Source organism: Mustela lutreola, chromosome 3, assembly GCF_030435805.1.
Source record: "Mustela lutreola isolate mMusLut2 chromosome 3, mMusLut2.pri, whole genome shotgun sequence".
Taxonomy (NCBI): domain Eukaryota; kingdom Metazoa; phylum Chordata; class Mammalia; order Carnivora; family Mustelidae; genus Mustela; species Mustela lutreola.
In genome coordinates, this window is record NC_081292.1 from 29,845,703 (window position 1) to 29,989,881 (window position 144,179).

General features: G+C 35.2%; 1 protein-coding gene and 1 long non-coding RNA gene across 3 annotated transcripts; one reads left to right on the top strand and one right to left on the bottom strand.

Annotated features, from left to right (window-relative positions):
• Positions 1-14,114: 14,114 nt before the first annotated feature.
• EMC2 (ER membrane protein complex subunit 2) lies at positions 14,115-60,835 on the bottom strand. Of its 2 annotated transcripts, none has more exons than XM_059165775.1 (12): positions 60,781-60,835; positions 54,018-54,131; positions 53,453-53,517; positions 50,751-50,836; positions 44,790-44,847; positions 36,620-36,705; positions 36,411-36,470; positions 30,642-30,723; positions 29,733-29,843; positions 27,471-27,575; positions 18,499-18,586; positions 14,115-15,483 (listed from the first exon to the last, which is right to left on the bottom strand). In XM_059165775.1, the coding sequence occupies exons 1-11, from the start codon at positions 60,818-60,820 to the stop codon at positions 18,500-18,502; spliced, it is 894 nt and encodes a 297-aa protein (XP_059021758.1). In that variant the 5' UTR covers positions 60,821-60,835; the 3' UTR covers positions 14,115-15,483; position 18,499. The 2 variants fall into 2 exon arrangements, with proteins under 2 accessions (XP_059021758.1, XP_059021757.1); XM_059165774.1 differs by lacking the exon at positions 14,115-15,483 and adding an exon at positions 18,191-18,343.
• Positions 60,836-61,014: 179 nt separating this feature from the next.
• LOC131828018 (uncharacterized) lies at positions 61,015-72,079 on the top strand. Its single transcript, XR_009352188.1, has 3 exons — positions 61,015-61,080; positions 64,873-64,970; positions 70,573-72,079. It is a non-coding gene; the product is annotated as an uncharacterized LOC131828018 (long non-coding RNA).
• Positions 72,080-144,179: the final 72,100 nt, after the last annotated feature.

The following is a 144,179-nucleotide window of genomic DNA, read 5'->3' on the forward strand; positions in this document are numbered from 1 at the left end:
CTACGTTTGTATCTTTAGGGTAAATGCCCAATAGTGCAATTGCTGGGTCATAGGGCAGTTCTATTTTCAACATTTTGAGGAACCTCCATGCTGTTTTCCAGAGTGGTTGCACCAGCTTGCATTCCCACCAACAGAGTAGGAGGGTTCCCCTTTCTCCGCATCCTCGCCAGCATCTGTCATTTCCTGACTTGTTGATTTTAGCCATTCTGACTGGTGTGAGGTGATATCTCATTGTGGTTTTGATTTGTATTTCCCTGATGCCGAGTGATATGGAGCACTTTTCATGTGAAGATATTTGCAAACGACATATCAGATAAAGGACTAGTGTCCAGAATCTATAAAGAACTTAGCAAACTCAACACCCAAAGAACAAATAATCCAATCAAGAAATGGGCAGAGGACATGAACAGACATTTCTGCAAAGAAGACATCCAGATGGCCAACAGACACATGAAAAAGTGCTCCATACTTTTACATCTTTAACTTATTTTTTAAAACTCCCTCTCATTCTTTATAAAGACCGCATTTATGCAAGCACCATGTCCTCATGTAATATTTAAGTTCCTTATGAAAGATTTGAATTAACAAAGGATCTCTTAGTAGTATCTCTCAAGTTACCTAGGTATAAACTCATATTTCTTAAAGTTAGTGTCCATTCTCTCTAATTGGAAATGTTCAGTTTTACTTGGACATCTGCAAGCAGATATTTCTCTATCAGTGATTTATTTGCCAAACTACTGTCTCCAAGTTGTTTTGGTGGCAACAGTTTTTTACGGCAGAGTTAATCTTCCAGGACCTAAAGACCTGAAAATGAATTATATGTTGTATGTTCCTATAATGCCTGTTTTCTTATACTAAACAGTAGACATGCAATTGACCCTCCTGGAATTCATTCATTTGCAGCTGAAATGATTTGCTGTGATGTGGTTCTAATTTAACTTAAAAAAAAGTTTATTTATTCATGAGAGAGAGAGAGGGAGGGAGAGAGAGAACATGAGCAGGGAGAGGGGCAAAAGGAGAGGGAGCAGGGAGCCTGACACAGGGCTTGATTCCAGGACCCTAGGATCATGACCTAAGCCAAAGGCAGATGCTTAACCAACTGAGTCACCCAGGTGCCCCAAAATTTAACATTTTAAGCATCAAAATGCTTCTATTAATCTGATTTTTATATTAAGAAACAATGAATGTACAACAGAGGACTTAATATTATTCTTGTTTTCTACTGTGCCTATTATAATACAAAGCTTACACCCCCATTGTGGTTATTACAATTGTGTGCAAAATGAAATATAAATATACATATATACATAGAAAGATAGAGAGGAATATATATGAACATCTCCCTGTGTGTAGATATACAAAATTTCTCTTTTTAAAGACCACTGACTCACTTCCTCCTCTTTTTTCTTATAAAAAAGTTTTTTAAAAAAGTTATTAAGGGAAACTACTATAAATCAAATGAATTCAGTTTGATTTCTAAGAAAGGTAGTATATATGCATATTTAGTATATTTCTACATATATACTATTTTAAAATTACAAAGGGAAAAACATTCCATTCAATATATGAAATATACATCTATACCTCAGTTCTTTATTTGGCATCAAGGGAAAATAGAGTGGCAAAAAAAAAAAAACAAAATGGGGGAAAAGGTGGGGGAGAAGAGAGGATAACACAAAGAACACTATACACAAATATAATGCAGGAAAGAAAATAATACAGATCTCCACAGAAACGTTTGCTTCTTCCAATCAGTCTTCCAATAACCGAGTCAACTGTAGAAAAATGGTTTTCAAATTTTAGTGGACTTCAGGAATGTCTGATGGGTTTGTTAAAACACAAATTGCTGGACTGCATCCTGAGTCTCTCATTTAGTAGACTGTGGTGAGGTTCAATAATTTGCATTTCTAACAAGTTAAAAAATACTTTGAGAATTGTTAACTAAAATTTTCAATAGTCCATTAATCACTTTTGGTCATTTTCAATATCCTTACTGTTGGGGAATTTCTACAACTTGAGAATGGCTCGTTTATATTGTTAATCATTGTATTTTTCTATTATTTGTTATATACAATCTCTTTGGCAGTCTTATAATATTGTTCATATGATATATACATTAGATTTGTGGGTAACTTTCTGATTATAATTTATTTGACCACAAAACAAAGTGAAGCTAAACTACTTCTGGAAGAAAGATTTGTTAAATAAATTATATCAAGATGTTCATAGTATTTTTTTGTGTTGAAAGAAAAATGTACCAAGTGCAGGTATCATGCTAGAAACTAAAAGAAAAACATGTCCAAATATAGACATAATTTCTGACCTGTAATTAGAGAATCTACTGAGGGACACAATTATTTGAAAATATAATTAAGGTGATACATGCTCCCAATGAAAGTTACATGATAACATAAAAGTATACAATAAACTTTTTCTTAAAGATTTTTATTTTTGACAGACAGAGATCACAAGCAGGGAGAGGGCAGGCAGAGTTGGGGGGGAGGGGTAGTAGGCTCTCCACGGAGCAGAGAGCCCGATATGGGGCTCGATCCCAAGACCCTGGGATCATGACCTGAGCCGAAGACAGAGGCTTCAACCCACTGAGCCCCCCAGGCGCCCCTACAATAAACTTTTTGAGTAGCTAAAAATTTCACATTTCCAAATTGTTCCACATAATCATTAGCACATAAAATTATGGGTATGTTTCCGCCAGTCTAATGAGTGTGAGAGGTATGTCATTATAGCTTCGAGTTGCACTTCCTTATTAAGAGCAAATACCAAACTATGGAAAGAACCAAGATGCCCTTCAACGGACGAATGGATAAGGAAGATGTGGTCCATATACACTGTGGAGTATTATGCCTCCATCAGAAAGGATGAATACCCAACTTTTGTAGCAACATGGAGGAGACTGGAAGACATTATGTTGAGTGAAATAAGTTAAGCAGAGAGAGTCAATTATCAAATGGTTTCACTTATTTGTGGAGCATAACAAATATCATGGAGGACAAGGGGTGTTAGAGAGGAGAAAGGAGTTGGGGTAAATTGGAAGGGGAGGTGAATCATGAGAGACTATAAACTCTGAAAAACAATCTGAGGGGTTTGAAGTGGCAGAGGGGTGGGAGGTTGGGGTACCAGGTGGTCGGTATTATAGAGGGCACGGATTGCATGGAGCACTGGGTGTGGTGAAGAAATAATGAATACTGTTTTTCTGAAAATAAATTGAAAAAAAAAAAAAAGAGCAAATGATTTTGAACATTTTTCATGTGCATATTTGCTATCCCTACAGCCTCTTTAAGTGTCTGTGCAAGTCTTTTGCCCATTTTTTTTTTTTCTTTTGAATTTGGAAGTGCTTTATAGAACAGATGGTTGCAAGTGTTTTCTATGGTTTTTTTTTTTTTATCTCTTTTAACTGGTCATTCTCAGAACAAGTTTATATTTTTGACTAAGTTGAATTTATTCAACTTTTTAAAAAGATTGCACTTTTGCTGTCACTTGAAAAATTCTGGCCTAACCCTAGGTCAAAGAAATTTCTTCCCGTTTTCTTCCTAAAAACTTTGTAGTTTTATGTTACATCTAGATCCATTACCTATTTTGAGTTAACTTTTTCATAAGGTGGGAAGACTAGGTTGAGGGCTTTACTATCAATGGCTGATTTTTCAGCGTCATTTGTTGAATATGGAATTGCCCCAGACCAATTCCACCACTGAATTGCTTCTGCATCTCTCTCAAACATTTGTTTGCCATACTGGTGTGGGTGTGTTCTGGACTCTATTTTGTTCCTCTGTTCTGTGTGTCTATTATTCTGACGAAACCACACAGTCAGTAACAATACCACACTGTTTTGATTACTAGAACTACATATGTCAGTATCTGCTAATCTGATTCTTCCAACTCTATTTTCTCTTGCAGAGTTGATTAGGCTATTCTAGTTCCTTTGTTTTTCACATAAATTTTATAAAGTTCTATCTATAAAGAAGCTGCGATTTTGACATATATATTTTTAAAGATTTTATTTGACAGAGAAAGACACAGTGAGAGAGGGAACACAAGCAGGGGGAGTAGAAGGAAAGGCAGGTTTCCTCCTGAGCAGAGAGCCTGATGCGGGGCTCGATCCTAGGACCCTGGGATCATGACCTGAGCCAAAGGCAAACACTTAACAATTGAACTACCCAGGCACCCCTGTAATTTTGATATTAATTGTACTACACCAATAACCCATTTGGAGATAATTAACATCTTTACTATATTGTCTTACACTCCATGAATATGGTATGTCTCTCCATTTATTTGTCTTCTTTCTTGTCTTAATATTTTATTCTTTGAGCAATTGTAATTGATGCTGTTTATTCCTAACATATACAATTATGGTTTCTGTTGACCTTATATTCTATGATCTTGTAAAACTCACTTACTAGTTCAGGGTGTTTAGGGAGATTTCCTGGGATTTTCTACATAGACCATCAGGTTATCTCTAAATATAGACAGCTTTACTTCTTCCTTTCCAATCTGTATGCCTTTTTTATTCCCTTTTTATCTTACACAAGCAAAGATATCAAGTACTATGCTGACTAGAAGTGATAAGAGTATACATCCTTGCCTCATTCCCAATCTTTGGAAGAAATTATGTATTCTTTCATCAAGATGATGCTAGATGTTTTATTTTCTTAATATTTTATTTATTTGTCAGAGAGAGAGAGCACAAGCAAGGGGAACAGCAGGAAGAGGAAGAAGCAAGTCCCTGCTGAGCAAGGAGCCAATGCAGAACTTAATCCCAGGACCTTGTGACTATGACCTGAGCAGATGGCAGATGCATAACTGAGTCACCCAGGTTTCCTTAGATGTAAGTATTACAGGCTTTTTTTTTTTTTTTAATCAGATAAAGGAAGCTTCCTTCTATTGCTACATTAGTTTCTGTCATAAACAGGTATTAAATTTTGTCAAATACTTTCTGTACATCAGTTGATATGATCGTGTGGTTTTTCTTATTTTCTTCTTAATGCAATGGATTACATTTACTAAATTGCAAATACTAAAGCAGCCTTGCCTATCTGGAATAAATGTCACTTGGTTGTGGAAACAATTCAAGTCTTTCCATGCATGGTGAGCTGATTACTGGACTCAGGTACATCCACACAGTGTAATATTATTTAGCAATAAAAAGGAACAAACTATCGACAGCAACAACACTTATGGATCTAAAGGGCAATATACCAAGTGAAAAGTCAGACTCAGATGGTTATAAGTTGTATGATTCTATTGATTTAACACTCTTAAAGTTACATTATAGTGATAGAGAAAAGATCAGTGGATGCCAGTCATTAGGGTTAGATGAAGGTATAACTATTAAATAGCAAGAATGAGTTTCTTTATGATATTAAGTTCTAGATTCTGTTTATGGTAATAATAACATGAAACCATATATATAACATTTAATAAACAGGAAAAAAAAAGAGCACGTAAATATTGGGATACCCAAATAAGGCCAGTAACTGCTACAATGTAAATTTCCTGGTTTGCCAATATACTATGGTTAAGATAACAGGAAGGGGTCCCTGGGTGGCTCAGTCAGTTAAACATCTACATTTGGCTCAGGTCATAATCCCAGTATTCTGGAATCCCAGCCCCACATCAGGCTCACTGCTCAGGGAGGACTCTGCTTCTCCCTTTCCCCCTCGCCCCACCTGTGCTCTTTCTCTCTCAAATAAAATCTTAAAAAAAAAAAAAAAGGTAATAGGAAGAAGTTGGTACACGGGAAATTCCATACTATTTTTGCAACTTTTTGTGAGTCAAAGTATTATAAAACATTATTTAAAAAATACAATTGGGAGGACAGGACTTGAGGCAAGATGGTGGAGGAGTAGCTGACTGAAATGACATCAGATCCCAGGAGTTCAGCTAGGTAGGTATCAAACCATTTTGAACACCTACAAACTCAACAGGAGATAGAAGAAGAGCAGCAATTCTAGGAAGAGAAAATCGACCACTTTCTGAAAGGCAGGACATTCAGAGAAGTGAATCTGAAGTGATGGGAAGATAGACCCTGGTGGGGAAGGCCGGTTCCTGGAAAGCAGCAGAGCAGTGGGGCAAAATTCAGAACTTTTAGAACATTGCTGAGGGACATTGCTCCAGAGGCTAAGCTGGGGGTAGAGCTCTCATAGGGACAGTGTGGCATCGGGATCTACAGGGTCACAGAAAGATTGGGGTGTCTGTGTGCCAGAGCTGCCAGGTATCAGAACAGAGAAGCTGGCTGCAGACAGAGACGAAGAGTGCACTTTCAGATTGGGGTTACCTTAAACGGTGATTCAGGGCACAGCCAGGCCACTGTTATTCAAGCAGGGAACCCACAAGTGGCATATCCAGGAAGACTCACCTTTCTCCTCCAGGAGAAGCAGCGCTGCAGGAATCTGCTGGGTTTGGAGACTCCAAACGGGGCGGAGTGCCAGAGTTAGCAACACTTGGTCACAGCTCGGGAGAGCTCAGAGTGTGGCTAGAGACCATGTAGACAGGAGGGATGGACTGCTTATCTCTAAGGGCACACTGAAGAGTGGGGCCCTGAGTTCTCAGCTCCTCCAGACCAGAGATTGAGAGGCTGCCATTTTCATTCCTGTCCTCCAAAGCGGTATGGAAAGAGTTCAGGGAACAAAAGTTCTGACAGCGAATCCACTTAGATTACTTAGCCTGTCCCTGGCAAGGGTGGTACAATTCTGCCTCAGGCAAAGACATTTGAGAATCACGACAACAGACCCCGCACAAAACCCCACCCCCCTCCCGCACTGGCCCAAGATCAGCAAAAACATCCAGCCAAGACCAAGCTCACTGATCAAGGAGAACAGTAGAACTCCAGAGGTAGGGGAAAGCAATGCACAGAATTCATGGCTTTCCCCTCATGATCCTTTAATCTTGCAAAGTTAATTTTTTGTTTTATTATTTTTTTCTTTTTTTTCTCTTTCCTCTTTTAATGCTTTTTAACTAGTTTATCTTAAAAATACCTTTCTTAAAAAAAATTCTTAAGCCTTCATTCTTACAGTCATATTTTACCCCTTCATTGTATTTAACCTTATGTTTTGTATATATATAGGAAAATTGTATTTGTATACATATACAAAATTTGGGGACACAATTTCTTCTAATGGATCAAAATATTCACTAAATCTAGTACATGGCTTCAGTCTAGTCTCCAGCCTGAGCACATTTCCTCCTCTATTTTTCTTTTTCCACCTAACATCAACTCGTTTTTTAGAATTTTTAAAAATTTTCAACTTTACAGTCATATTCCATCCCTTCATCATGTTTACTCTTATTTTCATATGTATATATGCTTTTCTTTCTTTCTTCAAAAACTTGGTAGCTTCTTCTAAGAGACCAAAATACACCCAAAATAAAGTGGGTGGCTCTGCTCTATTATACACACACACACACACACACACACACACACACAATGTTTTTTTCTTTTTTCTCCCTTTCTTCTCCCCCTGGGTTTTCAATCTCTTCTGATTTGGTTAGCATGCACTTTTGGGGGGTCTTTACCACCCTTTTAGTATTTTATTTTCTCATTCATATATTCTTATCTGGATAAAATGACAAGGTGGAAAAACTAACCACAAAAAAAAAAAAAAAAAAAGAACAAAAGGCAGTATCGACGGCTAGGGACCTAATCAATATGGATATTGGTAATATGTCAGAACTAGAGTTCAGAAGAACAATCCTCAAGGTGCTAGTTGGGCTCGAAAAAGGCATTTACAATAGTAGAGAAACCCTGTCTGGAGAAATAAAAGCACTTTCTGGAGAAATAAAAGAACTAAAATCTAACCAAATTGAAATTTAAAAAGCTATTAATGAGGGGAAATAAAAATGGAGGCTCTTACTGTTAGGATAAATGAGGCTGAGGAGAGAATTAGGGATACAGAAAACCAAATTATAAAGAACAAAGAAGCTGAGCAAAAGAGAGACAAACAACTACTGGACCACAAGGGGAGAATTCGAGAGATAAGTGATACCATAAGATGAAACAATATTAAAATAATGTTGTTAATATAATATAAAATATATACATGTATATATAATATACAAAATATAGTAATATAAAATAATATAACTTCTGCCCCTCTCTCTGTTTCGTCTGGCAAGACGAAACAGAGAGAGGGGCAGAAGGTATCTTGGAGCAAATTATAGTAGAGAATTTCCCTAATATGGCAAAGGGAACAAGCATCAAAATCCAGGAGGTACAGAGAATCCCCCCTCAAAATCAATAAAAAAGGTCCATACTCCATCATCTAACAGTAAAAAACTTACAAGTCTTAGTGACAAAGAGAAAATCTTGACAGCAGCTCAGGACAAGAAGTCTGTAACATACAATGGTAGAAATATTAGATTGGCAGCAGACATATATCCACAGAGACCTGGAAGCCCAGAAAGGACTGGCTTGATGTAGTCAGAACACTAAATGAGAAAAATATGCAGCCAAGAATACTATATCCAGCTAGGCTGTCATTGAAAATAGAAGAAGAGATAAAAAACTTCCAGGACAAACAAAAATTAAAAGTATTTGCAAACATCAAACCAGCCCTACATGAAATACTGAAAGGGGTCCCTAAGCAAAAAGAGAGCCTAAAACTAACAGACTAGAAAGGAAGAGAGACAATATACAGCAACAGTCACCTTACAGACAATACAATGGCACTAAAGTCCTACCTTTCAATAGTTATCCTGAATGTAAATGGGCTAAATACCCCAATCAAAAAACACACGGTATCAAAATGGGTTAAAAAAACCCATCAATCCCATCTTGTTTCATTTATGGGATTGATGGGTTTTTTTTTTAACCCATTTTGATACCGTGTGTTTTTTTGATTGGAGTATTTAGCCCATTTACATTCAGGATAACTATTGAAAGGTAGGACTTTAGTGCCATTGTATTGTCTGTAAGGTGACTGTTGCTGTATATTGTCTCTCTTCCTTTCTATATGCTGTCTACAAGAAACTCATTTTAAACCCAAAGACACCTCAAGATTTAATGTGAGGGAATGGGAAACAATTTACCATGCTAATGGATATCAAAAGAAAGCTGGGGTGGCAATCCTTATTTCAGATAAATTAGATGTTAAGCCAAAGACTATATAAAAAGAGATAAGGAAGGACACTATATCATACTTAGAGGCTCTGTCCAACGAGATCTAACAATTTTAAATAGCTATGCCCCCAACATGGGAGCAGCCAATTATATAAACCAATTAATAACAAAAATCAAAGAAACACATCGACAATAATACAGTAATAGTAGAGGACTTTCACACTCCCCTCACTGAAAGGGACAGATCATCTAAGCAAAAGAACAACAAAGAAATAAGGCCTTAAATGACACACTGGACCAGATGTACATCATAGATATATTCAGAACATTCTGTCCCAAAGCAACAGAATACACATTCTTCTCTAGGGCACATGGAACATTCTCCAGAACAGATCACATCCTGGGTCACAAATCAAGTCTCAGCCGGTACCAAAAGACTGGGATCATTCCCTGCATATGTCTAGACCACAATGCTCTGAAGCTAGAACTCAATCACAAGACGAAAGTTGGAAAGAACTCAAATACATGGACGCTAAAGAGCATACTAATAAAGAATGAATGGGTCAACCAGGAAATTAAAGAAAAATTGAAAAAATTCATAGAAACAAATGAAAATGAAAACACAACCATTCAAAATTGTGGGACACAGCAAAGGTGGTCCTGAGAAGAAAGTATATAGCGATACAAGCCTTTCTCAAGAAACAAGAAAGGTCTCAAGTACACAACCTAATGCTACACCAAAGGGAGCTGGAGAAAGACCAGCAAAGAAAGCTTAAAACCAGCAGAAGAAGAGAAATAATAAAGATCAGAGCAGAAAGCAATGAAATAGAAACCAAAAGAACAGTAGAACAAATCAACAAAACTAGAAGTGGCTTCTTTGAAATAATTTATAAAATCAGTAAATCCCTGGCCAGAATACCAAAAAGAGAAAAGAGAAAGGACCCAAATTAATAAAATCATGAATTAAAGGGGAGAGATTACAACCAACACCAAAGAAATCCAAACAATTATAAAAACATATTATGAGCAACTATACACCAGCAAATGTGATTATCTGGAAGAAATGGATTCATTCCTAGAGACACATAAACTACCAAAACTGAACCAGGAAGAAATAGAAAACCTGAACAGACCCATAACCAGTAAGTAGATTGAAGCAGCCATCAAAAACTCCCCCCAAAACAAGAGGCCGGGCCAGATGGCTTCCCAGGGGAATTCTACCAAACATTTAAAGAATTTATACCTATTCTCTTGACACTGTTCAAAAAAAAAAAGAAAAAAGAAGAAAGAAAGAAAGAAAGAAATGGAAGGAAAACTTCCAGACTCATTTCATGAGGCCAGAATTACCTTGATCCCAAAACAGACAAAGACCCCATCAAAAAGGAGAATTATAGACCAATATCCTTGATGAACACAGATGGAAAAATTCTCACCAAAATACTAGCCAATAGGATTCAACAGTACCTTAAAAGGATTATTCACCACAACAAGTGGGATTTATTCCTGGGCTGCAAGGTTGGTTCAACATCTGCAACTCAATCAATGTGATACAATACATTAATAAAAGAAAGAACAAGAACCATATGACACTCTCAATAGATGCTGAAAAAGCATTTGACCAAGTACAGCATCCTTTCTTGATCAAAACTCTTCACAGTGGAGGGATAGAGGGTTCATTCCTCAGTATCATGAAAGGCATCTATGGAAAACCCACGGCGAATATCATTCTCTGTGGGGTAAAACTGAGAGCTTTTCCGCTAAGATCAGGAACATGGCAGGGATGTCTACTGTCACCACTGCTATTCAATCGAGTACTAGAAGTTCTAGCCTCAGCAATCAGACAACAAATAGAAATAAAAGGCATCCAAATTGGCAAAGAACAAGTCAAACTCTCACTCTTTGCAGATGATATGAGACTTTATGTGGAAAACCCAAAAGCCTCCACTCCAAAACTGCTACAACTTGTACAGAAATTCAGTAAAGTGTCAGGATATAAAATCAATGAACAGAAATTAGTTGCATTTCAATACACCAACAAGAAGACATAAGAAAGAGAAATTAAGGAGTTGATCCCATTTACAATTGCACCCAAAACAATAAGATACCTAGGAATAAACCTAACCAAAGAGGCAAAGAATCTATACTCAGAAAACTATGAAGTGATCATGAAAGAAATTGAGGAAGACACAAAGAAATAGAAAAACATTCCATGCTCATGGGTTGGAAGAATATTGTGAATATGTCTATCCTACGTAAAGCAATCTGCAATCCCTATAAAAATACCATCAATTTTTTTCAACGAAATGGAAAAAAATAATCCTAAAATTTACGTGGAACCAGATAAGACCCCAAATAGCCAGAAGAATGTTGAAAAGAAAATCAAAATTGGTGGCATCACAATTCCAGACTTCGAGCTCTATTACAAAGCTGTCATCACCAAGACAGTACAGTATTGGCACAAAAACAGACACATAGATCAATGGGACAGAATAGAGAGCCCAGAAATAGACCCTCAACTCTATGGTCAACTAATCTTCAACTAAGCGGGAAAGAATGTCCAATGGAAAAAAGACAGTCTCTTTAACAAATGGTGTTGGGAAAATTGGACAGCCACACGCAGAAAAATGAAACTGGACCATTTCTCTACACTACACACACACACAAGACTCAAAATGGATGAAAGCCCTCAATGGGAGATAGGAATGAATCCATCAAAACCCTTGAGGAGAATTCAGGCAGCAACTTCCTCAACCTCAGCTGCAGCGACTTCTTCCTAGAAACATCGCTAAGGCAAGAGAACCAAGGGCAAAAATGAACTTCTGGGACTTCAGCAAGTCCCAATAAAAGGATTTCAGCAAGTCCTTTTGCACAGCAAAGGAAACAGTCGACAAAACCAAAGGACAACTGACAGAATGGGAGAAGATATTCACAAATGAATATCACAAAAAGGGCTAGTATCCAAAAACTAGAAAGAACTTACCAATCTCAACACCCAAAGAATAAATAATCCAACCAAGAAATGGGCAGAGGACATGAGCAGACATTTTTGCAAAGAAGACATCCAGATCCAGATCCAACAGACGTATAAAAATGCATTCCACAACACTTGGCATCAGGGAAATACAAATCAAAACCACAATGAGATACCATCTCACACCAGTCAAAATGGCTAAAATTAACATGTTAGGAAATGACAGATGCTGGCGAGGATGCGGAGAAAGAGGAAGCCTCCTACACTGTTGGTGGGAATGCAAGCTGGTACAGCCACTCTAGAAAATAGTATGGAGGTCCCTCAAAAAGTTGAAAATAGAGCTATCCTATGGCCCAGCAATTGCACTACTGGGTATTCACCCTAAAGATACAAACGTAGTGATCTGAAGGAGTGCATGCACCCAAATGTTTATAGAAGCTATGTCCCCAATAGCCAAACTATGGAAAGAACCTAGATGCCCATCAACAGATGAATGGATAAAGATGTGGTATATATACACAATGCATCCATCAATTTCATTTCATCAAGAAATGAAATCTTGCCATTTGCAACAATGTGGATGGAACTAGAGGGTATTATGCTGAGTGAAATAAGTCAATCAGAGAAAGACAATTATCAATATGATCTCCCTGATATGAGGAATTTGAGAGGCAACATGGGGGACCTGGGGGTTAGGGAAGGAAAAAATGAAACAAGATGGGATTGGGAGGGAGACAAACCATAAGAGACTTAATCTCATGAAAAAACAGGGTTGACTGGGGGAGCGGGGAGGGAGAGGGTGGTTCGGTTATGGGCATTGGGGAGGGTTTGTGATATGGTGAGTGCTGTGAAGTGTGTAAGCCTGACAATTCACAAACCTGTACCCCTGGGGTAAATACATTATATGTTAATAAAAATATGTAAAATTTTAAAAATACAGGTGAGAACAAAAGGGGGGGCCTCACCTCTGAAAGATAATGAGTCAAAGGTGGCTTTGTTGTATATGGAGGGAATAAGTGCCAAGTTTGTAGAAAAAGAAGGTATTAACAACTCCATGGAAATAAATGTGGCTAAATTCGGAAATAGAGGGGAGAGTAGAGGAAGCTAGTTTACAACAGGGAATCTGAATTGTCCTTTCTGGTTCTGATACTACATAGAACCTTAAAGGCCATTATAGAGCAACAAAGGGAAACAACTGAAGAGTTTTAACGGGAGAGGGTGGTATAAAGATTATTGATAATGTTTAGTCACATTCTAACTACAATGAGAATAGACTAAGAAGTGCAGATGCAGGAGATATAGCTTTCTGGCTATTGTAATTCACGAGTCAGGAGATGATAGCTTGCTTTAGGGTCGTGATGGCAATAAAAATGGAGAATTGGCAGATCCGAAATGTGTAATGCAGCGTAAAATAAACAGAACACCGTTTCTTCAAACAGAAAACATCCATCAGACTGATGACATAGAACTAAACTATTTCAAAGGAATATGGTGGAGGTTGGAGGGGGGTTCCACAGTGGAGGAATTTAAAGAATGGGAGAAGAAAAATAGATACAAGTTTAGAAAACTAAAGGAATTAGGATGTAAAGAAAAACAAAAACCAAAAAACAAAAAGAACGAAGACAACCCGCCTCCAACCCCCCCAAAACAGAAATGGGGCAGTAGTTAGAAGTGGATTCTGAAAATGAAAAGGAGGTATTTTTAAAAAGGTAATGAAATGAGCACTTTTGAGTGTTAATAAGAAGATTTTAGTTGAAATCAAAGAGATAAGAAAAGAAATAATTTAAGGACAAATGTGAAGAAAAGAGATGACATTTTGCAGAAGGAAGGATGTTTTACAGTAGAAATCAGTATGGCAAATTCATGAAACTAAAGTAAGGCTTAAATATAAAAATGAAGGGGACGATGATGGGAAATCGTTCAAAAAAGGGCAGGGCTACTTCTACGGTAAGAGAAAAACTGATGAAATCAGGTACAAAAATGTCTGATACTGGGTATGTTTTTCTCTGTGAAATAGTAAGAGAGCTCTATTAGCTTGCTTTGCCTTAACAAAGTACACAGTGAACTGGGTGTCTTAAAAAACAAATTTATTTCATCACAGTTCTAAAGGCCAGAAGTCCAAGATCAAGGTGTCTGGAGGGTTGGTTTCTTCTGTGGAATCACTCCTTGGCTTGTAGATAGGCATCTTCTCTTTGTCTTCCCATGGTTTTCCTCTGTTGTCTGTGTCCTAATCTTTTCTTAAAAGGATACTAATCATACTGGATTACGGCCCACTCATATGACCTAATCTTACCTTCATTATCACTTTAAAGGCCTCTAACTCCAAATAAAATCACATTCAGAGGTAGTGGCGTTAGGACTTCAATATATGAATACTGGGGGGGACACAATTCAGTCTATAATAAGAAGTTACTTGTCAAGAATGAGAAGGGAGGAGACGCCTGGGTGGCTCAGTTGGTTAAGCAACTGCCTTCGGCTCAGGTCATGATCCCAGCGTCCTGGGATGGAGTCCCACATCAGGCTCCTTGCTCCGCGGGGAGCCTGCTTCTCCCTCTGACTCTGCCTTCCACTTTGTCTGCCTGTGCTCGCTCTCGCTCGCTCTCTCTCTGACAAATAAATAAATAAAATCTTTAAAAAAAAAAAAAAAAGAATGAGAAGGGAGATAGGATACATCAGAGGTTTAAAGTGAAAAAGGTTCAAAGTAGTTCTAAATAGTCTGAAATAGTTCTCACAATAACTACAGGACGTAATAGCTTAAAAGGGAAAGTTAGTTTAAGTTCAGTTTAATTCAAAATGAAATTGTGACTTTAAAAAGAAATGAATTTATTATTCCACTAATTGTTTCACAAATCAGAAAATCTGAATTCTAACCCTTGCTCTGCTAACAAGCAATGACTCTTGTATATATCTGTGTCTTCTTTTTCTCATGTTAAAATAGGAAGAACATATCACAGAACAAACATATGCTTCAGAGTATACTAGAAAGAACACTGACTTGGGAACACCTGACATCCTGGTCCTGCTCTGTCACAGAAGAACTTAATTTCTCAAAACCTTGATTCCTCATCCTAAAATGGAATATAACTAATTCATCTTTGAAGTCTCTTCTAAAGTCCTACAGTTCTATAAAATAAAGTAAAATAAAGTTACTTTGAGAATAAATGGATTATGGCATCAGAAAAAAAGGATTATATGAAATATTAACCAATAAAAATTAAATATTCCCAGCATACTGAAGCACAGGCCTTCCATTTCTATCTTTTCTATATCCTCCTCTGTTCCCAAGTCAATATTATCCTATGGTTAAGGTGGACTTAAGTAGTGTATGCTAAGTTGCAAAAAGATACTACTTTTTTTGTTGTATGTACTCATCTACTTAACTTTAAATCATTATATTCTGAAACAGCATTTCCAGCATGTCCAAAGTACGTTTTGCATACTAAAAAAAAAAAAAAAAAGCTGATGGATATATTAGTCAGAAACATACATGGCAAAAGTAACAGAAAATCCAAACAATGTCTTAATCAAGAGTTTATTTTTCTCATGTAGTAAGTGTAGAAGTTGGCAAGTGCTCATGTTGGTTCAGGTGTTCAAGATGCCATCAGGCGCACAGGCTCTCTCTAATCTTTCTACAAAGCCATCTCTGAAAAGTAGCTTTCGTTCTCCTATTTATTGTGTTCATAGTTGTAAGATGGCTGTTGTATCTCTAGGCATGTTGCTGACACTCATGGGCTGAAGGAGGAGAAAGAGGCAAAAAGCCTCGCTTCACAAAGCTTTGACTTTTTTTTTTTTTAGATTTTATTTATTTATTTGACAGAGAGAAATCACAAGTAGGCAGAGAGGCAGGCAGAGAGAGAGAGAGAGGAGGAAGCAGGCTCCCTGCTGAGCAGAGAGCCCGACGCGGGACTCGATCCCAGGACCCTGAGATCATGACCTGAGCCGAAGGCAGCGGTTCAACCACTGAGCCACCCAGGCGCCCAGAAATCACAAGTAGACGGAGAGGCAGGCAGAGAGAGAGAGGGAAGCAGGCTCCCTGCTGAGCAGAGAGCCCGATGTGGGACTCGATCCCAGGACCCTGAGATCATGACCTGAGCTGAAGGCAGTGGCTTAACCCACTGAGCCACCCAGGCGCCCCAAGCTTTGACTTTTTAATTTGAAAGGAAGACCTTTCCCAATAGTCTTCTGCTCATTTTATTAGCCTTAAATAGGCCACAGCCCACACTTAAGATATTTGGTGGCCATGAGTCACATGCAGCTTTTAAAATTAAATTAAATTAGGGGTGCCTGGGTGGCTCAGTGGGTTAACCCTCTGCCTTCGGCTCAGGTCATGATCCCGGGGTCCTGGGATCGAGCCCCGCATCGGGCTCTCTGCTCAGCAAGGAGCCTGCTTCCCTTCCTCTCTCTCTGCCTGCCTCTCTGCCTACTTGTGATCTCTCTCTGTCAAATAAATAAATTTTTTAAAAAATCTTAAAAAAAGAAAATTAAATTAAATTAGAAATTCAATTTCTCAGTTCTGCTGGCCATATTTCAAGTGCTCAAAAGCTAGTTAGTGGCTACCATATCAGACAGCACAAATACAGAATAGTTCCTTCACTGAAAAAAGTTCTGCCTTGGCATCTCAAAGACCATAAGAAATGAAACCACCTCTGTTTTAGATCAATTGTGATATATAACCTAGGGATGAGGTAAGGTAAGGTCCTTATCTCCATGAACAGCATGCTCCTACCTGAACAATGTAAGGTAACGTTAACAAGGGGAAAGTGGCGGTAAAAGCAGTTAACAAATGTCTGCCACAATAGGATGATCAGTACATTTACACTGAAGTTTATAAATTACACATTAACAATGTACTTCATAAAAAATTCCTGGCAAGCAGGTAAAAATTAGAAAAATAAAGTGAAACTTAGGTAACTATTATACAAGGCACTACCTTACACAAATATAATTCCTAAAGTAAACACTACCCTAGTGACTGATAGAAGATTGAGGTAAGAAAGTAGTGGAATAATATATGAGCACTTTATAACAAACAAATCTGAGACAGCTAATTATGTTGAAAATGCAGTTACTAAATTCACTGGCAAAAAAGAGTGCATCTTGTGATAACAAAGATTTGTTAATAAGAATTACCTTTATATGGGGAAAGTTATTTTACATCTGCTCAATTCTCATGGCAGAAAAATGAAAAAGACTGCAAAATAAAACGATGAGGCCAGATGTGGAGAATAAACTAACAGAGTTAGTCAAAAGATTAAATAATCGATACTGACAACAGTTTTCTTCCTAGAGACTTCCAGGCTGTCAAGTTCTCCATGAATGCTATTTGTCTAAATCCAGCAATGGTAAATATGCAGGAGTTCCTGTCTACTATTGTAAACTAACTAAACATTAATATTTATATAAGTAATTATACATGTATGTGACACATAGAACATGTAATTTACATACTAACTACTACTAACAATACACGCCCTGAATGACTAAATGCCTATTTTAAAAACTAATTTGTGTCTGAATAAAATTCTCAAAGTGTCTCAAAGTTCTTTCTGTTCTACTGAAACATGAAAAATACTCTTGAAGGTAGTATAGTGGTTGTTTATCATGAAAAGAGAAAAAGGAAAAAGAAGTTCTTATTACTACTAAGGAGTAATAAATATGAGAATTGTAAAAATTTTGGTCCTAAGGATAGTTTAGGTTTTCTTATTTTCCCTAAGTAAAAATAACTCAGCCACTGAAACCTCTAAAGTCCCTATTGTCTATTTTCTCTTAATATTCTTTTATGTGAAATACTTAAATGTTCAATAAATAACTTTCATAAAGGTTATAGCATTATAACATAACCTTAAAGCTTTTTATAAGTAAAAATCTCAATTATGTCCTATAGCAACACAAAAATTTTACAGAGTTATTACTGAACATTATTAAGAAAGATTTATCAGAGTAACATTACAGGACATAAAACAACAGCCTACTGGAATGCACAGCAAAAATCTTGACACTATAAAGAGATAATCTGCCAACATTTTCCTTGTCAGCAACGCATGCTATGTATTTCTTATCACAAACAAAAAAGAACTGACTAGAAACTGAATTCTAAAAAATATATCACTATTTGAGTGTAACAAAAAGAATCTAGAATCTTCAGATGCAAGTTTAATAAATCACATGATTTATTTATGGGATTTCTACATCAGGTTGTGGTTTAAAAGAAGTTATATATGTGTGATATGAAGAGAATGATGTACAATCAATATGAATCTTATTAAATCTCTCTTCCGTGGACTTTCTCCATCTTCCTGCTTAGGAATAAAAGGCATTTTTAGGTTTATATAAACATTCTTTACAATTGCCCTCTTAACAAAAAATTAGTATATAAATAGCACTAGGCATTTAGTAAATAAGTCATAGGCCAGTAAGTTCAATTGTGCAGTTGTGAAATGTAAGAGTTTGAAACCTTAAGACTGGGTGATCTGCAGTGTTTCCAACATGTCTTCGACTGCCTTAAGAGAGTATTTGGTTTCCTTCTTACTTCGACCTGCAAACTGTTTTAAAAAAAAAAATGCAATTAGGTTCAATTTCATGGCAAGTTCAAAATCACAATCTTACCTTCACTTTGCTAACGAGAGTTAACTTTATCTATTTTATCACTAGCATGGAATCAAATATCTTTTCTTCAATAAAACAGGACTTGGGTTTTATTCTTTGCTTTTATTTCCCTTATCTCCAGAGACCTATCTAGAAAAATATTGCTACAGCCAATGTCAGAGAAATTTTTGCCTGTGCTCTCTTCTAGGATTTTTATGGTTTCAGGTCTCACGTTCAGGTCTTTAATGCTTTTTGAGTTTACTTTTCTGTATGGTGTAAGAAAATGGGCCCATCCCATTCTTTTGCATGTGGCTGACCAGTTTTCCCAACACCATTTTGTTGAAAGGTTTGTCTTTTCCCATTGCATATTCTTGCCTCTTCTGGTAAAGATTAATTAACCATATAAACATGGATTTGTTTCTGGGCTCTCTATCCTGTTCCACTGATATACGTGTCTATTTTTATACCAGTATCATACTGTTTTGATTACTAAAGCTTTGTAATATAACTTGAAATCTGGAATTGTGATACCTCCAGCTTTTTTTGTTGTTTGTTTTTCAAGATTACTTTGGCTATTCAGGGTCTTTCATGGTTCCATAAAAATTTAGGATTATTTGTTCTAGTTCTGTGAACAATACTGTTGGTATGTTGATAGGGACTGAATAAATCTGCAGTCTGCTTTGGGGCATCATGCACCTTTTAACAATTACTATTCTCCCAACCCATGAGTATGGAATATTCTTCTATTTTGCTTGTATTGTCTTGAATTTCTTTTACCAATGCTCTATATTTGGGGTTTACATTTTCATTAAGTAGTGTGGTAACTTACAAAAACATAAATTTGATTTTAAAACTATCTACTTTTGACTAGAAAATTTTTATGAAATAAAAAGCATAATTTATAAGTGAAATTTATATTTCTGTAGAAATGTGAATCATTTATACTTCTTCTAAACAAATGTTTACAATTTCAACTAAAGTAAAATGTAAATGTAATTTCTATTAAATATTTTAAAGTTGCACATCTCTAAAATTTAAAGTCAGTCACAATCTTTAAAATTTTTCTGTAATTATGAGTTGACAAGATAGGTTTCTACAGTAAAGAACTGTCAAATAAAACTCTACGCTACATATTAAAATGAGGTAAACATGTTTTGAAATATGATTTCTAATTTATGAAGTTGTAATTTATTTTATAAAACCAAGCTGGGATTGGCTTTTATACTGAAAACAAAATACAATGGATTAAAAATGGTATCTTTGCATATTTAAAAGCCAAATTCATGGCATACTAAATATAGTGCACATAATCAGTAAGAAAAACACTGCTGAACATCCTATGATGATTTTAAAATGGGTTTTCTAATTAGACTGACTATTCTCATCATTTATCAGTTTGACTGAATATTATAGATTTACTAAATAACTGTTCCTTATGCAGTTAAGAGAAGGTTTATTATGAAAATATCTATATTCCCAAAGGCCCTGGTTAAAGTATTGATTAACTTTTGCTATTAGCAAAATATAGTATTTTCAAAATAACATCTAAGCACTCAATACATTTTCTAGTGACTGATCTTCCCTGCAAATACCAATGCTGTCTTAAGCACTTAGCAACTGATTTATGATGTGTTCCTTCTCTTTTGTAATTAACTTAATTTGGCAAACTTCTCATGACCTGTTGAGAAAGATTAAGTGATCAAGCACAGGTAAAATCACAGAAGCAACAGACTTCAGGAATTGGTAACCTGCCTCTGACCTTTCTGGCTACAGGTTAACATTATGATTCTCCTACTTCCTACACCATTAGCTTCTATGGTTGACTCTTGATTTGATAGAGTAAATAAAGGAGATTTCTAGAAGAAATGCCAGGGGAAGAGAAAAGCTTTTCATAAGAATCAAGATCACTTTACCCTTCACAAAACATTACTAATTCAAGGAATTCAGATGCTAAATATGTAATTCATAATAATAAAATACAGTCAATAACAACACAACATTTAAAACTCTGCCTTTTCATAATTTTCCAAGATGACCAAAGGATGTGGGGTGTGTTATTACTACTATCCAGCTGGTAAATTCACTTTCACAAGGACTTACCAAGAACAGAAAGCCCTTTCTTTTACTACTGCTTATCCAAAGTAAACAGGAATGGTCCTAATCAGATACTTAAAGGTCTAATTCTAAGAAAAAGCTTTGATGGTTCTGAGCAAAATAGGATACCACATAGTGACATTTACTCCAATATTTTAATTAGCAAAACAGAATAATGAAAATTTTCTGTAGAGCTGAAGTCATAACCAGAATTTTAAAATACAGTACTTTTCTTGATTTGTTCTTAAACATAATAGTAGTAGATATAATCTGTAATTTTTTTAATTAGCAAATTTTTAAAAATCACCTAAGATTGTCAACACTACTGACAACCAGTGCAGTTTAGAATAAACCAAACTTATTTGTGTCAGAACAAATAAAAGGAAAGTTGGAAATATAAATCTATCACTTCAAATTTTGTCTGACATGCAATTATTTTGTCTATTCCAGAATTATACGGCAATTTAACTGATTAAGCCGGAATCCTATTTTTCCCTCAAATCATGATTTAATTTTCCATTTCCCAAAAGGATAGTAACAGAATCACCTCTGCAATCATAAATAACATATGGATTGCTAGCACGGACAAATTTAACAGTGTACTAAAGAAGCATTTATCTGGAAAATTATTGTGAGTAGGTTCACATTAAAGTTTTTCATGAGCATTAATCAAACTTGCCTGCCTATACTGAACATGCTAAACCAATTACCTAATTGAAGAGCAAGTAGTAGCCATATTCTGTTTCATTATTAAGTAGAAAGAAAGAAGAAAAACCAGTTCTTAAAATCTCATTTTCTCTAATTTACAAATGCTTAGAAAAACATTACAATAAGAAGTATTTATAATATACTTTATACTTGTTTATATGCCTAGACATGAGTCATAAAACTATCAATTAGATCCCAGAGATTTACCTAATTACTAAAATGTCAATCTCTGAAAGTTGTACTTTCCACATTAATCACAAATCCTGCATTTTTGTTTTCATACAGTTAGATTTTACTTAAATAAATTCTTCTTTCATAACTCGCTATGGATCCTAAAGAAAACTCACCAGAAAGCACACTCAAATAATAAAAACTTATTTATCACATTCAAAGATCAATAATTTATCCACTGTGATAAGTGGGAGAAATTGGGCTACAATTTACCTTTGCATAATTTGTGGAAAATAATATGGGTGGACGAAGTACTAGGATAAATAAATTGGAACAGGGAATGGATGAATTTCAGAAACATTATACTGAGTGAAAGAAGCCAGGCACAAAAGAGTACATAACCTATGATCTCATTTATATAAAATTCTAGTACAGGCAAAACTAATTTATAGTGATAAAAATCATATCAGTCCTGGTCTGCAATGTCAGGACGGACTGACTACAGAGTGGCAGAAGGGACTTCCTACAGTGACCAAAATGCTGCATATCTTGAATGGGGTGATGGTGAGAAAGAAGTATATATTTGTCAGAACTCAACTGTGCATTTAAAACCTGTGCACGTTATTGTCTATAAATCATCCCTCAATAAAGCAGATAAAGAGAAAAAGGCAAAAATAAATGAAAACAGGAGGTGGAACTATAGAGCTTTACAGTAGTGTAATAAATTGCCAAATGACCACATATTTCTCTTCCCATTAAAAGGTGAAGTATTACATCCCCTGAATCTGGGATGACCATGTGACTTGCTTTTGCTCAATGGAAAATTAGCTCTATGTGACACAGAAACTCAAAAAGGAGCTTGCCTGTTTGCTACTCTTGGAACTCTGAGACCACCACATGAGTTAAGTCCAAGCTAGGCTGCCAAATGAGAAACACAAAAGCCCAGCACTCCAAGCTGACAGTCAAAGTCAGATATTTAAGTAAGGCCATCAACCACCAGCATAACCATTGCAGAAACATAAATAAGCCCAGTTGAGACGAACAGAATTACTCAACTTAGCCCAAGCCAAACAGCATACCTATAGAATCAAACATAAATAAGTTGTTATTTTAACTCACTAAGTTAGCAAAAGGTAACGAATAAAAGTATTTATGGAATCTGATTCACAGAAAGAACCCAGAGCCTCTACAGAAAAAGCACAGAATATACAAGTTTTAAAAGCACAAAGAAACTTTATTTAAAACCTGTTACTGGTGCCTAAGGGCAAGTAAATTTGGCATGATGGGTTTAGCTGAGGAGTATTGGTGTTGCTATAGAGAAACCTAACAAGACCAACTGAGAGATGTGCCGTCTTCCTGCAGTGGTATCTAAAATGACAGAAACTGGCAAAAGTTCTTTCTTCGATCCTTTCCTATAGAGTCAAGAGAAGACAAATCATATCTTCAGTAAAGATGTGCAAAACATCGCTGTGGACTAAGGAGTTTCTGATACAAAACTCAAATACTGAAGAGTACCAGTGACACTCTTAGAGCTCCTTCCAAAGAACACTGAGACTTTATAAAATAAGTGTAAAAGAATGGATCTAGTTAAGGCAAGATTTAAAAAAAAAAAAAAGGAACAGCAGGGAGGTAAATGGCAGGGAGGGTACTAAAGAACAAGGCTTAGACCTATGAACAATGGTTTAAAATACTAAAATGATAGGTTCATGTCCCGTGATAAGGTGCATCTCAAAAGGCAGGGAAGGGTGTACTTGTCTGTCCTTGTATTACTGAAGAGACCGGGAGAAAGGAAAACAAAACTAAACTCTGAATTTAGATACTGAATAGACCTTTAAATCTGAAATGAAAAGAGAAAACAAGTGAGGGTAGATGATCAATCGTTCACATGAGAAAATAACTGAGAAGAGAGTGAAAAACTGCATTTATAGCTGCAGACATTTATATCTGACATTCCTTTAGTGAAAATTATCCCTCAGAAACTTCTAGTGTGTCCATCTTGCAGATGAAAGGCTAGGCCCAGAGATAGTATATAATTTATCCAAAATCACATAAATAATAAATGTCAGAATATGATCTCTCTGATATGAGGAATTTGAGAGGCAGGGCGGGTGGTCATGGGGGGTAGGGAGGGAAAAATGAAACAAAGATGGGACCGCAGAGGGAGACAAACCCTAAGAGCCTCTTAACCTAAGGAAACAAAGTGAGGGTTGCTGGGGGTTGGAGCGCGGAGGGATAGGATGGCTGGGTTATGGACACTGGGGAGGGTATGTGCTATGGTGAGTGCTATGAATTATGTAAGCTTGATGATTCAAAGACAGGTAGCCTGGGGCACATAATACATTATATGTTAATAAAAATAAATAAATTTTTTAAAAAAGAAACTTAATAATAATAGTAGTAGTAGTAGTAGTAGTAATAAGTGTCAGAGTCAAACTCTGAACATAGACAATATGGATCCAGCATTTGTATTTTTCTCTTAACTCCTACACGGTAATACTAACTTCCACACATGGGACCCATGACAGAATACAGAAATGGACAGAAATTCTCTAGATTGCTACTTAGGGGAAAACTGACCCTTATTTCTCTTCCTACATAGAAATCAATTCCAAATGGGCTGTAGATCTAAATACAAAAAGTAGAAGGAAAAAACCTCTAAAGACACACAAAATTATCTGTATGACTATGAGTAGCAACTGACCTCTTAAACAATACAAAACATTATTAAAGAATATAAATGATATTTCATTTATATTCCATTAAAGAATATAAATGATATTTCACTTTAGAACTTTCATACATCAATATCATTTGAGAGAAATAGCAAATAAGAAGGTAAAGAAATTTACTGCACATATAACAAAAAGCTCATAATCAGAAAACTGAAAAAATAAAAAGTCATAAACCCATTAAAAAGAGACTTCATGAAAGATATATCCAAATAGCTAATAAACATATGAAAAAATGTTCAATCTCACTGGTCATCAGGGAGATGCAAAATGAAACTACAAGATACTATACATACTCCAGAATGGCTGTAATTATAAAAACTGATAGGACCAAATATTGATAAAGATGTGGAACTACAAGAACTACCAAACATGGCTGGTGAGACTATAAACAACTAATATGGAAAACAAATTATGACCCAGTATTTCCACTCAAAGGTATACACCCATTAGAAGTACATCTATACCAAAAGACTACACAGCAACATTCAATGTAGTATTGTTCAAAATAGTCCCAAACAAAAGTAACCCAAATGCCTATCAACAACTGACTAAACTGTAGTATGTTCATACAATAGACTATAGTACAATGAAAATGAATGAACTACGGACACAAAGAGGGATAAATAAACATAACAATGAAATAGAGTAACCAAAAATGAATATACTATGATACCATAATCAAAAATAAGCCAAGACTATGGGATTATCAATCAACACTCTTGAGGTTAACAGAAACAGAAATTAAGAGGATGAACTATGAGGGCTCTGGAGTACTGTAATGTTTCTATTTCTTGACCTGGGTATATTTACCTCATATAATTCATTAAAATGTATATTTATGACTTGGATTCTTTTTTCTATGCATGTTGTAATAAAAACTGATTTTAAAAATATATTCATGCCATGTCAAAAAAAGCACTCTCTGACCTGCTAATTGTTTCTCAAAAATAGCTTAAAAAACAAGGATGTAGCCTGTAAACCATTACATTAGTTTTTATTATTTATTATAACATTTATTTATTATCTAAGTCTTATCTTTAAAACACACACACACATAAAGACACACTCTAGACCTATTACGTGTAGAACCCTACTATAATCTATGCTATCTCAAAGTAAATGTATTTGAAGAAGCACAGCCTAGCTGTTTATAAATATTGTGACTCACAATATGCCAACAGAACTAATATCCTCAATTATATATAATAAAAATACATTAAAGTGACTTTAAATAATGTGATCATGTGGAAATTAAATTTTTTTAATCTCCCCAACCTTCTCCAATCAAGAGCACAAAAACAAAAGAAACAGTACCAAAAACAAAATAACAGAAAACAAGCCTAAAGAGAACATCTTCAAAAAAACTACACTAGAGGTAATCCTCCCAAACCCTGTAATGTGGATTTTATCACCAACAGTGACAATATCTACAAAAGATTGACGACTGTATGATAGGAGTATGTATGGTAGGATGTACAACCTAGTCCTCTACAAGCCACAGAAATGAAAATAGTATGAACTGATGACTCTGCAAATGGCCTGCAAAGCCAGGACAGTCTCAAAGCTCTAAATCAAATACGAGGTTAAACAAGTCTACAACCTCAAAATCTCTAATATGTTCAGCAAACACCCTCTTCCAGGAGGGAAAAAACCTCACAGTGAAGAATAATCACCAGAAACTGAAACCAAACCGAACAGGGCAGAAACACTAGGGGTAAAAAAGCAAGATGGTTCAGATAAGAGAAAGGAGTAGATAAGAGGAAGATAGGGGTGTCCACAGGCTGCAAATCCCAGAATAAAATAAATAAAACTAACAACAAAATGCAACATTTCAAGCTGAGAGCAACACCTCAAAATTCAAGATCTACAGAGATCCAAGAGTAGAACAGAAGGCAGAAGACAAAATCTTTCTGAACCAGACTAATTCTGAGAAAGACCATGCATACAGAAAGGTCATATTTAGCTTCTCTAAAACAAAATGGAAGCCATAAAAAGACAAGCTGGGAAAGTTATCCTATCTCTGACGCCCTCACTCCAAACCCCCCCCACAATAAAAACTATCTGATTTAAACAAGGAGAACAGCAACAACAAAAAGAGAATACAGATTAACTCCATAAAAAAATTAATACAGAAGGAAAAAAAAGAAAAGAACAAAAAAGATCTGAAAGAAAATGAATGACAATGTAAAGAGGTGAGAAAGGAAATCCAATAAACTTATAATTAGAGACGTGGGAAAAAAACTTAGGCTAACAAAAAATATTTAACACAAAAGCAACTCTTTGCAGATTAAAAGAGGATTAAATTTACATATTAAATGGGTTTATTGTATATTTGGGAAAATTGACCCAATAACAATCAATAAAACATACTGTAGTAAAACTACTGAATTTTAATGATAAAGAAAAAATTCCTTTGGACATCGAGACAAAAAGTCTAAGTCACTCAGGGAAAGAAAATCAGGGCAGAATAAGACTTCTTAACAACAGTATCTTATCCTAAAACACAATGAAACAGTACGTTTAAGATACTTAAGTAAATATAAGCCAAAGGTTGTATAAAAAGCCAACATTATCCCTCAAATATAAAGACTACAGAGAGACAATTCTATCAACATGCAGTCTCTCAAGAATCTCCCAGCGACAAGCTTCAAAAAACTGAGAAATGAGTGGAGAAGTTTCAGATAAGATCTGACACGTAAGCAGAGTACAAAAACTTTTTTATATAGTCTGGCTAGTTTACTTTTAGGCTTTTCTTCCTCCCTTTTAATTACCTGAGATACTCTAATTAATATATAACACACCTAAAATACACTGCACAATTTGTTTCTAAAATACACCGCACAATTTGTTTACCTTTTCTAGATTTTTAGAATCACTTTTTATTTGTCAAATGCTGACTACTGAAATTTCCAGATAGTAAGGCTATTTAAGGGATCTAATAGTAATGGACTGCTTTTGAAAAAAGAAAAAAATAAGTGATCCTACATGTTAGTTCTACACAGTTAAAATACATTAGATTAAGACCCAAAGGAATACAAGTTCAATGACAGACATTTGGCTTTGTTAATTTGCTGAAACAAAAACAATTAAGAAATATATTAACTAACCTATATAATATAAAACTATCAGTACTGACCTGATAAGCTCTGTTTATTTGACTAGCTGCCCAACTAGCATATTTCATGTTGTCCTTTTTTGTTTTTGCACTTGCTTTTGGATTAGAAGCAATATGACTCGCCGACTGAAAACAAAAAAGAAACATCAAAAACTAAATTCCTTTTTTCTAGCCAAGATAATAAAAAATAAAAAAATAAAAAATAAAAAACATGTAAGGCTCATATCTGCAAGGGATAGCAAAGAATACCAAAACAACTTTAAAAACAAAGTGGAATGAAATTAGTGTTTAAAAATGAAAACATAGTTTAAAATACAAAGTGACAAAAAGAGAAAGAGCATCTTAAATATCTAAATTAATTTTATTAGTTATCCACCACAACTCTTAAAGGTAAAATTAAATACTGTAGGATATCACTTAAATACTATAGGATATTGAAGGTCATTATTATTTTTTATTATGATTTCTAGTTCTTTATTACTGTATTGCTTCAGCTTTCCAATGTCAGAATTATAAAATTACTGAATATTAATGTAAGAAGGAATATCAAAAATAATTTAGTGCATTTTCCGACACTAACAGGTGAAAAAAAATTTAAGTCCATTAGTAGTGATTTGACTTGACCAAATCAAGTTATTTAGAGCTTTAAAAATAGAAAGAGATCCTCACTTCCAATCTAGTTCTTTTTTCACTTTACCAAGAGTTTCCACACTATGTTCCACAGCACCAGTTAGAATCACAGCAATTTGACAGATCCATTCTCTCCTTTTAAAAAATGTACTTAAACAAGGGATTGTTAATCTAGGATCCATGAAAGAATCTGTAAACCACCAAAATTATATACTAATTTTTAAGCATATATTATATTTCTGGGGAGAGGAAGATCTTTAATCTTGTGTTTAAATATATCTTATTCTTAAGAGGATTCATCTGTGTCATTATAAAAAAAAAAAAAAATCAAGTCTTTCTTTTATACCTAGCCTGTGTTACAGATTCTTTCCCACTCCTTCATCCTCTGGCAATGAGGATTTAGGAACTTACTGGCCCAAATCTTATTTTTAAAAGTCTATGCCTTTAATGTCACTTTTTTGGTATGAATTTTAGCAAATGAAGTAATTAAGAGAATGACTCTGCAATCAACCGACTGAGCTGATATCCCAGCTCAATCACTTAGTAAGTCTGTGTTCATCTTTTGACAAATTAACTAGACCACTGTGTCTTGGGTTCACTTTCTATGAAATGGTAGTAGTAACAGTATCTTTTCAAATAACTGATATAAGGAATTAATGATTTAAAATAAAAATAGAGTTCAAAACAATGCCCAGCACATAGTGTTATGTATAAAATATCATCACTAATCTACTGTTATTCATTTTTAAATTAGTCTTTCATTTATTTGATAAATAATATATTTATTATTATATACTATATATATATATATATACACTACTATACCACACCTCCAACCTACTACAATTGGCACTGGTAGATCCAGGAAAATTTTTGAAATTCCCTGAACTATTTTCTAATCACATTTTGTCATTCCTTTCCTAAAAATTATTTCATTTATATTTCTTCCTGCCTCTATTTCTACAATCAATTCTTTTTCACTGAGCCTCAACAAGATATTAATCGCAAAGTCCTTGAAAAGACCAGAATAAATTAAAATTTCAAAGAACGGGCCTATTAGAAAAAAGTTTTCTGGCTCTAGGAAGGGGCTCATTCTATGTATATTAAAGCTCTATTTCCCATAGCTCTTTTTCTAAGTTCATCACTTGGCACACATAAACCACAGAAATATTTACACGCTTCCCACAATTTCCAAGCTCTTTTTTGTACCATAGAAAAATTTTAATTTGAAAGTAGAGATTTTTTTTGCTAATGTCTTTTATTGCATACTTTAAAACTATGTCATACAATTATAATTTAAGGTAAGAAATACATATTGGGCATAAATCTAAGAATATCAAAACAATTAAGATACATAATATAGTTTTGTATCTGTTAGTATTTCATAAAAAACAGACTTAAATTTTGATAGCATAGAAAATATTTTAAATAATAATAAATAAAATAATTAATAATAAAATAATAAAATGTCAAATAGGATGTATTAACATTTAAAGATAAAACTGCCTTAAAACCTCTTGCTCATTTTTAACTAGAGGAAAAAAATATGCTTACCAATAAAAGACAAACAGAGGGAAGTGATTGGATGGGATATTTAATGGACTTTAAACGACAGAATTCATAAAATAACATTAAACATGCACCTCTACTCACCATGTAAAGCCCAAACAAAGCTCTCATATTTCTGTTGTTCAGTTTCAGTGCCTGTGCAAAATACTTTCTTGAAAGTTCGAGGTTTTCAAGTCCACCTTGGGTATATTTAACCTGTTAAAAATTGCAGAGTGCTGTAACCTGTTTATTTTACTACTCTGAAATACAGCACGTTTCATCATACCACGGGCATTAGTAACTGAAACAGATACTCTGTAAACAAATGCAAGATGTTAAAAGAATTCATCTTAAAGTTGATAAAGCTAAATTTTAAAGCATAACCTCCCTGAAAAACCTATTCTATGAACATTAAGATCACAGAGTATTTTTTTAAAACAAAATACTATCAATAAAAAAACCAATATAATTTCTTTTCAACTGCCTTGGTAATGCCTCACAACTTAATATTTTCTATTAGTAGCATTCTAAATCTATACTTACATACACTGAGTTGCCCTTTACTAGTCACCTTGACATTTATTATTAATGAAATGCTTCTAACCTTAGAGCATTCAGTTGTATTATAATTCTTAATAGTAAGATAAATACTTCCTACTTCCAAAAATACTGATCTTAGTATGAATGTCCTAGAATATAGATTTAAAAATCGCAATCACTGTAACGTCTCAAAAGTCATTAAATGGTAACAACTGTGGTTAGTTCTTAACTGGGAAAGAAAATACATAATTAAAAATACAAAGAATTTCACTGTTTTATGTAAGCGCTTTTATTTTTAAAGCCATATTCCCATTATAATATTAAAAATGTAAACTTTTACACCTACAGTTTTCATCAGATGTCTTACATATTTAAATATGTGCCTCATTTAAAGACATATTCTTAGTTCCAAAATAATACCTAACACCAACAAAAATAAAATCATGTACACCTGTTGTTTTTGAAAGCACTTACTTCAGCATACTGCTGACAGTATAAGTGGTTGTGTGGATTAGTCATCATTAGCTCCTCTAAACAAAAGGCTGCTTTAGCATAGCTGAAAAATATGAAGAGGAGAAATCAATTTTAAAAGTCAAATATATCATCTTAGCTAAAACAAAAATGATGAAAAATAATTTAAAACAATGCTTGAAAATAATTTTAAAACAATTTTAGTGTTGTTACACATTTTATTCCCAACATTTAAACAGCTTCATTAGTAAAATACTTGTTATGCTGAATTCTTTTTTTTTTTTTTAAAGATTTTATTTGACAGAGAGATCACAAGTAGGCAGAGAGGCAGGCGGAGAGAGAGAGGGAGAAGCAGGCTCCCCGCCTGACATGGGGCTCGATCCCAGGACCCTGAGATCATGACCTGAGCCGAAAGCAGAGGCTTAACTAACCCACTGAGCCACCCAGGCGCCCCGCTATGCTGAATTCTTAAATACAAATAACAAAGGCTTAAATTCTAAAGCAGCCTGTGAACAATCAGTAAATACTGCATTCTTAAAACTGGGTCTATTATGACTCCAAACATTATTCACAACACAGGCTTCACAAGCTTGGATCAGGTTACATATAAAATAACTTCAAGTCCACTGACTGCTGAATAAAATATTCAAATAACTAAAGCATAAAGAGGAAATAAACATTTTAAGTACCATCTATTCACAAAAATCCTTTATTGACACCTATCTACCAATATATTCTATTAAAAAGACCTTTCATTACTTGTCAATATGAAATTCTAATGAAGTTATAAATTTTTAAACCCATGAAAAATAGATCAAGTTAGTGGTTTTGATATGCACTCTACTAATATTTCATCATGTTAAAGAAACAAACATCCTGCTAAAAATCTGAGGAGAGGACTGCTACAAAGGGCTCTGGAAAAATGGTTTTATACCACATGACTGTAACTTCCCTCAATGTATAAGTTTAAAGTAATGTGAATATCGTCACTGTTTTTAGGATATCCTAAAGAACACAGGTGTTGCAAAATTTATTCCCAGTGAAAGGTGATGACAGTACCCAATAGAAAAAGGCTACCTACAGTTATTTTTGGATTTGTCACCAACATACAAAGCTACCTATCTTTGATATACTTTTCAAAATATACATGCTGCAGTTTCACATACGTATACAAAATAATAGCTAACTTGTATTATGTGCTCATTATGTATCATAAACTTTCTCTAGGTGTATTATATGTATTAATTCAATTCTATCAAAACCCTAAGAAGTAGGAAATTATCACCATTTTAGGTTGGTAAGGCAAAGAGATGCAAACTGAAACCTAGGTTATGCCACTCCAAACAGCCTACTCTTAACCACTATGCATACTGCCTCCATGCACTATACACAATGAAAACTGTGGTGATGATGTAGTGAAGAAGAGGTTAGTGGTAACATAAGACCAGGTACAACAATCAAACCCCAAGGGCCAGGGAAACCAAAAACACCCTCTAGATTACCAAAAGTCATAGCATTTTATATATATATATGTATGTATATATATATATATATATATATATATATATATATATATATACTGTTATCAAGGATCATACAGCTATTTAGCCTTTTTCATTTTTATACCCCAAACCTAGCAGTGGTTCCTGACATGTGATAGGTAATATAATAAATGACTAAACAAATGACTGAATAAATGTCTAGAACAAAAGTATTATAACTACATATTTAATATCTATTTATCATTCTATAAGAAAGCGATCTCTACCTTAAACACTCAATTTTAAAAAGACAGTTCCTTCTAAATAATTTTGTTTTACTAAGATGACACAAAAATTCATGTTAATGCAAAGAATAAATGTTCTCACAGATTTAAAAGGGCTGAGCACGACTGTGACTGGTTTTTATACAACATAAAGTAGGATAAAATAGGCAGGTATGAGTTTCTACTGAAAAATAAATGTCAAAAGTATTTTTCTCAGAAATTATTTAGTATCACATACAGAAGAGGATCCCTTCCCCCAATCTTACAAAGTCTAAAATCAAACTAATTTTGTGGATAAAGTATAGAATCAAATACACTTAGAGCTAAAAGGAGCAGAAGATGATCCAATACAATTTTCTCAAGAGAGGTTCATGCAAGAGCATTTAAATCATATGGAAAGTGACCTGAGTGACCATTTTCTCAATTCTCCCCAAAATGATACATAGCTCATTGCATTCCAAATGCATAAAAAAGTTAATTCATCACATACAGTGACTCAGTGATTAGAGAATTAAAATGATTTGAATCTACTTAAAATAACTACTAGTATTAGTATGTTAGAGTCAATAACTAAAGAAAGTTTCAAAGTTCTGTTCCTCACAAAACATTTGTATAGGTTACATATCTACTCCTACATTGCTTTTATCAACAGTATGATTTTTCCTTATAGAATTTTGATAATTCTATTTAGTATTGAATTTCATAATGAGGCTGCACCTACAAAAAGGAACCAGAGTCACAGTCATTATTAATTTATATTAATAATGCCCTTCCTGATATAACATCTAGTTTTAACTGTAAGTAAAGTAAAAAAAAAAATTAAGTGTTTTTGTTCAAAATACCTATCTTTGTTTATAATACATATCGGTAGTACTAATATATATATTTTTACTAATTTTTTATATTTAGAACAAGTAAAATGTCTTAATATGGTCAACTACTATGATACATATCACTGCAGTCACAAAATAGAAACTAGAATTTATAAATCAGAAGCAAACTTAAATAAAGGAAACAAAGATATTTAAAAGAAAGCACATGGCAGAATTCTATATCTTCTTTAATCTCTGTAAGGACAATGAGCAGGCTTATATGAACATTCTACTTTGGAAATTTATTTGGAGTAGAAATTCTAGACCTATAGTAGCAATGCTGCCTGTGATCTATTATATTTAAAAGAGCTTACTTCTATTGGCTCCTATGCAAAAAGAATGCCAAAATGATAAATATATCTTGCAACTCCGAAATTGCTACAATTTGCCACTGTGCCCACAAAACTAACATCCCACAGTAACTTACCTCCTCCACCAAAAACAAACAGTAAAACGAAAAAAACCCTACCTACTACAATGACTTGCCCAAATAGGTTAAATGAATTAAATGAAGAGATTCTGATTTTCATACAGTTTCAAAAAATCTGGAGATCTTTATTTCCACTCACCCTAAACCTGGATATTTCCTCTGTGTTCGAAAAAATAAATAGTGATTTTATAAATAACTAGCTTCAAAACCAAAAAGAGTTCTTCAATACAAGATAAAAGGGGAGGATGAACACAATTATCATTTTCCCTAGAAGGAAATTACTTTTCAGGTGCTTTTCTGTCTTTGTATTTCTTGGTTTCTTGGGATTTTTCAGTTCATTCCTCTTAAGTATACATTCAACTCTATCTCAGTGAACTGTTTAGCGACTCAAAATAAAGCAAAACAATGCGGCCATTACAAGGTGAAGCAAATAATAAATTTAAGTATAGCCTAAAAATAAAGTACAGCCTATTTTAGAATTAAATACAGAACTATTAGGAACATATGCCAAAAAATAAAACTGAGAAAGAAAAAAGAAAACAGAGGTGATATATTTATGTAGTTCTTACAGGACGTAAAGCAATAAAAACTGATATATCTGACTATATAAAAATATGAAGTTTCTATAAGTTAAAAACTCAATATTAAAAAGATATATAACAAGGATATATTCTTGACAAAGTTTCCTATCACTTATATAAAAAGCTATTAAAAATTTTTACAGAGTTGTAACCAATTTTCACCTCTCAAAACTTACAAAGACTAAAAAAAAAGAACGACAGCATCCAGTGTTAAGGGTATGCTAATAATTGCAGATGTGAGAGGAAACTGATATTACCTTTCCACTGAAGAACTAGAAATGATTTATCAAAATCACTAAAAACGTGCATATCGTTTAATCAAATAATTCTACTTCTAAGAATCTAGTCCAAGGAAATAAAATAATTAATATAGAATTATAGTAAAAATGAAAAAAGAAAAAAAACAAACTTTCTATTCTCCTAGGAAACTGATTAAGAATTACTAGAGTATATTAATAAGATGGAATAATATAAAGCCATTAAAATCACACCATGAAATATTTATTGTGATGGGAATGTGTGTCAAAACATAACTTAGTGAAAACCATAAGCTATAAAAAAAATAATTCTATCTTAGGTTTCTGTTTCAAGAAGTACTGAAGAAAAAATATATAAATTGTAGATAAGATGATGCAACTATACTAATTTGGTCTTTACTCTTTACTGTGTTTTCCAAATTATCATTAGGTATTTCTTTAATTAAAAAAATTCCTTGATTAATCTGAAATGCTTTTAAAGCTTTTAATCACAACATCTTCAAAAGGTTCAAAAACACTTCAAGTAACTGTCATCTGTTTTAGGGACAAAATAAAACTAATGTTAATTGTTTTATGCACTCCCAAAATTCAATTTCATGTTATTTAAATTATATGCTATATACTTTAGAAATGTTGACTTTAAAGCTATGAAAAATAGAATACCTGAAATTAACAAAGAAATGTATGGTAACTACACCAGAATAAAAATGAAAATAAATTTTGCAAAAAAGTTATGAAAAATGGAAACATTACCATTTAAGCCAAATGCACTACCCTCTCACATACATAAGAGAATCCTGAGTACGTTTACATATGTGATCATATAACCATACATACATCTATATGAACATGATTCAGGAAATAATTTCGTAATGGGAAAAAAAAAAGAAAGATTTTGACAGCCAGAGCACAGAAGAGAACTGAAGAATGGTTCCCAGAATACAGTACACATTCATTAAATCGCTGCTATTACTTTAGGTTTTACTAGAAATATGCAGATAACTACCTTAATTCTCCATTTCACATTACACATAAAGCCCTCGGCAAAGGTAAGACATAGTATCTTTATTCTATCTTATTTCCTGTGTCAGCTATTTGTAGTATGAGAAAGACGTTAACTATTCATACACAGTAAGAATATGCACATAAGAATCTGATTCTATTCCCTCAGAAAGAAGAAACGAAACAATGTGATATACTTCAGATTCAGAACTAAGGGAAAAAAGAAAAAAATCCTGCCTGTAGATGGAGGTTAGCATTAATGCTGCACTATTAGAAAACTTGCACTAAGACAAGGCTAATCCTCTCACACTGGGATTTCCTCCTGTCACTGCATCAATAAAAAAGCTAACAAAAACATTAAATATCCAATAAGCAAGTTCCTACAGCATTCAACATTCTTGATTGTTCTTGGTCTTTTGCCCAGGCAACAGAATGCTTCTACTTTGGAAGAGCTGATTCTCTTAATACTAAGGCTAATAAATGCATACAATTGACAGAATTTTTAAAACAGCAGGGAGTATAATACTCTTTGTATATTAGAACAATTTAGACTCTAAAAATTCACAATTTTGAATCACTAAAAATAGCCATATCTATTTTTCTAATGCAGGCCTTTCTACTCCCAAAGAATCCATCTGTATTTGGAAAGAAAAATTTCTCAAAAATAATTTAGCAAAACACAAATGACCTAATTAAAGCAATTCACATATTATAATCAACCAATAAACTGATGATTTATTTTCATTCATTTTGTTCATTTAAAATGACACGATTCATAACCTCTCTCCAATCTTTCAGTAACTATGTCTTCTGAATTTATAAAATAGTGATAAAAACTGCACTCCTAATAAAATTTACGACTTACTCATGCTCATTGATATAAAGTTCTGCAAGTTCATGCCAGGCTTCTTGGTCCCCAACAAATCTGGTGAGAGGAAAGGGAGAAAAAAAAGTGTGTAGATATTCTGTAAATGAACAGCATGGAGGCAAAAAGGAAAATCAAATGCAAATTCCATTTTAATTAAAAAAGATTTATCAGAATAACAAAACACAATCCTCTTGTAAGACACTCACTGTTCCAGATACTCATTCAGTTCCCGAATGGCCTCCACATTTTTCCCCTGGGCTTTTCGAATGGCAATCTTACGCTTTCTTGCAGCCTATAGGTTGACATTAATAAAGGATTAGGCCCTCACGATTCCCTGGGTTTTTGTAAAGAAGGTAATTTGACTGTGCAAATTATTATCTCAATGCCAGTGAAATTCCATTGTAGAACTACTGCTTAGTGGGAGTTTATAAACATACCCCATGACATCCCACTGGGGAATTCAAACATTGCTTTAACAATCACATATGCTTTACTTTTGATGTACACAATGTATGCATCATTTCATTCAAATAAATAACCATCCAGATTCTGATAATTACAAGCCAGCAGGGAATCCTAATCTTTACTCAGCCTAAAGTCCTTTAATCTGTCTCATTCATAAGATTTGTATGTTAAGAGATAGAGGGATAGTGGAGATTAGGGGGGGGAAAAAAAAATCTCACCATGGCCACTTGAATGTCATTATAAAATCTAGCTCCTGATAACTTTTTTCAGTTTTAAGAGAAAAATATACCTGTAAACTTTTCAAGAATAACTCTGGACCTGAAAAAAAAATTTTATAAATAGACAAAACACTTAAACTTATATTTTAAAGTTTTTAAAATGATAAATACAAATATCAGTGTCATTTAGTTATGCATTCATCAAATATGTACTGAATATCTGTTTGACAGGTACTGTGCTAAACAATGAAAATATGAGGATAAAAAAAGAATAGATAATTTCTCGTGAGAGTCTCAAGAGAAGAAGACACATCAAATAAAAAGACAATGATAGAGATATCTAGGGTGTCAAAGCAACACGGAGGAGAGCCTAATACAGGCTGTGGCAGAATGGAGGAGGTATAAGGGCTAGAAGCAAAGAGGGCCCCAGATGTGATACCTGTACTGAAACAGAAAGAACAAGCAGACATTAAAAAAACAAAAGAGAGAATTGTGTGAAGAAAAGGGCATAAAATGGAGGAACACAGAACAAAGGCAAAGAAGACAGCAACAGTGTGTAATCAAGACTATCCACTTTAGGATGCAGTTAACGGACTGGAGGGGCACCATATCAATATTAAATTTCTATCTCTTTCATCTCTGTTTAATTCAGTGCAGATAGCTAAGCAATAAAACAAATAAAAGCCATAGCCAAGTTAAGTTTATTAATTATGAACATGGTTGTTATTGTTTTATATAATACACACTTCACGAAATGCAGACAAGGGAAGTAAAATGAATGGGGCCTCTTTAGACAAATGGAACTACCTGTCTTGGGTGAAAAGGGTGGGGATTTTGCGCTGAAGAAGTGAAAAGTCAAAAAATTAGAATCAAGAGACTCCCAATAAACAAGACCAAGAGTGGTGTTTATAACAAGGATAACAACATTTTGGCAATAAAAAATGAAATGTGTCAAAAATGTATATCCTTGATTATTCAGCTCATGCCAAAGGCCTATCACAATGCCTGCCAAATGGTAGGTACTCAAACATTTTTGGATTAATTTCACTATGTATAACAATGAAAGTGCCATAATAAATGTACTACTAAAAAGCCTCAAGAATTCAGAAAGTAGAAGAAAAGCTCTAAAAGTAACTCAATCCTAAAGACTTTAAAAAGAATATTGGATTTCAAATGAGAGCCTTCTCCCAAGTCTTTCTGAAAATAGGTGGATAAATTAACATATAATTTCAATTAAATATAATAAATATAAATTAAATATATGATATAAATTAAGAAACTAATTTCTTTTGGATATATCATATCTAATTTCACCAATCCAATATCATCTGAAATGTATCTGACTCTTTATTCCTTTCATTTATGATACTACTACTACTACTTCTTCTATAGACAACATGGTAGAACAGAGTCCACATTTTAAAATAAAAAAGACAAGATACAAATCCCTACTCTTGGCACTTACCAGCTTTCTAACCAAAGGCGAAAATACTACCGCATCTGACATAAGAACCAATTTTTATTTATCATGATAATTTTAAATGAGCATTAAGCAGGGATTTCATTTCTGGCCAAGATGGGATCAAATTTACCCCGTTGCCTAAACCAAAGAAAGAATTAGATTAAATATCTGAAATAATATTTAAGGCACAGGACACCAGACAACACAGAACAGTGATTCCTGAGAGGTTGGAAGCAAATGAGATGAGCCCTATTTTTATTGCCCTGGCTCACTGCTTTGAGAGAGCTTCAGGGTCCTGTGCAAGAAGAGAAAATCAGGTTGAGTAAAGTGAGCTCTGTGAGTTGAGGAAAAGGAGCTGAGAGCCAGGAAGATCAAAGGCTAAAGTTTGTAGACACAGCATGAGAGAAGAAAGAATACAGAAAAAAAACCTCTATACTTCCCCTGATTCTCAAGGGCTTCCCTTGATTACTCAGCTTTGTATTGATCAGTGCATGTGTGTGAAAAAACTATCCAAAGCCAAGGAAAGAACCATCAGAAAGGTTTAAGCGGAAGTGTGTGGAGCTCACACAGGGCTCGGAATCTTGCATCTTCCTACCGACCAGACTGGAAAATGCCATGATTCCTGTAGCACTGGCAAGAGTATCCAGAAGGATGTAATGGGGAATAACTAGCTAGCCCTATAAGCATTTTCTGGACCTCTTTAACAGAGACCTAAAAGGATCAAATTGTTTTGCAGGTTTTTTTTTTTTTTTTAAGATTTTACTTATTTGACAGATACCACAAGTAGGCAGAGAGGCAGGCAGAGAGAGAGGAAGGGAAGCAGGCTCCCTGCTGAGCAGAGAGCCAGATGTGGGCTCAATCCCAGGACCCTGGGATCATGACCTGAGCCGAAGACAGAGGCCTTAACCCACTGAGCCACCCAGGTGCCCCTCAAGTAACTTAATTAACACCTCACAAGAAAGCTCAAGAACATCTTTTGGGAATATAAAAATGGAAAAAAGCAAAGTAAATTTTTGAAGATGATAGTTTTGTTCACTATTTTGACTCTGATGATGGTGTCACAGGTGCATCCAAACATAAAACTTAGCAAATTGCACACCCTACTTAAATATATATTCTTTAACAATTATTTATCATAATAGTTTTAAAATAGTATTAATTGGACTAAATGTTAAAGAGAGTCTTGAATATTTATCAATTTCTATTTATTTCTTTCTTATAGTTTTTTTCCTGTAAAATATGCCAATGTTCTGAATTTTTCTAAATGTCTTGTTTGGATCAAACTTTGCAAATGTCAGTTTAAGTCTTAAAAATGAAAACTGTTTCACATTTTATAAGTGATTTTAGTAACAGAGTTAGAATTCCTATTATAAAATATAAAATATTAATGCCACAAATCATCAAACTTGCTACATGCCTTCTGTAACCTTATGTACAACGGGGCTAGCCACCAATTCTTTCTGAAACTCTGGTCATATCTTAAAAAATAAACTACATGATTGGTGGGGGGAAGGGATACTACTTAGGAAAGGATTAAAGGATTAAGGTCTACCAGCAAAATACAGACTATGTCTCTCCCTACTGCAGATGCTGGGACCCAGAAAGAAACAGACCCTTGGCCAACAGAAGGAAAACAGTGTTCTGAGTTCTTTCAGGCATTCTAAAAGCATCTTCTCCCTTGCCACAGAGGCAATTACATCTAATTCTAAAACAAAATTTCAAATATTTGATAAATCACAATAGGCAGCTAACAATTCAAGGTAAAATCTGATCTTTCTGAAATATGAAATTCACCCAAAAAGACAGTAATTACCATACCTGCTTCTGAAAAGTAATCATTCAACAAGTATTCACTGAAGACCTACTATATGCTAGACATTAGTTCATGCAACAGACATATTTTCCCTCAAGGAACTTTCAAAGGAAGAAGAGCCTACTTATATTTTAAAAGCAAGCAAACAAAAACTGACTGGTGCTTAGGCAAGCTAAGGGATGAAAGCTCAGTGAGCCTAATTAAATATTTGATTTTCACAGGTTAATGACTAAAATTTTCACATTTGAGAGTTAACCTTCTAAAACCACTCATGGCTAAATAATTATAATTGTTTGTGTACTTTCACTGCAAAATATTCTTTCATCCATTCCCTATCCCTTCCAATTCCACTTGTCCTAGGTTTAGACTCTCATAATCTCTGGCCTAGGACAGGACAGCCTCCAAATTACAAATTATTTCAACTCTGCACCTCCTTCACTATCTCCCATATTATTAACAAAGTTATTTCTAAAAATATCTGGTGGTATTTCCCCAATCAAAATTTGACTACTGTCCATTTTTTTTTCTTTTTAGAGAGCACAAGCAAATATGTGAGAAAGGGGGTTGGGGCAGAGAGAGAGAGAATCTTAAGCAGGCTCCATGCTCAGAGCCTGATACAGGGCTTGACCACACAACCCTCAGATCATGACATGAGCCAAAATCAAGAGTTGGATGCCCAATGGACTGAGAGCCACCCAGGCACGCCATTCATTGTCCATTTTCCAAGAATAAAAATTAAATTCTGAAGTGTCAACATACCAGGTTGTGCACAAACATAGGTCATCTTGTTGCATCTCCAGTCACTTTGTACAATGAACCAATTCAGAGGTATAAAATATTGTTCCTCAGAACCCCAATTTTTCTCAAAGGTCAATGAGTAGAGAAGGGAGAGGTTAACTATGTAGAATACCAGAACCATGCCCTTTCTTCAATAAGACAGAAATAAAATTTCATTTGAAAAACATATTAAAGGAGGCAGTTCAGAAAGAAATACAAATGGCCTTTTAAGCATATTAAAAGATATTCAACATCACTCATAATGCAAATTGTAACAAGATGATGTTTTTTACCAATTACACTGGCAAAGGTTAAAAACAAAAAAGTTGATAATCTACCTTGCGGGAGGATGCAGGAGAAGCAGCACTCTCGTACATCACAGAAATGAATATGGATGGCTAGAAAGCCTTTGTGGAAGGAAATTTGGTGACATCTACCAAAATTTAAAATGCATGGACCTCCAGAATTAGATTCCAGAGTAGGAATCCAACGTATAAATGACATTCACTGCAACACTGTTCCTGGGAGGAAGATACCAAAATCAACCTAAGATTTCATCAAGGGGGACTTACTTCAAGAAATTGTTTTTCAACAAACTAGTTTTCATACATCACACAACACAACACTATACAGCTATTCAGAGGATGATCTAAGGATGTGCTAACATATACCATGATCTTTACAACGACTGCAAGGTAGAATATGCCACCATTTGCATTTCCAACAATGTTCTCTGTCAAAAGGGACACACATGCATACTTGTGTGCTCACAAGGGAAAAATCTCTGGAATACGTAAGAAATTGCTAACGATGTTTGCCTAAGTGAAGCAGGATCTGAGATCAGGAGTGAGAAGGAAGACTAATTTTTTCACCATACACTCTTTTGTATTGTTTGTAATTTTTAACACGGGTATGTATTATGTTTCCAAAAAATGTTTCACAATCTTTCAAAAACAGATGTTTTCCCCAAATATATTATTTTATATATAAATTTTCATATAAAGTCCATTTCGGCACCCTCCTTAAAGAAAATTCAAAAACTTCCTTTCTAATCACTTCATTCTTTCTTCGCTAGGTAGACTTTTTACTTAACTAGTGCCAAGGGTTCATTCATGAGATACGAAGACTTTCCCCGGTCCATCATCTTTGCTTCCTTTCAACCACATTCATCTTTCAAAGTTTGCAAGGCTCAAAAATTACACAGTAAGTGACTAAGAATTTAACAGTCTATTTTCAAAGTCCATAACCTATTCACTACATCATTCTGCATCCCTAACACAGTCAGCTGGTGTCTGATTTGTTCTACTATTTCTAGCACCAAGCACACTGTAAGCACTCAACAAATGTTTTTTTGGAGGATTAATAAGTGCATGGGAGAGGGAATGAGAGCTTCCTAAAGCCTGAATGAACAACCTCACTTCTATACAGATATCTAGAAACACAGAGGCACAAGACCAACAACAGAGTCATATGATCTCTTTTATACAACAGGAAGAAGAACTACAGTGTAAAAGTTTGAATTATAACTATCAATGAGGGTGAAACTAGACTTTCCCACCTTTGAGGTAATACTTTACAGTTGCTTTGAAAAAAGAAACTGTGATGTCTACCTTTATGCTTAGCAACACCAATATTCCGGTGGCTCATGACAGATACTTGATAAACATTTACAGAAGGACAGAGACACTAAGAGGACATCAGATAAAGATAATATTTAAGTGAAAGAATAATACATTTCGTAAACCTGAATTTAGTCACCTTGTTTTAAAACGTTTACCTAGCAACTAAGGAACTTAGTTACTACCACTTCATTACATGGTTGATAAATGAAACCATTTGGTTTTTCTTTTAGTCAATCTTAGAGCCACAAAATATGGAAAATATTATAAATAGAAAAATAATTACATATTATCTTAGATCCTGAAAAAGTGAACTAACTTATTAAAAATATCTTCAACTTAAATTGAAACTGAAGTAAAATGTTTGACTCCTAATTCCAAGAGAATAAATCAAAAGCTATTGATTCTTAACCTGGTACCTAAAAAAAAAAAAAAGAAAGAAAGAAAAAAGAAACAGAAACCTTTTTCAGAAACTTGATTTCATATTTTCAATATTTGGCTACATGAAAAATGAATACCTTTGAAATTATAATGAAGTCTTAACAAGTAAGTACATGAAAAGATTCAGGAAAAAAAAATGATTAGGACAGTTAAGATTAAAAAATTACTAAAAACTTTACGATTTTAACTCTTTTATCGGAAATATGTAACTAAACTAACAGAAGCTCTATTTTTTATTTTTTATTTTGTTTTTTTTTTTTTGTAATGAGTAGACCTGCAGCTCTGTCAAAACTTTTCCCTTGCTATTCAAGTATCTACCTCTACCTCACCCACCCTACACCCTCACCACCCCCCCTACCAAAGACCTAGGAAGTTCCCAGAGGACATTTCCCTGGGATGGGATAACATTAAAAGCAAAAATCTAAACCATTTCACCATATATGTATGTATGTATGTATATATATATATATATATATATATATATATATATATAACCACATTATGTAATTTACACAATATTACTTATCAATTGTATCTTAATAAAGTTGAAAACAGACTACCATTTAAGCAACAGATGTTAAGTATTCCAGAGTATCAGAAGGGATAAGTAGAGATCAGCATCTTATAATCCACAATTATACATTAAATGACTTTTTACAAATGTGTATTTTTAATGAAATACCTGCCAAGTAAGAAAAAAACTTTCATGTGTTTGTATTATGTTAATATAACAATATCTCTTTCTATAAAAGAACAAACTCAAACTGGTTTTTGTTTAAAAATTTTAAAAATACGATTTTCTTTTAGTAGGCATATGTGTGCATGGACATAAAAAAAAATAAAAACATTAAAATGCCTGATATGTTATCTAAAATCTAACTTTTCGCTGAGTAAAAGGTAAGTCTGAAGAAGGCCATTATGCAAAAATAGTAAACTAAAATGTTCTCAAAACTAAAAAAAATCTTCAGAGTATTTTTAAGACAAATATTGCTACATAAGTATATTTGGAACAAATAATCTGCCCAAATACTGATGTATTTGTTTAAATCAGGATAAAGTAAAGATGTATCTTATGGGAAACACAATATACATATTTCTTCTTTACACATTTATACATATATGTATATACATATACATGTATATTATAGATACATTTACATGTTCCTATCCAAGTAGAAGGTAGAAAAAAGCAAAATCAAATCAAAACACCTTTATTAATTCCATATACTAACTACTATCATGATTTCTTTCATTTTTCATTGAGAACTAAAATATAACTACCCAAAAAAGTTTTTTTATCATAAACCTCAAAATATTACAAAACTACTGAGCTCTGCTGGTGTTTATTACAAACACATAGAATTATTTCTTTCTAAATTCCCACTAGTTTCTAATAAGATATCCTATGAGTCAAATTTCACTGAAGAGTGTTAGATCTCTTTTAAAAATGTAGCTCAACATAAAGAATTTAAAAAGATAAAACTGGTATCATGTGTATTTTTCCATTATCTTAAAAACTGAATTAATTTCACTTTTTAAACCAAAATTTAAATAATCTTCAGGACAATTCAGTTTACTTACAGTGTTAGTTGGATCTTCTTGTAAAATTCTATCATATAGTTGTATAGCATCATCATATCTATTTAAAATGAAAAAAAAATTCAAGAATCATTACTTCAAATTTTAGTGACAAATAGTAAATACAGAAAAAGATCAAACTGGCAGGACTTTAAATGCATTTACAATTACAATCCAAGTCGCTTCTGATGTTCACGTAACAGTAGATATTTGCTACTGTATCATTTTTTACAAAAAAATTCATGTATAAGGAAGGTATTTATAGAAAAACTTACTTCAAAAATATACTGATTCAAGAATAACAACAAAAAAAAGAGATAAACAAAAATGCACTGATTCTATTTCGCCTAAATACAAAGGTTAAAATTAGCAACACAGATACCTTTGTGGTCCTAAGTATGCCTAGAATTACAGTCAATAAAGCATAAGAACAAGTTTAATTTTAACAAACAAATTCACAAGTAGGGGCGCCTGGGTGGCTCAGTGGGTTAAGCCGCTGCCTTCAGCTCAGGTCATGATCTCAGGGTCCTGGGATCGAGTCTCGCATCGGGCTCTCTGCTCAGCGGGGAGCCTGCTTCCTCCTCTCTCTCTCTCTCTCTCTCTCTGCCTGCCTCTATGCCTACTTGTGATCTCTCTCTGTCAAATAAATAAATAAAATCTTCAAAAAAAAAAAAAATTTTCTTAAAAAAAAAAAAAAATTCACAAGTAAATGACCTGTGATTTAATTTTCCTTTATTGAATACTTATGATAGCTTTTCTTAGTTGAGCTGGTTCAGTTCAATTCATTAAGCACCTGTTAAATATACACCTGCAATACACTCTGCTGGGTTATGATCTTATAAAGGAAATAGTTAACAATTTATCAATGAGAAAAAAAAAAAAACAAGTATTTCAGCATATGTCTAACAAGGCAAAATAAACATTATGCGATGGGGAATGAAGGGAAAGGATATATCAGAAATCACATAAAGAACATCATATACTCTTGTATATTTGGGAATCTTGTTTAGGGTATAAGGAAATAACTGATTCTGAAATTCCTTCCTTATAGATCCATAACCCCAACTCTATTCCAATCAATTTCTCCATTTCTAGACACAGATCTTTAAAGAAAACAAAAACAATGTTCAAAAATTTTCACAGCAATGTTTCTAAAGCTAGAAGCAACAGCTATATTCTTGAGATCTACTCATAAGTTTCCTAAGAGAATTTTTAATTTTATATTTTTCTCTTAATGATATTCAATATATGAATATTCTACATCATAATGACCTTTTAACTGAATACTGCCCCAAGCCTCTTTGTGATTATGATCATGCTAGTAGGTAAGAATATTTTAACTATAGCAGACAACTGAGAAAAATAAAAGCAGACTTAATTTGTAAATGTGTTCATACCATATGAAGGCCAAACAGCATCACTACACACTAAGTCAATCAGAGTTGGGTAGTTCAAAAAATTAGTTTGGACCTCAAATACATGGTAATATAGAAAGTATGTTAGCCTCGAAGAAACCTGCAACTAAATGGGGAAACCTAAAATAAAATCATTTAATATTAATAAAACAAAACAATGAAGTATATAAATAAGGTCAAAATAAATGTTATATAGCAAGGGTTCTCACACGACACAGTACGTGAGAATCCCCTGGGAATCTTTTCCAAGTACATAACCTCTGGCAAACACACTGGGAATAACAGAAGATGGTAGGAAACCATTCATTTCTTTAATATAATAATAACCTGAGTTTTAATAGTTTTCTAGGTTTGGGGACATTTTATTAGAAAACCTACATTCTTTTTATAGTCATTCAGAGAATATACATATAGGGGTACCTGGGTGGCTCAGTCACTTAAGCATCTGCCTTCACCTCAGGTCATGATCTCTGGGTCCTGGGATCAAGCCTTGTGTCAGAATCCCTGCTCAGCAGAATTTGCTTCTCCTTCTCCCTCTGCCCTCTCTCCAGCTTATGCGCTCTCTCTCCCTCAAATAAATAGATAAAATCTTTTAAAAAAAACTATACACGTAAAGCATTAATATCTTATCTTATATTTAAATATTTGTTTTACTGTAACTAAAAAATAGTAAGTTCTATAAAAACTGACTATATGGTTAGTTTTCCTGTGTGTGATCAATCAACTTGACTAGCCATATGGTGTCAAGATTAAATATTATTCCTGGGTTTATCTGAGGATGTTTCCAGGTGAGATTAGCATTTGAATCTGTGGACACAGTGAAACAGCCTTCCCCAACGTGGGTGGACATTACCCAACTCCCTGAGAGTTTGAATAAAACAACTGCAGTGCAGAGAGTTATTCACCCCTTTCTACTGCCTCACTACTTGAGCTGGGACATCTCATCTCATCTTCTCCTGCCCTCCGTCTGGAATTTATACCATCGACTCCCTTGGTTCTCAGGCCTTTGGACTTGGATGCAGACTGAACTATAGCACTAATTCTAGGACTGCTCAGCCCCCATAACTGCTTCATAATAAATCTTTCCCTATATATCCTCCTTCCCTCCTCTCACCCCTATATATGTACAGCAATATCCTCTTAGTTCTGTTTCTTCAGAGAATCCTAATACACTGAAGGTCCTCAAGAATTTACCTCTAGTCAGCAATGTTCTCAAACCTACTTGTCTGTTCTCCTGCAGGGTTTCTTTTAAAAGAAGGATCTGGATTATACCCCTAACAAAGTGATCTCAGTGAAGTGGCAAATAGGCAACTAGCAATTTTTTTTACAATGCCACAGATCACTCTAATTCACACAACTATGCATGAAAATCAATCATTAATGGTCCTGTGTCATGAAGACACATAGTAGTCACTCTTTTGGAAAAAAAACCCAGCAAAACCTTACTGAGTAAAATGACTACATCAGTTTCAATGAAAGAGTAAGGCTTAAAGAATTAGAGTTCGGTAAGTGTCTTAGGACACTTGATTTAAGAATAAATTATTGTTACCATATCAATTGTTTGTATGGTTGGAAGGTGGGTAGAGAGACAGTAACTATTAAAATGTGTGCTTTGAGAACCAGTACCTCTCAAACCTTTACAAGTTAATTTTAAAAATCATTCATCATAGCACTGGGTGCTACATGCAACTAATAAATCACTGAACACTACATCAAAAACTAATGATGTACTTTATGTTGGCTAACTGAATTTAAATAAGTAAAAAACAGAAAAAAAGGAAAAAAACCATTCATTCTGGACTCTGGAATGTGTTTGGCTATTCACACATTTTAAGAATGGTCTAGAAATTTTTTTTTTCCTTCTTTCCTTTCCTTTTCCTTTCCTTCTGTTCTTTGATTCAAATTACTTCCAGCTAACCTAAAATAATATTTTATTTCTTTTTCTTTATGCTTTTCGCTTGCTTACAGAGATGATCCATTGAGATTAAACTGTACATATACACAAACACAATAAACCAAAAGATAAAGAATAAAGGGATTAAGAAAAATTATATCAGTACATTCTCCTTACTAAAAGCTACTATTAACTGAGGTACAAATTAACTCTGTCTTACCTAAAACATCAAAGTAAAACACTGATGAAAGAAACTGAGAAAAATCAAAAGATATTCATGCTCATGGATTGGAAGAATACTGGTAACACTTTCATACTACCTAAAGTAATGTAAAGATTCTGTACAATCCCTATCAAAATTCCAATGGCATTTCCCACAGAACTAGAACAATCCCAAAATTTGCATGGAACCACAAAAAAACCCTAAATATCCAAAGCCATCTGAGCAATAAGAACAAGGCTGGAAACATCACACTTCTTGTTTTCAAACTATTTATCACAATGGTATCGTAATCAAAACATTAAGGTCCTGGCGTAACAACATAAATTAATGTAACATATAAATTAATGTAACAACAGGAAATCCAGAAACAAACCCAAACATACATGGCCAATTAATTTATAAAACAGAAGCTAAAAGTATACAATGGGAGAAGGATAGTTTCCTCAGTTAATGGTGTTGGGAAAACTGGACATGCAAAAAAATAAAAACTGGGCCACCATCTTTATACCACACACAAAAATCAACTCAAGGGCGCCTGGGTGGCTCAGTGGGTTAAGCCGCTGCCTTCGGCTCAGGTCATGATCTCAGGGTCCTGGGATCGAGGCCCGCATCGGGCTCTCTGCTCAGCAAGGAGCCTGCTTCCTCCTCTCTCTCTGCCTGCCTCTCTGCCTGCTTGTGATCTCTCTCTGTCAAATAAATAAATAAAATCTTAAAAAAAAAAAAAAAATCAACTCAAAATGGATTAAAGACATCAACATTAAGACCTGAAATAGTAAAACTCCTAGAAGAAAACATAGGTGGTAAGCTCTCTGATGCTAATCTCAGTGATGATTTTTTAGATTTGACACCAAGAGCAAAAGCTAACAAGAGCAAAAATAAAGAACTGTGACTATATCAAACTAAAAAGCTTCTGTACAACAAAGAAAACATTCAACAAAATGAAAAGACAACCTATGGAATTGGAAAAAATATTTGCAAATCATCTGATAACTGCAAATATTTGCTAAAGGGTAAATATCCAATACACATAAAAGATATCATACAATCAATGGCAATAAATAAATAAAAATCTAAGTAAAAAGAGGCAGAGGAACTTAACAGACACTTCCACGGAAGACATACAGATGGCAAACAGGTACATGAAAAGGTGTGAACATCAGTAATCAACAGGGAAACGAAAATAAAAACCACAAAGAGCTATTACCTCACACATAATAGAATGGCTATTATCAAAAAGACAAGACATAATAAGTGCTGGCAAGGATGCAGAGAAAAGAAAACCCTTGTGCATTGCTGATGGGAGTGTAAATTGGCATAGACACTATGGAGGTCCCTTAAAAAATTCAAAATAGAACGACCATTGGATCCAACATTTCCACTTCTGGGTATTTAACCAAAAGAAACAAAATCACTATCCTGAAAAGGTATTTCCAAGCTCATGTTCATTGCAGCATTATTTGCAGTAACCAATACATGGAAACAACCTAAGTGCCCATTGACAGACAAGCAGATAAAGTAGTCTGATATAATGGAATATTATTCAGCCATAAAAGAGAAAAAAATTCTGTCATTTAAGACAACAACCCTTGAGGGCATATGCTAAATATAATAGAGAAAGACAAATACTACAAGATCTCACTCATATGTGGAAAAGAACATAAACTCATAGATACAGAAAACAGATTAGTGGCTGCCAGAGGTGGGCGACGGAGGTGGGCAAAACAGGTAACAGTGCTCAAAAGGTACAAATTTCTAGTTATAAAGTAAGTCATGGGTACAGCATAGTTACCATAGTTAACAATACTGTGTTGTGTACCTCAAAGTTGCTAAAAGAATAAATCTTAAAAGTTCTCATAAGAATAAAAATTTTAACAACGTATGGTGATGGATGTCAACTAAACTTACTGTGGTAATAATCATTTCACAATATACAGAGATATCAAATCATGTCATATACCTGAAACTAATACAATGTCAATTATATCTCATTTAAAAAAGTAACTTCTATACCTTGAATACCTGAAAGGGTAGCACACATATGTCATTACAAATTCCTAAAACAACCCTGATAAGTTGGTGATATTCTCATTTTGCAGAGGAATAAGGCTAAAAGGCTTAAATAAGTTAAATAATGTGCCAGATAAACAACTAATAAATCCTAGAAAGAGGATATAAAACTAACCCTTACTGCAAAACATGATCCCATTTCACTAGGCCAGAGATAGTAAATGAATTGTGCTCCAATGTCAAATCCTATTTATTGGAAGTAATTGGCAAGATTTATGCTGAGAAGCACTCTGGCACTATTCCGAAGCTCAGTAGCAAAAAGTCTTACACAATTAATGATGTTGTCATGGGGGTAGGAAGACCTATATCTAGACCCCATGTTTGCTATTTTAAATGGGATTATACTGTTTCTAAGATTCAGTTACCTTTCCATGGCTTCAAATCTCATGCCAGTTAGTCTCTTGACTCTGTGACTGCCAGGGAACTGTCTTCTCAACTCCTGAAGACAAAACTGTAAAAATAATTGGTAAAAAAGACTTAAGGAGTAGTGATCACATTACATACACTAAGTGGGTTACAAGGAATGGTCTATATAGTCTTCAGTATATCTTCTTAAATCATTTCATTAGCGTTCTCTAACATGAAGTGAAATTAATTGGTAATGAATAATGGGGTAAAAGAAGAACTCTGAAATTACAATGGGAGCAACAATTAGTTCTCAAGACTGATCATGATATTAACTGGGAAAATAAGCTGATCATGGGATACCCTAATAACTCTTCAGATACTGCCATATTACTCCTCCTTCACAATTGCTCCCATAATGTATTAGGCCCAACTTAAACGTTTATAATTTCCTGACTTTTAGTTTCTATTATCTAAGCATTCTCTTGATAAAAATTAAGCTCTTTGACAGTACTCTCAAGTCCCGCAAATACTATAACACTGTATGCCCTGTTGAAGTCATGTATTAATCAGTAATTTTGTCAGTACACACACCATGATTTGGGGTCATAAAACATAGACACCAAATTTATAGAGTGCCAATCTCCTTTGGGAGATATCCATAATTCACCCATCAACTTCAATAAATAAATATTTTGAGCACCAACCATGTTCTTAGTAACATATGAGGATTTTAAGAGTCTTGGAAGCACTAGAAAGGTTAAGGATTATAAAAATGGTCCATTCTAGTGCCCAAAAGCATAAGTGACAAAAAAAAAAAAAAAAAAAAAAAAAAACCTTCACTAATGAAGATACTATTAATTAGTAATAAAGTTATAACACGATCTTGGAAGTACAGCTTCCAAGTATGTTGCTAAAAATCTGCCACAGTAAGAAAAATATTCAAGTTAGTCAAAACTGAAGATGATGTTTGCTTATTTCTTTGACATCACACGAAACTCATACTGTTTGGTCAATCAAGCCGTGTAGAAATTCTGAACATTTAAAAAAAAAAAAATCTGTGTTACCAAAAAAGCTACCATTTTATTTGATCTCCTGCTTGGGTTATCAGTATTATATAATTTGATTCTCCTACTTTATCAAATGGCATTTGTTTACTTAAAAAATAACTCAGTATTTCCATTAAGATGTGAGCTGCCACCTCTGTGAATATGGAAAAGACTATTTTAGGGCAAAGTTGGTTAAGCGTAACTCTTGATTTCAGCTCAGGTCATGATCTCGGGGTCATGGGATCGAGCCCCAGGTTGGGCTCTACACTGAATATAGAGCATGCTTGAGATTTTCTCTCTCCCTCTCCTTTTAACCTTCCCAGCTTATATAAATAAATAAATAGATAAACAAACAAACAATTTCATAGGTTCTGAAAGTAATCTAAAAGGTTTTACAGATTTTTTTTTTTTTTTAATTACTAGCAACTCCACCAAAATTAGATGTATAGCCAACATAACATAATTACCTTGGGAAAAATCAATGCTAATTCGGATATGCATATGTTCTCCTGCTATTTCTATTTTCTGTTTGCATGTACTTTCTTTTTGATTTAAATGAGGAAGTAATATGAAGTAGTACTTAAGAATTCAGGATTATAAAACAATAGAACAAAAAAACCAACACCTCCAGTTCTTGGTTTATGAAATGAGTATGATAGCATCAAGCCTAAATCAAGGAGTAACTGTGAAGATTAAATAAAGTATGATATAAAGCATTTTTATAAATGGTCTTTCACATGTGTTCAAAAATATAGCTATTATCATTCTTTTATTTTAAAAGTAGTATTAGTATTTTAAGTCATGTTCTGCACGTTGGGATTTTCTAATAATTTAAGAGATATATTTACAACATTGCAAAAGAATATTTAACATTATATATAGATCTTCCACTTATGACACGGTTACATCCCAATAAACCCATGGTAAGTTCAAAATACTGAAAGCCAAAAATGCATTTAATACACCTAATCTACCAAACAGCATAGCTTAGCCTAGCTTCCCTTACACATGATCAGAACACTTATTATAGCCTATAGTTGGGCAAAATCATCTAACACAAAGCCCATTTTATAATAAATTTACTAAATATTGTACTGAAAGTGAAAAACAGAATGGCTGTATAGGTATAGAATGGTAGTAAGTTTATCAGTTGTTTACCCTTGTGATTTTCATGGCTGACTGGGAAGTATAGCCCACTGCCACTGTCCAGCATCATGAGAAAGTATCCTACCACCTATATCATTAGCCTAGGAAAAGACCAAAATTCAAAGTATAGTTTCTACTTGAATGTGTATTACTTTCACGCCATCATAAAGTTGAAAAATAAGTCAAATCATCATGTCAGTGACTCTCTTTGTTATGTCAACAACCCAAAAGATAAACTTGTTTTAAACTATCTGGTTCTTATTTTAAACACTACAATAGCATAATTCACCTCTTAACTAAATAACCTTCACCAACTAATTCAAATTCTTCAATTCCCAAGATTATTAAAAAGATTTAAGAACAATCCCTCTCCCAAAGTACCTGGTTAGTCTCCCCTACTCTTAAGGGTAGCAATGAAAATGACCTATAAGAACATTCAAATATAAGCCATGTACTAAGTCTTAGCTACTTGTAATTCATGTAGCAAATTTAAAATAAAATAAAATAAAATTAGTTTAAATACCTACCAATGCCAAGTCATCTCGACCATAATCTAGAGCTGCAATCATCACTTGCTCATATATGATCCAAACTAGACAAAGAGAAAAAAAACTGCATTTAATGTAAAACCTCCCAACAGAAATTAGATATTCTTCTTGTTTCTGATATCTTAGAGAACATTACTTGCAACTGAAAATTGATTTATTGCATATCTAGGATTAAGAAAGCATCTTTATATGTTTTTAGTAATATAAAATATGTTAATACCTTATAAGGTTAAAAAATTACTATTATTTAATACCATTGCTCTTCTAAAAAATTCTTTATGAAATACATTTTGACCACGTCAGAACTATTGCTATGAACTTTAAAAGAAAAATGCTTATTTGATTGCTTCACTACAACCAGCAATTAGAAGTCCTTCTCAAAATAATGTACCATTAGATATCCTGAGAAGTTTTTTTAAAAGAAGAGACAAATCATAGATTGATATAAACAGCAGGAAAAACATAATAAAAAGGTATCTGAAAAAAAGAAAAAGACCTAAAGACCAAAACAGAACATGAACAGAGCAAGAATAAAAGAACTTACTATCATCCCCAAGCTTAGAAGCATATTCATTAATTAATTCCTCTCCAACTTCCACAATTTGCTCACTGTTTCGTGAGTTTTCTTCTCTCCATTTTCTCATTTTATCTCGCATTTCTGAAAAAATAAAGTGTTATTATATATATTTGATAACTCAAAAAACTGATAATGAAGTTGAAATCGACTTATCAGGTAGAGAAAACAAAGTCACACTAATATAGGTCTTTGGTATGTCAAAATTCATAGAGCAGAAAATCAATTTAATGGGAGCAACAGATCCTTTAGAAGATTAAAAAGACATTAAAACTAATGTTACAAACATAAAAGTGATGAATGGCCTCCTACAAAGATTCTCTAACCCTTTCAGCAGCTATGGATCTTAACTTTTTGAAGTTACAGACAACTCTCTGAACTTGATAAAAGCTAGGGATAATTTTCCCAGGGGAAACACATACATACATACACACACACACACACACACACACACACACAATTATACACAGAAATCTCAAAAATCCAAAGTACTCCTGAAATTCCTACTCACTCCAGAATGTAAAATTTCATCAGGGGATCATATTAGGCTATCGGCACTGAAAGGGAAGTCATTCCAAAACTTCCTTAATACCATTACCAAAGTAGATGTAATGTATAAAGATACACAACCATGCAAGAAAATAAACAGCAAAAGATTCAGAACAAAGGAAATCTTTCAATTCTCTATATAATAATAAATGAAAAGAAAAATGTAGAGGTAAAAAGCGCTAGAAAAAAGAAGAGTCACAAGAACAATTCTGTATATTATAAAGCAAGAGGAAACTGAGGAGTTTTAATGCACAGCATATTGACAACAGTAGGAATAATAATGAGGAAAAAGAAAGAGTACCTAATCCAGTAAACAAAAGATCTTTTTCATATAGTTACAATAGAATGAACTGTCCAATTCACCAATCATATATATGCTTTCTTACTCCTATCTCTGAAATTCCAACATATTTACTTGTCTGAAGTACCAACTTCTTCCTTCTACAGACACAGATATAGAACAGATTTAAACAGTTAAATTGTTGTTGTACAGGAGTTAAGTAAACAATATGCTAAGCCTCTGGAGACTAAGTATAAAAGCACCACAAAGGATTTTCGTTACTTTGATAGACATTATCTGAGCCCCTATAACTCAAAGTCTAAAAAACAAACAAAAAAATAAAAACCCACCAAAAATAGATCCTAAATGGTCTTACAAAATCAAATTAACAGTTAATTCCTTCTACTGACAACTAGAAATCAGCTTGACTTTCACTCTGCACGGAAAATAACCTTGAACTGATTCTTACCAGGCTGAAGAGAAAGTGAACAGATAAAAATAAATAAATATGCTGAGTGAAAGAAGTCAAGCAGAGAGAGTCAAATATCATATGGTTTCACTTATTTGTGGAGCATAACAAATAGCATGAAGGACATGGGGAGTTAGAGAGGAGAAGGGAGTTGGGGGAAGTTGGAAGGGGAGGTGAACCATGAGAGACTATGGACTCTGAAAAACAATCTGAGGGTTTTGAAGGGGCAGGGGGTGGGAGGTTGGGGTACCAGGTGGTGGGTATTAGAGAGGGCACGGATTGCATGGAGCACTGGATGTGGTGCAAAAATAATGAATACTGTTATGCTGAAAATAAAATTTAAAAATAAATAAATAAATAAATAAAAGTAGGTCATTCATACCCCACAGGTTAAGGGCTCAGTCGCACAAAACTGCCCCTACTTTAGATAGCAATCAAAAGTCAGGGCCACCAACATTTCTGACCAATTGGCTATAAAATCTGGGCTTCAGGGAGCCTGGGTGGCTGAGTTGGTTAAGCATCTGCCTTTGGCTCAGGACATGATCTCAGGGTCCTGATCAAGCCCTGCATCAGGCTCTCTGCTCGGCTTTAAGTCAGCTTCCCTCTCTCCCTCTATGATCTCCCTCTCCCTCAAATAAATACATAAAATCTTAAAAAAAAAAAAAAAATAGTCTGGGGTTCTCACAACCCCTCCTCCTTAGGTTTCCAAGAATGCCTCAAGGAACTCAGATAAGTGCTTCACTTATTATCATAGGTTTATTATAAAAAATAAAACTCAGGAATAGCCAAATGGAGAAAGTACATGGGGCAAAGTGAAGGGGGCAAGAGGGAAGGAAGCAGAGGAACTTTCATGCTCTTTAAGCAAGTCCTCCATCCCAGTACCTTGATGTGCTTACCAACCTGGAAGCTCTCCAAACGCCATAGCTTAAGGGGCTTTATGTGGGTTTCATTCCACTGGCATGACTGATTTCCAGATGATCTCCCCTCCCAGGAAGTCAAGGGATAAGACTAAAAAGTTTCAGTCTTGCCTTGGTCTTTTGGATGATGCCCCCAACCTGAAGCAAGCAGCTACCAATAGTTTCATTAGCAGACAAAAATATACCCTTGTTCTAGAAACTCCAAAGGTCTTAAAGGTTCTTGTGCTGGAAACCGAGAAAAAAGATTACATGTAAAAAAATCTGTTCCTGGGGCACCTGGGTGGCTCAGTGGGTTAAAGTCTCTGCCTTTGGCTCAGGTCATGATCCCAGGGTCCTGGGATCGAGCCCCGCATCAGGCTCTCTGCTCAGTAGGGAGCCTGCTTCCTCCTCTCTCTGCCTGTTTCTCTGCCTACTTGTGATCTTTCTCTGTCAAATAAATCAATAAAAATCTTTTAAAAAAAGAAGCTGTTCCTATCAACTCTATCATTCAGGAAATTTCAAGTGTTTTGGAGCTCTGTGACAGGAACTGGGGACAAAAAAACAAATATACACCTCTTATCATATCACAACATATGTTATCTTTAGATCCACAGCATGAGTTCTCAAAACTCAAACTCTAGCCCCTATACCATGGTTCATTTACAGTGTTAAATCCACATTCACTTTCAACCTGGCAGATAATTTTCTTTTAAATATTTATTTATTTATTTGACAGAGAGAGAGAGAGAGAGAATCTTAGAAGGGAGAGGAAGAGGGAGTTAGAGACAGAAACCCAAACGGACTCTGCACTGAGCACAGACGGTGACCCAAGGCTTGATCGCAGGGCCCTGAGATCATATCCAGGAGTGAGACGCTTAATCAACAGGTGCCCCAACCTCACAGATTATTTTAAAAGAGGAATTAGTGCCTCTGGAATATAAATTATTTAGTGTTTTACAGATCTTATCCATTACATTGCCTCCTTTGCCCATATGCTGAACCCAAATTAGGCTAGCAAGGTGCCAACTTATCTCTTACCTTAAAAAAATTACCTTCACAAAACATATACACAAAACATATAAAGTATGAATCTTTAGCTTAGAAATGAAATCTCAGGGTATGTTCCATGAGATTTGAGATCCTGCACTGTTTTGTTTAGCACTGTATGCTCAAGAACTGGAACAGGTAAAGCTAAGTGTGAATGAGATCACCCACAGAAGGCATTTAACCCTTGAATTTTAGACTCTTTGAATTTGATGAAACCTTTGAACCTTCTTTTCCCAGAAATATGTGCATGTTTATGTATACTCAATTTTACATACATTTTCAGGGAATTCAAAGACCACACAAAACTTGTCCCTCCATCAGTCAGAATTCTACTGATCTCAGGTTTAATAACCACCAATAACACATTAAGTAGAGTGCTAAGAAAAGAACCTTTAGAGACACTAAAAATCAAGGAGCAAATGGATATAGAGAACTCACAAAGGAAAGGTCTGAAAAAGAAGAGAAGAGTCATAATATTATATGAAACCAAGGAAAGAAGGTTTCATGGCGTGATCTGCAAAAACAAACATACTGTAGGTGTATAAAAAAACAAACAAACAAACAAACAAACCCCACATCCATTATACCTGACATTAGGTCTCCCTAGAAACTACTCGAATGAGAGGGCATGGAAAACAAATTATGTTTGAAGGACTGAATAAAGTAGAGACAGTAAGTATTTTTTGTAATTATTTTTACAACAAATATTCATTTAGTACCTATTACAGGCCAGGCGTTGTGCTAGACATCATATTTATAACCTGGCCAAATATCCTATTTCTGAGAAACTTGGCTATATACCTTTCTTACAACTCGCCTTCCCACCTCCAACTCCTAAGTAGTAACTTCTTTAATAAACATCATTAATTTTCAACTGGTTGAATAAGTAAACCATATATTCTACTTTTTTGATAGAGCCCAAAAGATTAAAAGAGTGTTAGATTTTCCATATGGGTCTTTTATAAATGTGATAAACTTTCCTATCACAAGAATTATAGTACTTATCGAACAAGTCATTTCCACAACCTTAATTCATGAAACTATTCAATGGAATTCTGAAGGACACAGGTCCAGCTGACATGCCCTCCCAAGAAAGTCTAAACAAATAGTTTAGAGATAGTTATCTCTAAGAGTCCTCTACTACCCTCTAAAATCCTAAAAATTTGTTACTATAAGTTTGTTACTATAAGTCTCTGAAAGAAAAATCTAGAACACTTTTTAAAAGTCCCCTAAAATAGATCTCTGATCCTGAAAAGGTCTGAAACCTTCATTTTACAAATAATCAAACTATATCCGATGAATTAAGTGAGCTACCTAAATCTACCTAAGATGCTATAGAAATTTTTCCAATATGAGAAAAATGGCTTATAATCTTTTTGTGAGAATTTGTTAATGTTTATTATTAATGCCATTAACAATTCACTTAGTCAACAAAAAATGAATGAGCAACTCCAAAATGTCTAGTGCAAGAACAAGATACAACTGGTCCCTCCGTTCATTCTAGGAGAAAAAATTTTAAAACTTAACAAACTGGATAAGTACTTCAATAGTATGAGGACACAGAGTTAAAGGGCCAGGGGTACATTTTGTTGCCTTTTTTTTTTTTTTTTTTCTTTTTACAAACTTTTAGCTGAGGGATAGGATAGGGTGTTCAAGGAAGGCTCTCTCAAGTATGGGACCTTGGAAGGAAATTCTGATAAATATATTATGGGAGCAAGAGTAGGGTAAGAAAGGAAAAACACTCCTAGTGGAAGAAATAGCATCTGTCCAGCCCTAAAACAAAGAAGGGTAGAACACATTTAGGGAATTCAACAAAAGCCAGCATAGCCAGTTCAGAGTAAGTTAAGAGTAATGGTTAAGATAATAGTTAAGAGTAATAGTTAAGATAAAACTGGGGCCTGGGCAGGAGCTGGATCATCTTTTTCATAAAGCACTTAATTGTTTAAAAGCCCTTTAACATGCTTTCTCTTTTGTTCAGTCATACCTGTGAAGTAGTTAGTATTTCTTATTCTAAATCCATTTTCCTTAGAATCATCACAGGGTAAGGTCCAAGTTACCTACTTAAATCACCTTGTCTTCTGGTAGATATGATACACACCTACTTGTTCCTATCATCCAAGAAACCTATATTGAACATACCTGCAAACTAACACTTTTAAAAAATAAGAAATATTTGAATCAGTTTTTAAAAAGCGTTACAAGTAATAGCCACATGTCTACCATCTAGCTTAACCATATATCCTGACACAAGCCTTTTAAAAATATGTATTTTTACAGGTCTGTCCTCTCCATTAGACTGTGAACTCTTAAGAGGACTGTGTGTTACTTAATTTAATATACCCAACATCTAGCTCTAAGCAGTTAATACTTTTAATATAATGAATTTGCCAAATACAGGTAGAAATATTGTTCACAGTGAGCTGGAGGCCACAAAACCAATAATAAATTACTGAATTCAGTTCAAGTATAAAGGAATTTTCCCTTTTTCCATATGTTTGCAATTTTGTAATACTGGATAGATACATTCACCATTAAATGGTCAATATAACTTTCAGCCCACATGTTACTATGTCACTGTTTATCTGAAGAAGGCATTCACTAAACAAATAAGCTGTTAAAATCTAATGTTAAATGATGGGAATAGAAATTTCAATTATACAACTTTCATGCCTTAGAGAAACTCAAGCCTCTTCTCTTAACCATGCTTCCTATTGAAGTTTTTAAGAGAAAAGTCTCTTATAGAATTGGATCAAAGTTTGGCTGCTTCCAGATTTAAAGAACACACTCCACCTTAGATTAAAGTAGGATGGAAAAAGAAGTCCATCCCACTTGAGCATACGCCCGAGATAACCAGTTGTTTTCCCTTTCGGAAAAGGAATTACTGTCAGAAAATGAGAAGAAAGTTGCGTTAGGAGTCCATGTGGGTTTTGAAGGGGAGTGGGGCAGCGACTGAAGACGAGCATTCGGAGACCCAGGTCTGCAGAGAGAACGAAATATAAAGTGGCACGTAGAAAACTCAGATTTTTTTTATGGATCTTTCACAGCCCTTTACTGCACAGAGTTGTTGTAACCTTTACGGAACACTTAATAAAAGGCCTTACAGGCCCTGTATTTCCTGGCTGCAGGGAAGCTTCAGAAGGCGACTATCCCGCCTCCTCTTCGCGGCCCGACAGGCACACGAAATGCGCGACAGCCCTCCCGCCTTACAATGGAAGCTGCCCCGGGCCACCGTACGGGCGCAGAGGTACATAAGTCAGTCAGTCTATCGATGAGCACCGGCGGTGGGGAACACCGCAGACTCCAGTCGGAGGCTGGGCCAAGGAAGGGGTCAGCCTCACCCTCCAGCTTGGCCACCACCTCGGCGCGGCCCGTCCAGAGAGAGCTCCAGCGTCTATGACAGACGGGAGAATCCACGTCTCCACGGGCAGCAGATACTGCCGAACCGCTTCCCAGGGCTTTTGGTCTTTCCACGCCCGCCCGGCCCGCAGTTACCTTCCCAAGTGACATCGTAAAGCTCTGAGACCTTCGCCATCTTCTCCGAACCTGGAGGCAGGGAAATGAGAGGGCGGGGAGACACCGTCACGTGACCTACGACCGGGTGGTGGCGAATTACGACGCCACCTCTCATTGGTCGAGAAAGCGGAGGGGGTGGGAATCGCTGCGCACGTGCACAGGGCTCTGCGGTGGGGGCTGTTGGGGAAAGGGGCGGGGCGAGCTGGGTGGACTGCGGCGTTCGGGGACTCTAAGGACGCGGTGGCTTAGCGCTGGGAGGTGGAGCCGGCGTGCTTTGAGGTGACTTTTACAGGTTTTTTTTTTAAGCAAATGTTTCCTTTTTCCTCGGTTTTTCTTCTTTTTCTATACAGGCGTATTCGTTCTCTTCCCACCTCTTTATTAACACTTTGTTTTCTTCGTGCACTGCCGCAACGTAACGTTCTGCTCCAACTCTTTATTTGCCCCCAGCTTTCCTCCTTCCTTAACGGGGTTTGCTCTCCGTTTTCTTTTGATGTTCGTCTAAACTGAAACACTCCAAAAACTTTTATAAAAGCTCTTTGAGGAGCTAAGCGGGATTCTGCCTTTGCACATGATGTTTGTGTGGCCGAGGTCGTCTTAATGTTCCCAGGACTGTCTTCTTGCCACCTGGATCGCTAGATCTAGAGTCTGCCGCTGTGCATTTGAAAACTCCTAAGACCAGCCAATATGTAACTCCTTATAAATAAATGAATGAATGAAATACGGAATAAATGTACAACTGGGACCGTCCCAGCCCCTGCACTTCTCTCCTCCTCCGGAACGTCACGGGGGGAGCCTCCTTTCCCACCAAGCTCATTGCTTTCAGGAACCATTAGACTTAATCTACTAGACCTAGGGAGAAATGTCTGGAGTAGAAGAAAAGAAATTTAACTTCATACTTATATATTTGGTATTTAAAACCAAGGAAACATAAAATTGTAAAGGGAGAATATGTAAAGTGAGGAAAGTTGGCTAAAAATCCTTACATCACACTCTGTATAGTTAAAGGACACTGAAGAAGAGGCCGTCAGAATAGAAGGGAAAAAAGAGAGATGTATCCCACAAACCAAGGGAGTAGAACTAAAAGAAAAAAAAAAAAAAGGAAATATCAATAACATCTGCCAGAAGTTACATAAGGATAGGAAAGACTATTGAACTTAGAAAGTTGAAGTAGATTCTGAATGAGGTCCATTTCTCTCCAAACTTAACAGACCTTGTAGAGCCTCTTCGTTCAAAAAATTAAAAACTCTTCACTCAGAAATTCACATATCCCAATGCTTCAGTAAAACAGTAGAATAAGCAAGAACTCTATCAGATGGATTTGAATCCAGGCACCAGTATTTAGTAGCTGGTTGACTTTTCAGAATGTCTGTCTCTGAGCATCAGAGTTGGTCATACATAAAAAGAAACTAGTTATATTCTTATAAAAAGAAAAATTCCTCCGAGTTGTTATTGAGATTAGGAGAGACAGTGCATGGAGGTACCAGTCCTTTGGCTATAAATACCAATTATATGCCGATGACTCCCAAATTCTCCCCTGAGGCCCAGTTCTGGTTTCTTGACGTATTCACTTAGATAGTTAATATGCATCTCTAAGTTAACATATCCCAAACAGAACTCTGGATTCTCCCCCCAAATTTGACCTTCCCCACTGCAATTGATGAAACTGTCCACCTAGTTGCACAAACTAAAATTCTAGGAAGTATTGTTGATTGCACACCTCCTGTATGTGGTCTGTCAGCATATTCTGTACTGCACTTCCTAAATTTTCCCCCAAATCTATTTGTATCTCCACTGCTACTACTTCAGTCTAAGCCACAACCATCTCTCACCTGACTGTAATAGCCTCTTAACCCTGTTAGTTTCATTCTTGCTGTGTAAAATCTATTTTCTATACAGCAGCCCCACTGTCTTAAAAAAAAAAAAAAATTAGACTACAGAATTCCTTTGCCTGTGGCTTTCACATGACTCCCCTAGGCAATAAATATATATTCAAAACACTTTACCACAGTTAACAGGGCTCTACTCAGCGTGACTCTCTCCGACATCTCTTACCTCATCGACCATTCTTTCCTCACTAGATCCCAGCTATTCTGGCCTACTTCCTATTCCTCAAACATTCCAAACTCCTATCTGCCTTGGGTGGCACTTGCCCCTTACTCCCTTTCCTGAAACGTTCCTTTCCATTATCTTTAAGTGGCTGTCTTCTTTTTGTCTTTTATATCTCAATTTTATTTAAAACTACTATCTACTTATAGGGAGGCCTTTCCAATAACAAGTGGATCCTAGTTAATGCCTTTTACATCATTATTACACTTATCAGTTTGATTTTTTTTTGTTTACTTATTTTCTGTATTTTTCATTGTTATATAAACTCCTTGAGAGTATGGACTTTGTCATTTTAACCTTGGAACAGCCAACCTAGAAAAACACCTGGCATACAGTAGATGTTGAATGTGTGAATTAAAATTAGATATTCAAAAAATTAGTGAATTAGAATTAGATACTCAAAAAACAACAACTTGTGTTAGTGATTATTAGGATAATATTTCATAGTAGTGTACATTTGAACTCTACGCCTTGGTTGTGGGTAGGATATTCTCTTTTTTATAGCTAATGTTTTCCTAAAAATTGTAAACATAGTGACTTTGGGATCATACCAATTCATTTTACCTTTCCCAGCCCCTTAACACAGTATTGGCATATGATCTGTGACATACATGTAGAAATTAATAATTGTACTAAATTGTTTATGCCTAACATTTTGTTGAATTTTTTGAGGGGGTGAAGCCCAACAAGGTGCCTTTTCAATACTTAAAATGGATATTATCAGTTATAACTAATTAAGGGAGTAAATATTCTCTAGTCATTTCAACTAAATATCCTTGGAACTAGCTGCTAGTGTCTTTCAGGCAGTAAACCATATGACAGTATGTTAAAGGAAGTCATTTTCAGAATTTCTGAGATGGAAACTAGAATGATTTCATTTTTGACTTAGAAGGTATTTATGAATCATTAAAACTATATTTTTCAAACTTTTTATTTTGCCTGTAACCCATATGAAGGAATATATTTTACATCACACAGTATGCACACGTATGTAAAAAACTGAAAAAAAAAAAAAAAACCCTAGGCTTACCATGTGTTTATCCTCTATATTCTCTATTCAAATTGATTCAATTTCTTTTTTTTTATAAAAACACTAACTGCAATCCATTAACGGGGTAATGCCCATACTGTGAAAATCTAATGGACTTTGTATATGTTTCCCAGTCTGAGGACCATAAGTAAATGGTTTGTTCGAGTTCTTGCCACTAGTAGGTAACAAAGATGGAAAATACATACACAGGACATAAGCTGTTCAAGTCATAGATAAAAGATGAGATATTTACAGAAAAATATATTTAAGGGAAAGTTTTTTTGCCAATAGTAATCTCTGAAGTGGGGAAAGTGACTGTGTGTTTACATATTGTAACACTACAGTTGTCTAATAAAACTTGCCCTCCTCAGGCCAGGAAAAAACTGGTATGTCACTGACAAAACTTCTTTATTCTTCTTTAACATTTTATAATGTAATTATAAATGTAAATAAAGAAAGAAATGTCTTCTATAGATAAAACAATAACCTGAGAACATAAACATCAATCATACTTTCTATAAATCTTCTTTTATAGAAAATTTTCAAAATTTTATCTCTCACCCTCTTACTACTTTGAAAAAGAAGTTTTCATTAAAGTGTGTTAAAAATATTTAATCCACATTGGGGAGGGTATGGGACGGGGAGTGCTGTGAGATGTGTAAGCCTGATGATTCACAGACCTGTACCCCTGGGGCAAATAATACATTATATGTTAATAAAAAATATTAATCCAGTTTCTCTTATTGAATACTGCCCAGTATTGGTGACAAATATCAAGAAATTATCTAAGTAGCCAAATATTAGATTATGCCATGTTAGATGTCATGGGAAATAACTATCTCATTTAATGAACTCAGTAAAACAATGAAAAAAGCATATGAATGTGGTCTATGACATACTTTTTTTTTAATGTGACACTATCTTGTTATTTTCAGGGTTTTTTTGCTGTGTTTGAATAGTTTGAATGATAATACATCAGAATGAACAGGAATCAGAAAGGAATAACTTTGAATGAGCCTACATTATCTTTAAGGTGGGATGAGCTTTATTTATCAAGCCATATTGGTCTTTGAAGCCCTGTGGAGTGCTTCTCTTTTATGGTCAAAGTTTACTTACTTCAGTTAATATCTTCAGACATTATAAAAGACTAAAGCAACTTTTTAGATGTAATAAACCTTATGACATTTATAAAATAGACATCATTTAACAAGACAACATAATACCATTTGAATTGATTTTGCAATATCCAGCATCGTCATCATTATTTAGAACCTGCTGTTTGCTTTGTTCTGTCTTAATCATACTGAATTAAAATATTCAGTAGCACAGTTTATAACCTTTGTTTACTGTGACAATTATCCATGAGAGTAAATTGGTCTCACTACAAGTCTCATATAAAATTTACTATAGCTTTTAAGTCATGTTATTGTTTCTAATTAATGAATCATAGCCTTTGTATTTAAGGGAAAATATTACTTATTTCATCTTCATTCCATGTCAACAGATTTTCACTGTGACACATTCACATTTGGAAGGAAGTTTTCCTTAGAGTTTTATTTACCAAAAGCCAGATTAACACGGAGTTGTTTTAGGAACCTTCCTGAACACTTTTTATTACATTTCTAAAAGATTATGTAATTTAATATGTCCCACCCTCCAAACACAAGAGCCTGTACCCCCTTTGCTGGCACAACTGTAGCATTTAGGCACTTCTAGTATTTCCAACTTTACCATCATTTTCAATATATGTTGTAAAATGTGCCAGCAGTTCATTTCACATCCAATTATATTATTTTAGAAAGCAAAGGAGAGTCTCTGGGAAACATATCCAGTGAGATCACTTTGGTCCTTTCACAGTAGAATTCACAAACTGATAATTACCCCTCTGTGCCATAGTTTTAACAGTGAAAAGGAAAGTACATCCAGAAGGAGTACACCCAGAATTTCTCCCACATGAGCAATAAATTAGAGCTGTTTCTTTTTAAGATTTATAACCATACTTAAAAGTACACTTTTTCAAATGATATTTAATTTCCCCAAAGTGCATATTCTGTTCTCATACACATATACATCTTTGCATATGTAGCAGTCCTTGTGCAAAAATGTATTTTTGTAAATAATCCTTTTTGTGTACCAAACACCCAGGAGTCTCTGTGAGCTATTATAGTGACCTGATGGTTTCTGGAGCCTATCTAGATAGACTCCATTTTCTGCAATGGAACTATAACTGAATTCTTTACTTGAAAAATGTTCAAAAAAGTATTCACAATAAATAAATTTCATTATGGGTAAGCTCACACAAAAATATACTGAATATTGGGGCACTTGGGTGGCTCAGTCACTTAAGCATCTGCCTTCACCTCAGACTGTGATCTCTGGGGCCTGGGATAGAGCCCTACAACCAGCCCTGAGTAGGACTCCCTGCTCCATAAAATTTCCTGGCAGGGAGTCTGTTTCTCCCTCTCCCTCTGTCCAACCCCAACCCCGTTCATGTTCTCTCTCTCTCACTCATTCAAAAAATGAATAGAATCTTTAAAAATATATATACTGAATATTAACTTACACATTTTTTTCTAAGTACATGCTATTCTGTTACAAATATAATTTTCATTTTTCTACAAACTCTCTTCTATGGTTTGATAGCATCACTCTAGCCATAGGTGGCTTAAGTTGTTCATTCAGACCTGCAGTTCTGATGTATCTTACCCTGCCCATCAGGCCACAAGTTCATTTCCTTTACTCGCCTTCTTTTTCTTTCTACGGTCATGCTGACCACTCTTGGCTAGAACTCACTGACATGCCAATAGCAACACTGGACACAAAGTCTTTTCAGGTCATATCTTTCAGGTTATAAATCATGCTTTTTTGAACATAGGAAGGCTTACTAAGTCAACCCTATGGATTTGTTTGGGAAAAAGACTGGTTTCCCAGCAGAATTCCACTAAGAAAACTGCCTTCCCAGTTTACCAACCTCATCCATCTCTATCTCACACCTGCAGAAAGACCACAATCTCAATTTTTTTTTAGCATATGTAACAATTTTTTAAAATTGTAGTTAAAATTCTTTTACTTTAAGATGTAATTTATTTGAGAGAGAGGGCATAAGCAGGATAAGGGGCAGAGGGAGAAGCAGACTCCCCACTGAGGAGGGATCCCAATGCAGGGCTCAGTCCCTAGACCCTAAGATCATGACCTGAGCCAAAGGCAGACGCTTAACCAGCTGAGTCACGCAGGCAGCTCTAACATTATTTTTTTAAATAAAGTATAATTAATATATTGTTGTATTAGTTTCAGGTGTACAATACAATGATTCACCAATTCTGTACACTATGCAGTGCTCCTCATAAGCAGTGTATTCTTAATCCCCTTTCTCTATTTCACCCATCCCCCTACCCACCTCCTCTTTGGTAGTCACCCATTTGTTTATTCTCCATATTTAAGCGTCTATCTTTTTCTTTGTTTCCTTTTTCCTTTGTTTCTTAGATTCCACGTATAAGTGAGTCACACGGCATCTATGTTGTTGTGAATGGCAAGATCTCGTTTTTTTATGGCTTAGTAATATTCCATTGTACATATACACCACATCTTCTTTATCCATTTGTCTATGGGTGGACACTTGGGTTTCTTCCATACTTTGGCTATTGTAAAATAATGCTGCAGCAAACATAGGGCTGCAACTATATTTTTGAATTAGTGTCTTCTCTGTCTTGGGGATAAATACCCAGTAGTGGAATTACTGCATTATATGGTAATTATATAATATTTTTGAGGAATCTCCATACTGTTTTCTACAGTGCCTACACCAATTACATTCCCACCAGCAATGTACAAGAGTTCCTTTTTCTTCACATCCTTGCCAACTTTTTTTATTTCTTGTCTTTTTGGGTTTAACCATTCTAACAGGTGCAAGGTCTCATCATGGTTCTTTATCTTAAAACTGAGAGTTAAGGAACAATGGAAGTGTGCTACCAAAGCTGCCACTCAGTTCAGATTACTGCCACCTCACTAGAAGTTTTCTGAGCGATATAGTATTTTAACTTCCTTCTGCCATTGCAGATTCTTTTTCATCTTTTAATAATGAGCTTGAGCATTTCTGTGGGTGGGATGGGAACCAAAACAGTCGGCGGGGGGGAAATGATTTCAATTGATGCAGTTTTTCTAGCAATAGCAAAATTATGGAATATTAAAAATAACCTCAATCTAATCTTGAGAAAAGTCAGACAAACCCAGACTGAGAGCCATTCTATGAGAATAACTGACAGGTACTTATCAGAGAGTGACAGTGATGTTGTATATTGCTCTTCTAAGCTTTTAGACAAATGCTTACTCTTAGATGCCCCTGGACAGATTGTAGTGTCATATATGTAGTGGAATTAAGTGTACAGACTTAACAATTATGAAATAGTCCCTAAAGTCACTTGTATTAATTATAAACTGTACATACCATGTATGTAGGTATGAGTTTCATTACATTCCAAGGTAACAGCAATGGAGTATATGCCAACATACATGTACATTGCTCCCTTCTGAGGAACTTGCTGTGTTTTAACCCGAGGTTGCTCAATCTAGCTGTGTAATTAACCAATTTGAGCAAGTTATTTTAACTTCATTAAATCCTTGTTTCCTTATATGTCAAATGAACATATTAATACTTGCTGATTATAACAAGGATTACAAGTAATAAACACAGAATTTCTCTCATAGAGTCTGGTATGTGGTATAATAATACTCAGTATTAAATACAGTTATTGAGTACTTACTGTGTACTTGGCACTTTACAAATTGCACTTTGTAGATTACTTCAAACAACCACCCCACTTTGCAGATGAAGGAACAGTTCAGAAAGGTTGAATAACTTCCCCAAACACACTATGATATACTCCTTTAGGGTAGGATCTTAGTAAAAAAAAAAAAAAATAGCTTTGTCATTTTGGTATCCTGGGAAGGGAAAGCTTGAATGGGGAAAGCTTTCAGACCATGATGCATATTTGATGCTTTGAAAGAAAAGAGAGTATGAAGCTGGATTGGACAGAAAGCACCTCATGCTATGATTTAGATCTGGGAAAGTATTAGCCAATTCAATGAGTAAAGCTCCTGAGCAAAGATTACCTTTTAGAGGAGTCCTACACTGGGTAGAAGTGGCACGCGCTAGGATCCCCACATGTTCAGTCATAGTGCGGGGGCTTCCTGGAAGAGCGTGGCCCCAGCTCAGAAGCTGAGATGAATTTTGAAGCCTTTAAGAGCTGGAAGCTGTCAGCCACCTTTTACTCCTTGCAGTTGAATAGCAAGTTCGTTCTTGAAGGGAGATTCTAAAGATGCACCTCCCTATCTGCCACAGTAGCGTTGTTATTATTATTCCATTCTGGGTGTAATCTTCCATTTTTGTTGAGAAGTAGATCTGAAATACTAGTTAGACTGCGAAGCTATTTAACACAGCTATTAGGCATATGGAAATTTTATTTCAGCTTCCCAGAATGTCTTCTTCTAGTATATGATTAATAGCTCAGCAGTGGTTGCTTTATACTGAAGAAAAGACATGGTAGATTATAGATAACCCACAGAGACTTGAAAATTTGCTTATTTTTTATGAGACACTAATCAGGAATTATTCTTTTCTTGGGAAGGGAATTAATGCTACTACCATTGATAAATTACCTAGGATTTCATATTTTTTTCTTTTTGCAGTCAGATTCCAAGTATATAGAAGTAATTTAGAATTTTTAAACATCTTTCCAAGAATAACAGTTAACTCTGAAAAATGGCAGCATTTCTAAAATTCTGTAACTCAAGATTTCCACGAAGTACTAGAAAATTCCAAAGATACTATGCTCACAATGTCCCATGACAATTCACTGGATAGCTACCATACTATCATTGATGAATGCCTGTTAATAAACTTATTCAAGGCCAAATTTTGTTAACACTTTCCTCAAAAAAAAAAAAAAAAAAAAAACAGAAGAATGATTACAAGTCTGAAGTATGAGTGGTGCATAAATCCAAAGGCCTTCATTGTCAACCTGTACTTCTCCCTACCGAATGCCAAGGCAGTCCTAATTAACATTTGCTGTGGTACATATATGCCCTTCTAGAAAGGATATTACAGGTGCTCCATATCCTGGGCTGCCAGAATGAGTGATGTAATGAAAGCAGTAGCTAATGGGAGATGACAGAGTGCTTCCCAGATTCCTTGAATAGCAAAGTTCTTGAAGGATTGTACCTTTTAAAGAAAGAATTAAAGCAACAGAAGAGTATTGGTGAACAAAACTTTGGTAGTAATTTTCAAGGAACAACTAGTTACATAGGACACAGAAGCTATGAATCTCAATGCATAAATTCAGGGGTGCAAAACCAAAATTTGCATTTTTAGAAAACTCCATTTCTAATTGAGTTATCTTGAAGACATCTTAATCTCAGGTTGGAATTTGCCCTTGCTTTGCTGCCTTCTTCTTTTTCAAGGCTACTCTGACTTGTGTGAAAGTGATATTTAGAACCGTCTAGAGAGCACGCCCTCTATCATCTCTCCCACATTGAATAGGGGTGACCTGTGTTATCAACAAGATATTTCAGAAATGATGAAGTGCAACTTTTGAGGCTGTCATGAGAGACAATGTGCCTTCTGCCTTGCTCTCTCTTAGATCACTCATTCTGAGGAAGAAAGCTCCCATGTCAGGAAGACAATCATGCAGTTTTGCAGAGATCCACGTAGTGAGGAACTGAGGTGTCCTGCAACTTGCAAGCCGTGTGAGTGGCACATCTGAGATTGGTCCTCCATCCCCAGTCAAGACTTGAGGCCCAGCTGACATTGTGACTTCAGACCAATGATATATGTTTAGCCAGAACAGCTCAACTAAGCTGTTGCTAAATTCCTGCCCCACAGAAACCGTGTGAGATAACAAATGTTTATTATTGCTTTAAGCTGCCAGTTTTTGGAATGAAGTGTTATACAATAATAGATAACTAAGACACTAATCAGAAAGGATGCAGACACTGGTTTACTGCTTATGCAGCATCCTGGAGCCTTCTCTGCTATCCCAGGCATTGTTCTTTAGTTGGCGGGGGGTGGGGGGGGTGGGGAGGTGATTCTGGGTAAACGGCTATTTATCAGTGAATGCAAAGTACTTTGATAACTTATCACCCAGTACAGCCATACCAATTTTGTATCACTCATGCTTATGTAGTCTCAAGACGTTGGGAAGCCCACCTGGCCCCCCAGTTAGCACTGCAGCCCTTCTGTCTCTCCACAAACGCCTCCAGGTCCTGTGGCTCTCCTAACTACTTCTGGATCACATGGGAATTTGAGGTTCCCTCCTTCGGCATACCCTCCAATCTTTTATTTGTTCTGAGTGCTCTCATCTCCGTGACACCCTGACTAGACAATAAGGCTTCTCTCCCTGGGAGCCTCTAAACTTGAATTTTATAGCTCCTCTTGAGGCTCATCTTCCTTATCACTCCTGCCTCCATTCCCCAACCCCATGAAAGCAATATTTCAGTCTCAAGAGAAGTACCCATACACTTCAGCGCTTGATTCCCCAAGCATTGTCTTGGGATTTTTCCAGAGGCAGCTACGTATATCCTCTCTGATGAGTTTTGAAAACCAAAACCAAAGGGATGAGGTTCCTGACTTCCCAGTTTTCTCCCCTCACTCTCTCCCTGAGACAGTAATTCAGGGTCTGGAGGAGGCGGAGGCAAGTTTCACTCTCAGAGAGACAGACAGAGAAAGAGAATATCACTTCTTAACCTAAAAATGTATCCCACTGTCCCATCTCTAGAGAAATAAGTGTCTGCCCGCTAAGAGCTGTTATATTGGCTGGGATGTGATTATTTCATCAAAGATCAACAGATTGTAATTAATAGATCTTTGCTCTGATTCTATGATCATAAAGTAACTCTTTGGTTTGCTTTTCCAAGTACCTAGATACCTTGAAAAAGGTATTTTCCTCACAAAGCCAACATCATATACTTCATATTTTTTATTTCTTTGCTAGAGAGATCTTTGCCTGACTTCCCACAATCGGTGTTAGGTGTCCTGCTCATATGTTCCAGTATTCCTTCTCTCTAAAAGCACTTTTCCCACTGTGTTATAATCATTACATATCATCATTTGTGTCTATCACTAGACTCCAAGCTCCATTCAACATCTGTGTGTCATGTTCATGATCTGTCCCCAGAGACTCAATAATTATTTGTGGAAAGGCAGAAGCTCCATTAGATCAATGCTCACTGAATTGGGGCTTTATGACCCAGTAAAACTTCCAGGAAAAAGGTAAAGGAGCCAATTTAAGTTGCCAACTTTTTGTTTTGCTAAGTGAGGACATTAAAAGTAATAACTACAATTTAGCTTCATATAATTTCATCTTAAAATTGCTATGTTAACACCAAAAGAGTTATGGGATTCAATGAGAACAGTCCCTAAAAAGGAGTAAATTTAACTTCTTTACCAGAGACCAGTGACAGCTTCTACCTGAATTGGACCACATGGCAGACACATTTGAGAACTGCTAAAAACTTCTTAAATCCCTTCATTCTCTCAGATAATTTGAAATGGTAATGCACCTATTTTCAAAATGGGAAATCCTAGATTTTTTTTTTTTTTAAGAAATACTCCCAAGTAGCTAACACTTGGTTTCTTATTTTTATTATCTGTGTCTTTAACAGAAAAAAAAAAAAAAAGTCACTGAATATCTTGGCACGTGATTCACAGCTGGGACTTACTATCCTCTTCAAAATTTTTTCCTCTTTCCCAGTAAAGCCCTGAATGAGTGAACATATTAGAATGTAAGAACTACTGTAATTTTGTTTGTCTTTAAAATGTATTTGGGGTAATGTTGTTCCAGTCTGATCTAAGAAGAAAAATAAAATTATAGTTGAAGTATTGCATTTCTGGCAAATGTAATTTCTGGCAAATTTATGTTGCCTATAGCTCTTGTCTCATAAATTCAACAAAATTCATTTCGATTAAGTTTTACACTACAGCAACACAAATGTATTATTAGTGTTTTGTTTTACAAGTCACAAAAATTCTTGACAAAACCATAGATATGTAAAGAGCATTTTCATTAGGACTGGAACAGAAAGTACTTATCTCTGCAGATAGGTGTGGTATCAACAAATGGCAAAGACAATACCGAAAACACAGAAGCCATGTTTCTATTTTAAATGTCACTTATTTTGAGAACCCATGGGATAAATTACAGCAGCCTTTGGGAAAACAGAGACATTAAAATTAGGAGATGGAAAAGATGAAATCAGTGATGATGTAATCTAGACCCTTGATGACACAGGCGACTCCCTTAAAGATTCCGCCTTCATGCTGTGTCTGTTCTCATGCTTCAGGCAAGGAGAGATTTCTGAATCTGACTTAAGCTTTCACAAATCTGCTTTCTTCTTATTTTTATTTTGCTTTGTATCGTAATTTCCTTGCTGACCTGAAGGAAAAAAAGAAAAGAGGACTTAAAATTCTGGTTTTAGTACATTTTTTCTTACAAAAGTACACTGAATAGAATACTGAAAGTAAAAGCATACTGAAAGTAACTTTCAGAATACTGAAAGTAAAAGCATGTTATTATAAAACAATTTCACAAGTAAATTTCATACCTAAAGTCCAGCTTCTCAATAAAATAGATCAACAATATCCATATGCAGGAATAAAAATTAGAAATCTCATGAATTATAGATCTCTGTACCTTGTAAACTCTCAAGATGAATTATGCTTTTTTTACATTGTCTTTTTTGCCTCATCAGAATTCTTTGAAAATAAAAGAGTAATACCTTTAACTCTGATTTGAGGTATACAACATCTACAATCTGACTTGTGGAAAGTAATCAATTTTAAATGTATTGGTCGTCCCAATTATGATACCACCTGATATATTAATTTAAGGAACAACTGGGTAGCCAGAAATGGTATTTATGATTATTATCATTAATCTAGCCTGACTCAGTATGAGTGTAGGGTATAAGAGGTCACACTTCATATATTTTTTAAAATGTAAACTGATCTTGCAGGTTTTTATTTGATTCATGAATAGCTAATAACACGTTTAACCGTTAAACTTGAACAAAAGTTTTCCCATTCTAAAAATGCTAGGAAGAGAAAAACAAAAAGATGTTAATATCATTTTTTGAGAAGTGTTCGTGATAAGAGTTGAATATTTTCATACTCTCAGGAACTAAGTTTGGTTTATTACTTACAAAAACAGTTATAATTGGCAGCATAGTATCACTAAGTAGATGCTTTAGTGTCAACACAAGATTATCAGCCTGAGCTGCATGCTAAGCAAAATTAACTGAAAATCCAAAGTTCAACCAGAGTACACTTGTCTGATTCTGAGAGTTCTCCACAGTTCAGATTACAGTCAGTTTAGAGCAGTTATATGAGTTAACTTAAATAGACATTTTTTTTAGTTAGAAAAGATAAATAATTTTTTAATTTGAGGGAATAAAAGGTATGTATTAGTCAAAGTATAAAAACTCTTTCTATTGAAAGACTCAGATAGCTGAGCTGAAATATGTCTTTGAATTAGCAGTGGACAAACCTTTGAGGAGACCATTGTTTCTGAAGAAATGGTCACTAAGGGATAGACACTCAAATGAAATTGTAGGCACACAAAGAGTGATCTCAATAAATACGTGACACAGATATACAGACATGCCATTTCTCACAGTTACTGCCAAAAGAGAAACTCAATTAATTTTTTTTGATTGCAGTTAATTTATTAAAACACTGATAGTCCTTGGAATCCTAAAATTTTGACTTAATTTCTAACTTTACCAGTTATTCATAACATGACTTGGCATAAATTCTTGACTCTCTCATTTGATAAAAGATAATAATACCTACCTCAGAGGGTTATTAAGAAGATTAAATGTGAAAATGGCTGTGAAAGCATAGCACGATACCTAACACATGAATAAAAATAAACTTAAAGTGGTTAAAAATAATCACTGTAATGAAGTCATCATTTCATGGACTAGTTCTGTTTTCTTTTCCATTCATCATTCAGCTCTAGTACAGGATGATCTAGCGAACTATGTAATATTTCCTTGGTGATAGTTAAATAGAACCCTGATGTAGATTTGAAAATAATATCTTGGAAGAAGCAAAGTTAATTTCTACTTGTTGCATTTTTATCCACATTACGAATCCATCTACTTTAAATTTGTAAAATCGGCAGGCAGTTGTCTTGAATTTTCAGCCAGATATCCAGAAAGCCCAAATTATTAAAGAATAAGCAACTACCTACTCTAAACTAACCTGTCTATGAAGATGTGGAATGTAATGAGATTATAATCACACCTATTTTCACATCTCTTCCCACACATAACCTAAAACCAAACCTCTTTAACCCATAAAAAACACTACTGATAAACCCTGCTAACAAGAAATATTTTCTTTTGTCTCTTCTCAGAAATTTCTCCTTAATGTCCTTAGGAAAAAAGCCAAGCTCTTAGTGTCATTTAACATAATTTTATTTTTCTCAGCTTTAAAAGGAAATGAAAGCAGTTATCAAGAAAGGAACGTATGTGATATTTTAATGGGGGCTAACATAACATCAGTTCACACACCTTGTGTGTTAGACTCTCATGAAGTTCTTCCAGCCCATCACTCATCCCAACCCCATTCCTTAATACTTCTCTACATAGAATATAAAATAGATGGGGATGCAAGAAGTGGCTTCACATGATTGAAAATATAAGTCTAGTTTTTAATGCTGTAATAAAAAGGAAAGCAACAGTAGCATAAACAATAACTTCTGGAAAACTTTACCTGTGACACAGGGTCTACTCTCATACCATTAACAGCCATAGTGAAAATCTTCAAGTAACAACTCACATCACCAGGGAACCATATGGGCCTGAAAATGTTGGTCAGTTGTGGCATTGTCTCTGGGGTGAAAAATAAGACTAAGTTTTCTATAACTCCCCTGATTTAGAATTTTAATGCGTGCATGTGAAAAAAGTTCAAGAACAGAAAGAAAGACATAATTCTCCTTTATACTTTTCACATTTCACCACTTCCTTTGGTATACCTGTCCGTCACTCTAAGTATCTATTTCCTTTGGAAGAATTGGGGTAAGAATGAGAAGAGATCTTGTGGGTCCTTATCAAGTTAGCTGAAAAGGTAAAGCAAGTGTGTGAGTCTATTTGCTTGTTTGTCCGTCTCTTTCTCTCCTCCCACAATCCTTGCCAGTGAGTGTCGGGTCACATGGCAGCTCCCCCAAACACAGCCCACAGCTGATTGGATCAGTTGTGGGTACTTGACTCAAGCTGAGCCAATGAGATTCATCTTCCTAGGGAGAGGACATAGAGCTGACCCTGGAGTGACCATGTTTGGGCCTGCATAAGTGCACCCCAGAAATCTCCATAGAGAAAGAAAATACTGATTCAGGCACATAAAAAGATGAAGAAACGAGAGTCCTGGTGGCCCTGGAGGAAGAGAATAGTGAGAATGAAATCCACTGCCTTGGATCTTGATGGCGTTTTGTTTTCTTGTTCCAATCTCTCAAAAAACCTTTCCCTGATTTTTTAAAATAGTATTTTATCTTTAAATGAATTTCCCATCATTTCTTAGCTAGTTGAGTGAGTCTTTATTTCTGACAACAAATAACTAAGATTGGAAGTAAGCCTAGTGTTACTTGAAAACGAAGTTTTGCGGAGATACACTCTTATATTAAAGAGTTACTATAGTTAACTTAGAATGTGTATGACACTTTGGATCTTTTGTTTTTGTTTTTAGAAGGTTAATACATATAGAAGTATAAAGATGCCAAACAAAGGCATAAATTTTATAAATCAAGGCATAACATGTAAAAATAAGAAAAATATTATTTGATCATACTAATAAAACTTTATAGAGTCTACCTTTACATTTAAAAGTTCTTTTATAATATTTAAAGTTTACATATAAATGAAATATATGTCTTGACTGTTTTCCAGTCTCATTTGCCCTTTGTTATAATCTTAGATTTTCCTGTTTATATTAATTAGATTTTTATTTCCATCAAATACAGTTTTTAAGGCAAATTTTACTAAGAGGATTATAATAATGCCAATCTTCCTCTCCCAAACCAAACACTGAATTCTTCTAAATATACATTTTCCCTGCTATTCCTGTATTTGTAAATAATACAGTTTACTGCTTTCAGTATAGCAGTGTTATTTCTGCCAATTCTTTTCTCCTGCTTTTCCCGTCCTTTTTTTCTTTTTTTCTTTTTTATTTATTTTCAGCATAACAGTATTCATTATTTTTTCACCATACCCAGTGCTCCATGCAATCCGTGCCCTCTATAATACCCACCACCTGGTACCCCAACCTCCCACCCGCCCCCGCCACTTCAAACCCCTCAGATTGTTTTTCAGAGTCTATAGTCTCTCATGGTTCACCTCCCCTTCCAATTTACCCCAACTCCCTTCTCCTCTCTAACACCCTTTGTCCTCCATGCTATTTGTTATGCTCCACAAATAAGTGAAACCATATGATAATTGACTCTCTCTGCTTGACTTATTTCACTCAGCATAATCTCTTCCAGTCCCGTCCATGTTGCTACAAAAGTTGGGTATTCATACTTTCTGATGGAGGCATAATACTCCATAGTGTATATGGACCACATTTTCCTTATCCATTCGTCCATTGAAGGGCGTCTTGGTTCTTTCCACAGTTTGGCAACTGTGGCCATTGTTGCTATGAACATTGGGGTACAGATGGCCCTTCTTTTCACGACATCTGTACCTTTGGGGTAAATACCCAGGAGTGCAATTGCAGGGTCATAGGGAAGTTCTATTTTTAATTTCTTGAGGAATCTCCACACTGTTCTCCAAAGAGGCTGTACCAACTTGCATTCCCACCAACAGTGTAGGAGGGTACCCCTTTCTCCACATCCTCTCCAACACATGTTGTTTCCTGTCTTGTTAATTTTGGCCATTCTAACTGGTGTAAGGTGATATCTCAATGTGGTTTTAATTTGAATCTCCTTGATGGCTAGTGATGATGAACATTTTTTCATGTGTCTGATAGCCATTTGTATGTCTTCATTGGAGAAGCCCATCCTTTTTATATAGGTTTTACTTTATTAAACACCCGAATACATTTTCCATCTTAGGGCAAGTAGGATAGAACAATTCTTCCTTCCTTCTCTACAACTTTTCATTTTTTTCCCTGAAATTAGTAACTACTTAAAGTTTTCTTTTGCCAGTTTTTATTATTCATTTGTCTAAATTTACTGTAATTTTTTCAGTAGTGTTTATGAGGGTTCAATTATAAAATTCTTATTCCTCTGCTTTTATTTCTCTTCTATGCCCTGTTCCAATCTGAACAATGTGTTCTCTACACATTTCAGTTCTGGGGAATTTTCTTGTGTAATTCTTCAGATGATTTCATTTCCTTCATTTTCTTGTTTGAAAATTGGATCTTTTGTTGGATTCTCTAAGTTCATTGCTTTTCATCTCTTGTTTCCCATCTCCTTGATCTTTCTGTTCTACTATTTTGGAAATGTTTTCAATATTATCTTCCAAATCTTCTATTAAGCTGGTGTTTTTGGCTATCTTATTTTTCATTTTCAGTCTTCCTTGTTCTCTGTTCTTTTTAAAATAACATGTCGTTCTTATTTTAGCTCTTAGTAATCATCTGTTATCTCTCTGAGACTATTCCTTAAAGCATGTTCTGCTCCTTTCAGTGTCTCTATTTCCTCTAGGTATTTTGTTTTCTCTTTACCTTTTCTAACAACTAACGTTCATGTAGAAGGCATTACACAAATGTCTTGTGATACTTAGCTGTCTGTTTTATATTTAAGTATAATACACTAGAATACTCTATGGAAGCACTGTGTGTTTGAGATGTAAGGGTGCCTTTTTTTTTTTTAAATTTTTATCTGTCAATGTCAGTTTAATTAGGTCTTTTCTTTAGGGTTATTTAGTTCTCCAGAGAAGTATTCTCTTATTCTCCCACCTGCATGGGCATACGTCTCAACATCCGTATTCCAGGAGCAGGGTAGAGAAGGGGGCCAGAGTCCTACCAATCTGTACAAAAATTTGGACTTCATTCTTTTGACTTCAGACCCATTTCCTATCCCATCCCTCACACTGATTAGTGTCCCTGGTCCAGAGCTTCCTGGTTATAGTAATTTATCAAGAAGCTAAAACATTTGTATCCTCCAGAGTAGAAGTAGTGAGAAAATATGGAAGGAGTTACTTAGCTTAGGAGTGTGGGGGAGTAGATGAAATCTGAGGATCTAGCTATTTTCAACCATTTTCCTTGTTTTTAGCATTGAGCTCATTACTACCTTCCCTGGCACGTTGTGGCACAATGTCCTAAACCTCTCTAGGTTTGTGTAGGGAGAATTAGATGAAAAAGAAAGAAGGAAGAAAAAGACAAAAAGCATGCTTTTACAGGTAACTTCCTATGTAGGCACCCATGTTAATAGCTTCCTTTACTGAATTCCACTCCCCAGCTGCTTTCCATTTCCCAGAGAATTCCGTTGAAATCTCTCATCATCTTTATCTCCCTTCATTTTTTTTTTTTGTTACTCTTTTTTGTTCTTTTTTTTTTTCCTTTACTTTCTTGGGTCTTCAGGAGAATGAGGAAGTAGAGGCATATTTAATCAGAAGTTTTCTCCCCACTTCATATAGCATAAATTTAGATTGACTTCTTAAAGATACTTCTGCTCATTGTTCTTGCCACATTCTGAGTTTATCCCCAAGGTAAAATACTTTAGGGAATTTCAACATGAAACAAAAAAACTAGCATGAAGAATTTTCTGGAATTTACATAGGGAAATTTCAATGATAATGTTCTATAATTTTACTTAAAAAAAAAAGCACAATATTAGTCAAGAGGAAAAAAACACACCATAGTAGTGGTAGCCACAGTTGGCAGAGTTGTGAATTTTTAGGCAGTGAACACACTGGCTCAATGAGTGGAACAGTGATTCAGTTAATATGATCAAGCTGAGTGATGGAGCTCTAGGGACATCCCCAGAGGAAGAATACCATGTGTTTGCCACTGATCCTATCAGTATGCTTTCCTCTTTAAACTGCAACCTTAAAAATAAAGTACGGAATTTTAGTTCACCAAAGTCACTTTTCACCACCAAAAGTCATCTGAACTCTTAAGTATTGTTCAAAACTTCCAATTACTTTATCAGAGTCTGAGGAAAGTCTGGTTATAAACTATATGCTACGTAATATCAGATTAGTTAGGAAAATAGCTTAGTCCAGTTTACCAAATAAGCGTGTCTTTTCTTAATTTTACCCTGCTTCTGCTGCCATATCATAGATGTAACCATATTGTGGACCTGAAAAAGCTTTGTGCACCTGTGGACTTAGGCCCAAGTCGTTCCTCTAGACAACTCTTACAGCTTAAAGTGATCTTTGAGTTTTCCAGATCCTCATGCACATAAAATTTCACCTGCTATTTTCTTTTTTAGGTGTCACATAATATAGTTAAATAACCACTGAATGAAGAATAAGAGAAGTTTTAGACCTAGCTATATTTTCTGAATTTCCCAGGGTTGTATGACTCAATAACAGATATATGAAAATGCCTTGTAAATTATAAAGAAATCTATATAATACATTCTACCACTTTTAGTTTTTCAGGGAACAGTGATATTTCTGTTTAAGGAATGAAATTTTAATCTTTGTAATGAAAAGACTTTTAGTGGATTAATTTGATGGGCCTAACTTTTAATTAAGATGTTATGATTTCAGAAAATAAAAATACCATAAGGCCTTTCCCAAGTTATACGTTTTTCTTGTAACTAACTATAATGTCCATTATAGGCTGAATTGTGCCCCTGCACCCTAAATTTATATTTTGAAGCTCAACTTCCAGTACTTCAGAATGTGACCTTATTTGGAGACAGGACATTTAAAGAAGTAATTAAATTAAAATGGGTTTGTCAGGGTGGACTCTAAGCCCATATTTCTGGTGTCCTTACAAGAATGGGAGGTTAGGACAAAGAAGACCATGTGCAAACAAGGTCACAGCATGCAAGCTAAGGAGAGAGGGCTGAGTAGAAAAAACCCTGCAGACACCTTGCTCTTGGACTTATAGCCTCTAGAATTGTGAGAAAATCAGTTTCTGTTGTTTAAGCCACCTTGGCTGTGGTGTGTTGTTATGTGGGCCCTAGAAAACAAATCCACTGCTTTAGTGTAGAAAAAAAAAAAGTCAGTTAGTGGCACATGTTGTCCCAGGATAACATGCATTCTTTTCTAGAAATTTCACTAATACCCCAAATATTATTTCTTAGAAACAGAAAAAGGTTGGTAATTTTATTATTTTAACATTGTAGTTCACATTATTCTTGATTATGTTTATTTTAATTTAAATTTTATTAACAGATAGGGTGATAATATGTTATACCACTTGAATAAGTCAGTCATGCATTCTGTAGCATTATCAGAGTACATGTGTGATTAGCTTTGTTTTTCTGTTTTACCAAATGAAATTTATCAGGCTAAAAGCTCAAATATAGCTAGTATGTGAGTTATTCTCCTGGCAAATGTATATATGTAGATGTTCATATATAGTTACATAAAAAAAAATATATATATATACACCTATATACACACAATTTACATATGTGTATGTTACATGTGTATATATATATACAAATTTATGTATGTATACATACACATATATAGTCACTAAATTGGAAAGATCTAGGTGGGAGATATAAACTTAGAAGTCACTATCTTTGAAAAATAAAAGTTTCTCATTTATATTTAAGATAACTTGAATTTTTGAACCTTGTAGTTCTGGCATATTGGGTTATTATAATCAATAAAAAATGTTTTAAAAGACTGATTAACTTATTGATATAACTTTACTTGTTCCAATTTATGAATAATGGGCAAGAGGACAACTGCATTTTATTTAATCTAAATATAACAAATGTTAAATATTATCTCCCTGAATATTGAAATAGACTCTTCCTGTATATTTTTTGTCCCAGAGTATTTAATATACAGGGAGATTATATTTGACATAAATCATGTAGAGTAAAAAGAATATTATGTTGGCATATCCCTGTTAATGGCATGCCTTTAAGAGATTTCTGGTTACTTTTTTCTTGGTTGAGAAAAATAGCAAAGAGACTTGGAATGTCTCATATGAATATGAGTTATTTCTGCCATTTGGAGTACTTTTTCAGTATGCTGGAATTGCTTGGTCTTCAGGCAAGTTCTTTGGACTGAAAGGAGATATTCTAGAATCTAGAAAGCCGTTATGTTGTTATGTATAAAAGTAAAATAGGAAAATTAAAAGGTATTAATTTTTTAAATAATGAAGTCATAAGCCAAAGATAAAATATGAGTCTAAGAAAATAATAGTAATGAATGAATGTAAGCTGTTTTCTGTTAACGGTGTATATTCTTTCTCTCTTGTTCTTTGTGTTTGTGCTTTTTTCTAAGACCAACCCCTGTACTTGCTTACTAGATTTCATGCCCTTTTTTCTTTTTTAAGATTTTATTTATTTTTTTGATGGAGAGAGATCACACATAGGTTGAGAGGCAGGCAGAGAGACAGGGGGAGGCAGACCCCCTACTGAGCAGAGAGCCTAATGCAGGGCTTGATCCCAGGACCCTGAGATCATGACCTGAGCCAAAGGCAGAGGCTTAACCCACTGAGCCAGCCAGGCACCAACATGCACTTTTTTCAGTTCAGGCTGTCCTTCCAGTAATTTCTTCCATTTCTTGCCATATCATTATTTCTCTTTCTCATGGATCATAAGCAATAAAACATGTTGTGGCTTTTCATATCAGACTTTTGTAAACTCCTTTCCCCAGCTATCTCTATCAAGAACACAAATGGCATTCACCATTCTAAATACACTGGTTTTCATCTTACTTGCCTTAGAAGAGCAGCATTTTAAACGGTGATTTCCAGGACACTCATTGTCTTGGCTTTCCTCCTAACCTTCTGGCCACTTCTCAAACTCCTTTATTGGATCCTCCATATCTTTTGACCTGGCAACATTAAAATGCCCCAAAGCTAAGTCTCTAAACACCTCTGTAATCCATCCAGATACATAGCTTTAAATGCCATCTATCTGCTGGTGACCTCTAAATTTGTATCTCCCCCCTATATCTCTCCTCTGACTTCAGATTCATATATCTAACTGCCTACCTGATATCCTTAATTAGATGTCTAAAAAGCATTTTTATACTTAATATGGTTAAAATTGAACTCCTAGTATTCCATTCTTCAATCTCCATCCAAACCAGTGTCTCCAGTAGTCTCCCCTTCCTCAATATTGGTGACTCTGGCCTTTCTAGTGTTCAAACCAAAAAATCTTACAGTCTTTCTCTCATACCCCACATATAATCTGTCAGCAAATACTTTTGGCCTTGCCTTTGAAATATATTCAGAATTTAACCTCTTCTCACCACGTCCATCTCACCTGGATTATTGCAACTGCCTTCTTATGTCCCTGTGTAAACTTTATCCTCTTATAATCAATATAAAAGCCAAAGTGGGCCTTTAAAATGTAAGTTAGATCCTACCGTTTCTTTTTTTTTTTTAATTAAGTTTTTATTCTGGCATAGTTAACATACAGTGTTATATTAGTTTCGGGTGTACATTATAGTGATTCGTCAGTTCTGTACAGTACTCAGTGCTTATCGTGAGAAGTGTACTCTTCAATCCCCTTCTCCTCGCCTCCTTCCCCTCTGGTAACCATCAGTTTGTTCTCTATACTTAAGATTTTGTTTCTTGGTTTCTTCTGTTTGTTTCTTTCTCTATTTCTCTGGATTTTTTTCCTTTGTTCGTTTCCTTTGTTCATTTTCTTAAATTCCACATATGAGTGAAATCATATGGTGTTTGTCTTTCCCTGACTTATTTCACATAGCATTATACTCTCTATCTCCGTCCATGTTGTTGCAAATGGCAAGATTTCATTTGTTTCTATGGCTGAATAATATTCCATTGAATGCATACACCATATCTACTTTATCTGTTCATCTATGGAAGGACACTTGGGTTGCTTCCGTAATTTGGCTATTGTAAATAATGCTGCAATAAACATAGAGGGGCATGTATCTATTTGAATTAGTGTTTTCATGTTTATGGGGTAAATATCCAGTAGTGCAATTACTGGAGAATGCAGTAGTTCTATTTTTACCTTTTTGAGGAAACCCCCATACTGTTTTCCAGAGTGGCTATACCAGTTTGCATTCCCACCAACACTACATGAAGATTCCTTTTTTCCACATCCTCGCCAACACTTGTCATTTCTTGTATAGATCCTATCATTTATTTACTCAAAAAACTTCCAACAGCTCCTATCTTATTCTTAATATAAGGCCTTACAGCAGCCATCTACTTTAATAGCTTCCTATTCTTCTAACCTATTAAATTCTCCTTGCCTCTATGCAGTCCCATTGGCTTCTTACTCTAGCCTCTTGCTCATGAAACATGCTCTAAATAGTACACCTCAAATCTTTCCCATTGATTTTCTTTTTGCCCCAAAGACCACTTTCCTTGGGGCGCCTGGGTGGCTCAGTGGGTTAAAGCCTCTGCCTTCAGCTCAGGTCATGATCCCAGGGTTCTGGGATCTAGCCCGGGATCAGGCTCTCTGCTCCACAAGGAGCCTGCTTCCTCCCCTCTCTCTCTGCCTGCCTCTCTGCCTACTTGTGATCTTTCTCCCTGTCAAATAAATAAATAAAATCTTAAAAAAAAAAAAAAAAAAAACCCGAATGGAGATTTCCTTTAAAAAAAAAAGACGACTTTCCTGTATCCCCCACCTTTTTACCAGGTCCCTGTCTACCCCTCCCAAACTCCCCTCCCGCGAAAGTCTCTTTCTCTTTCTGGTCACCTTAATGAAAGCTTCCTCAATGACTCTATTTAGAATACTGTAACTCTTCCTCTACCCAACTCTTGATAATTAGTATACTCCTTTCTGCTCTGATAATCCATACCACTTCTCAGCATCTTGTATGGTGGAGAGTTTGCTTATTTATTTTTGTTTTCTCTGCCACCCTTCACTGAATATGAGCCCCACAAAGAGGGATTGTTGTTTTGTTTACTCTTCTATCTCCACAGCCTAGAACATTTCCTGGCATATAATTTTAATGAACATTTTTAAAATATATTAATATATACTAATATACTCTTCTTTATTTTTAATTTATTCAAGCTCAATTTTAAATAATCAAAGTCTGCTTTTATTTTGATAAATCATAGCCAATTTACTTTGTATTTTTCTATTGCCCATAACCTAGTCATAGATTTTCTTTCTAATCATAGGATTATAGATTTTTAGAGTTAGGATGGACCTTTTAAGGAGAAAAATTACTTGGCCATCATGGGCTATTTATTGAACTTTTTTGGACCTTAGTTTCTTTATCTGTAATTGAATAAGTCAAAGTCAGGTTGTAAATCCAGCTCATCCTTTAAATCCATATCCAGTTTGTATGTCACAGTATTAGGAAGTATTAGTTTTTTGTCTAATATACCAAAAAGTCATTCACTTTCACTAGAACAATTGAAATCATTTTTCATGAAGGAAACTTTCCTTCCAATAATTTAAGAGGTATAAAGAAGGAGAAGGAGGAAATTCAGGCTGGGTGCTTATTTTGTTAGTACAGTGGGTGGTGGGGCTTCATCTGAAAACAAGAGGGATAAAAATAGGAATGGGCACTTGGAAAAAATGGAAAAGATTAGAATGATGACTATGAACAGTAAGGTAGAAAATTTACTGAACCACTTTTGTTAAATATATACAAATCATGCAAATGCTTTTTTAGGGGGAAAAAATCTGATAAAATAGCAAATTAAAGCTATACAATAGGAAATTAATAGCTGTTCTTTTTAAGAGAAATACAAATAAAAACTTTTTGAGATTCAAAGAAATGATACATTTAAGTAGCTTTAATAGTACTAAAAGCTTCACATTTTTTATTAACTATCTTCAAATTTATAACATGTTTTGTGTATTAAAAAATAAAGATAGTGAAACTTTAATCTTATGAAGTCTTTCATATGTTTTGATTCTTACAGTTCTGGGAAGAATTGTACTTTCTGGGCATTGGAAACAACTGTAGTTTCTTGAAATTCTATTTAAAAATTCATCTGCCTATTCCCAGAATATGAAATTATGAACATTTAGCTCTTTACTAGTCTAACTCTTTCATTTGTTCATTCATCCAACAGGAAGTTTTTGAGAATCTTCTGCCTGTTGCATGCTATAGGAAATTGTAGGGAATAAACATGTAAAAATATTGTTTATATCTTGTGCTAAATATTTGAGGATTCTTATCTGGAACTTCACTTCCATGTGTTTTTAACAAGAGCCAGGAATGAGCCCTTCTTTTATCTTACTCTCAATGTCCACTCACTCAGTCTTCAAAGAATACCAAATCTACCTTCTAAATATTTCTGTCAAATATCTTCTCTTTTCCATGTCCATTACCACTATAAAGTTCATACCCTAGCAATTTCCTGTCACAAGAGCCTCCTAACTAGTTTCTCAGTTTTAGTCTTACCTCTCCAGTCACCTCCATGGAACAATTGGAACTGCCTTCTAAAAATACAGATCTGATATTTCCCCAATTAAAATCTCCACAAACTCTTTATATTCCCACAATTCTAAACCCCTTGAATTTTCTCTCAAAGATAATATTATCTCATACATCAATTTTTGCTGTTATTTTTTCTGCAAGTTTACTACATTCACTTATTAGTTCTAGTGATTTTCTTGTAGACTAGGATTTCCTATATTGGACACCATGTCATCTATCAATAAAAAAAGTTTTACTACTTATTTTCTGACCTGGATTAATTGTATTTCTTTTTCTTGTTTCATTTCACTGGCTGGAATCTCCAGGACAGTTTTAGAGTAGTAAAGGGAATATCCTTGCCTTCCTCCTGATCTTAGAGAAAACATTCAATCTTTTACCATTAAATATGATAGGTATCTCTAGATTTTTGTAAATTTCCTTTATCAGGTCAAAGGAGTCCCGTTCTGTTCTTAATTTGTTGAGCTTTTATCATGAGTGGATGTTGGACTTTGTCAAATTCTTTTTCTATAGCTAAGAAAAAATCATACTGATTTTCTGTTTCAGGCTGTTGATACTGTCAATTCTCATATCTTTTATAATGTATATTTTAAATCTCTAAGAGGAACAATGACACGGATTTTGACCACAGAGACCTTTTTTTATCAGACACGTTTTAGAACTAATGATCTATAGAACATACTGGGAAATGCTAATATATAAAATGTATAACATGGATACAATCCTTTTTAAACACCTATAAGTATTAATGAGGAGTAACCAAGATAATGTAAAAAAAGCATTTAGCTTAGTGTCAAGAACATAATAAAGGCTCAAGATATATTCAAACATTAAAAGCAATTCATGTATTAATTTGAAGCATGAATTGTACATTTATTGTATGCTTACTCTTTCAATGTCACTGTTAATGGTATTATAAATATCATAAACATGAAAATTAAAATGCCTTGCTTAAAACATGATTAAATTACTATTGGTTTGTCTTACCCCATAAGCAGAATGTGTGTTTTGTCAAAATTCTAAAGAAGAGTTGTTATCACAGCTTAGATTCACTAGATTTTAATGTCACCCTCTAGAGAGAGGCAAAGGTGTTCCTCAGCACCAACATGATTATTATTTTAAATTATTTTACAAGTTGGTAATAGCTTTTGTGAAATGACTTCCACAAGAAAAGAGGCAGGCAAGCCTGTTTTATGAACTAGCCTTGTTCATGAGGTTTAAAGAGATAGTTGATCCTTTCATGTTCTCATTTGTCTCATCATACATTTGGAAAAGCTTCAGCAGAGATCAATATCTGGGCTTTAACCAGCACTTCTACCAAAAGAAATGAAATCATCTCTAAAAACTCATGGAAAACAAGGCTATAATTGTTGAACACATGCGTGGACACATAGACACACAAAAGTAAATACAGCTTTACCTTCTATTTTATTTTTTGACTTGGAGTGTCCCAAACTTATTATTTGCACTAGTGTTATACAACCACAGATGACTTTGTTGGTCAACCACAGGCTAAGTTTTCATTTGGCTTGTGTAAAGGATTTGTTCTTTTCCATATAAGAATTCTTAGGAAAAGAGAAGAACCAGACAATTTCAAGTGACACGCCAAATATCTCTTTCCTGTTACAAGTTTTGCTTAAGAACTAAGTAACTGTATGGCTCTGGTGATTTGCTGTCCCTGGGACAATGGTTTCCTGACATTTCAGAACAGCAACTTATAAGAACGCTTACATGTGGGTTTGATATTGCATGTTGTTAAAAGAATCAGTGGGTCTAGACTGGAGTTTATTTTTTAAGTGTATGGTAATAATGTGCTGTATTCCAAACAGAAAGGCATGTGTGCCTAACTCAAAACAAGAATAATTAAGTACCAGGAAGAAGCCATACTGCCTATGCTATTGGGAGTGGGGGAGTGAGTAGTGAAGAGGAGAAAAGATGCTCTGGGAATGTGTAGATCAAAGATGTCTGGATTGATAAACAGCTACGGACCTGGTATGACTGTGCATAAAAGTAGTCATAAAGGCCAGGAGACCAGCCTTAAAATCAAAGAAACCAAGATTCAAGCCCCACCAATGCCACTTACCTTAGCTAAATTTACTAATTTCTCTGAGTTTTCTCACCTGTAAAATTCTCATCTCATCTTAACCTTAACTCATAATTTTGTGGTAAAAATAAAAGTAACATGCAAAATATTTTATAAACTACACATAATGGTGAATTACAATCTCTTGCTCAAATGCAAAAATTTAGAAATAATTGCTATGGTCATTTTTAAATAACATCAAAGAAAGAAAAAGGGGGTGGAGTGCCTGGATGGCTCCATTGGTTAAGTGTCTGCTCAGGTCATGATCCCAGGGTCCTGGGGTTGAGCTGGCCCATCCAGCTCAATTGAGCAGGGAGTCTGCTGCTCCCTCTCCTTTTCCCTCTGCCCCTCCTTGCTGCTCATGCCCATCCGCAGGGGTGTGCGCGCTCACTCTCTCTCTCCCGCTCCCTGCCTCCCCGCCAAATAAATAAATAAAAGTTTAAAAAAAGAAGGGAAAGGAAAGAGAAAGAAAGAAAGGAAAAGAAAAGAAAAGAAAAAAAGAGGCCAAATTGGTTTTGTTTTGATTTGGTTTTTAAATCCATGGTCTAAATGACAGCAAATCTATTTCTTTGAAATATATATCAACATTTTCTGAGTTATGTAGTTGATGTAATGAATCTATAGCTTCTAACATTGTTGTTTTTCCTCCCTGTGGTTATAAGCACTTATAACCTAGCCCACTGGCATCTGGCCAGTCTCCCCCCCGGGCTTGAAAATAGTTGTTAGTGGCTTCTGATGACTTCAGCTAATGCCTTAAAGAACGTAAGGGGAAAGAATTGGAAGTTACAAATTAGAAACTTCTCAGTTGAAAAAATTACCTATTTTCTCATATATTTTTGTGCTGTCTTTGGTCTTTTATCCATTTGTAGCTACCTAGGATGAATCAGGTCACAAGTTTTTCGTAGAGATTAAAAGTAAATAATAACACTTTATTCTAATCATTAGATTAGCTGAGAAATTGTTTTAATTTTCTCATACCAAATATATTTAATAAGCATCATTGTCTTTTATTTTTCTTCGTAATTATAGTTTATTTTTTTATTTCTTTTGACTTATTTGAATCTAATTTGAATCCTACAAGAATCCTACAAGATACATTTAGTACTCTAAAAACATTATTCTATTTGGACATCTTTGCAACAAGATTTTTGAGTTGCTTTAAATGTTAGCTTCCAAGTGCCATTATCTTGTACCCCTGATTTCATTTATGAATATAAAATCCATAATTTGGTGTTCATCTGACTTCTAAGTAAATGCTTTTAAAGTATTGCTATATTTTTTACAGTACTGCCATCAGAGCACTTCTGTTGACCTCATGTAGCAATAACCCTTTCACTGAATTAAGAACTCTTTACATAGGGTTCTTCTGAATTTACAAAATATTATCTTAAGAAGGTCCTTCTCCAGTGTCTTAAAACAGAGCACTATTTTTTTAACTACCATATGTTTATATGCTGGAAAAACAAAAAGCCATAGTTCCATTGCAGTCATACAGATTTTAAAATTTATCTAGTGAAATTTAAATGAGAATACATGGCTTCTATGAATAATTTGGATAACTCGTCTAATCAGTAAGATATTCTTAGATGAATGTTTTTATTTTTATTATGCCTTATTAAAATGGTTAATGGTTAAATATAAGATTCATGCCAAAGATTTCATTCACATTAATGAAGTCTCAAGTAATTTCATTTCTTTGGTAAATGTAGCCACTCTTCTTTTACTCTATGCAGGCTTTTAGTTTTTATTTCCTATTTCATAAACATCAGAATCATAGTTGATTTCACTATTCTTACATTTTTTCTTTCTTACCCATTCTTTTATTCTCTATGTAGAAATTACAGCATAGAGAAAGGATACTTTACTCCTTTCTCTAAATGAAGTCATTGGTCACAAACATTAACTAATTTAATAAAAAACACTATGAAATGATATATAAGGGGGGCTGCAGGTATTACACAGGTTTAAATATTTTAAGTAAAATTTAATGCAGCCAATAAATGGCAGAATTTGTACTCAAATCCAGGTCTTAGACCATGGACTCTTAGACCTACACTTGAATTCCCTCCCTGATCTCTCAAAAAAGAACCTTTATTCTTATCACCTATGTAATACACGTTCATTTGTAGACCTTAGAAATTAGAAAGGCAAAAAGAAGAAAATAAACAACAGCAAATTATAACCACTGTTAACATCATGGTGTACCCCCTCTTTGCTCTACGCTGCCAAATATGGTAGTCACCGGCCACATGTGGTATTTAAATTAAAATAAATAAGATAAAAACTCAGGGGGCGCCTGGGTGGCTCAGTTGGTTAAGCATCTGACTTCTTTCTCTCAGGTCATGATCCTGGGGTCCTGGGATTGAGCCCCACATCAACTCCCTGCTAAGCCAGGACCCTGCTTCTCCCTCTCCCTAAGCCCCTCCCCACCCCTGTTGCTCTCTCTTGTGTGCATGCATCCTCTGTCTCTTTCACTCAGGTAAATACATAAAATCTTTTAAAAAAAGAAAAAAGATAAAAATTCAGTTTCTCACTTGACCTAGCCATGCTTCAAATGCTCAACAGCCGGAAGTGGCTAGGGACTACTGGTTAGCAAAGATATGGAAGATTTCCTTCATCTTGGAAAATTCATCCAACAGTGCTATAAATGTAGAAATGCATAAAGAAATGCATACACACACATGCACCAAGGGGTACATAAATATATAAATTCATATTTTAAGTATAAATGGATCATACTATGTATAATATTTGTAATAGTTTCATTGAACACAGATAAATATTTTTCATGTTAACATACATAATCTGCATAATCATTTTAAAGCATGAATTGTTCATTGTAGCTGTATATCATATTTAATCAAGCTTTTCTTTTTTGTACTTTTAGATGATTAACATCATTTTAATGTGATATGCAGTGCTACAGTGAACATCCCTATATATGCAACTTTTTACTTTTACTGATTTCCTCAGGATGAATCACTAGAAGGTGATTTTTTAGATGGAAAAGTTATGCACAACTTTTAGGAATTTACTATAAAGACTAACTCGACCTCCAGGAAAAAAAATGTAACAATATACATCTTTACTAGTAATGTGAGAACTTGCCTATTAACTTCCTACTCTAACAGAGGTGTTAGTTTATTTGCTTTTTAAATTCATGAAGATTCCACTTATTTTTGGTTCGTCAGTCTCCTCTGAAGTTTTTAATATAAAAGAAGGAGGATGCCAGCTAAATAAATTGCATGGCAGAAGAATATGAACTAAGTCTGGAAATAGTTAAAATGACTTTAAATTATATAATACATGTAAAGCCATATGAAATATGTATGTCTTTATATAAATTTTTGTAAATTATGTAAGTGTAAAATATAAACATAAAAGTATGTTATATATTTGTATATGCATAAATCTTCACACATGTCAACATTTGTGATTAGGAATAACTTTCACTTAATACTTTAATAAGCTATCATTATTTTCTGCAAAACATCTTAATTATGACAAATTTGCCGCTACACAGACCATTTTGAAACCACAATAATACATTCCAGGGTGTGTTATGCTGGGAAATTGCCATTCTGGGAAGAATGAAGTCACTTGGCCTTTAGATTGGTGCGTCAGAATATGCTCAAGGAAAGTAATATCTAATGAGAAGGCATGTATGACATGTATTACAATAGCTACTTAATTATAATTCATTAAGTTTTAGTTCCAGTAACACCTATTTATTCCATGAGACTTTTAAAGATTGTGTTCTCTAAATTAAGGATTTTACTGGTCATTAAATTTATTTTACTTAAAGGCACCAGAACTAAAAATATATAGCATAAGCTGTGAAGCAGACCAGAAACAAAGCTTTTTCCTAATTCTCGTAGAATTAGGAAATTTGACTTAACTGGTTCCAGTTCCCTCATCTGGTGACTGATGATCTCTGCTCTCTGAGCTCATACATTATCAGATTTTGTCTTTTATACCCATCCTATCACGTGACTATAGGCAGTACTAACTTCAATACACTACATTAGTTCAAATTAGTTTACCAACTGATCTAATGATCGCTTGAAAGCCCTGAAGGAATGGAATGCAAGACAGGTATAGGTTATAGAAATAAAGGCTAAAGACCATAAAGGACAGAAGTCTATGGTAGGAGTGGGGTTATATGGAGTGGGGAAAGTGAGGACTGGATTTAAAAAGACAAATTAATGTGATTTTTTTTTTTTAAGATTTTATTTATGAGAGAGAGAGAGAGAAAGCACAAACAAGGGGAGGGGTAGAGGGAGAAAGCATGCTTCCTGCTGAGCATGGAGCCTGATGCAGGGCTTGAACCAAGGACCCCAGGATCATGACCTGAGTCAAAGGCAGATGCTTAACCGACACCCCCAGATTAATGTTTTTACATTAAACTGGCCCATTTTGTGATATTTTGGCTTAAAGCACAATAGATTTATTGACATTTAGTTTGCAACGTTTGCAGGAGATGGTAAGATTGGGGGAGCTTTGATGCAGAAAGGAAAATATATAGGGTTGGAAGTAAGCTATGAAGAAGGAGAACATTCCAAGAAGAGAGATTAAAAGATATGCTTTATAGGTGGCACCTGGTTTGTTTCGGCAGCATCTTTATATCTATCGGCAGCACTGACTGGCTCAGTTGGTAGAGCATGTGATTCTTGATCTCAGGTTGTACAGTACACATTACAAGTACGCAAGCACAGATTACTTAAACATAAAATATGTATTTAAAAAAAGTATGCTTTATACATTTGGGTTTGCAACATGGTCATTTGAAAAGGAAATGAATGTTTATGTAAACAATCTGCTTCCAACTGTTACACCAAGGTGATTAAGGGAAAGAAGTTCTTCATGAAGAAAGACAAAAGATCCAAATTATATCAATGAAATTATTTAGATCATTGATATGTTAACTCCTAAGACCAAAGATTGAAATTCAGTGCTTTACCAAAATAGAATTGTGTTTTGGAGACTTACATTACAGCTGAATCACTCTCATTGAGGATTAGAAACTTAAACTCCAGAGTTGGTTTCTGATGTATATCAATAAAAATTTGTTAGATGAATTATAAAGGGTTCCAGAAATTGTAGTTATCATTTCAAAGTGTATTTTTAAAAGCCTCTATACAATAAATGATTAGTAGCTGTCTTATAAGGTAGAAGGTATACATTACCTTTCAGGGCACAGGTTTAAAATCTATCATTCCTTTGACTTCTGGTTTATTTTATTGTTCTTGTTCCACTTGTGCTAATCTATTATCTGAGGATAGCCTATAAAGCAACCTTGGAATGCTAAGTAATTTTTCCATGTGCACCTAATTAGTGTGATTTCTAGAAGTTCCCACAAGTGCATATGATGTACTTTTAAGTAAGCAGTCTCTCAGAGGGAAGTCATAGCAACATGCAATTGAGAATAATTGGAATATGATTTTCTGTTCTGATAATAATGATGCCATAAGTATAAGATGAGGACATTAACATTTGATTCAGAACATAGGAAGTGTATACTGTCCCTCCCAATAATAAATCACTTACAGAAATTTTTAGTTTATAAAAATTTATTGCTTGAGAACAACATATAACTCCCCCCTTTTTTAAAAATTAAGTTACCAGCGTGCCTCTTAAAGTTTCTTTGGGTAGATAAACTTCACTTGTAATCGAAAATTCTACAGTTCCATAATTTTATTTAAATATATTTCTAAAAAACTACCATTAGTTTTGTTCCTTCAAAAGGATTTAGAAGTAATTGAGAAAAATTTAACCCTTCTTTATCTAGTTTACTAGTTTGGGACTGGCAGTAAATTTCTTCATAATACTGAATAATTCAAATAGATACCAAGAACAAAGGTGCAAATACTTTTTGTGTTTTGAAGGTAGAGGGATTAGAAAAGGGATAACCTTAAAGTCTTCAGAGAGGAGATACGAGGCCTAAACAATTTTAAGCAATGAATGAGAGGTTGTTATGCATATAGACATAAAAACTAATAAATACTGATCTCTTCCCTGTGTTATTAGACCTATTCCAAATTCTATATATGTGTTAACTACTTTAATCCTCAGGATTTGAGGAGGTGGGAAATACTATCTTCATTTTACAGATAAGACAACTAAGGCATCTAGCTCAAAGACTCTCAGCTAGGAGACTGAGAAACCAAACGTCAATCTGAGAAAGTCTGACGCTGAGTCTCTCTATTGGAGGCAGGGGGAATGGCCTTCAGTTTCTCCCTCCCTTAAGCCCATCTCGTTGAGAATGGTTAAATTAATTAAAGCGTCTCACCTCTACCTCACTTCACCCCTCTTTTATGCTTTCCACAATTCTTCAATTTTCTGTATTAATTGATGCTTTTCAATCTGTTTTCTTTTAAAAACTGTCATGTATGGATAAGCAAAAATTCTGTCAGAAGTTTAGTTTAGGGAAAAAACATTTCCCTTTTCAAAAACCTTTAAAAAGCTCTTAGGAATCAAAAGCCTTCATGTTTTATAACTGCTGTCACTGAAAGAGGCGGACCGCTGATTCCATCTTTTCCTCTCATTCATGCTATAGCAACCATAATCCTCCCCTAAGACAATAGAGGCCTCTAGCTGAACAGGGAGTAGGGCACAAATAGGAAGGTGGGAAAACAAGCCTATTTATAGAATTCAAAATATTTAAAAATCAAGGTAGTTTAAGATTATCATTAGTACTAAAATGAAAAAAAAAAAAAATCTGGGTGAGGAGGAGGAGAGAGCAAATGGAAAAAAGAAATTTTTGGAAGGTAGCCAGGGAAAGCCTCTGAGAGGGTGGTCCTTGCTCCTTGACCCAAGGCTGAGGATAAGCAAGCCCAGGGGAACAGCTGCAGGAAAAGCAGAGCAGTCCAGGAACAAGTATAAAGGTCTGAAAAGAGCAAACCCTCCAAGGAAGGGAAAAAAGATCACAATAGCTAAGAGCAATGGAAGAAATGATATGAGGGATTACAAAGAAATCATCAGACAGGACATTTTAGACCACGGTAAGGAAATTTGAACTTTATTCTGAAAGAAATGGGAGCCAGTGGAGAAATTTAACCAGAAGAGAGCACAGTCTCACTCACATTTTAAAAGTGCAACTCTGGGGCAGCTGGCTGGCTCAGTTGGTAGAGCATGTGACTCTTGATCTCAAGAGTTGTGAGGTCAAGCCCCACATTGGGCATGGAGCCTACTTAATAAGCAAACAAACATACAGATAAGTAAAACTCTGTAGAGAACAGATTCTAAAATGGACATGTGCCAGCTAAGTGGAGATATAAATGATGGAGTTTAGGTGAGAGGTCTCTGCTGGAAATGTTATGTAGAGCCCTAGGAGTGGGTAAGATTGCCTGAGGATAGATCCTAGACAAAGAAAAGAAGACGATCTAGGACCAATTCCTGAAGCTATCTAAACTCAGGAGCTTGAGTAAAGGAGAGACTCAAGAGATCCAAGGAAAATTTAGACTCTCTCTGGCTAGCCAAGACTCAGTTGTTACAAAGCATGAAATGTTGATAAAACTTTTGAGCTTTCATGCTCATCCAGTCTATTATCATGAAATGAGACTGAGTATATGATTTTAATTTTAGTTTATGTTTTTGTCTTGTAAAAAGCTGAACAAATCTGGATTGGATTGAATTAATGGTATTAGCAATCAAATTTTGGCCAGTACAAATAGTACATATTAAGCAGTGTAATTATTAAAGAGCCAGGGCTATAGCATATATTTAATGCCTTTTTAAATCTCCAAATCTGGGGGCATCTGGGTGGCTCAGTGGGTTAAGCTTATGTGTTTGGCTAGGGTCATGGTCTCAAGGTCCTGGGATCAAGACCCACATCAGGCTCTCTGCTCAGCAGGGAGCCTGCTTCTCCTTCTCTTTCTGCCTGCCTACTTGTGATCTCTCTCTCTGTCAAATAAATAAATAAAATATTTTTTTAAAAATCTCCAAATCCTAAAAATGATGATTCTGACATTAAAGGCATCCATTATCTCATGATGAAGAGTCAGTTATCCTTGGTATTATATAATAATATTTTATATCTTAGGAGAAGATACAAACCATCCACAATTCAACCACATCCTTTCTAGAAGATGCTGTATACTATCTGGTTGTCCAGTTAGTCCAGTCCACATGAACTTTAATTGACATTTTTCCCCTCAAGCTAAATTTTATTATTTTCAAAAAATTTATTGTTTTAAAGTTAGACCTACCTAGCAGTCAATTGTACCATATAAAACACAAGGACATAAACAGCAAGAGTAGTTTCATTTGATACATTAATATCATCATAGAAAAAGCAACATATTTATCCTGTCTCATTTTTTGAACTTCAGAATCAAATTAAGCTGGATAAAAAGTTCCAAATTTTCTTCAGGCAAAATTTTTTTGTTTTCTTAAGCAGCAGTTTTCACTTAATACAATATATCTCTGTGGCAAATGCCCAGATTTTATATTAACACAATGTAATTTTCCAGAAGAAATGTCAAATCCTATTGCTGACCTTTTAATATGGATTGATTAGACGCAGTGTCAGAGTTCTATTAAGAACATCTGAAATAAAGAATGCCTAGAAAAATGGGTGCATCAGTGGTAACATTAGTATTTTGTTTCAAGAGTAGGAACTGATTTTTGCTAAAATTGCACATTTCTCTGGGCCTGAATGGATTGGGTAGAATTTCAGTGAGTGAGTTGCACTTTTAAAATGTGAGTGAGACAAACGCTTGCATTCAAAATCTTTGTTATTTTACACATGTATGCATGGCTCTCAAGGGAGTTTCTGGTTCTTTGTGATATTCACTAGCATTGGGGGTCTCTAAATCATCCAGCTGTAACACAGAGCCATAGATGTGTGCATCCAGTTCCAACACCTCCAGACCATCCTACATCTCTCATGGGTCACATTTGTCAAAGTTCGCTGAGGCTTTTGGACGTGGAGTTGTATCTTCTTCAATGCTGAAGTGACAACCGTATTGTTTTTACTGCTCCTGTTTACATTTTAATTTTAGACTGGGAGATTCTTTCTCTTTTTTGTGTAAAATCTTCCAAGACAGGATCATATATGTAAAATAACCAATGGCATTTACCTTTTTAAATCATAAGCTAAATAAAATGACAACTATTTTCACCATTAGTTGACCTTGAATCTGACTTCTATCCACTAAGGTCACCCTTTAAAGTTTAATATACACTCACCTACAACTTAGAGTTAATTTTTCTTCATCTCTTCTCTTATTCATCAGGATCACAGATGGAAAAATTGGTTTTGTACTTTTAGACACGAAGCATCAGGACATTTTGAAAAACATATCTGCCTATATGCTACACTGCCTCTTTTCTTTCTTTTTTCTCCCCTGCAAAATTCCTTATATTCACTTTATCTTCTATGCAGGTTGCCATGGTATTTTCTATGATGGTATCTTGATACTTTACTATCAAGACTTTATTAAGCAGCTACTATGAGCCAAGCCCTGCTCTAGACCCTGGGGATTGTACCAAGAATCATAAACAAAGTTAGACTGACTTTCTTTTTGCTATGGAGCTTGTGATTTTAGGGGGGAAATAGACAGATGGTTAACTTTATTCTAGGATGTAAGTGCTCCAGTGGTAGAAGCTCTGGTTCTAGGAGAACACATGGAGAGACTTGCCCTTAAACAATCACCTCTCTTTCCTGTGGGATTATATTCCCCCTCTGTAATTCTGCTTTATTTTTCAGGAACTTTCAGTAGCTCCACTACTTGCTAAATACCCATTTCTTTTCTATGGTAACTTTGCTTTTGTACAAGTTTTACTCTTGTTATACCCAAAAGTAGCATGTCAGTTTTTTAAAGACCCTTCACCTGTAAGCGTACGGGGATTTTCTGTGTGCAGATCCATTAATGTGGAATACTTTTCCTCTTCCTGCACCATTTGGCAAGTGATTTGATGCTATATCATTTTTCAAATGTCGTCGTAAGGAGCTGGTGCTTATAACAGTTTTTCCTTGGATTCTGAGCAGCCTTTACTAAAATGTCATGAGATATCAGAGTTCCAGAGGTGAACATATAGGTCATGCTCCCCAAGAAATCACTCTACATTCTAAACCATGATGTTCCTTATTATTTATTATAATCAGTATATTCCCATTTATATCCCAGCAAACAGAGACACAATAGTCATGTTTATCCTTATGACTTCATCATCTCAGGGAAAAATGAATAGGTATTTCAGGTTGTATAACTATCCTTCAAGGTAACATTTGATATAGGTTCCAGTCTATTTTGCTAATGAGATCATTAAGAAAAAAGAAGCTTCCATTGAGCAAATCATTCTTTGTATCAAGGACTCTTACAAACATTGTCATTACAACCATGCCATTTAGGTATTTGTATCCTCATATTTTGGAATAAGAAGTGAGGTTCAGAGAGATTTATAACTTGTGACCCAGCTAGGAAGTGGCAGAGAGAAGCCAGGCTATGAGTCCAGGTCCCTGAGTTCTTTTACTTTATACCATGCTACCTCCCTACATTAAGCAATCTCAGATTTCTTCTGAGTGGTCCTGAGACCACTGGAACCAAGGCTTGCAAGTGTTAGGTGTCCCCTTTCCCTAATAGTTGAGATATTTAATTAGTATTGGACCTACTTGAAGTGAGAATACCCCAAATGCAAACTTGGATGCTTGTATTATGACTGATTTGTAGTAAATTCTTAACATCCATCATGGATTTTAACAAATGACCTAGTTTGCCAGTCCCCCTTCTTCCTTGTGCCTCCCCTTCCTTCCCACTCCCTTGGGACGACTTACCTGACTGTAACAACACTAATAATGATTACAACAACACACACATGAACACCAGCCACCATCCCCCGCATTCCATGTAGGACTGATTGAATATCACTGAATCCTACCCAAGCCCAAGTTGCCATGCTCAGTCTGATTTTTTATTCTTGTCACCCTCCCTGGGATCTGTCCTGTAGCTAACCCTTGCTCTATCTGCATTATCCTAGTCTTGCTCTCTTTTTCTCCCTAGGCTGCTGATTAAAGAACAAAAAAACTGTTGGCAAGCTTATCTAGGTTTTAACTAGAAGTAAAAAAGGAAATGTATATATTATTTCAGACTTTTCTTTTTGCTTAGGTTTTTCTTATTTAGTTGTTTGTACTTAACTTTTTTACTTTTGAATGGAACCTCCACATTTCCACCAAATTTGTGTTTCTGAAGCATAACTTCCATTATATCATGCATATGGCATTTTTAGAGTCTCCCTATGACCTAAATGTTCCTAGCCTGATCAGCAAAGTTTATTACAATTTGATTAGAACTTAATATACCTCAGTCAGATGGGGATATTCCCTACTTTCTCCCACCACAGCCAACCTCAAAGCCTTTTCTCATTTCATTGAATTTACTACTAATGGCCTTTCTTGTTCTCCTCCCTGATGATCTATTTTCACCCATCATTTAAAGTTCCAATTTTATCTATACTCAGAAGTCAGCTTCTTTATCATGAGCACACACTAATCTCCCAATATAGAATTCATTATCTGTGCTACTTCTTAAAACATAGAGCTTCCTGAAACATGAACTGGACCAAATGATTTTCCAAGATAAGACTTTCCATTGACTTGACTTTATTTATTTATTTGGGTGGGTATGAGGAGGGGCAGAAGAAGAGAGAGACAATCTTAAGTATGCCCAGTGCAGAATCTGATGCAGGGCTTGACCTCAAGACTCTGAAATCATAACCTGAGCCAAAATAAAGAGTCAGACACTTAACCAACTGAGCCACCTAGGTGCCCCAGCTTTTTAGTGACTTAAAGTCAAAATCCAGTCCCCCTTCCATTAGCTTCAGGACCAGGTCTGAGCAGGCCCATGTCCACCTCTTCCTTGTCAAGCCCTAACTGACTAGTTCTTTCATCAAGAGGTGAAATGGGGATTCAGAACTCCAAAAGAAAGAAATCAGCCCACAGGTTTTTACCAAAATTCCTTTTGTTATTTTTATCTAACAATACTGAGTAATAAAAGTTTACCCACATAATTCCTCAGACCTTAGCTGGTAAGATTTCTTTATTTCAGAAGTCAGGACAGTTGCAATTTCTGTTTCTAATGTCACTCCTCCACCTCAGATACAATCAAATTCATCCAAAGTTAAAGTCTGCAAACATGCCGGTAATTTCTTCCAAGGGTGGCAAGGAGTACAGTGTTATCCATTCTTTTATAACCCAGATGAATGATAGTGTTAGTATCCAATGACCATGTTTCTTATGTGCAACACTGGAAGGTAGGCTTTCACCATTTCCTAACTTAATAAAAACATAAATCAGCAAGGATATATACTTTTTTTAAAATAGAGATTGGAATTTAAGAAATTTATAAAACAGCACATACTAAATTTTTCTTCCTCTATTGTGACTTTATAAACTTTATAACTTTATAAACTTTATAAAGTTTATAAACTCTTAGAACACAATGGTTGGATTTTGTGCTACTTATACTACTATGTTCTAAGGAGCAAAGTCAGTTTTCCAATCTCATTACTTCCCAAGTTAAGAAAGAAATGTAATATGGAAAATATTCAGAAGTCTCCATCTACAAGCAGGTCTTATGCCTCATCTCATGTCTCTGGCTGCTTACTGTACCCAACCACACTGACTTCCTTTCTGTTGCTCAAGAGGACCCAAGATACTTCCTTCCTCAGATCTTTACATGCCTGCCCAGAACATATTTCCTTTCATGTCTTTTCATATTAAATGTTCTCTCATGTTTGATTTGTCACCTTCTCAAATAAACCTTCACCGACTGCCCAATCTGAAAGAGGTTTTTTTCTTTAATCTCTGTTTTGGCAAGCTGATAATTTCTTTTATAGAACTTTTCACAAGTTTTAATGATTCTATTTATTCACTTACTTTTTAAAAACTTCTTTCCTACTGTAGACTTCATGAAAGCCTATCATGGCTGTTTTATTAACTATTGGATACCCAGTATGTGCTAAAGTGCCTGACCCAGAGTTCACAACTAATAAATTCTTGTTAGATGAATACATCCCATTTTTTTACTTTTATTTACAATAATTACTTTTATGTGCCTAAGCCTTTATTCCTCAATTACAGTGTAATATCTCTAAAGAAACAGATCTTAAACCTCTTGATCAGGGGTTATAAATACTTATTGTATGATATGGCTTATTTATTTATTTGATTATCAGAATTGCAGTCCTTCATACTGTTTCAAACAGTATTTCACTACAATGTTGGCTGATATCTTTTGAGAACTTCTTAAAAATTAAATGGAACTGGTAGGGAAATTTTAGGTCTTTCAGAGCTTAGAGCTCACACAATTTGGGGGAACTTGTTGAAAGAAAAACACTAGATACACCTTGGGCACTGGTCCTTCATAGGGACCTGTATGAATGAATGAACTCTAACACCCAAGCTTCATTACTAGTTCCACAATAAATCTGCCTCTGTTAATAGACTGAAATCTCGATTGCACCATGTTTTTTTTTGCACTTAGGTCCAACATTTGCAAGATGTAGTATTTGAGCCACGTTCATCTCACAGATTATTCTGTCTGACCCTTGATGCAGCCTCACCCTTTCTCCCCACTCCCATTGCTCCTGTTAACTGTGTTCAACTAAATGCCAATCGGCTCTCAGTATAAGAAGCCAATCTCACCACAACAGCTGTTAATACAGTGATACTAAGCTAATAAGGTCAGTAGTTATGTTAGCATTACTCTAGCTTCACATTGCCCTGAAAATCTTATTCTTCCCCAAGTCTCAAGTTTTCTGTTTTTAATTCTTTAACTGTCATTCTGCATCATGATCTGGCATCTGTCTTATTGATAACAGTAACTATTTTTGTTTATTTTTTGAATTTTTAAAGAGCAAGGATAAGACATGCTCAGCAATCACTACACAGTTCATGTGACTTTTATTTCCCAGCTTCTCAGTTTCTGTACTTGAAGGCAGTTTGTTTTACTGATGAGGCAATAAAGTTAAGGTAAAAAATGGGAATATAGTAAATATGTCACTAGAATTAGAGTCCCTCAAATAAAATTTATTTGAAGCAGCAGCAGAGCAGCCCTCTGCTCTGTTGTCCATATTTTAGGCCAGTGGATTATTGGCTTTCATAGTGAGCTAGAGTGTAGTGGGTCTGGACATGATCTGCTAGCTGTGAGGCAATGTTTATGTTAAAAGATCTGTCTCAGAGATTGGGAATGCTGAAACATAGGTTAAAAAAAATGTCTTGAGGGATATTCACTTACAGAAAGCATATTTATCCCATATGAATACCTTCCTAGTCTGGAAAAATCCAGGGTTTTAACCTCTAAGGCAGGAGCTGAAGCAGAGAGTAATGGAAGTAATGCGAACAAAAGGAAGAAGGGATGGCCGTGAGTAGGATACTCAAAGAATTGTGACATTTTGTTTTTTGATTGGAGTCCCCAGAAAGAAACCACATCATTGGCTCCAAAAATATTTTCTTTCAGTCAGTACCTACTATATGCCAAGTACTGTACTCAATAATAGGTGTGTAGCAAAGACTAGAAAAGGAACATAGAGTGTGATAGGAAATAAACACACACAAAACAGTGTGTGCTGTATTAGAGGGTTATATAAGGTAGCAGCCACACAAAAGAATAACAACTGTATTGAGGACCAGGGAGGACATCACAGAAGAGAAGATACTGTGCTGTAACAGGCAGCCACTTAATTGAGTTTGCGCAAAAGCAGAATATAAGACAATGATTTGGGTGTGGTCCCAGGATGCACTGTGAGGAAGTGAGAAACTGAAGGGAGGAAAGTCAATAAATGGTGCAGAAATGTGTGGACTTCCACTGCGGGCAAGTGAGGCTCCATCTTACTGGTGACTCTCTAGGAAACTGTGGAATATGCTTTGAAAATGTTCCATCAACATTCTCCCAGGGGAAGCTGGCATATTTGCCCATCACCTTCTGTCTTCATTAGTTGAAGGTTTCTCCTGATACAGCAAGCTCCCATAGTCAGAGAATACTCTTTTTTTTTTTTTTTTTTTTTTAAGCAGAATGAAATAGGAAGCCATGGGTGTGTGAGGGAACTGCAGGAATCCTTCAGAGGAGGCCTATGGAGAATGGTTGAGGCACCAACAGTGTCTACTAGAACCACCTACTCAGTAGCTCTTCTGACTTTTATTCCTTGTTAAGAGAATTCAAATTTTGTTAAGGTATTTGAAAGTATAAAATAACCAATGGATCCCTCTTCGGCTCCAGAGAGTGAATGTTGATCAGTATAAACTAGTCATAATTATACCATTTCTCTTGTCAGTGATCTTTTTTAAGCATAAAACACTGACCAATTAGATATAATGAGATGTTTGCTAGTAGCCATCTGGGAAATTTTTTCTCAACTTTAGAAGGGTCAGAAGCAGGAATTCATCTTTTCTGCTGCTTGATGTGGATTTATAAGGATATAATGCTTAAAGCTGTAGCAGCCATCCTGCAGCCATGATAAAAAAAAAAAAAAAAAAAGCCAAGATCCAACCAACATATTAAGGATGGCAAAAGGGAAAGAAGGAAAATAATTTCAGTTCCTTGACATGTTCTTTGAGCTGCTGAGTTCATAACTTTGGGCCAACCTGCTTCTGGACTTCTTAAAAACTAAAATAATAAGTTTATAATAATAATACCAATGCTTGGGGCGCCTGGGTGGCTCAGTGGGTTAAGCCGCTGCCTTCGGCTCAGGTCATGATCTCAGGGTCCTGGGATCGAGTCCCACATCGGGCTCTCTGCTTAGCGGAGAGCCTGCTTCCTCCTCTCTCTCTCTCTCTGCCTGCCTCTCTGCCTACTTGTGATCTCTCTCTGTCAAATAAATAAAATCTTTAAAAAATAATAATAATAATACCAATGCTTAATAATAATAATAAGTTGAGTTTACTGACTGAATGAGGGGCATAGAGAGAGGAAGAGGATGAGGCTGACTTGCTGAACTACTTGAATATGGATGATAGATGATGGCACATCAGCTGTTTAGCTCTTCTAGCAGTAAACTTAATACCTTCTCTATGAATAGGCATAATAAAAAACATTTGCCTGACTTTAAGTATTTATTGTTTTCTGGAATCACCAGTTCCCCATTTATTGAGTTATAATAAGACAGATTCCTGGATCACGGTGAGTTTATTGAACAGTGCTTTCAGACCTCACTGTTGAGTTACTTTCTCTAGTTCCAGCCTCCACTACAATCCGAGTGTCTTTTCTTTCCATGCTAACTAGCACAGTAGAGGGCTCAGCATTATCTGTTCCAATCCTTGCCCTGTAGAAACAAGTGTACATTTGGAGCAGGATAAGAAGTCTCCAGGGAGGGAATAATGTTTTTAAAGACTAGACTTTCTGAAGATAAGGTATACAGGTTTCAGGTTGCGAAGGAGTGGGATTCTAAACTCATGATCTTTCTAAGGACAAGTCTTTTCTAGTGGAGAAATAAACTAAAATATTTGAGAAGAGGGCTTACAGAGGGTGGAGGAATTTCTTGGAGGAGGACTGTAGAAGGAGAGGACAAGACATAAAAGAGGAATCTTGGGGTTAGATACCAGGGGCTCATACCCTACAATTATCCATAGCAAAAAAAAAAAAAAAAAAAAAAAAAAAAAAAAAAAAAAAATCCTGAACCTATGGAACAGCAATAGAACTACTGTGAGAGGTATTGTTCTACTGCTAAGAAGCCATGTTAACCCCCAGAAAAGGGTTAAACTAGAACTAGTTAAACTAGGTTAAACTAGAACCTCACCTGAAAAGGCTGCCCATCCAATAGGAACATACTTGCTTATCTTCCTAACATTTGGGAAGAAAAATACATATTTTTAAATATTTATTAAATATGTATCAAATTAAAGTCTAGAAAACTTTGATCTTTACTCTTATCCTTGATAAATTTTCCAACATCTGATAATTTTTTTCCTTAGAATCAAGGCAGTCAGAAAATACAGTGTACATGTGAGGTAATTATGGACAAGAGGAGAAAGAACTGTTTGTTTGGTTTTTTAAGTTTACTCGTTCAACAAACATTGGTTAATACCAGCTATGTGCCCTTTGTTAGTCTAAGTGCTGGGAATACTAGCATGAACAAGACTGCCCTTATCGAGCTTATACTCTAGTGAAGAAGATGACAATGAGCAAGTAAGCAAATAACAATTTCAGAATGTGATATATGTTAGGATGAAGAACAGGGTGATATTTTGAAGAGAAACTGGGGGAGGCAGACAGCACAATATGGAGAAACTATTTAACATAGAGTGGTCAAGGAAGATTATTTTTTGTTGTTGTTTTTTTAAAGATTTTATTTATTTACTTGACAGACAGAGATCACAAGTAGGCAGAGAGGCAGGGAGAGAGAGAGAAAGAAGCAGGCTCCCCGCTGAGCAGAGAGCCTGATGTGGGGCTCCATCCCAGGACCCTGGGATCATGACCTGAGCCAAAGGTAGAGGCTTTAACCCACTGAGCTACCCAGGCACCCCAAGGAAGATTCTTAATAGAAATAAAATCTCCAGCCTTGGTAAGACTTAGGGCAGAGTGGTATGCACTGAGACTGGAGATTATGCATTAGAAGGAGTCTGGACTTTATTGCAAAACAACAGCAAAATGTCACTGGGGAATTTTAGATAGGGAAGTGATGTGATATTATTTACACTATTTAAAAGTTTATTAGGGACAAAAGTAGAAGCAAAAGAATATTTTTTACTGGATGGCTCAGTCAATTAAGCATCTGACTCTTGATTTTGGCTCATCTCATGATCTCAGGGTCATGAGATCAAGTGCTGCGCTCAGTGCAGATTCTCTCCCTCTCCGCCTCTCCCCACACTTGCTCTCTTTCTCTTAAATAAATAAATAAATAAGTAAGTAAAATCTTTAAAAAGATACTGTTAGGATGCTATCACAGTACCTTAGTATCCAATGAGTCTTAATTAATTAGCTAAATGGAAATAATTGAGAGCTGTTAGAAAATACTATAAAAGGTTTTTCCTCCATCTTAATGAGGTAGGCTTTAGCTCAAGTAAAACTTCAAAGTTGCATGTGTGGTAAAAAGGTAATAATAATCCCTAATGCTAGTTCTATTAAACAAAAAAGATCCAAAAGTATAAGGATAGAAAAAGAAAAAATAAAACTCTCATTATACAAAGATGATATGATATGATTGATTGCTTAATAGAAAGTCCAAGAATCCTATAAACAAACTTATGACTGATGAAAAGAAAACAAAACAAAACATCACAGTGGCTGGATTCAAGATTAATTAATAAAAATTGGTTGGGAAAAAAAAAAATTGGTTGGGAATTCTATTGCTTACAAAAAAAAAGAATAGAAATAAGTTATAGTAATATTTTAAAATACATATTTAGTATATATTAAATTTTATAAAGAATCCAGGAATTCATTTTTTTTAATGTGCAAAATTTTATGGAGGAAATTGTAGAACTTGATTGACAATTTTCTATACAAATGGAGACTATACCATGTTCATGAATAAGAAGGCTGCCTTTTTAAACATCTCCATTCTCCCCAAACAGACCTTGAACATCCATTATAATTCTTTATTTTTTAAGATTTTATTTATTTATTTGACAGACAGAGATCACAAGTAGGCAGAGAGGCAGGCAGGGAGAAAGGGGGGACGGGAAGCAGGCTCCCGGCTGAGCAGAGAGCCTGATGCGGGGCTCGATCCTAGGACCCTGGGATCACGGCCTGAGCTGAAGGTAGAGGCTTAACACACTGAGCCACCCAGGCACCCCATCAATTATAATTCTTATTAAAATCCCAACAGGGCTGTTTATTTGCTTGTTTGTTTGTTTCAAAAAGTTGAAAAGGTAATTCATGTAGAAGAGCAAAATTAAAGAATAAGATAATTTATGTGTGGGTGTAGGTGTGTTATGTTAGTCACCATACAGTACATCATTAGTTTTTGATGTAGTGTTCCATGATTCATTGTTTGCATATAACACCCAGTGCTCCATGCAGTCTGTGCCCTCCTTAAAACCCATCACCAAGCTCTTTCATCCCCCTATCCTCTCCCTTCTAAAACCTTCAGTTTGTTTCCCAGAGTCCATAGATAATTTTAAAGGATGAGTGATAGGAAGAAAGAAAGAAGACACTTTCCCTACAAAGAATCAAAATTTATTTTAAAGTTAGAGTAATTAAGACTGTGATACTGACATAGAAACAAATAGGCCAGTAGAACAAAACTGATAGCCCCCAAACTCTGTATATTCATTAATGGGCATTATAAACTTAGGGGAAAAATGGACTATTCAATTGCTGGGAAAAATGGATATTCATATTGAAAAATAAAATAAGATTAGATTCTTATCCACAAAGATAAATTTCAATTTGGCTATAAACCTAACTATGAAAAGTAAAACTTTTAGAAGAAAGTACGTAAGAATATTTTATCACTTAGGTTTAGATAAGGATTTCTAATGCAATGCTCAAAAAGCACAAATCTGGAAAATGTACTGAAAATTTTTATATTAAGATGGAATTTTCCTGTAAATAAAAGGCACTAAAAGTGAAAGATGAGCCAAAGCCTGGGATATTTTCAGTGCATATAATCAACAAGAGATTTGGTATCTGGAATATGTAAAGAATCTCTCCAAATGACTGAGAAAAATAAAAAGCAACAATAAAAAAATTGAGCAAAGATGACCACCAACTAAATCTCAGATAACTTGAAAAACCAATAAATTTATGAAAAGAGGATTGATCTCACTAGTGAGCAAGAAAATGCAAATTAAAACAATAATGACATTTCTCCAAAGAAGACATACAATGGCCAAAAGACACATGAAAAAATGCTCAACATCACTTAACACCAGGAAAATACAAATCAAAACCTCAAGAGATACCATCTCAGACCAATCACAATGGCTAAAATTAACAAGCCAGGAAACAACAAATGTTGACATGGTTGCAGAGAAAGGGGAACCCTTTTACACTGTTGAAGGTGCAAGCTGGTGCAGCCACTCTGGAAAACAGTATGGACTCTTCCTCAAGAAGTTAAAAATAGAGCTACCCTACCACCCAGCAATTGCAATACTAGGTAGTTACACAAAGGATACAAACATCATGATCTGAAAGAGCACGTGCACTCCAATGTTTATACCAGCAGTGTCCACAAGAACCAAACTATGGAAAGAGCCTACATGTCCATCGACAGATGAATGGATTAAGAAGTTGTGGTATTAAAAAAAAAAATTGTGATATTATATATATATATATATATATATATATATATATATATATATATTTCTCAGCCTTCAGAAAGGGTGAATTCTTACCCTTTACAATGACGTGGCTAGAACTAGAGGGTATTATGCTAAGAGAAATAAATAAATCAGAGTAAGGCAATTATCATATGGTTTCATTCATATGTGGAATTGAAGGTACAACACAGGATCATAAGGGGAGGGAGGGAGAATAAAATAAGATGAAATCAGAAAGAGAGAAAAAAAATAAGACTCTTTACTGTAAGAAACAAACTGAGGGTTGCTGGAGGGGAGATGGGCGGGGGGATAGTGGGTCACTGGGTGATGGGAATTAAGGAGGGCACGTGACGTAAAGAGCACTGGGTCTTATATCCAGTGGATGGATACCTGAATACTACATCTGAAACTAATGATATACTATATGTTCACAAATTGAATTTAAATTCTTTTTTTTTTTCAAAGATTTTATTTATTTATCAGAGAGAGAGAGAGAGAGGAGGAGAGAGCGAGCACAGACAGACAGAATGGCAGGCAGAGGCAGAGGGAGAAGCAGGCTCCCTGCTGAGCAAGGAGCCTGATGTGGGACTCGATCCCAGGACGCTGGGATCATGACCTGAGCCGAAGGCAGCTGCTTAACCAACTGAGCCACCCAGGCGTCCCACAAATTGAATTTAAAGAAAATAAGTTAAAAAACGATAATTAGGGGCTCCTGGGTGGCTCAGTGGGTTAAAGCCTCTGCCTTCGGCTCAGGTCATGATCCCAGGGTCCTGGGATCAAGCCCCGCATCGTGCTCTCTGCTCCGTGGAGAGCCTGCTTCCTCCTCTCTCTCTGCCTGCCTCTCAGGCTACTTGTGATCTCTGTCTGTCAAATAAATAAAATGTTAAAAAAAAAAAAAAAACCACGATAATTAAATACATTTACTGCCATTACATTGGCAAAAAATTTAAAAAGTGACAAGTATTTGTGAGGAAGAAGAGTATCTGGAACTTTCATATGCTGTTGATGGGGAGTAAACCATGTCAAATAATGGAGAGAAACTGGGCAATATCTGAGGAAATTGAGGATAATTAAGGCCCAACAATTCCTTGCTTGGTATATCTTAAGGAAACTCTGGTACATTTGCACAAGGCTTCATGCACTAGACTGTTCCAAGCAACATTACTAAGAAGTTGCAAATATCACAGCAGAAAATTGGATAAATTAATCGAAGTATAGTTGCAAAGTAGATCACGAAGTAAATTTAAACAGAGTATGTGTCTGTGTAAATGAATTAAGTAGGCCTACATATTTCAGCCTGCATCAGTCTCAACAATGTAAATTTGAATGGATGAGCAAGGTACAAAAGCAAACTTGTATAGAAACTTAAGAATTTACAAAAGAACACAATTTTAAAAAGAGCCATAAATAGGGAGAAGGGGTTGGGATTATGGACATTGGGGAGGGTATGTGCTTTGGTAAGTGCTGTGAAGTGTGTAAACCTGGTGATTCACAGACCTGTACCCCTGGGGATAAAAATATATGTTTATAAAAAATAAAAAAAATTTTTAAAAAGCCATAAATAGTTATGTCGCTATCTAATAAAAGTACATGCATGAAAATGATAAAGACCAAAGTCAGAATAGTAGTTATCTATATAGTTGGAGAAAGAGGATTGAGATTTTGGAAGGATAAATAGAGAGCTTAAATTTATATAAATTGTTTTATTCCTTAAAAAAATAACAAGCAAAATAGAAAAGTGTTACTTGAGCAAGTAAGAGGTGATTATGTTGTGTTTAATATTATTCCTCACTATTTATTTTTCTGAAATCTGTATTTTAAAGGCATGTTCAAAATGTAGTGGTTGCTAATTCAAGTGCCTAGCGCCCATCAGGTGCTAAATGCAAGAAGTCTTCCAGAGGGGCTCTGGCACTTGAGACCCACATCCCCTCAAAGAAGGCAACTCCTGCCCATCCCTAGATATTTATTTGTTCCAGCAGGATTTCAGACTTTGTGTGGCCACATCTGATTTTTCTGGAGAATTCAATAATCTGGACTTCTATTAAGATGTGAAATGTTCTGACTTTTCAAAGTTGGCAACAGATTTGAATTAACTAAACAAAGGATAATGAAACACTATGAGGATCCAAACCAAAATAAATAAATAAATAAATAAATAATGACTGTGCATTGGATTCAGCGTATTAGTTCCTAGTCTGCACCCCACCTCCGCTGTGAGATCTTCTGTCATAATATCTTTGTGTGGCAAGTGTAGGTAAAATATTGTAAAGAGTTTTATTGTGGAGGATGATGTTATTCAAGTGAAGAAGGCAAAATGTTTCAGGGCTCTGCAGAAAAATTGTACTCACCGGATTCCCTGGAGCCCTGCAGAGAAGAACTTTGGCTGTGCTAAAGATGATTCTTAGCGTCTTGTGTACTTTACAGTCTGCAAATCCTTCACTGTGAGGACCTCAAAAGAGAAGCCCAGACTTTTCCATTGACTCCAGGCTGTGTTAGCAAATACCAGACCCAGCAGGCCCTTTCTATTATATGTTAAGGCTCCAAACAGCTGTAAATCGTTTGTGCCAAGATCTCTACAAGTGTGACAAACACACAGCATTCTACATACCCCAGGAGGCCAATTAAAAAACTAGGAGACCACAGATCACAGTCTCTGAACACAGTCACCACACCTCTCAGGGCTGATGGCCATGATGTTTTTTTTTCTGTTCTCTCCTCATCAGAAATGAAGCTTTGGATTGGAGATTATTTATCCATAGATTTTGGGTTAATTTTTAGCAGAGTGTTTTGAACTGAATCTCCAAAAAAGAAGCCATTGCCTACATGCCTAGTCCGTACATCTTCTTATCAGTATGTTCTCATATGAGGGAATTATATAGCTGCTTCTTACATGTCACCCAGTCCACTGGAGAGTTGGGTCAGTTTATACTTTGGACAGAAATGACAGTTATTAAAACCTCCTCAAAAGTGCTGAAAAGATCCTTACGTACTAGAAATCATTTGTGAAACCTTCTGTAGGAATAAATGATAGATTTTAATTTACAAGATTTGAGAGCAGAAAGTAAATCCCTTTTAAAGGAGCGTGGTTCCATTTCTGTATTCACACATCTTAAATATTTTTCAATTCTTTATCACAGCATTCTTGTGTCTTTAGACCCGACTCATAGAGTAACATACTGTAATACAGTATTAGCCACATGATGTTGGAAGGGGTAAATGAACTAATGATCATGTGGTATTCTCAGGAATATTTGTGTCACTGCCAGCTGCCATGATACCTTAGAAACAATTGTAAGGGGACATTACAACAAATTGGAAGTCTTCTGGTGTGCCCTATACCAAAACCAACAGTAGGGAAAACACAATGAAAGATACTGATGTAGAACTCCTGCCTAATGGAAAACAAAATACAGATAAAATAAATATGAGACCTAAGGATGAATCTAACATGACTTTTAAGACTGTGAATAGATATTTCTCATATTTAGCTATTCTTCACAATGAAAACCCATTGAATTCCTTGAATCTTTTAAAGTAAAGAACTACTCCTCACATCAACTAAAAACACATAAAAAAAATCTGTACTTACGTTGACAGACTGTATGGATAAATCACATGTAAAATGTATGTTAGGAATGAAAGCGTTTACCTAAATAATTCAGGGAAAATGAACAAACCACCACTGAGGAGAAGAGCCAATTGTACACACTAAATTTCCCTATACAGTGGTATAGACCTTTATTTTGTTGTTTAGAAGCAAAAAACAGTAAGATCTGGCCTCCTTTTACACCAGTAATGATTCAGTTCTATGTGGTTAGTCAAGCTTTATCACTGGGGAGCCTTGGAACAAAACACTTAGATACCCTGTTGTTTGTCTTTCCAATGCCTTCCCACTCATCTGCCTTGCAAACGAAACCACAGTTTTGTTTGAGTAGCAACCCCCCCCCCCCCAGCAGCAGGCTTAGGGCATAATTTCTAATTGGTCTCTATCAGTCACAGGAATCTCATTCTTTATTGGCTTACAGGTGAGCACGACACACAGTCCAGGAAAATGAGACAGAGGGAGAATATCCTTGAGAAAAGACAGTCTTTCTTCCTGTCCTCTTCTTTCCTGCTCTGAATACCCTCTTGTAAAGTTGTAGTCATTTTGTGATCATGGATAGGGGTTAGGGTACAGAAACCAAAAGAATTCCAGAAACATTGACTAACACCCTGGCATTGTTAAGCCTCTGAGGGAGCTGCCTATATCCAGATTTCTTGTCAAGTGAGAAAATAAATTTATGTGTTTTGATGACTCTAAAGTGGCCTAAAACTTTCAGCTAAAAGCATTTTAACAAGCATGTTGGACATGAAAAGTTATACTAAAAAGAAAACCAGAAAGAATAAATAATAAATGTGGAAGGAGTCACTATGTGCCAAGCCCTATTTTTACCATTGAGGTTCTCACTTATGCCTTAGTAACAATCCTATGAGGTAAACACTAACATTATCTTTATCAGTAAAGATGGTGAGGTATAGAAAGTTTAGCAGTACAAATGGTAAGTGATAGAGTTAGATGCTTAACTGCTATACCCCAACCTAGGCAAACAAGATGATTCTAGATGAAACTGTCAAAGAAGAATGTTCTCAGGTAATGAAATCTAATGAAAGAAGTATAATGGGTTCTTCTGTCATTGTTCACTGAAATCTGTGTTTGTTCTGCATTATTGCAAATATGATGCTGTGATTATACAGGGTTCCATTGTTTCATAAATTTTTGACATTTTTTTTTTTTTGGTAGAACAGTGCCTTGTATTCAATAGCACTAAATCTTAGTAAAACACAGATACAGGGAATTTTTCACAACTCCAAAATGTAAAGCAGAATGTTGTTAATTAAGCAACATGATAACGATTATCTCAAATACAATTTAATGGGAAGGCTGACAAAACAAGCAAAACACTAAGTAAGATTACCATCACCAGTATTCAGTCAATGGATTTTCATTTTGCTTGTAACAGAAACCAGGAAGCAAGGAAAAATTTGCTTTTTCGGCACCAAGCATATAAATAGCAACCATCGCCAATGGGGGAAAAATGCATACCTGGGAAATAGGAATTTGGTACCCAAACTGGTTTCCTATGTGCTTCTAATAAATCATTGTTAAAAAAAAAAATTTGTAAAGATATGATACAAAGCCACATACTGGGCACTTATGTGTAGACCTTTGAATGCATTAGTCAATATATTTCTATCTTGAACATATATCTTATAAATGGTAGTATCTCCTCTCCTTAATGATTCATTACCTAAGTTCAATTTCTTTGGACTTCCCTAGAGTATTTGCTTTCAAATTGCATTACATTCTTGCTTCATTTGTGTTTAGACCCCATACTTCATTAGTACTTTGATAATAAGATGATATATCTGCAAGCTAGTTTCTATATCACTTTGGCTTAAAGATTTTTCTCTTTATAAAACTGGGCTTATTAAAATATTTCACTTTCTTTCATTAAAGTACATGGAAAACAAGGGAGAACCAAGATGAAAGGAAATGGGTCTGGTAAAAATATTGCTAAGACAATCATGTTGGAGAGTAACCTCTCTTAGAATGCACATTAATTTTTGGCAAAAATTTTTTTAAATCCCAGATTACCAAAAATAAACCACATTCATTAATATCTTTTGAAATGGGAGCTGCAATAATACTAGGTATGTACTCAATTTTTAAGTTGATTTCTCTATCAGAAGGGATAGAAGCAAAATTTGAAGAAGGCCAAATTTGTCTTCTCTCCCCGCACCTAAAAGTTTGGACTTTTTTGTACCGTAGTGGAAGCCTGCACTCACTGTGATCCTTTGGGTAAGTAAAAATAAAAAGACATCCTATGGCCTCACAGTCTTTGTGATAATTGCTTGAGCTAATGCTTGTGAAACGGTTTTGTATAACATTAAACATTCTAATGTTTTTATCCATTACCCTTATGTCATCATAATTTGCTTATTATTTAGAGAACTGATGTGGCTTGCTATCATCAGTCATAGTTATTTGTGTTTTGGGGTATTTTAGCTGAAGGAAAGAAAAGCTGATGTTAATCCTGAGAAGCCCAAATTTGCCAGTCTTCTAGGGTCATTGAACCAATTTGCTCGGCTACATATTCTGTAGACACTAGGAAATTCAGGATCCTCCACGGTTTTCCAGGTGTTTCACAGGATGGGGGGGGGTGCGCATGGAAGAGGGTCAAGAGATCCGGCTGTCTCCCACTCAGTCCCTGTATCCATTCACTGCCTTGCCTCTGGGACTTTTCCTTATCTGTATGCTTCACCCATATTCATTTTTCAAAGCTCTCTCAACAAATGACTGTTGGGTGAGTAGACAGTATTTTATTAAAAAAACAGTTGAGGAGGAGGAATATGCCCAACATAGAAAAGGTAAAGTGAAATTACTCATTAGGAAATTGTTTTAAACTGTGCTATCTCCCCATCTTTGGATATTTCTCTGTCTTTCCTCTTCTAGTACAATCTTCTCATCCCTGGCCAGAACTCCCAAACTTCTAGTTCATACCCCCAAGCCCAAACCAACTGAAAGTTCCTGTCCACATTATGCAGACAGCTTTTCTTTTTTCTTCCCCCTTTCAACTTTCTCCTTCCAGGCTATGCCTGAGGACGCTGTCATCGCTTATATATTATGTCCATTAAGATATTTTTCCAAGTATAAGAACAGTATAGACTGTTTACTTTGCTGTGCAGAAGTTCTTTATACAAATGGCTAACTGACACCTGAAAGAATGTTCATCATCATGAGCCATCAGGGAAATTCAAGTCAAAACCCCATCAAGATACCACCTTACACCAGTTAGAATGGCAAAAAAGGACTAGGCAGGAAACAACAAATGTTGGAGGGGTTGTGGAGAAAGGAGAACCCTCTTATGCTGTTGATGGGATTGCAAGCTGGTACAGCCACTTTGAAAAACAGTGTGGAGTTCCCTTAAAAGTTAAAAATAGAGCTACCCTATGACCCAACAATTGCACTACTGGGCATTTACCCGCAAAGATACAGATGTAGTAAAAAGAAGGGCCACCTGTATCCCGATGTTCATAGAAGCAATATCCACGATAGCCAAACTGTGGAAAGAGCTGAGATGCCCTTCAACAGACAAATGGATAAAGATGTGGTCCATATATACAATGGAATATTACTCAGCCATCAGAAAAGATGAATACCCAGCTTTTGCATCAACATGGACAGAACTGGAGGAGATTATGCTAAGTTAAATAAGTCAAGTAGAAAAAGTCAATTATCGTATGGTTTCACTTATTTGTGGAGCATAAGAAATACATGGAGGACGTCAGGAGAAGAAAGAAGGGGGGGATTTGGAGGGGGAGACAAACCATGAGAGACTGTGGACTCTGGGACACAAACTGAGGGTTTTAGAGGGGAAGGAGGTGTAGGGATGGGTTAGCTCAGTGATGGGTATTAAGGAGGGCATATGTTGCAATGAACACTGGGTGTTATACACAAACAATGAATCACGGAACACTACATCAGAAACTAATGATGTACTGTATGGTGACCAACATAACAAAGAGAGAGAGAGAACAGTACAGAAAGATAAGCAAGAGCATTGAAATTAGAGTTTACCTTTTAAATGGCTTGAAGCACTATGCCAAGTACTTTCATGCATTATTTTAGTTAACTTTCACAACAATTTTATGAGATAAGTACAGTTATTATCCTAATTTTACATATACAATTATTACCATAATTTTAGAGATGGGGAACCTGAGGCCAAATCTATACTAGTTCCTTGTCTCTGTTCTTAATATTTTCTTAAAGGGCAAGGATTTTATATAAACTAGATTTAAATAATATTCTGATCTAAAAGGGTGAGATGACGTCCTATCCAGTCAAAAACAGAAATAATCAGTCTCACTGATAGAAAATAATTGGAATAAAATGATTGTGTATGTGTGTGTATGTGTGTGTTTACTTTTCTCTACCATTATTTGATTTCATAGATATACTATAATTAGCCTTGGACCATATTTATCCACTGATTATATACTATATCTTATCACTTATTATTCTATTTATCCTTATTCATGATAGTTTTTATTCAGCTGTGGATCATCACAGTTTTGGAGAAAATAGACCCTTTCTTTACTTTTGTATCTTACAGAAATTCATAAATCCTTGTCAAATTAGTTTACAATTGTGCCAACATTGTCGCTCCTTTTTTTTCTTTTTGGCATTTTTAAATTGTCTTTTTTGTTTGTTTATTATTTTTAAAATATTTGGGAAAATTCAACCTGAATTTGTGGCTTGATGACAGAATTGGGAGTGCTAAGTTCTGATCTTACTACTCTCCCAAATTCCTAAGAGATCTTTAGCAAATTAAAAAATTAATCTCATTCTCTGAAACTTCATTTGAAATTGGGGAAAGTGTCTAGCTCCATAAGGATACAGAATACATTAAGAAAGGGATTATTTTAAAGGGATTTTATAGACGATTTAATAGGATTTTACAATATGCAAAATTAAAAGACATGTAATAATAGTGTGTGTTCTACTTGTTCTGCACATAAATGCTCTTAATTAAACTCAGTGTAAAAGGACTTTAATTAGCACTCCAAGTAATCTTAGTCACAAGAAAATTCTAGTAATCAAAAATGAAGGATTTTTTTCTTTTTATAATTTATACACATAATGAGCTAAGTTGTTCCACAAAGATCATAGAAACTTTGTTATGAAAAACAGTACTTATAGAGAATATATTTGTTATTTATTCCCATATCTTTAGAAATGCATGGTTATGATGCTACTTTTTGTTTTGTTTTGTTTTTCACTATTCGGCATCATCTACTGCATCCTACTGGGAGTGAAGATGTGGCTCTTTCTTCTCCCCATCCCATCATATAACCCTTCCTTCCCATCCCTTATCCTTCTACCATAGTTAAAGCACAATTTTAGTTACATCATTATTCAGTATTCCTATTAGTATAACTTTGTGTTATTCGAAACTGTACCTTTGAAAAGGCTATGATTACTTGGCTTTTTACTATCCTTCTCTTTATCCTAAAATTAATAATTTCCTCTTTTTCCTTCATTTTCATTTTCAATATATTTATCATAAATTCAAATTCAAACCTCAAGCTGCCAATTGTATGAATCTCCACTTTAGAGTTTAGATACCTTAGATATTCTATTTGTTTTGTCTTCTTGGGAAAAAAATCACTCCTACAGCCTTCTGGGCTATCATCCAGACAGCGTACACCCCTGGCATTGAACCTGGAGCCACCTGGCCTGCTGCCATCTAGGTTCCTACAACCCTGGAACTGATTTCCGTTACTTCTCCTTGTTCCAAGTTTCCTGTCTCCTTCACTTCCATTGCACTTGCCTCCACTAGGTTCCTAACAAAGGTAAATGGGAGAACATTTTTTGAGACTTTGCATGTCTAAAAATGTGTTACTTCCATTCTCACATTGTATTAATAGTTTATATGATGCGTGTCTCCATTCGAAGTCACTGTGCCCCCAGAATTTTGTAGGCATTGCCTCATTCTCTATCTCGCAGTGTTTATATCTAGAATTCGAAAACCTCTCTGATTCCAGCTTTTTTGTGACCTATTCTTTTGTCTCTGGAGCTTGTTGACTGTTTCCTTTATCTCCCGTTTACTGAATTTCACTAAGATTAGCCTTGGTGTGGATCTCTTTTCATTTGTTGTGCTGGGTGTTTTATTTATTTTGTTTTTAAGATTTATTTATTTATTTTAGAGGAGAAAGGAGCATGTGAGAATAGGAGGAAGAGTAGGGGAGAGAGTCCCAGGCAGACTCCTTGCTGACCAGGAAGCCCAACCTGGGTCTCCATCTCAGGACCCTGACATCATGGCCTGAGCCTTTTTTTCTGAGAAAGATAAAAACATCCCTCTGTTTTCTTACTCTCCCTTTCTTGAACTCTGGGCAGGCTAGTGGTGAAATTCCCACGCTCTGAAATCAGACTGTCTGGAATCGAATCCTAGGCCTTCTACTTATTCACAGTGTGCCTTAATTTTTTTTGTGCCTTAGTTTTTCCACTAGGAAAATGGAAATAATAAAACTATCTACATCATTAGTCTCCAATGATTAGTCAGTATTATAGTATATGAATGCTTACGTGCACATCTTAAGTGCCATATAAGTTTTTAATCTCCTGGACAGTTAATCTAATGTTCATTCTTTTTTTTCCCTACCCACCAATTCTTTGTCTTTTTGTCACACTCTCTGGGAGATTTCCTCAACTCTACCCTCCATCTATTATTTTTTTCTGCTTTCATATATTTAATTTCCAAGAGCTCTTTCTTGTCTCTTGTTTGTACTATCTTCTCACCCTCTGATAATTTAATGATTATTTGTCAGTTTTCTTATTTAATAAACACCTTTTCCTTCAAAGTATTGGGTTTTTTTTCTTTTTCATTCTTCTTATGTTTCGTGTTAAAGCCCTTCCGCAGATGTTCAGTAATCCTGATTATCAGTTCATATTTAAGAATAGGGGACTGAAACACTGATTGGAAGATCGGAACATGAGGGATAATTATTGAACATGGGCATAATAGTAGGATAATTTGGCCGGGACATTTTTTGATCAGTACCCAATTTTAGAATCCTCAGATATTTAGATGTCTTTAGGTACAACCATTTTCCCCTGAAGAGACTCTTCCAATTCCTTCCCAGAGGATAAAGGCCTGGCTTGTAGTGTTCTGGGAGTCAAACAAGCAGAACTAGACATCTCAGTGTTCTGCTTTCAATAAGGTACTCCTCACTCAACAAGGGTCCACTGTCAGCCCTTCCAGAGCACTTGTATTATCCTGTCCAAGTAATAAACCTCCGGTCTTCTATGGATAGTGGTGGTCTGGGAGCTGCATAGAATAAACCATGTGTCACCAGTTCCTGACATTTTAGAGGATCCTGTAGAATAAACGAAGTTCATCTTTTCTGTTTCCACTGCACGCTTGGGATTAAACTTTCTCAAGTATGCTACATCAGTTCTACTTTTCCATCGGCTTTCCAGCTCCCCAGATTCTGTGCTGTTTTTCCTCTTTCATTTTCCTCCAGCCACTTGGGTTTATTTCTTTAAGAAAAAAACAATTTTCTGATTTTTCTTGATGAGGTTGGGGGAGGGGCGAAGATTGATGCGTGTATATTCAATCATCCATTTATTGCCTGGAAGTCGTGGAGCAAAACTTTCATTGGGTCTTTGAGATTGCCCGTCTGCCCAGATCCACCCAAGATAGAGATTTTTCCTCAAGTCTTAAATTGGCATATTTGATAGAGATTTTATCCCCCCTGCCATGATATTGCAATCTACACAAGTCATCATATTGACTAATTTCTGTGACTTTGCAGATTTAGAAGATTAATCCTTAATACCTAAGCTTTTTCTACTTCAAGGCTTTTATACTTACTGAATGGAAGGAAAGAAAGGGCAACTTAATCACTGGCCCACCTTCTCTACCTCTTATGGACCATTTTCTGTGGTACAGAACAGATGAGACAGTGGAGGCTCTTGTTATAGGAGGTTTAAAAAACAATTGAATGAAGCATAGACAAGAGATGAAGAGTCCGGGTGGCCATGAGTTCCAACTCCAGTTCAGTTCTCCTTGATTTCATGACTTTCATTTGGAGCCTATCTAATTACATGTATTAATAAATAATTATTTGTTTCCCTAAAATACTTTAGTTTAGGATTCTATTTCTTACTTTTGAAAGAGTACTGATTAATTTGCTCAAGGATGAACAGAGTTTCCCAACACTAAGAACATGAGGGTAAATTTTATCAGTATAGTAAGCATAGAATTTTTAAGTTGTCTATATAAGTATAGAGACATTTTATTTCTACTTCAATACTCTATTCCTGGAAAAAAAAAAAATAGTTACTGAGCACATCTAGAAATACATATGAAGAAAAACTCCGGGGCACCTGGGTGGCTCAGTGGGTTAAAGCCTCTGCCTTCGGCTCAGGTCATGATCCCAAGGTCCTGGGATCAAGCCCCGCATCAGGCTCTCTGCTCGGCAGGGATCCTGCTTCCTCCTCTCTCTCTGCCTGCCTCTGCCTACTTGTGATTTCTGTCAAATAAATAAATAAAATCTTTAAAAAAAAAAAAAAAAAAAAAAAGAGGGACACCTGGGTGGCTCAGTTGGTTAAGCAGCTGCCTTCGGCTCAGGTCATGATCCCAGGGTCCTGGGATCGAGTCCCATATCAGGCTCCTTGCTCGGCAGGGAGCCTGCTTCTCCCTCTGCCTCTGCCTGCCTCTCTGTCTGCCTGTGCTCGCTCGCTCTCTCTCCCTCTGTCTCTCACAAATAAATAAATAAAATCTTAAAAAAAAAAAAAAAAAAAAAAAAAAAAAAGAAAAACTCCTTCTGTCTTAACTTTCCTTCCCTTATTCAAATCCTAGTGAATTTAATTTAGAGAATGGGATTTCTCCAGGTTAAATTTTTCTAGAATACTTCCTTAAAATTTTGGTGCATACTTCTCCTTATCTTCCAGCAGATGTCCAGATAATATGACATGAAATTATTAAATTCAGAATGATTACTCAGCTGATAAATCTCATCATTCATATTAAATTAGGTAACTCAGGTATATAATATCTGCCTCCAAAATATATAATTTTAATATAAATTCTATATACCATTATTTTTGAGATTCAGAAACCATTATGTCTATAATACAGTTCTAGTTTATGATAATGAAATTATTCCTAGTCTTATAATGGCATAAATGTGTAACTATTTGGTGATAGAAGGACAGAGTACCAAGATTATGGCTGTTTGGTCAAGTGAACAAATTAAAATTTGCTGTTTTGAAGGCCTTGTTTCCAATTTTTTAGAAGTTAGCCCTCGGGGCGCCTGGGTGGCTCAGTGGATTAAAGCCTCTGCCTTCAGCTCAAGTCATGATCCCAGGCCCCACGCTGGGCTCTCTGCTCAGCAGGGAGCTTGCTTCCTCCACTCTGTCTCTTCCTGCCTCTCTGCCTACTTGTGATTTCTGTCTCTCAAATAAACAAATAGAAGTTGGCCCTCAAATGTAGCCTAATAGCTGCAGCACACGCAATCGCCTATGCAGCCCATCACAGACTATACCACTGCTTATCTTACCTTATCTTTACCATCTCAACACTTAGAGTATAGGCTATATAGCTATGTCCTTTCTCACCTCTGTCTTTCTCTTCTTATGCTACAAGTTCTTAAGAAAAGCTCTCTATTTATATAAATTGGTTACAAAATCCCCTAAACCTTGATCTTGATCATTTACAATTTCGCCTAATTTAATCATTTAAAAATTTGTGTCACTTTTTTAGAATAACCACCTTACAGAGAAGACTAAAATCTTTAATAGAAATAAAAGTAAAATACAAAATTTAACCAAATCACCAACTTAATTCTATCCTCAGGTGAGTAAATATAGTTTCACAATGAGTGTAGATAAAAACCACATGTGCTCACCTGAAAAGACAGTAGAATTACCAGCTGGAGAACTCCCTAAGCTTCGAGAACTATAACTCGTCTTCAGTTAACCTCTGACACATATTTCTTTCTTCTCATCTCTATCTGCTCATGCTTCAGGCTCAAGTGTTCAATATATAGGAAAAGGGCCATGATACACATAAGCATACCAGAGGGGCTACGTTTTATCTCGGGCAGAAAAACTCTTCTCCGTTCAAATCTGGGTATCCTTAGGTTTCTTTACTTCCACTCCTCTCACTATTGGGTATGGGGAAGGGGTTTCAATGATTAAAGTAATCAGTTTCTATATAGAACTCATGTCTTGTTTCTACAGTTACTATAGTACTATATAGTTTTTATATAGAACTCGTGTCTTGTTTCTATAGTTACTATAGTACTATATAGTTTTTATATAGAACTCATGTCTTGTTTCTATAGTTAGCCTATAGCGTCTTAGCTGAGAAGCCCGAGTGGGCTTTTTTTAGGCGCTATCAAGCTCAGCTTTCAGTTTCTCAAGTTCATCTTCAAGTAAGTCGGGACATCTGGAAGGCCATCACTGTCTACAACAAAGCTCCTAAAAATGATCAACCTCATAACCAAATGGTATTTAATAAGCATCACTATGTCACTGACCCTTCAGCTTCTGGAACAGGAGCAAAGGGAAAGGAATGGATTTATGGCAACTCCTCCAGTGGAGCTGCTATTGTATAAACATGGTGTAACACAGGCAGGAAAGAAAAACAAAAAATCTTTTGGATTGGTAAGGTGCATGTTTTTTCACTTTACACAGATTGTACCAACTGGCTTTTCTGATCTCTGAAAAGAAATAAACTGGTAAAAACTTGTCAAATGCTATCACTTATTGTGCATGCTACTTGTAGAATGTGTTTGTGCAGGAGGATTTGCCCTTTCCATATGGTTTAAGTTATTGGCAAAGTAAAGCTAAACAAGTGCATTTTGAAAGCACGGTGTGAATAACTTCCATTTTGGTTATTTATAGTTGTCCACAGCTATCAGTGTTTTTATTTTAAAATTATTAGAGTAATTATAGGGCAGGAGGTGTATGCTGACCTTGAGGTTTATGTGACCAAGAATGATTCATATAGGAACAACTATATATAAAAGTAGCTTCACTGAACAAGAAGAGTTATTCTTAACATCTTTTATTAGTTTTGCCCCTGGAAGAATTCTTCATCTCTTTCTTATTACTTTGATGTTTTTCCTATTTTTAAAGATGAAATTAGCTAATAAAATTAAATTAAAATACAATTATTGTAAGAGAGGAGGCAGTATTTGCAAATGGTATGGGCGTTTTTCTAGAAGACCCAATGAAAGCAAGTTAAAATAATGGGAAACAATTATGATTCAGTAAATATACCAGTTAAAAAAACTAGCAAAGAAATCATTAACTTTCTCATACACACAAAAAATTGGTTTGAAATTATACAGAAAGAAAATATTCAATTTAAGGTAGTAATCAACAATCAAAAAATCTAGAGGTGAACTTTTTTAAGAACAAAGAAAAAATTAAAAATTCTACTGAAGATGTCAATATATATAGAAAAACTGTATTGTAATGATATAAATATCTAATTTAGTCTATGATTTTACTCTGATCCCAATCAGACAACTGATTTTTTGAAACAATGAAAAAATAATTCAAAAATTTTTGTGACACGATTGGATACATCAGATTATTGAAAAAAAATCTGAAAGAGTGACAAAGCGAGACAGCCCTGATAAGTATTAAAATATATTACAAAGTTAAATTAATTAAAATAGTGTGATACTAGGATAGGAATAAAAAGATCAATGGAGCAGATCTGAAAATCTAAAAATGGATATAAGTTCATTTGAGAATTTAGGATAATCTGTGGAAGAAAGACTGATTAGTCAATAAATTGTGTTGGTACAACTGGCTAGCCATTGGAAAATAATTAAGCTAGTTGCCTACCTCACTCATTATACTAAAATAAATTCCAGATGGATCAAAAAAATTTTAAACTAAAACCACGAAAGTAGTTTTAAAAAGACTCAGATGACTGTTTCCAATAAAATTGGAATAGGAAAGGCTTTTAAAATGTGATACAAGACCCAGAGTGCAAAAAAGACTGACAATTTTGACTACATAGAAATGAAAGTTTTCTCATTATTTAAAAACATCAGTAAAGCCCAAAGATATAAAATGGAAAAAATTAACATGACAAATATGGCAGACAAGGGGCTAATTGCTTTAGTACACATTTTATTTTCTTAATTTTAATTTTTTATTTTTTAATACATATTTTAAAAAATCTTAATTTAAACATCTATAATAAAGCAAATGAAAAGTCAACTGCAGAATGGACAAAGGACTCAAAGTGACTGGCTTCAGAGAAAGTAACTCTAATATAAACCTATGAGAAGACACTCAACCTCACTCAAAATTTTAAAAAATGCAAAATAAAAGAGAACAATTCAAATTTCTATAAACATATATTTAAAAGATTAAAATTTGATATTAAATATTACGATTTCTGTGTCCATGTAGAAAAAGATGAAAAAATGATATTAATGAAGTTGTGTTAGAATAAGTATACTTCTTTAAAAGGAAATTTGATTTTATTTATCTAAATATAAATATAAATTTCCATTGATCTAGCAATTGCATTTCAGCCATTTAAGCAACAGGTGCCCTCACATAAATGTTGAAAGATATGTGTACAGAGTTTATATTCAACCAATAGGCAAAATTATAGCGATGTTGGTTGTGAAAACATGGAAACCCTCTGTGAATGATTCTCAGCTGAGGTCCTTAATTTCCCCACTCAATATCTCTGTCCCCCTACACTCTGCAGTGGGCTTCTTTGTGACCTAGCAACAAAGGGCTACTGCCCAGTCCGGGGAGCCACTAAAATCTCCTTACATCACTAAAGTTGGGATCCATTTTTGTTAGTCCCTATGACATAAGGATTCTTAAATACTTTCAGTATAGCCTCTGTGAATTAGATGTTCACTGCAATTTGTTTGAAAATATCTAAAGACCCATTAGAGATCAATTATATAATTTGTGGTATAGCAACATCATGAAATAGTATGACACAAAACAATGAGGTAAATTTACATATAATGATACGGAGAAATATGCACAATATATGTTAAATTTAAAAGCCATGTTGTAAAGCATTATGTATGTTGTGATTCTGTTTATACATTGTAAAAGCTTCTATAAATAAGAGATATTTTTAGTGTGAATAGGAAGTATCAGCAAGGATACTTGATACACCAGGAGAGGGAACTGGGTAGTGGGAGTCTATGGAGGTAACAGGAGACTCCTACTTTTATTTTTTTCAATTCCATGAGTTAACATAAAGTGTTATATTAGTCTCAGGTAGACAATTCCGTGATTCAACAATTCAACATATTACTCTATGTTCATCATAAATGTACTCTTCTTTAATTTTAAGACTTTATTTATTTATTTGACACACACACACACAGAGAGAGAGCATGCACAAGCAGGGGGAGTAGTAGGCAGAGAGAGAGAGGGAGAAGCGGGCTCTCCACAGAGCAGGGGGAGCCCGATGTGGGACTGTCACAGAACCCAGGGATCATGACCTGAGCCGAAGGCAGTCCCTTAACCAACTGAGCCACCCAGGCCCTCTCATAAATGTACTCTTAATCTGGAAGACTCCTACTTTTTACTTATATACTTTTATAGTATTTGTTACTTTTCTCTTTTTAGAAATCATTGGTATTGCTTATAAAATAAAAATATTTTTTAACTGACATGAAAGTATTTACCATATCACTGATATTTTGAGTCTCCTTATTTGGAAGTCTTGAAATTTCTTCCATGCACTCTCTTGCAGTCTAGGTAAGCCTGTGAAGTGTTTCTCACAATACTGTTTCTAGACGTCTAAAGTAAAATACATAGTAGTACAAGGGAAACTATATTGGAATACAATCATCAAAATATTAAAAAGAAAACAAATTTGTAATATAGTAATAGAAGTGTTTTGTTTATTGATGTATTTGATAGCAATATCCGGGAGTAGGTCTAATAACTAAAGGAATTTCAAAGAAGTAAGTGTAAATGATAGTTTGGGATATTTACAATATTTACAATGTAAATAAGGATATTTACAATGGAAATAAGGATGACTTCTACTCATGACACAGTCACAGATGCCACTAATACTACTGTGGTGTTTTTAGTGCATAATTGAAGGAAATGCTAAATTTTAGTTAGCTCTTAATAAAAATAAAGATATAATTTTTCCCATCCAAATTTACAGATCTTCTGAATTCTATCCATGGACCACTTGAGAAACCATGGACTCCAGATACATAAGTTTGAAAATATTAGTCCTTTATTTGAAGCAAGTTTTTTTTTTATTTTATTATAACATTAAAAAAAACAATGTACATATGGTACACCGTTAGTTTTTGATGTATTGTTTTATGTCATTCAGTGTAGCTCTGTGCTCTCCCTGTCTAAAGAGAGCCATTTACAATTGTGAGGTAAAGAGAAGAGAATACTCAAAAAATGGTTCCCAGATCACTATGTTTTTAAATAGGTCCTAATGTAACAGTTTATAGTATGAAGTTAGCTCAACTTTTCAAAGTACAGTGCATGTATAATATTTTCTGTCTGTCTACTTTCCTATCCCTTTTATTCCCTGTCGGCACACTGGCTTTCCTTTTTACTTCTTTACACTAGCATTTCCCATCTAGGTGCTCTGCTCTCTAGTCTTTCCACATGTTTAGATCGTCTTTAGCTTGTTTTAGTTCTAGCTCTTGATCTTGCCTTCAATGGTGTTTGCAATTAACTCCTTATAAATCAAGATGTTAACCCTTACCCACTACCGGGCATGTGGTTTGAAATAGTATTTCAGTAATAGAGGTGGATTTGCATTGATCCATTCACACTACAACAGGGTCTCCTCTGTGACTAATGATACAAAGGGTCAAGGTGACTGGGATTAGTAGTTAAGGCATCAGCGGTTATAGAATAGATCAAATTTAACAATCCTGCATAGGAACCTTGGATTGACCCTGTTTTGACAAAATGCTTTCTAATCTGAGACTTTGAGAAATTTTGTTGCCTAAAATTACTCTATTTCTGAAGTTATATCAAATAGTGTTAGTTCTACTTTTCCAGTTTTAAAACTGAGTTTGTATTTAGTTTGTGTTTAGTAGTACATAGGCATGAGTATATGCATGTGTGTTTGGGTATATGTGCATGTGTGCAATGTAATTATAAAGATGGTTGTGAGTGATCAAGGTGGAGTGTATATAAATATAGTTTGGTTTCATAAAATACATACTCCAAAATCAAGGAGATTGGGAAATTAATAATCATATGTAGTATAGCTGTGTCATATTAATAGTGAAAGATGAGAAATGTAATACAGCTGGGTTCCAAAAATAGTGTAGCCCTTTAGAAATGATCCAAAATATTTTGCTGTTGAGGTTCTTGATGATCTCATGCATTCAAAGATCTCTTTTAGCTTTCAATGTTGCTACTAAGAAGTCTGATATCATTCTACTTCCTGATCCTTAGACAAGACCTGTTTTGTCTGATATTTTTCTCAGTGGAAATTTTTGGATCTTTTCTAGACATTGCATATTTATTCAGTAAGTTTTCAAGAGAAGCATTTTATTAAGACCCATCTTATTAATTAGGAAACCAAGACTCGGGTAAATAAATGAGTTGCTCAGTCATAGAAGATCGAGGAAGTGCCGGAAGCAAGATTCAAATTGATTCAAATTCAAGAGTTTTTGTGCTTTACATTACACCGTAACTGTTAGTGCTTTAAGGTTTCAGGGGATCTGAGAGTTCAGTTAGTCCAACCATTTGACCTATACCAGTAATTCACCATTAATTAAATAATTACTTAATTTTCTGATGTAATTCTTTCTCTGAAGTATTACACTGATTCCCAGTATAAGCACCAAAATACCACTTTTTATTCTTATGAAAACAATTCCAAGTTATTATAAATAAAATAATTGTATTAGTTACATGAGGAGTCTCTGCTATATCCAAACAATCAAGTGCTATGGACACCAAGGTAAATATCTCATTTCGAATTTTTTACGTATTTCAAAACATCAGTCAATTTATTTTTAATGCATCAGTCACTCTATTCCATCCCAATTTACAACTCTTTATTTTTTTCTTCAAGTTTTTATCTAAATTCCAGTTTGTTAACATAGAGTGTAATATTAGTTTCAGATGTGGAATTTAGCAGTTCGTCACTTACATACAACACCCAGTCCTCATCACAACCAGTGTCGTCCTTAATCACCATCACCTATGTAATGCATCCCTTGGTTTGTTCTCTGTAGTTAAAGAGTTTGTTTTCTGGTTTGCCTCTCTTTTTTTCCTCCCAAGTTCATCTGTTTTGTTTCTTAAATTTCACATATGAGTGAATCATATGATATTTGTCTTTCTCTGACTGACTTTTTTTTACTTAGCATAATAGTCTCTAGCTCCTTCCACATCATTGGAAACAGTAAGATTTCGTTCTTTTTATGGCTGAGTAATATCCCATTGTATATAAACACATACCCATGCATCAATCGGTGGACATCTGGGCTCTCTCCATAATTTGGCTATTGTTGATAATGCTGTTATAAACACTGAGAGGACATGTATCCTTTTGAGCCAGTATTTTTCCAGCTTACTTCTTTTTTAAAACACAGTGCTTTGATTCCTTCTCATTCAAGACAGCTTTCTGATTTTAACATGCTCCATGCTAATTAACATTTTAAAATCAATTTTCTATTTCTTAAAGCACTGCAAAAAGTGGCTTGTCTTTTATGAGGTATGTTAAATGTGTCTTCCATTTCTTTGGGCTGTTAATGTTAAATCAGTGAGTACTTCTCTGAAGGGATCATTCCAAAGAATAACCAGTTCAGAGTGACTGTTACATTAACATTAAAAAGTCACTCTGAACTGTTACATTACACATTTTTTTATTTTAGCAAAATGTAATCCTTTTAAGGATTACATTAAATCAGGGAAGGGTTCTATAGCCACACTGGTAAAAATTGGCAGATATTTTATTCATTGAAGAATTTTTTAAGACTTTGACATGCTGCAATATGTTCATTATAATCCCTATGACAGGAACGAGCTATTGCATGAAAAGTTCCATGACTAATTTGACTAGAGAACTTTTTTAAAAGAAATCATCTTTCACCTAAGATCAAATGGTACACCCTTGGAAAACACTGCTTTGATTTTTACAGCACATCAATTATAGCCTTTTCAAAAATGCAGTAACAGGTTATGTAGGGAAATAGCCCCTCTTCCTATTGTTAATACATATTTGTCTTATAAGCAAACTGTGTAAACAGGTTTCAAATTTACATAAGTAGATTTAAATAAATAATCCCTCATAAACACTGGATTCATGAAGAATGATTTTGTAAGGAAAAAATTATGAAATCAAACTCAGTTTCATACAAAGGGTGTAGGAAAAAAGGACTTCTCAAATGACTTGCTTTATAATGATAAAATGAATTACTCCAAACACTAAAGTTTTCTCTATGAACCAGTTTTTTGTTTGTTTGTTTCTTTCTTTCTTTTTGTGATTCATCAGACTTATATAGTACCCAGTGCCAGGGCGCCTGGGTGGCTCAGTTGGTTAAGCAACTGCCTTTGGCTCAGGTCATGATCCTGGAGTCCCAGGATCAAGTCCCAAATAGGGCTCACAGGCCCAGTAAATAAATAAAATCTTAAAAAAAAAAAATACCTAGTGCCAATTACAACACATATTCTCCCGCATGTCCATCATTAGTTATCCCATCCCTCCACCTCCCTCCCCTCCAGCAACCCTCAATTTGTTTCCTATGATTAAGAGTCTCTTGTGTTTTGTCTACCTCTCTGGTTTCATCCTGTTTCATTTTTTCCTTCCTTCCCCTAGGATCCTCTGCCTTGTTTCTTAAACTCCACATATCAGTGAGATCATATGATAATTGTCTTTCTCTGATTGCCTTATTTCACGTAGCATAATACCCTCTAGTTCCATCCACATCATTGCAAATGGCAAAATTTCATTTTTGATGGTTATATAATATTCCATTCTCTATATATACACACCACATCTTCTCTATCCTTTCATCTGTCAATGGACATCTGAGATCTTTCCATAGTTTAACTATTGTGGACATTGCTGCTATAAACATTGGGGTGCAGGTGACCCTCCAGATCACTACATTTATATCTTCAGGGTAAATGCACATGAGTGCAATTTCTAGATCATAAGGTGGCTCTGTTTTCAACTTTTTGAAGAAACTCCATACTGTTTTCCAGAGTAGCTGTCCCAGCTTTCATTCCTCTGTAAAAGAGTTCTTAAATACACATCTTCTTTTTCCTCAAATGAGTTGTTACTATCTGAACATCCCAATAAGAGGCATAGGTTTCCTGTTGAGATAATTTGAAGCTAATACAATACTCAAACACATACTTTTTTTTCAGTTATTCAAGAAGCTCAATGCACTTTTAAAGAAAGTTTTTTAAAATAACCATTAATCTATGATTAGGTTTTCATATGTTTGGAAGAAACTTTTAGCCAGCAATAAGAATGCCTAAAGAAAGTGGACCCTAATTACCTTATTTGTTCATTCAATTAACAGGTGGCCCTTCACATGTTCAATTAACATTTACTAATTTTACTTCGTGCCTATTATTGTGCTGTATATTGAGATAAGAGTAAAAAGACAAGCCACAGACTGGAAAGAAATCTTCGCAAAATAGGTATCTGATAAAGAACTGATATACAAAATATATAAAGAACACTTAGAACTCAACAATAAGAAACCAAAAAATCCAGTTAGAAAGTAGGAAAAAGATCTTAACTGGCAACTCACTAAAGAAAATATATGAATGGCAAATAAGCATATAAGAAGATACTCAACCCCATATGTCTTTATGGAATTACAAATTGAAATAATGAGATACAATGATACAACTATTAGAATGATTAAAATCCAAAACATGGACAAAATCCAGTACTAGAAACGATATGGGGCAATAGGAAATTTCATTCATTTCTGGTAAAATGAAAAACGGTAGTCACTTTGGAAATTTGACAATTTCTTGCAAAGCTAAACACAGTCTTACCATAGGATCCAACAATTGAACATCTTGGTGTTTATCTAAATGAGCTTAAAATTTATATCCACACAAAAACCTGCACATGAATTATAAATGAAAGCTTAATTTACAATTGCCAAAACTCAGAGGCAATCAGATGTCCTTCAGTTGGTGAATGGACAAGCAAACCGTGGTACATACATTGAAAGGAGTATTATTCAGCAATAAATAGAAATGAGCTATCAAGTCATGAAAAGAAATGGAATGATGTTAAATTCACATTGCTGAGTGAAAGAAGCCAATATGAATAGGTTACTTTCTATATGATATCAACCATAAGACATTCTGGTAAATGCAAAACTCTAGAGACTATTGAAAGATCAGTGGTTGCCAGGCTTTGGAAGGAGAAAGAGGATAAATAAGTGAAAAACAGGACTTTTAGGCCAATAAAACTATTATGTATAATACTGCAATGGTATATACACGCCATTATACATCTTTCAAAAAATGCCATTATACATCTATTCAAAAATAGTGCCATAGAACTATACAACAGAAAGAATGAGCCCTAGTGTGAATTACTAATAACAATGTATCAATATTATTTCATCAATTATAGCAAATTTTAATAGGGGAAATTGTATACAGGGTAGGGTCTGGGGAGAAGAGGTTATGGGAACTCCTTGAACTTTCTGTTCCAGTTTTCTGTAAACCAAAAATTGTTCTAAAAAAGTAAAATCAGTTAAAGTTTGAGGACTACCAATTTGTAGCATTACATTTTGGCAAGGACCTATATATTTATGGGCCCTTTATTAAAAAAAAAAAAAAAAGCCCAAGTCACCCAAGTTAAGGACATAAACCTCTGTAAAAAACAGTAGTTTATGTCACAGGGCTGTCATAGTATAATATACCATTTATTTTCTATACAATTCGGTTTTTTATACAGAAGATAAAGGGACCATAATTATAACTTTGATATGGGCTTCTTTATTTTAATGCAGACTGTAAAGCTTCTTTGTTTATTTTTTTAAGATTTTATTTATTTATTTGACAGAGAGAGAGAGAGAGGGAACACAAGCAGGGAGAGTAGGAGTGGGAGAAGCAGGGTTCCTGCTGAGCAGGGCCTGGTGTAGGACTCAATCCCAGGACCCTGGGATCATGACCTGAGCCCGAGGCAGATGCCTAATGACTGAACCACCCAGGAGCCCTGTAAAACTTCTTTAAAGTTACCTGTCCTTCCCAGTTTCTTTTAAACCACCTCAAATCTGAAAATGATGGGAATGTCTAGGTGACTCAGTTGGTTATGCATCTGTGTTTTTGTTTGTTTGTTTTGTTTTGTTTTGTTTTGTTTTGTTTTATATACTCCCTTATATTCATGGACTGGCTTCAGTATCCATTTACCAGTACTGGGAGTTTCCATTTTTATTATATAAGAAATAATACATCATTGCTTTAATTGACATTTCTGATTTTGAAAGAAAAGTAAAATAGACATTTTATTCTAGGTTTGCTCTTTTCTTTCTAATGAATTTGTTGTTCCTGTTCTTTTTTTAATTTAATTTTTAATTTTTTAATTTTTTTATAAACATATAATGTATTTTTATCCCCAGGACTACAGGTCTGTGAATCGCCAGGTTTACATCCTTCACTCACCATAGCATATACTCTCCCGAGCCTCCTCCCCCCAGCAACCCTCAGTTTGTTTTGTGAGATTAAGAGTCACTTATGGTTTCTCTCCCTCCAGATCCCATCTTCTTTCATTTGTTCTTTTCCTACCCCCCAAACTCCCCATGTTGCATCTCCACTTCCTCATATCAGGGAGATCATATGATAGTTGTCTTTCTCCAATTGACTTATTTCACTAAGCATGATACCCTCTAGTTCCATCCACGTCATCACAAATGGCAAGATTTCATTTCTTTGATGGCTGTATAGTATTCCATTGTGTATATATACCACATCTTCTTTATCCATTCATCTGTTGATGAACAACTAGTTTCTTTCCATAGTTTGGTGATTGTGGACATTGCTGCTATAAACATTCGGGTGCACGTGCCCCTTCAGATCATTATGTTTGTATCTTTAGGGTAAATACCCAGTAGTGCAATTGCTGGGCCACAGGGCAGTTCTATTTTCAACTTTTTGAGGAAGCTCCATGCTGTTTTCCAGAGTGGTTGCACTAGCTTGCATTCCCACCAACAGTGTAGGAGGGTTCCCCTTTCTCCGCATCCTCGCCAGCATCTATCATTTCCTGACTTGGTAATTTTAGCCATTCTGACTGGTGTGAGGTAGTATCTCATTGTGTTTTGATTTGTATTTCTCTGATGCTGAGTGATGTGGAGCACTTTTTCATGTCCATCTGGATGTCTTCTTTGCAGAAATGTCTGTTCATGTCCTCTGCCCATTTCTTGATTGGATTATTTGGTTTTGGGGTGTTGAGTTTGCTAAGTTCTTTATAGATTTTGGACATTAACCCTTTGTCTGATATGTCGTTTGCAAATATCTTCTCCCATTCTGTCAGTTGTCTTTTGGTTTTGTTAACTGTTTCCTTTGCTGTGCTGAGGTCAAAGAGGTTGCTACCTGTGTTCTCCTCAAGGATTTTGATGGATTCCTTTCTCACATTGAGGTCCTTCCTCCATTTTGAGTCTACTTTTGTGTGGTGTAAGGAAATGGTCCAATTTCATTTTTCTGCATGTGGCTGTCCAATTTTCCCAACACCATTTATTGAAGAGGCTGTCTTTTTTCCATTGGACATTCTTTCCTGCTTTGTCGAAGATAAGTTGACCATAGAGTTGAGAGTCTATTTCTGGGCTCTCTATTCTGTTCCATTGAACTATGTGTCTTTTTTTGTGCCATTACCATACTATACCGTCTTAATGATGACAGCTTTGTAATAGAGCTTGAAGTCCAGAATTGTGATGCCACGAAATTTGGCTTTCTTTTTCAATATTCCTTTGGCTAAAGGCTAAAGGCTATTTGAGGTCTTTTCTGGTTCTATATAAATTTTAGGATTATTTTTTCCATTTCTTTGAAAAAAAATGAGTGGGATTTTAATAGGGATTGAATTAAATGTGTAGATTGCGTTAGTTAGCATAGACATTTTCACAATATTTGTTCTTTCAATCCAGGAGCATGGAACATTTTTCCATTTCTTTGTGTCTTCCTCAATTTCTTTCATGAGTACTTTATAGTTTTCTGAGTATAGATTCTGTGTCTCTTTGGTTAGGTTTATTCCTAGGTATCTTATGGTTTTGGGTGCAATTGTAAATGGGATTGACTCCTTAATTTCTCTTCCTTCTGTCTTGTGGTTGGTGTAGAGAAGTGCAACTGATTTCTGTGCACTGATTTTATATCCTGACACTTTACTGAATTCCTGTACAAGTTCTAGCAGTTTTGGAGTGGAGTCTTTTGTATCATATAATCTGCGAAGAGTGATAGTTTGACTTATTCTTTGCCGATTTGGATGCCTTTAATTTCTTTTTGTTGTCTGATTGCTGAGGCTAGGACTTCTAGTACTATGTTGAATAGCAGTGGTGATAATGAACATCCCTGCCGTGTTCCTGACCTTAGTGGAAAAGCTTTCAGTTTTTCTCCATTGAGAATGATATTAGCGGTGGGTTTTTCATAGATGGCTTTGATGATATTGAGGTATGTGCCCTCTATCCCTACACTTTGAAGAGTTTTGATCAGGAAGGGATGCTGTACTTTGTCAAATGCTTTTTCAGCATCTATTGAGAGTATCATATGGTTCTTGTTCTTTCTTTTATTGATGTGTTGTATCACATTGACTGATTTGTGGATGTTGAACCAACCTTGCAGCCCTGGAGTAAATCCCACTTGGTCGTGGTGAATAATCCTTTTAATGTACTGTTGAATCCTATTGGCTAGTATTTTGGTGAAAATTATTGCATTTGTGTTCATTAAGGATATTGGTCTGTAATTCTCTTTTTTGATGGGATCCTTGTCTGGTTTTGGGATCAAGGTGATGCTGGCCTCATAAAATGAGTTTGGAAGTTTTCCTTCCATTTCTATTTTTTGGAACAGTTTCAGGAGAATAGGAATTAGTTCTTCTTAAATGTTTGGTAGATTTCCCCCGGGAAGCCGTCTGGGCCTGGGCTTTTGTTTGTTTGGAGATTTTTGATGACTGTTTCAATCTCCTTACTGGTTATGGGTCTGTTCAGGTTTTCTATTTCTTCCTGGTTCAGTTTTGGTAGTTTATATGTCTCTAGGAATGCATCCATTTCTTCAAGATTGTCAAATTTGTTGGCATAGAGTTGCTCATAATACGTTCTTATAATTGTATTTCTTTGGTGTTAGTTATGATCTCCCCTCTTTCATTCATGATTTTATTTATTTGGGTCCTTTCTCTTTTCTTTTTGATAAGTCTGGCCAGGGGTTTATCAATCTTATTAAGTCTTTCAAAGAACCAGCTCCTAGTTTCGTTGATTTGTTCTATTGATTTTTTGGTTTCTATTTCATTGATTTCTGCTCTGATCTTTGTGATTTCTCTTCTCCTGCTGGGTTTAGGGTTTCTTTCTTGTTCTTTCTCCAGCTCCTTTAGGTGTAGGGTTGGGTTGTGTATTTGAGACCTTTCTTGTTTCTTGAGAAAGGCTTGTACCACTATATGTTTTCCTCTCAGGACTGCCTTTGCTGTGTCGCACAGATTTTGAACCATTGTGTTTTCATTATCATTTGTTTCTATTAATTTTTTCAATTCTTCTTTAATTTCCTGGTTAACCCATTCATTCTTTAGAAGGGTGCTATTTAGTCTCCATGTATTTGTGTTCTTTCCAAATTTCCTCTTGTGATTGAGTTCTAGCTTTAGAGCATTGTGGTCTGGAAATATGCAGGAAATGATGCCAATCTTTTGAATCTGGTTGAGACCTGATTTATGACCCAGGAAGTGATCTATTCTGGAGAATGTTCCATGTGCACTAGAGAAGAATATGTATTCTGTTGCTTTGAGATGAAATGTTCTGAATATATCTGTGATGTCCTTCTGGTCCAGTGTGTCATTTAAGGCCTTTATTTCCTTGTTGATCTTTTGCTTGGATGATCTGTCCATATCCATGAGGGGAGTGTTAAAGTACCCTACTATTATTGTATTATTGTCAATGTATTATTGTATTATTGTCAATGTATTATTGTCGATTTCTTTGATTGTGTTATTAATTGGTTTATATAGTTGGCTGCTCCCACGTTAGGGGCATACATATTTAAAATTGTTAGATCTTCTTGTTGGACAGACCCTTTGAGTATGATATAGTGTTCTTCCTCATTTCTTACTATAGTCTTTGGCTTAAAATCTAATTGATCTGATATAAGGATTGCCACCCAGCTTTCTTCTGATGTCCATTAGCATGGTAAATTGTTTTCCACCCCCTCACTTTCAATCTGGAGGTGTCTTCGGGTCTAAAATGAGTTTCTTGTAGGCAACATATTGATGGTTTTTTTTTTTTTTGTTTGTTTGTTTTAATCCATTCTGATACCCTGTGTCTTTTGACTGGGGCATTTAGCCCATTTACATTCAGGGTAACTATTGAGAGATATGAATTTTGTGCCACTGTATTGCCTGTAAGGTAACCGTTACTGTATATGGTCTCTGTTCCTTTCTGATCTACTACTTTTAGGCTCTCTCTTTGCTTAGAGGAGCCCTTTCAATATTTCCTGTAGAGCTGGTTTGGTGTTTGCAGATTCTTTCCTTTTTGTTTGTCCTGGAAGCTTTTCATCTCTCCTTCTATTTTCAACAATAGCCTAGCTGGATATAGTATTCTTGGCTGCATATTTTTCTCGTTTAGTGCTCTGAATATATCATGCCAGTTCTTTCTAGCCTGCCAGGTCTCTGTGGATAAGTCTGTTGTTAATTTAATATTTTTACCATTGTATGTTACAGACTTCTTTTCCCTTGCTGCTTTCAGGATTTTCTCTTTGTCGCTAAGACTTGTAAATTTTACTATTAGGTGATGGGGTGTGGACCTATTCTTGTTGATTTTGAGGGCGGTTCTCTGCACCTCCTGGAATTTGATGCTTGTTCCCTTTACCATATTAGGGAAATTCTCTCCAATAATTCTCTAATATGCCTTCTGCTCCCCTCTCCCTTCTTCTTCTGGAATCCCAATTATTCTAAGGTTGTTTTGTTTTATGGTGTCACTTATCTCTCAAATTCTACCCTCGTGGTCCAGTAGCTTTTTGTCCCTCTTTTGCTCAGCTTCTTTATTCACTGTCATTTGGTCTTCTATATCACTAATTCTTTCTTCTGCCTCATTTATCCTAGCATTAAGAGCCTCCATTTTTTATTGCACCTCATTAATAACTTTTTTGATTTCAACTTGGTTAGATTTTGGTTCTTTTATTTCTCCAGAAAGGGCTTTTATATCTCCGGAGAGGGTTTCCTCTAATATCTTCCATGCCTTTTTCGAGCCTGGCTAGGACCTTGAGAATCGCCATTCTGAACTCTACATCTGACATATTACCAATGTCTGTATTGATTAGGTCCCTAGCCTTCGGTACTGCCTCTTGTTCTTTTTTTTGTGGTGAGTTTTTCCACCTTTTCATTTTGTCCAGAAAAGAGTATATGAAGGAGCAAATAAAATACTAAAAGGGTGGCAAAGACCCCAGGAAAATGCACTTTAACCAAATCAGAAGAGACCCCAAATTGTGGAGGCAGAAAGGGGATAAAAAGAAGTTCAGAAAAGAAAATTTAAAAAAGAAAACAAATAAAGAAAAAATATAAAAAAGATATATATATGCATATATATATATATATATATATATATATATATATTTGACAAACTAGTTTAAAACGTTAAAAAAGAAAAGGGTAAACGTTTTAAAAAATTTAGGAGAAGAAAAAAATTTAAAAAAGTTAAATTAACTGCATGACTAAAGAATCATGGGGAGAAAGCCATGAGTTCTGTGCTTTGCTTTCTCCTCCTCTGGAATTCTGCTGCTCTCCTTGGGAAGTGAACTTGGTCTTGGCTGGATTTCTTGTCGATCTTCGGGGGGAGGGGCCTGTTGTAGTGATTCTCAAGTGTCTTTACCCAAGGCGGAATTGCACCACCCTTACCAGGGGCTGGGGTAAGTAATCCACTCAGGTTCGCTTTCGGGAAATTTTGTTCCCTGAACTCTTTCTGTAGAGTTCCGGAGGCCGGGAATGAAAATGGCAGCGTCCCAATCTCCGGCCGGAGGAGCCAAGAGCTTGGGGCCCCACTCCTCAGAGCGCCCTCAGAGAAAAGCACCCAGTCACTCCCGTCTCCCTGGCCTCGGGCTGCACTCCGAGCTCACCGAGCCTGCGACCGGTTTATGGTAACCCTGAGCTGAGAGCCCACTCCTCGGCTCTGTCTCTGTAGCCGGCTTCCCCATTTTAATACCCGCAAGCTCTGCGACACTCAGACACCCCCGGTCCTTCTGTGACCCTGCAGGACCTGGGGCCACACTGACCCCGTGCATGCTTCACCCCGGTTTAGCCTCTGGAGTATGTCCCTCAGTGGCGCAGACTTTTAAAAATCCTAATTTTGTGCTCCATTGCTCCACCGGTTGCTGGGAGCCGGCCCCTCCCACCCGCAGTCTATCTTCCCGTCGCTTTGGATTCACTTCTTGCTGGTCCTACGTTTCAGAAAGTGGTTGATTTTCTGTTTCTAAATTTTCTGATTTGCTGTTCTTCTTTGATCTCCCGTTGGATTTGTAGGTGTTTGCAATGGTTTGATAAGCTATCTAGCTGATCTCCTGCTACCTGATGTAGTCTCAGCCTGCTACTTCTCTGTCATCCTGACTCCTTCCCCCTGCATCTATGTTTGACTCAGGTCATGATCCAAGAATTCTGGGATCAAGTCCACAACCCTGCATGGGGCACCCTGCTCAGCAGGGAGTCTGCTTCTCCCTCTACCCCTAACCCCTGCTTGTACTCTCTCTTTATCTCATGCTCTCTCTTTTTCAAATAAATAAAATCTTTCCAAATAAAATAAAAAATGTTATGGGAAATGCTTTTGGGGGGGTTGTTAAGATTAATGCACCCTATGCCTGCCTTTATGAGGCCTTTGACTGGTACTTTAATTCTAAGGGAATACATCCACCAGTTCTGGGATGTCTGCCCTGGCAGATTAGCTAGTGGTTGAGTTCTTACTATACGTACCCCATCAGTCTATGATTGGCCAGAAAATTTCACATTATTTTGTACCACTTAAAAGCAAAAGGGGAGGGGAAAAAAATCCCCAAATTGCTATTTTCAAGTGTCCAAGTACAATTTCAAGTAACAATTGAGTTTGACCAGCGTAGTGCAACCCTGAAGCTCAAGCTGACTCTAAGGCTGTCTTTAATCAAGTTAACCGCAACACACAGCCAGAGAAGTAGGCATTTGCTATTCTGTCCCTCCTTATCAATACAAACTCCTTCTCAATTTTCTAACTTCCCACAGCACTCTTAGTAGCCCCAAACTTCCTCTTTTGTACCTCTCAACCCACTGCAATCTAAATTATTATCTAATTATATTTCTTAGAAGATAAGTCATGAAAACAGATTTTTCAATGAAAACTTTTTTCAGAATACATGGAGTTATTTTAAGGTATGTTTCTAGCAGATAGTTAAAAAGACGAACCAGAAACTTGGCTAAGTGAGTGCTGTGCTTTAAGAATTTAGGTCTTGAAGATTATTTTAATATCAAAGGAACGTTGACAACATCTCCTAGTGACATAGATCTCGCTAAAATCTCCTTTTTGCCATGGGTTTGAACTTGAGCCTCTAGTGATAATTGAGATTTGTAATATCAAACTTCTTTTCAACGAGAGCTAAGTAGGTCTTAAAATTCTTTATTTTTTCCTGGAGGAGATAGACAGTAAAGAGCTCCCCATCAGCTGACTTATAAAAGAGCCATTGGAAGAAGGAGGAAAGGAAGAGTAATTAATGGGGATAAATACCTTTAAAAAGAGGTAATGAATAATCAATGTTAGAATATTAAGATGTGAAATAAGGACTCTGAGTTCCTATGTCTTTTTAAAACAGCTTTATTAAGATAGACTTCACATATGGTACAATTCATTTGTTTAAAATGTACAGTTCAATGCTTTTTTATTTTTTTAGCATATTCACAGTATTGTTCAACTATCACCACAATCTAACTTTAGAATATTTTCATCTCCACTACAAGAAACCCCATACTCATTACCAGTCCCTCCTCATTACCCACTCACACCAGCCCCATTCTAAGCAACCAGGAGTTTACCTTGCCTTTATAAATTTACCCATCTGGCACATTTCATATGAATGGAATCATTGTGTCCCTTGGTGATTGGTTTCCTTCACCTAGCATAACGTTTTCAAGACTCATCCATGTTGTGTTATGTATTGATACTTAATTTCATTTTATTGATGAATAATATTCCATGTTATGGAATATTGCCTTTTATTTATTATTTCACCAGCTGTTGGACATTTGGGTTATTTTAGCCTTTTGGCTCTTATGAATAATGCTGCTTAGAACATTTTTATGCATGTTTTTGTGGGGGCATGTGCTTTATTTAATTTTTCCTGGGTTAGATACTTAAGAATATAGATAGATAGAATCACTACATCATATGGTAATTCTGTGTTTAACTTTTTAAAGAACTGCCAAATTATTTTCCAAAAGAGTTGCACCATTAAACATTTTCTGCCATCAGTGTATGAGGGTTCCAATTTTTCCACATTCAATCTCTTTCATAACTTAGCTTTCTCAAAAACAGTTGTGTTAATGTATTCATGCATGTTTTCATATAGGCATGCAAAGTAAAAAATCTAGAAGAAAATGCACCAAGGTTTTAATAATTGTTACCTGTAGAAATCAAGAATATACATGGATTTTTCTTCATTTTTTTGCTTATCTATATTTGTAAAAATAAATAAATAAATAAACATATGTAACTTTTTCATTTTGAAGAGAAAGCATGATCCTCCTGCTAGTTCTCAGCCTGGCTGTTCATTAGAAGTAACAAAGGAAGTGTACCAAGGTGGCTTGGTCAATTAAGTGCCTGACTTTTGATTTCACCTGAGGTCATGACCTCAGGGTCATGATCTCAAGATCCTGAGATTGAGCCCTTCACCTGGCTCTGTCTCTGTGCTCAGCATGGAACCTGCTTAAGATTCTCTTTCTCCCTCTGCTCCTCCCCACCCATGCAAGGGCTCTCTCTCTCTTTCTCTCAAAATAAATAAATAAAAGATGCAACAAAGAAGCTTTTTTTTTTTTTTTAAATACCAATGTCTTGACCATCCTTCCTCAGAAATTCATATTCAGTTCATCTGGGATGATTCTAATGTGCATTCTGAGTCAGAACTAAACCCTATACCTTCAGTTCCACACAGTCTTATTTGCTGAGTCTTGCTAGAGAGGGGTGAGGTGGGGGGAATCCCTTTCTACAGACTGGCAGTCTCCTGATGTGAGTTGAGTTGAAGCCATTTTATTTATGGTTTGCAAGGTATTATCTTTACTGGGTTACATCTGGAGAGGCTTCCTTAGTATCAAGAGGCTACTACAAGAAACATGTGAAGAGGTGTCCCAGACTTTTTTCTGGCAAGTGTCATGGGAAGATCAGCAACTTAATGTTGCAATGAAACCATCTGGCACTTAAGGAGTTCTTTACCTATAGTAAGGTACACTTTTTAACCCATCTTCAAAATAAAGCAGTCTTTGACTTCATGGATAATAATATTTAGACAATGATTGATCATGCAGCCCTCTGCTGCGTGGTAATGACAGGTATACAGAAGTGATCTGGGGATGGGAGAGAGAAGATGGAAGTGACTCCATAAGAATATGCATCACGGAATATTCTGCATCTGTTGGCTTATCTTTTATGTACAATAGGTGATTGGAGAGAAACTGGGTCCATTAAAATTCTTGATTCTGGTATCTACTGTATGTAAGATACTTCTTGAATGAAGAACAGAGGAGTCAGCTTCATGGCTGAGTAATGGGGTATTGTGACTTTATGTGTCTGATACCTTCAAAACTAAGGGTATTTGATGTTCCTTTCAGAAAGATCTACTCCTGACGCATCTGAAGGCCTTTAACTTAAAAAATTGGAAGCATGCATTCCTTGATAAATCTTATTCTTGGTTCCTGTCTAGGCTGTATTTGGTGGGGTACAAAGAAGAGTAAAGAGAATGGTTGTCCTTTTCAATAACAAGGGGGAAACGTGCGAGTGCATTTAAGCAAGCTCTCTTCACAAATGTCAGTTATTTTTGGAAGAATTATTTTTATCAGCAAACCAGTTTTCATGAGTTTTAACTGACAAGGTACATGGCAATTCTGTTGGGAAAGCCAATGATGAGTGATATTATTCAAGCTTTCAAATTCATATGTCCCTGAAGAAAAAATTATAAGTCCTCAAAAAATTATTAAACAAAGTAGAATATGAAAAATTTCATAGAAATTATATATAATAGTTTTGTAATATTTCTAAGAATGAAGAGAGCCCTTGTGGGAGTGAAAGCTGTTTAATGTTTTCCCAGCAAAATCTCAAAGCTAAATTTTCCCCCACTATCTGAAATGTGGTACCAACTTCCAAATGGATCTGTAATCCCTGTTATAAGACTTTTTATTTACCCTCTTCTGTCACTGCATTGTTTATCATTATCATTTCTGTGTAGTAAATGTCAGAAGTGTTTTGTTGTTTTGGCCTTCTGGCTTCTGCTAAAATATAGCCAAATACCTGAAATTTAAAAACTTTAATTTGTAAGCACATAGGACATTCATATCAGTCAGGATTATTCTGATTAACTTTGGAAGTTTAAACTTTTTAATGTTTAAACATAATAATGATAATGCCAGCTATTTATTAGCTCTTTTACTTTGTTTGTTGCTGGGTAAATTTGTGAGTTATACATTTTATTTCTATTCTTCTAGCAGTTATTCTTAAATAGTAATACAGACTTAACCTAGTAAGTTCTGAGCTGAATCAGTAATTCTATCCTCCTTTTGAAATAAGACAAGGATCTTAAACTGTTTTCTCCCATCCCACCACCTATGTTATTCTCAGTTTCTTTACACACACACACACACACACACACACACACACACACTTTATTTTATTTTATTTTTTAAGTAATCTTTACAGTCATTGTGGGGCTTGAACTCACAACCCTGAGATTGAGTCATGTGCTCAACTGACTGACCAGCCAAGTGCCCCCACACACACCTAAACCTAAATTTATCAATATGCCTTGATTTTTTTTTTTTGTCTGTTTATCATTAGTTCTTTCACCACACACTTTCCTTCTAAATTCAGTTTCCTTCTTGCTGAAATACATTTTTGGTAGCATTTTCATAAATATAACCTGTTTCAGCCTTTGTACATCTTAAAATGCTTTTTTTCTAATTTAAAAATTCCAAGGTTTGATGTTCTCAAGTTTCACCATAGTGTGTCTAAGTATGGATTTTTTTGGTTACCCTACTCAGAACTATTTGCTCCTTGAATATGAAGATTCATGGTTTCTTTCATTTTCGGACTGCTTCTCTCCCAATCTCTTATTCTGGAAAGGATATTAATTAGATTTGTTAGACATATGTCACAGATTCTCATTCCATACTCCCTGTGTCTTTTTAAAATTTGTAATACAATTTATTTGTCAATGAGTTCAATTAGTTGATTGAGGAATAGCATTCATACAGTATGTTAGGTATCATGTTACTTAACTCCGTATTTATCTATTATATGTATGTAAATCTAACCCACTGCATTTAGATGAATTTTCAAATCTGTTTTCAAATTTACTAATTTCTTTTTTGTGTGCAATACACTGAATAGTTCATATACTGAGCTTTTCCTTTCAATTATTATATTTTTAATTTCTACGATTTTCACTTTATTCTTTTTCAAAATTGCTTCTTTTTAGGAGATACTGCCCTTAGAAGTCCTTATCTATATCTTTGGAT

Coding starts and splice junctions, on each gene's coding strand:
- EMC2 (XM_059165775.1), bottom strand. CDS start 60,820: ATGGCGAAGGTCTCAGAGCTTTACGATGTCACTTGGGAAG. Junction 50,837..53,452: donor GTCGAGATGACTTGGCATTG/GTAGGTATTTAA, acceptor TTATTTTTACAG/TTTTGTCTTCAGGAGTTGAG. Junction 29,844..30,641: donor ACTGTCAGCAGTATGCTGAA/GTAAGTGCTTTC, acceptor AATTTTTAACAG/GTTAAATATACCCAAGGTGG.